We start from the raw sequence: 144179 nt of genomic DNA, 5'->3' as shown, positions 1-144179 counted from the left end.
TTTACAACGGGGGTGGCAGAGAGTGAACAAGGGGGACAGGTAGGTTCAGTTAGATGGGAATCAGAACCTGGAAAGCGATGAGCAGCTGGAGCCCAGGCCAGGCCCTATGGTGCCCCCACTATCCTGGGCATCCCTGCAAAAACAACAAAGATTTCAAGATGGAATTTGTGGTTTCTACTCACCAACTGCTGTATGCCCTCTACTATTTGTTATTCTTTTAAAAAACTAAAAATAAATAAATAAATGAATAAAGCTATTGATTTAACACCTTTAGGAAGGAAGGCAGGCATCTTCTCTTTGTTTAATCAGCTAACTGCCTTTCTTTGGTTGGCAACCAGCACTGAGATAATTTTGTTCTATGGGCGGCATTTAGCAAAACCCCAGGACTGTGAATGAGGGAAAAGCAGTAGGGAGGGGAGCAACTACCCGAGCAGCTGTTTCCGGGCTACACCCCAAGTAGCAGGATTTGGGCCAAGTTCACAATATTCTCCTCTGCTGGAAATTTTAACAAGATTTCCTATAAACTGGGACTAAATTGGAGAAATGCACCTAAAATAATTCTTTTTACAGTTTAGTTCAGTGGGATACAGGATCTTTAGGTGGATTTTCTTCTTTTGAGATTTGATTTTACAAGGAAAACTTTAGGAGAAAATAAATCTAAAGTATATTCACAATTGAAAACCACTGCAGACTTTATTTTGTACCCCTCTATTGTATCCTGTAATTTTTTGAAGTATGTAGAAGTATAATCTGTTTCCAGGGAGAAAACATTTACTAAGAGTCCTTTTCAATCACACCTTTCTTGATTTTTGCTCTGGGTCTCTTTGAGTACATGCCTCAAACATCTAGAAACATCTTTTCTGTGTCAGTCCCACTTCTCTTTTCTACCTCTCTGCAATACCAATGAGATTCCAGCCACAGCTTGGGAGGGTGTAGGGCACCCTTCATTCCTGGTGAGTGGGAGGGAGACTTCTATGCGAGGCACCTTGCACCCAGGCACAAATCTTCCAGATTCTTCACAAATGTGACTACCAGTCAAACTACACTTTCTCTTGCTAACATGGAGCAATGAACTCGTAGCTCACAGGTAGGCTCAAAATCACCCTTCCTACAAGCCTGAAGAGTGGTACTCAGTCTAGCAGGTAAGAAGCTTGGAAGTCACCACGGTCCTAACAACAAAGAAAACACTGAATAAACTGAAAAAGCAACAGGTCTTCTTAGATCCATAAGAGAAGTGAGGTCACAGTGAAAACTGCTACCCCTAAAACAGGAGAGACTGACAGGCGAATACAGAGGATCACAACTTACCAGAGCAGGAACCCAGGAGCTGGAACCTCTGCAGATACTAGAGCCAGAGTAGGAAAATCTTAACTACCAGCATGAAGAGATGCAATCAAGAGGAAGAAACAGAAAGCGTGTCCTGCCTGCATTCTGTTCTGTGATATATTCCTTCCCTGCTTCTTGCCCACTCCCTCCATTCAGATACACTGAGTATTTTACCGCAGATACTAAAACCTTGAATTTATAATCATTGGATTGGTATTAAAGTGCATGCTTTACATGAAAATGGTACTTTAACCAGTTTTTGCTGATGTAAGTTATTCCTAAATATATACGCAGTTCTTTTTAATGGGAAAACACTTTCTCCTGTTAGAGTTAGAACTTGTAACTGATCTGTAGGGGAGCTAGAGATTACCTCCAACCCCTTTAGCTCTCAGTGGGCTCTTCAGCTGGATCTAGAAACCAAATTGACATGAGGCAGATTAACAAGAAAAAAGCAAACACATTTTATTAGTTTTTCATGAATGTGGAGATCTTAACAAGAGAATTGAGGCTGAAGAAGTGGCCAAAACAATTTGTTTTTATACTTTTTAGACAAAGAATGATGAATTTGAGAAAAAAATTAACAGTACAAAGAAAATTGGGCTGAGGCAGTAAATTTCTAGGGAAATAGAAAATATAGTTTGTGGGAGTGTGTGTAAAACTAGTGGAAAATAAGGATTACTTCATTAAGTACATTTATTCAGGTCCACTGCAGCCCTTAATTCCCTGTCTCTTGTGATCAAGCTATTTCCTCAGCCTCGTATGGGGAGGAAGAGGAGGGTACCCCTGCCAAGGGAATCCTTATGGCTTGCTACATAGGAATCCATATGGCCATATGTAGGAGGAGAAGGCAAGCTAGCCCTTACTGAAACTAAATTTCTTCAACGTATTCAACTCAAAACTGTCTACATAACAATCTCCCATATTTTGGGATGGCACTTCTTTCACTTCTTCAGATTAACAAACAAAACAGCATTGAGTTCTCTCATCAGGCCCTTACTGTAAAACTGTGAAGATTTCCATTCAATGTGCTACCAAACCCCACGTTCTTGCATTGTTTCCACTAAGAATCATACCATAGGTACAAAAAAGCTTCCACCTTTTTTTGGGAGTATGTGCACAGTATAGGTATGTATAAGCAACTAGAAAACAGCAAGTACTGAATTACGGCTGATATCAATCTCAGGTTAATTTGGGATTTTTAACACTTTGTTAAGCAAAATACAGAGCTCACAGTTATCTGTGATGTTTAATTATAAATACATCATACACACATGAATACAACAAACTTGTATCAAGTTGTATGAATTTAATTTTTCATTAATAGTACAATTTTTACAATCATAAAGATAATAAAGAACTGCTTCTGTGACTTGCCATGTATCTAACGTAGTTAAAGTAAAGTGTTGGGCTAAGATGCAACCAATTTAAAGCCAGAAATTTTAGACTATGTGTAGAGTTGACACTTGAACAAAACAAGGGTTAACGTTGCCAAACCCTGCACAGTCAAAAATCCTCATATAATGTTTGACTCCACCAAAATTTAACTACTAATAGCCTACTGTTGACTGAAGCCTTACCAGTAACATAGTCAATTAACACATATTTTGTATGCTATATGTATTTTATACTGTATTCCTACAACAAAGTAGGCCAGAGAAAAGAAAATGTTATTAAGAAAATTAGAAGGAAGAGAAAATATATTTACTCTTCATTAGGTGGAAGTGGATCATCATAAAGCTCATCCTCGTCATCTTCATGTTGAGTAGGCCAAGAGGAAGAGGAAGAGGAGTTGGTCCTGCCATATTAAGGATGGCAGAGGTGGAAGAAAATTTGCCTAAAAGTGGACCCAGGTGGTTTAAACCAGTGTTATTTGGGATCAGCTGTATTTTTAAATTAAGTGATCTGGAAGTAAAATCCTGCCATTGGTTCTAAGGTATGGATACATTTTAAATTCTTCATTCTCTTCTCTAAAGACATTTGCTTATCTGGGGCAGGTTGAACGAGTCCTGGCTCTAGACCTTACATGATAAATGTTGTATTATGAATTCATCTCTGTACATTACCTTTGTCTCTCTACTAATTACTTCATGCAGTAATTCTTACCCCTCTCATTAGGGATAAGAACACACCAGGTCTACTTAGTTTGAGGAAAACATCAAAGACAGGATGGTGACCCTGAAGAGTCACTGGTGCCAGCCTAGTTTAGAGTTCAGAAATTTTACAGTATTTAAATAATGTTCAAGCACATATGAATGTTTTTTACTTACTTATTTTTATTTACTTATTTTATTTATTTGTTTTTTTGAGACGGAGTCTCCCTCTGTTGCCCAGGCTGGAGTGCAGTGGCATGATCTTGGCTCACTGCAACCTCCTCCTCCTGGATTTAAGCAATTCTCCTGCCTCAGCCTCTTGAGTAGCTGGAATTACAGGTGCCCACCATCATGCCCGGCGAGTTTTGGTATATTTAGTAAAGACAGGGTTTCACCATGTTGGCCAGACTGGTCTCAAACTCCTGACCTCAGGTGATCCGCCTGCCTCGGCCTCCCAAAGTGCTGGGATTACAGGCGTAAGACACGGTGCCCAGTCAGGAATGTTTTTTAGAATAAAACATATAAATCGTCTTTTGGTGGCTCAAAAAGCTTGTTCTACTCATTCCCTTGAAACACAGAAGTTTTACTGAACTAATAGGCATAACACATTTCTATGAAAAAAACTTGTTTTAGATACTATGAAGAAAGAGAAAGGATTTCTTGGAAGCACTGATGTCTAAATATTAACCAGTAACCATTCAAAATATTTAAGAGTCTGCACAGTGATATGGTACATAACAGAAATGAGAAATAGTTTCATACAGCAAAGTGGGATACAACAGTGGCTCAGTATGCTAATTTTCCTCAGAGGCTTAATTTTCTTACTCTTGTGAATTCAGGTCCTTGTTGCAGTGCATATCCCTGGATGTGTTTAGTGTTTGTCTCCTTATGCTTAAGGATAACTGACCTTTAAAAAACGGAATAATTTTGACCTCACATACACACAATGCATATTCATAATTTTATAGCAAAAATGGGAAGTGTTACCAAAAGTCCGTACATTGTCCATCAAAATGTTAAGGAAAAGGATAAGGGAGGGAAATATGTTTTAAGTTCAATAGTGATTCTAGTTGGTTTCTTCCTAAGACTTTCCTATATCCCTTCAAGGCCTCCTCCAACCTTCCTGCCCTTCACCAAGGCGTGTCTTCCTCACTGTTTCTTTTCCTTGCTTTGTTTTCTCTTTGATCACTTTCTTCTTTTACCTTTTGCTTCAAGCCTTGAGTCGTTCGCAATTTTCACTGACCTTCATGAAGAGCACCAGCAGGAGACTGAGAGCAAAGGAGGGGTGGCCTGAAAGAGTCCCTGAAGCCAGGTGCCTCTCTGGAGGGTGCTGGCCTCAAGGTTCCAGCAATGCAGTCTGAACACTCACTCTGCATGGCACTCTTCTAGGCACTTTGTATTAATTCAGTACTTAGGAAACCCACAGAGGTGAGTATTGTTATTCCCATGTTACAGATGGGAAATTGAGGCGCAGAGGGACTATAGGATACTTATTAACAAAGGTACCAAGGCTAGAGATACCTGGAAGCCAGTGATTCCTGAACCTGAGAAGCACACAGGTGTGTTTTATTCACTTGTTTTTCTATAACTGGCAAAAGAAAGGGGGAAAGACCGGGTATATAAGAGTATAAATAACTGAAAGAAGATATAGAAAACTGAAATATCACACCCCTGAAACGATGGCAACAGTGTTTCAAACTCAGTGTAAGAACTTCGGCCAAATAAAAACAAAACAGGTGATTTTTATCGGCACTCATTTTTCTTCAGGATGTAGTTCAAATAAACCAATTGCCTAGTTCCTGAAGAGCTATGGGGTCAGTTAACTAAGGTCGGTTTCCACATCTATAAAATGAGTATACTAATAAATAATTCCTGCCTGTTCTACCTCCTAAGAGTGACTGGAACAATCAAATGAGATAAAGTGTGTAGAGCTCTGTGATCACAATGTGGTACAAGCTCCTCATCCACATTATTTAACATTTCTCCATAGGAAGTTCTAGGCTCAGTATTTACACAGAGTACTGCTTGGATAGCATTCCTTAACTGCAGTGATGACAGCAAACAACTATTGGCCACCTACTATGTGCCAGAAACATCAATGTGTATTACTTCATTAGGCCTTTCAGTAATCTGATGAGGTTGATAATAATATCATCGCTATACACATGGAGAAACTGAGGAATGAAGCGATTGCTTTGCCCAAGGTCACACTGCTAGAGCTGGTATTTGAACACAAAAAGTTCAAAAGATGTGATCTCTATAGACATGATTACAAAAACTTGGTCAACATGATGTAAATCTGTCTTCCTACAAAAAGAAAGTCTATTATAAGTGAATCATACATATTCAAACATAACGAAGATCTTGCCAGTGGGTTTACCATGATTCCAGAGTCATTGATATGCTTCTTCTTAGCTTTGGAAAAATTAACAAACAAATGTTGAAGGAGCACATGTTACATAGCCTGTGGAGAAAACAAGGAAATAGGACTCAGTTCCTTCTCCAAGCAGTTAGAGTCTGTCTAATAGAGATTTTATGAAGTCCTTAGTTCTGGTACCTTTTGTCGTTGTTTTTTGTTTTGAGACGGAGTCTCACTGTCGCCCAGGCTGGAGTGCAGTGGCGCGATCTCGGCTCACTGCAACCTCTGCCTCTCAGGTTCAAGCGATTCTCCTGCCGCGGCCTCCTGAGTAGCTGGGATTCTAGGCGCACACCACCACACCCAGCTGATTTTGGTATTTTTAGTAGAGATAGGGTTTCACCATGTTGGTCCGGCTGGTCTCTAACTCCTGGCCTCATGATCTGCCCGCCTCAGCCCCTAAAGTGCTGGGATTACAGGCGTGAGTCACCGCGCCTGGCTAGTAAATTTTTAATGTTAAACTTTTATAATCTAGACCATAACTGGTAAAATGGGAATCTACTAAGTGAGTAACTAAGGAACATAATCATATGTTCCAGCCCTTGGGGTGGAGGGGAGGGGTTTAAAGTCTATCAAGAATGATAAAATACTAAATAAATTATTTCGATAATATATGACAATATTATATGTAAGTACTAAGAATGATTTATTTATAGGCTGCTCATAGAACACATAAGAAGTGGGAGTTCATAAATTAATATTAAAAGAATTAGTTTGGGTAACTAGAGAAAGTTTTAGATGCAGTTCTATAGAAGTTCATTTACTGTACTGTTTTGGGTTTGAAATATGTAGAAAGAGAAGAGGAGAGGGAGGAGGAGAGGAAGAAAGAAGAGGAAGAGGAGGAGGAAGAAGAAGAGAAAGGAAAAGCGAAGAGGAAAACAAGCAGAAAGAGAAGGAGAAAAGAACGAGACAGATACAAATAGACCTTGAAAAGGAAGTTTCTTTATTTACTCTTCTTTTCCCCCACATGCGAACCCCAGTCCACAGCCAATCCTCTCTTTTAGAAACAGCTTTAATGAGATATAATCCACATATCATAAAATGGACTCATTTAGAGTTTATGTCAATGTTTTTTAGTACACTCACAGAGTTGTGCAACCATCACCAAAATCAATTTTAGAACATTTTTATTATCCCAGAAAGATTCCCTGCAACCATTAGCAGACACTCCCCATTTTGCTTCAACCCCCATCCCTCAGCAAACATGAATCTACTTTCTATCTCAATAGGTTTACCTAAACTAGGCATTTCATATATGAATGAAACCATGCAATAAATGGTCCTTTATGACTGGCTTCTTTCACTTAGCATACTACTTTCAAGGTTCATACATGTTGTATCACGTATTAGTACTTTCTTTTTATTGCCAAATAGTATGAATATGTCACATTTTATTCATCCATATGTCAGTTGGTGGATAAATGGATTGTTTCTACTTTCGGGCTATTAGAAATCATGCTGCTGTGAACATGACTGTGCAAGTTTTTATGTGGATATATCTTTTAAAATACCTAGGAGAAGAATGCTTAGTCGTTTGCTAACTCAATGCTTGGTATTTTTAGAAACTGCCAAGATGTTTACAAGTTTGCCAAAATATCTGTGTCATTTTACAATCCTACCAGCAATGTATGAGGGCTTCAATTTTTCCATCTTTCCCAATGTATTATTGCCCTTTAGTTTAGCCATCCCAGTGGGTATGAAGCAGTTTCTCATTGTGGTTTTGATTTGCATTTCCCTAAAGAACAATGATATTGAACATTTTTGCGTGTGCTTATTGGCCACTTCCATGTCTCTTTTGCAGAAGAATCAGGAATAATTTAGCTTTTTTTGCCTATGTAAATTAATGTTTTTCATAAACTTTGGTAAATACTTGGTCATTATTTTCCCAAATATTCTTTCTGCTGCTTTCTCTCTCTTCTCTTCTGGGGCACACATTATGTGCATTCTGGTTTGATGATTTTCACAGGTCTCTGAGGTGTTGTTCATTTTTTTAGATTAATAGATTTATGTTTTAGATGTGCAGAAAAATTGAGTGGAAAGTATAAGGAGTTTCCATTTTCCCCTTAATCCCCCCTTTCGCATGCAGTTTCTCCTATTGTGAATATCTTGCCTTAGTGTAGTGCATTTATTAAACTTGGTAAGCTAATACATGATTATTAATTAAAGCCCATAGTTTAGATTAGGATTCATTCTTGTATTCAACATTCTATGGATTTTAAAATATATATATAAGGACATGTATTCGCCATCTCAGTATCATATGAAATAGTTTCACTGCTCTAAAAATGCCTGTGACGTACCTATTCATTCCTCCTTCTCTCTCCCAAAGCCCTCGTGACCACTGATTATTTTGTTGTTAGCTTTGGTTTTCCTAGAATGTACTATAGTTGGAATCATATAGTATGTAGCCTTTTGAAATTGACTCCTTTCACTTAGCAATATGCATTGATTGTTCTTCATGTCTTTTTGTGGCTTGATACCTCATTTTTTTATTGGTAAATAATATTTCATTGTATGAATGTGCCAGAGCTTGTTTACCTATTAACCTATGGAAGCACATCTTTGTTGCTTTCAAGTCTTGACAGTTACCAATAAAGATGCTAGAAATATTTGTGGGCAAATTTTTATGTGGGCATAAATTTTCAACTCATTTGAATAACATCAAAGAGAACAATCGCTGAATCATATGGTAAAAGTGTGTTTATTTTTGTACGATACTGGCAAATGGTCTTCCAAAGTGGCTATTTTGCACACCACAAGCAGTAAATGAGAGTTCCAGCTACTCTACATCCTCACCAGCATTTAGGGATGTCATTGTTTTGGGTTGTAGCTATTCTAATTGATGTATAATGGTATCTCATTCTTGCGTTAATTTTCAATTCTCCAATGACATACGATATTGAGCATATTTTCATATGCTTACTTGTCATCTGTATATCATCTTTGGTGAGATATCTGTTCAAATATTTAGCTCATTTTAAAATTTTATTTTATTTTACTTTAAGTTCCAGGATACATGTGCAGATTATGCAGGTTTGTTACATAGGTATACGTGTGCCATGGTGGTTTGCTGCACCTGTTGACCCATCCTCTACGTTGGGTCCCCTCGCCTCCCACCCCCCAGTAGGACCTGGTGTATGTTGTTCTCCTCCCTGTGTCCATGTAGTCTCAGTACTCAAGTCCCATTTATGAGTGAGAACATGCGGTGTTTGGTTTTCTGTTCCTGCGTTAGTTTGCTGAGAATCATGGTTTCCAGCTTAACTGACTTCTTTTTAATGGGTATCCTTGTATGTTTTGGATACCAATGCTTTATCAGATAGGTACTTCATAAAGATTTTCTTGCAACGACCATACTCTCTGTTGTTGAGAATAGTAGTGGTTTTAGGGGGAATGAAGTCTCAGTAACTCACACTGTGGAGTGTGTGCAGGTGGATGGAGGTGGCCTGAGGGAGGATGGGGAGAGAGAAAGGGAGAAAGGAGGAACAGTGCAAATATCTGTGCTGATAACCCAAGACCTTGATTTATCCTCATGCAATTTAACTGGAGGACGGGAAGAGGTTATAGAAGCAAACATAACATGGAAAGGAAATGTAACTAGATTTTCTTTCTCTTCTCACTTTTTCCCTCCCTCCTTCCTTTACTCCATCTCTTTCTTTGTCTTTTTATTCTAAATATTTTTAAACTTTTTATTCTAAAGTAATTTTACACTTACAAAAATGTAAAAATAATACTTGTAGTGTTCCTATACCTCTCCCTTAATGTTAACATCTTATGTAATTAAAGTATAGTTATCCAAACCAGGAAGTTAATGTCGATGCAGTATCACTAAGTAGTCTACAGGCTGTATTTGAATTATGCCAATTGCCTCACTAGTGTATTTATCATGGTTCTAGGTTCAACCTCGTATCTTACATTGCATTTAGGTGGCATGTCTCCTTAGCCTCCAATCTGGTGACTTTTGTGACTCTTCTTATCTGTGTCTCATGAACCTTGCACTTCTGAAGACTACTGGCTAGTTATTTCATTTGATATAATTAGAATTGAAGTTACGCATTTTTGACAAGAATGTAACAGTAGTGATGTTGGGCCCTTCCCAGTGTGTCATATGCAAAGGTAAAAGGTTTTGGTGTGTTTTATTACTGGTGATATTAACTTTAATAATTTGGTTTAGGTGGCATCTGCCAGGTTTCTCCACTGTGAAGTTACAATTTTCTCCTTCAAATTAATAAGCACCTTGTGGGAAGATAATTTGAGACTCTACAAATATTCTGTTCATCATCATACGTTTGCCATCTAATTTTAGTGGTTTATCTTTTCATTTTCTTAAGTGTCTTTAACAGTGCAGAAGTTTTTAATTTTAGTGAAGACCAACTTACCTTTTTCTTTATGAATCATATTGGTGCTGTATCTAACACACCATCACCAAACCCAGGGCCACCTAGATTTTCTCCTATGTTTTCTCATAGTTTTATAGTTTCACTTTTTATAGTGAAGTTCATTATTCATTTTGATTTCATTTTAGTGAATTTTTGTGAAAGATGTAGGATGATCTGTGTCTAGGGTCTTTTTGTTTTTTTGGTTTTTTTTGTTTTTTGTTTTTGCATGTGGATATTCCAGTTCCATTTGTTTAAAACACCATGCTTTGTCCATTGATTTACCTCTGTCTCCTTATCAAAGAGTAGTTGACTTTGTATGTGTGAGTCTATTTCTAGGCTATCTATTTTGTTTCTTTGATCTATTTGTCTATTATTCTGCCAGCACTACACTGTCTTAGTTACTATAGCTTTATAGTATACCTTGAAGTTGGATAGAGTCAGTCCCATGATTTTGTTCTTCTCCTTCAATGTCATGTTAGTTATTTGGAGTCTTTTGCCTCTCCTCATAAACTTTAGAGTCAGTTTGTAAATATCCACAAAATAACTTATTGGGGTTTTGATCAGGATTGCATTGAATCTTCAGATCAACTTGTGAAGAATTGACATCTTAACATTGAAGAATTGACATCTTAACAAAATTGAATCTTTCTCTTCATATACATAGAATATCTTTCCATTTATTTAGATCTTCTTTGATTTCTTTTATCAGAGTTTTGTAGTTTTTTTAATATAGTTTAGGGACCTAACGTCTTTTGTTAGATTTGTACCTTATTTCTCTCTTTTTCTTGCTAATGTAAGTGGCATTAGGTTTCTGCTTTCAAATTCCGATTATTCACTTACGATGTGTGAAAAAACAATTGGCTTTTGTATATTATCCTTGTATCTTGCAACCTTGCTGTAACAGCTTATTAGTTTTGGTAGGTTTTTTGGAGGGGAGGGAGGGTTCCTTAGTATTTTCTACATAGGCAATTATCTCATCTGCAAACAAAGAGATTTTTGTTTCTTTATTCTTGATCTGTATTCTTTTATTTCCTTTTCTTGTCCTATTGCACTAGATAGAGTTTCCAGTACAACACTGAATGAGTAATGGAAGAAGCATTCTTCCATTTTAGCAAGAAATCATCGAGTTTGTCATTTTAGCAAGAAATTTTAGCAAGAAATCATCGAGTTTGTCATCATTAAGTATGGGGTTAGCTGTAGAAGTGCTGTTTTTTGTTTTTTTTGTTTTTTTTTTTTTTTTAGCTGTTTTTTATCAAGCTCTGTTTATCATTTTTTTGTTTTTTTTTTTTCTTTTTTTTTTTTTTTTTTTTTTTTAATGAGACAGAGTCTCTCTCTGTTGCCAGGCTAGAGTGCAGTGGCATGATCTCTGCTCACTGCAACCTCTGCCTCCGGAGTTCAAGTGATTCTCCTGCCTCAGCCTCCCGAGTAGCTGGGACTATAGGTGTGCACCACCATACCCAGCTAATTTTTGTATTTTTAGTAGAGTTGGTGTTACACCATGTTGGCCAGGATGGTCTTGATCTCTTGACCTCATGATCCGCCTGCCTCAGCCTCCCAAAGTGCTGGGATTACAGGCATGAGCCACTAAGCCCAGTCTTATTTCCATTCTTTAGACTGGATAATCTCAATTGACCTATCTTCAAATTTATTGATTCCTTTTACCACCAGCTCAATCTTGCTATTAAACTTCTTCAGTAACTTATAATTTTCAACACCATAATTCTTTGTTTCTTTTCTATAGTTTGTATCTATTGGTATTCTCTATTTGGTGAGACATTGCTCATATTTTCCCCTATTTCCTTAGATATCATCTGGTTTTATTCTTTGAACATATTAATAATAGCCGATTTAAAGTATTTGTGTAGTAGATGAAACATCTAGACTTCTTCAGTGATTGTTCTCAGTGATTGCTTTTTTAACCTGTGTATGGACCATACTTACTGTTTCTTTGCATGTCTCATAATTTTCTGTTGAAAATTGGACATTTAATTAATATGATATGGAAACTCTAGAAATCAGATTTCCTCTCCTCCCCAGGGCTTGTTATTATTTTTGTTTGTTGTTGTTATTGTTGTTACTGCTTTTTTGTTTAGTGACTTTCCCAAACTAATCCTGTAAAATATCTGTTTTTTGATACTTGAGGCTGCTGAAATAGAGATTTTGTTAAATGCCTTGATCCAATAAGTCTCTCAACCTTGCTGCAGGCTTTGTGTAAGTGTTAGAGCACATATTCAATATTTAGGCAGTTTGCAATACTGCCTAACCTTTAATTTCTGCTTCAAGGTCAGCCAGAGGTGAGAGAGAGTGACTTTTTAGGGTAGGCAATTGTGCATCGCCCTGTGGTTTCCCAGGATTGTATCAGAGTATTTCACAGCCCTCATGGGCATTTTATGTCCTGCTTTTGTTTGTATGTTTGTTTTTAGTCTGCCTCTTGTTTGCCTCAAATGTTATCCCTGCCTCAGATAGCTGTGATATTAAACAATCACCATTGATTGTTTTCAATCGTTTTTTCCCCGGGAAAAAGCTGTTCAGAATGAGTTAATTCTGACTCCGGTCAAATAAAGATTATCTGGAAACGAAGTTTGGGTGGCTTGACAGGGAAGCTGCAAACTTTTCTGCCACCTATATTCTGATGCTGTTCTTCTGTGTTTTGCAGACACATTCATCGCAAGGATGTTGATTTTTGATATGGTTTGGCTTTGTGTTCCCACCCAAATCTCATCTTGAATTGTAATACCGAGGTGTTGAGGTGGGAGGTGGGAGGTGGTTAGATCATGGGGGTGGCTTTCCCCATGCTGTTTTCATAATAGTTGGTTCTCAGGAGATCTGATGGTTTTATAAGGGGCTCTTCCCCCTTGGCTTGTCTTTCTCCTGCTGAGGTGTGAAGAAGGTGCCTGCTTCCCCTTCTGCCATGACTGTAAGTTTCTCCAGCCATGTGAAACTGTGAGTCAATTAAACCTCCTTTGTTTATAAATTACCCAGTCTCAGGAAGTATCTTTATAACAGTGTGAAAATGGACTAATACAGTTTTCAAGATCACTGCAGATCTCTGGAGAGGGGAATGAGAATGGGGAACATTACAATATCATAAAGTTCACTGGCCTTATGAAACTCAGTCATTTGTATGGCATTAATGCTTCTCATATTGCTGCAAACCTTTGGTTAATTTCCAGAGTTCTGAAATTTGACTATTTTTGCCAGTGTCTTCACTGTTTTTATGAATGAGTAGTTTTTCAGAGGTCCTTCCTCCACCATTCTGAAAGTCCTTTTGCTACCACTGATTCTTAGAGTCAAATAACAGCACTTCTAATGTCCCATAAATGTGTGCGATAATAGAATATGTCCCTGGGGAATATGAGAGAGAAACCCCAGAAGCCTATGGAATGAAGTGTAGGCACTGGTGGTCCAATATAGTTTAACCATAAAGAGGTTATCTTCTAGGAGCCACTCTGTAAATTTGCTCATTTCTGTTTTGCTCATTTACTCTTAGTTTCTAATGAAAGTTTACTATTATGAAGAATGTTGGTCTTATCTCTCCTGAATATGCAGAAAAGGTATTTCTCCATTCCATTTGGGTGATTAGCAACCTGCATTTCACTAAATGCTGCGGTGACACCCTGTGGAAAATTTCTGGGGCAAGGATGGGCAAATGTGCTACGGGCACCCAAAGAGCACAGACAGGGCAAGTTTCTTCCCATGTTGTTAGTTTTTTTCTGTGCTGATTTGTCCTTCATATTCATATGAGATGAATAATCTGTAACATTTCTAGAAATAAGCATTGAATTTTACTTCTCACAGTGGATATGAACTTTAATTCAACAGCAGTCATTTTTCATTTTTTCTACATAATCTAAAACAAAAACATTATGGGAGGAGTTTTGTTTTTAATTTCTTTTAAAGTTATCTATTCTAACTGAAACTTAAAAGTTTACATTTTTACAACGGACACAGATTTTCTAAGAATCTGTACACAGGAAAAGAAAAATAACAATAAGAGATAGTACAAAAAAGCAAAGAAATCATAAGGTCAGAGATCAGAAAGAGTTATTAAAATATTGCTTACTCATCTTGTATGGGGCCAATCTTTGCTAGGTACTTAGGATGAACCTTGAAAATGCCGCAGACTCTGTTTAAGTCTAGCAGGGAAGAAAAATGCATAAACAACCAATTATAACACAGTAAGAAGGGGCCTAATAGCAGAGAAGCAAGCCTCCAGGACAACACAGGGGAGGAGGAGGCACTCAGCCCAGGGATGTAGAGAGGAAAACATCTCAAAGGACAAAGTTCCCATCCCATTTGGAGAGCGATTCTCTCCACATCAATCTGCCATGGCACACAGAGCAGGACTTCAGTCACTTTTGAGAGTCTTTTTGGACCTCATCACTTTAAGAGGACTCCTTGGGGCTCCAGAGCACTTCCTGTTTAAGGAGAAAATTGGTGATACAAGTCTTCATATCAAAGTCAGACATTCATTGAGTAAGATATTTAGTAAGATACTCACCATCTTCTCTGCCCTACTTCTGAACAGTCCTGGCCATGTCCACTCCAGAAATGCCTGGATGACTGACCAGATGCATCCTTTGGAGAGGGAGAGGAAGCATCTCACTTCTAAAAGGAAATGTATACAAAGGAGCATGGCCCCTTTGTGTCCCTTCCTCGAGGTCAGCTATCAGAGTTTTCCAAAATAAAACATTATGGCATTTGAGAACACGAATATTACTGTAATTATTTCTTTACTTTGACCCAGTCTTGACATGATTTGCTCTCTTGGCCTTCAGAAAATATTTTGGAAATGATGTGAGCATAACATGTTTTTTCAATATTAAGTCACAAAACTATTTCATGCATTTTAACATCCTTGCTTGTGGTTTATGCAAACTGCAGGGATTTGCATAGTGCCAACCACATAGGCTTGTGTAAAGTCTGTCTTTTACTCTTGAATCTCATAATCTTGAGATATTAAAATGTTTTACACACTGTCTTTATCACAAGCTGATGCTACCACTCCCTTGTCAAGCAAGAATAAGAAGTAGTTTGTTATAAGGAAGTGTACATTTGCCCTGAGAGTAAGGGACATGGTATACAAAGAGAGAAGGGAGGCCTAATTTGCAACCTAGGGACTCCTTCTCAGGGGGCAGAGGCAAGTTTAGCAAAGGGACCACAGTTTTCTTCTGTCACTGCAAAATTTGTTAAGAATTTTCTCATTCATTCTCCCAGGTAAAGACAGGAGAGAATATGAGGATAGCAGCTTGTATTTTCTATTCCACTCTCAGTGGAGAGTTTAGGGTTACAACTTGAGGTGTAGAGGTACGTTGAAAGTGCTGTGGCATTCCCAGGTGAGTAACTGGGGAGAGAAAGACAGCTGAAACCTGCCTTTGCCCAGACTCTGAAGGATAGGAAGGGCAAACACAAGCCACACTCACCAGGCATGGGGCAGCAGAATGAGAGAAACTAGAAAGCAAAAGTATAGAAGCAAATCCAGGAGAGGGACACATGGATATTTGTATAAATTAAGGCATATACACTGATTGTCTTTCTAAGTCAGCTATATATAACAGTCTAAATGCCCATGGCCCCCAGCAACCAGCTAATGCCTGTGAGGAAGGTCAGCCTCCCTCTGACTTGCTGCTAATCCAGTTCTCATCAACAGAAGGTGTGGCAATTCTTTCTTGAATTCTTTAGCTTCAAGAAAACAGTAATATTTCCTTTACTTCTCTTACAAGAGTATATCAGTGTGTCGTTGTTATTTTTCCCCAAGCTGCAGAAAAATAACTCTGGCTAAAGTACACGAAATATATTGATTGGGAAAATTCAGAAAAGTCACCAGTTCGGAAGGGAGGATGGAGAATTAGGCTCTGAAATTAAGAAGCCAAAAAAGCGTCAGATGGCTTGTTAGCATGAATTAAGCAACGGCATCTTTAGAGTTCCATCAAGGCCATGACAATGTTTCCCATGCCCCCACTGCTTTTGTTCTATGTAGTTTATCTCTCTTTGCCTCAACCCACTCAGAGTTCAGAGTACCAGGACAGAGAGTGTGGGCAGCCTCAGTTGAATGGTGATGCTCATTCCTGCCTGGGAAAGGCACGTGACCTTTACATATAACCCAACCAAGACCACACATAATAGCAAGAGGTCACCCCCAATGGAAATCATTCCTAAAAGAAGAAGAAATAGAAGCTAGTAGACAAAATGCCCACCATTGAGAGTAGTAGCACCACTCTCTTGACTTTGTTGACTTAAATAGAATTTAAAAGTAGGAGGAATTTACTGGTAGTCAGTCTTATGTAAGGGCTATGGACAGTCATGAATGAAATACTGAAAGCCAGAATGAGTAGAGTTAATGAAAGATAAACATTAAACATCAGGTTAAATGAATTAGCTTGGAAACCCAAAGTAATGGGTCAGGTCAATCAGTGAATACACTACCCAAAACAAAAGAAGATGGGAGAATAAACAAACGTGTGGGAGGCCAATAACTTCATGTTCATGATTAACTCTGGGGCCCTGATATGATTTGGTTGTTCCCCCACCCAAATCTCTTCTTGAATTTTAATTCCAATAATCCACATGTGTTGTGGCAGGGCCCTGGTGGGAGGTAATTTAATCATGGGGGCAGTTTCCCCCATTCTGTTCTCATGATATAAGTTCTCATGAGATCTGACTGTTTCGTAAGCATCTGGCATTTCCCCTGCTGGCACTCACTCATTCTCTCTCCTGCCGCCCTGTGAAGAGGTGCCTTCCACCATGATTGTAAGTCTCCTGAGGCCTCCCCAGCTATGCAGAACTGTGAGTCAATTAAATCTCTTTTCTTTATAAATTGCCCAGTCTTGGGTATTTCTTCATAACACTGTGAGAAGGGACTAATACAGGCCCCCAGGAAAGAAAAGGTGACATGGCCTAAGGGAGGTAATAATTTGAATTGAGGGGAGAGTTTGGTGGGAGATAAAGCAAATCCATATAAATAAATAAATGGGAGAGAAAGGATAAGTCTTTCTTACAGGAGTATTTCAATTAATCAAAAACAGGAAAATGAAAATAGAAAAATTATCATTTGTCAAATGCCACAGTAATCATTGTTATAGGTAAGAATCATCCTTGAACACTAAAATTAGATGGCAAACGTATGATGATGAACAGAATATTTGTAGAGTCTCAAATTATCTTCCCACAAGGTGCTTATTAATTTGAAGGAGAAAATTGTAACTTCACAGTGGAGAAACCTGGCAGATGCCACCTAAACCAAATTATTAAAGTTAATATCACCAGTAATAAAACACACCAAAACCTTTTACCTTTGCATATGACACACTGGGAAGGGCCCAACATCACTACTGTTACATTCTTGTCAAAAATGCGTAACTTCAATTCTAATTATATCAAATGAAATAACTAGCCAGTAGTCTTCAGAAGTGCAAGGTTCATGAGACACAGATAAGAAGAGTCACAAAAGTCACCAGATTGGAGGCTAAGGAGACATGCCACCTAAATGCAATGTAAGATACGAGGTTGAACCTAGAACCATGATAAATACACTAGTGAGGCAATTGGCATAATTCAAATACAGCCTGTAGACTACTTAGTGATACTGCATCGACATTAACTTCCTGGTTTGGATAACTATACTTTAATTACATAAGATGTTAACATTAAGGGAGAGGTATAGGAACACTACAAGTATTATTTTTACATTTTTGTAAGTGTAAAATTACTTTAGAATAAAAAGTTTAAAAATATTTAGAATAAAAAGACAAAGAAAGAGATGGAGTAAAGGAAGGAGGGAGGGAAAAAGTGAGAAGAGAAAGAAAATCTAGTTACATTTCCTTTCCATGTTATGTTTGCTTCTATAACCTCTTCCCGTCCTCCAGTTAAATTGCATGAGGATAAATCAAGGTCTTGGGTTATCAGCACAGATATTTGCACTGTTCCTCCTTTCTCCCTTCCTCTCTCCCCATCCTCCCTCAGGCCACCTCCATCCACCTGCACACACTCCACAGGGTGAGTTACTGAGACTTCATTCCCCCTAGAACCACTACTATTCTGAACAACAGAGAGTATGGTCGTTTTCGACTTTTTAAGTACAGATGTACTGTCAGGTAAAGTAATCCCTCTCTGCCTTTGGAGTGGATCCTGATGCCCCTTCTATAGTTGTCGGCTTTTTTTCTGAGGTTATTGATGGTGCTGCTAATCTTGCATCAGGGTCTATTCCCAATGCAAACGGCAATGGCCACCACATATGCCTCTGTCCTCCACTGCTGCTGCTCTAACTGATTCTGCCAATGCCATTGCTGTCCCTGTCTGGGTACTTTAACTGACCCTGCAAAACTCCACCCACAGCCAACCCTGCTAAGACAAAGAACCATTCATCCTATGTCTCAGTTTGTAATTGAAACAGCAATTAACCAAATAAATGTTATGTTCAGGCCAGGCACAGTAGCTCACCTCTGTGATTCCAGTGTTTTGGGAGACTGAGGCAAAAGAATCGCTTGAGGCCAGGAGTTCAAGTGAGCTATGATTGCTACACTCCAGCCTGGGGAACAGAACAAAACCCTGTCACAGAAATGTTATTTTCAAATCAATACAATCATAGCATTTATTAATGTTTCATTTATCCTGTAAAAAGAAATTTGTTTAATTTTTTAAGTTAGGATGTTATCTTTTATCCTCCTTTCATCTTATAGTTATGAGTGGTAAGGGCTCTTCACCACATTATTCTTTTATGTGTCCTTCTATTTTATGAATTAATGTCAAATTTTAAACTTCCTATAGACACAGAATCAAATATACAAAACATGATAAGCAAAATGGATTTTTGAGTATAAAGCCAGGTTTGTTTTAATTGAGTTCCATTACACCTAAATGTAGCCTTCAAGTGATAAATACATGGAAGGCTTTTATCAGCCTCCAGACCTTGGATTGACATAATAACCTGCTTTGATTTCTAGTATCTTTCCAATAAGAAAATATAGAAACATAATCAGTAAACTAGGTAGTATCCATATCTCAAGCACTTCTACACTTCTAGTCCCAGCACTATTTGAATGTGTACATGTTTCTTTATTAAATCTCTCCTAAATACTACCTATAGAGCCACTGGCAAATATTATCAGTTATGTAATATTCCAATTATCCACTTAGGATAATTAATTCCAGCCATTATCCTAAGTGAAATGACCCAGAAAGGGAAAGTCAAAAGCCACATGTTCCCACTTATAAGTGGGAGCTAAACAATGTGTACACATAGACATACAGAGTAGAATAAAAGATATTGGAGGGGCCAGCACCTGTAATCCCAGCACGTGGTGAGGCCAAGGCAGGCAGATATCCTGAGGTCAGGAGTTCGAGACCAGCCTGACCAACATGGTGAAACCCTGTCTCTACTGAAAATACAAAATTAGCCCAGCATGGTGGTGCATGCCTGTAGTCTCAGCTACGTGGGAGACTCAGGCAGGAGAATCGCTTGAACCCGGGAGGCAGAGATTGCAGTGAGGTGAGATTGGGTTGCTGCCCTCCAGCCTGGGAAACAGAGCAAGACTCTGTCTCAAAACAAACAAACAAACAAACAAAAACAACCAGAGAGAGTGAGAGAGAGAGACATTGGAGACTCAAAAAATGTAGTAGCGTTGCAGGAGTACAGGGGTAAGGGATGAAATACTTCTTATGGGTACAATGCACACTATTCATGTGGTGGGTACACTAAAAGTTCAGACTTCAGGACTACGCAATATACCATGTAACACAACAGCATTTGTAATCCTAAATCTATAAAAATAAAAAACTAACTTCTAGGGCAATAAAATACTTTCTTTCCTGCAAATACAGTAATGTTTGCATATTAAGACCCTTCAGGTAGCAAGTACAAAGCTGCCCTCAGAAAACCTCAACTTACCGAGTTTTATTATAAAGGATGCACAAATAAGTAAAAGAGATTGGAAACAGCTACATAGCCAGGCTTCCAAGAGTCTAGAATAACTTTCAGGATCCTTCTACATTAACAAAGTTGGGCATAGTGGAGAAGAGAAATGCCATTCACTTTATAACATGGCTGTAAAGACCTTGCTGTCATTTCACCGCCCCCAGCAGCAGGCTTCCTTTATGCATTACTCAGCACGGTTAGCCAGCTACTCCCTGTTGCACCTTCCTGCTGTGGTTCTGGCTGCTCCTGATGAAATATTCTCTACTCTGCAATCTGCCACACAATTCTTCCTTGTTCATAATATCTGCCACCTCATAATTGCTACTGGATTATCCCTTCTTCTTGCTACCTTCTCTTATGCATCACCCATGTGATTGTGTCCCTCTCTGTGTATTTTATACTTAAAATCCCCTAAAAAAGAAGATCTTATCAGATTTGCTACTTAATTTTTGAGCCCAGCTCTCCTGGTAGGCTCCCTCATTAGGGCCATGGACTATTCTGTAAATGGTTGGGTTTTAGTTGACAGTCATTTTTAGGTCAGTTCAAGGATGTCACTATTTGTGATTCAAATGGAGCAAGGCATAGAATTTTGTAAAAACGAGACAGTGAGCACTTAAAAAAGGCCTGTAAGCACAGTGAATGGTTGATCTATTTGACTTTTATTAGATTTTGTACCTCCTTGAATCTATTAAAAAATAGCTTTAAGTTTTTCATGCGTAAAGTTGGTTCTACTATTGGGCTCATCAGTGGGATATGAGACCACCATCTAGGATCTGGATCACCATTAATCATCACTAAACACATCAAAGGAAACTGGCTTAAGGCACCATAGAGCTTTTCCTGCTGCACCCATTTGCACTGTGCGCTAACCAGCTCAGCTAACCAACCCACTGGTTATAACACATAAACACCCCCTCATGCCCAAACACAGCCATCACTAGCAAAGTGCATCTGTGATGAATGAGATTCAATCAGCCTTCTGGCTTTCCAGGCTCAAGATAACATTTCTGCTATTGATAGTATCAATTTATAATTTAATTTCGGGTCCCAGCTCTTAAGAGATAAGGCTGTTTGTAGAGCTAAAATCTAATCCAGTTGAGGGTATTAGACAGAGTTCCATAAATTTCGATGACCACAAGATAGTCTGATCTTTTAAAAACTCGGCTAGAATGCGTTTTATAAACCTGAATTTCTGAAATGAGTAATAATGAAAACAGTGACATCAAATTTAATATTTGCTTATCCGTTTACCCAGATGCATGAACTCACTGATCAGCCCGAATGTACTCATTTTATAAAAAGAAAAAAGAAATCCACCTGTAAGCTTTACAAAAGTGCAGGAAAAAGATGGCTGCCTCTTAGGGTATTCAGTCAAAATTGATGCCATATCAATATGAATTTATTGTTTGCTATTAATTTAAGAAAACAATACATGCTTATTGTGGAAGTCGCAAACAATACAGAATGATAAACAGAGGTCATTATTCATTGTTTTGTTTATGGTTTATTTTATGAGGGCCTGCTTTCTATATCTTTACTTAAGATGATCTGCAGCTGTAAGCCCTGCCACCTTCAGCTCTCCTTGACTGTGGACGCCCGGGCTGCTCCCTGATTGATGTAGGTACAGACTAAGTTATCAGCCAGCTCCTGACCCGCCCAAGGAGGACAATTTTATTGCATGTCTGTTTAGCCTCTCTCTGGTGCTCTCTTGAAGGCATCAATTCTCTCAGGTGAGGACCACAAATAAAATTTAAGAAATTCTCCCTCAGGCTAAGAGGTTAGGAATCACACCAAAATTTCTCTAAATGGAGTCACTCTGCATAATCTCCCTGGCTCGAAGCATCTCTCACAACTGTGTACTGCTCTTTGATTAGAGGAGAATTAAAGACAATGTGGAGTCACTCAGGGGTTTGATTGACAGTCATTTTCTTTTCTGTTCCAGTTACTGTTTTGTTGCATTATCATAAGCGGATCTCTTGCTCCTCTCTTTCTTTTGCCATTTTTGCACATGTGGTGCCTACATAGGAAACCTATGAAATGACAAGCAACCATAAACAATAGACATTGCCTCTGTCCTTCTTTTTACTGCACTACACCCTCCTCCTCTCTAAACAAAGAAATTTTGAGAAACTGCTTTTCTCTTCCTAGCGTAACGCAAAATCATTAAATAAAAATTATAGGGTAGTTTAGCCAATTTCTTCATTATACTGTGAGTTCTTCCAAGCAGTTAACCTGGGTTGCTGCCTGCATGCTTCTCTGTATTGCAAGCTTCTTCCTCCAAAGTATAAACAGGAGTGAATCAGCTCACGAAAATGGTCATAGCTGTGGAATTCAGCTCTTGGCAATTAGCCTCCCCTCTTTCTTCTCAGGCCAAGTTTCAACTATATTAATCCTAATGCACTGTAACTTGAAATAATACAAATGGAAGTTCCTTATAAAATAGATTTCTTCTCTGCAAAACAGAACAAAAAATTATTCACCCTTTAAATGTAAATACTTTAAATGTAAACCATGAGTATGAAAAATAATCATTGTTAATACAGAGTCCTGACCCAAAAAAAACACACCAAATGTTTGCTAATCCCCAGTTTTGGCTATATTTTTAAAATGCAGATTGAGTTTTGCCAGATTGCCAGATACTTTATGGAATATCATTGTGCTGACATCCATAAAAATTGGTATCTAGTCCCGGTTTTACCCCTATCTCATTGAGAGAGTTTGGGCAATTTATTTCCCCTCTTTTTGTACACCATTAAATCAGAAGATTAGTTAAAGAGATTATTAAAATCCTTCTCTTTTTTTATAACTCATAGGCATCAGGATAGAACACTCAACTCCCTCCTCCCATGTTTTCATATGGAAGAACTTCCAGAAAGGGTCACTTCAGGCTTCTCCCTCACATCTCCTCTGACTGATGAGTTTACAGGGTTGTCCAATCTTTTGGCTTCCTTGGGGCACATTAGAAGAAGAATTGTCTTGGGCCACACATAAAATACACTAACACTAGTAATAACTCTTGAGCAAAAAAAAAAAAAATTTTTGAAAAATATCCCGTAATGTTTTAAGAAAGTTTACAAATTTGAATTGGGCTGCATTCAAAACCTGAGCCACATGCAGCCCACAAGTCGAGGGTTGAATAAGCTTCTTCTACAAGCTCATTCCTGTTTGGACATCAGTTTGGTCCCCAGAAGCACACTTACTCTATTCCTCTATGCCTTACGTTTTCTGCTGGAAAAACTGATGGTTTTCTAGTTCAGACTATGACTGGGTAAGTAAATTTAATTCTAGAGCAAAACATGAGCATATCTCAAGTTATATTCTTCAGAGAACTTTATAAAGTGGATAATTTGATGCTCATTTGCCGAACTCCTGTGATTATCTCTCCATTGGTTCTAAACTGGAAGGGATAGGAAATAGCTATTATATATTAAGCCCACTAAAATATCCTAATTAGAGGAGCAAGGATTTGATGAGAACAACTAGAATTGGGCAAGGTAGGAAGGAAGGAAGGAAAAAAGGAAGGAAGGAAGGGAGGAAGGAAGGAAGGGAGGAAGGAAGGAAGGGAGGAAGGAAGGAAGGGAGGAAGGAAGGAAGGAAGGAAGGAAAAAAGGAAGGAAGGAAGGGAGGATTGGAGAAAAATTTATGTATATTTGTTGAATGACTGAAGAAACTGATGAACAAACAAATTATGTGTGTTATTTCATAGCAGAACAATTTTACATAGCACTGATTTAAATGAAGCAATGTAAGAAAAACAAAGCAGGAGGCATCACACTTCATTTAAAATTATATTACAAAGCTATAATAAGCAAAACAGTACAGTGCTGGCAGGAAAACAGATGCATAGAAGATAGAAAGCCAAGAAATAAATCCAAACATACACAGTCAATGGATTTTTAACAAGGTCACCAAAGAGACACAATGGAGAAAGGAGACTCTCTTCAACAAATGGTGCTGGGAAAACTAGATTTTTACATGCAAACAATGAGATTGGACCCTTACAGCATACTCAAAAATCAATTCAAAATTGATTAAAGACCTGCGTAGTAGACCAGAAACTATAGAACTCCTAGAAGGGAACATAGAGGAATAGCTTCTGAACATTGGCCTTGGCAATAACTTTTTTTGGTATTACACTCAGGCCACAAATGCAAAAATAAACAAACGGCCCCATGTCAAACAACAAAGGCTTCTACACAACAAAGGAAACAATTAACAAATTGAAACATCAGCCTATAAATTGGGAAAAATATTTGGAAACCAAGGGAGATAAGGGATTAATATCCAATTAAAAAAACTCATACAACTTAATAGTGAAAAATATTAAAAATAGTTGGAAAATAGTTAAAATAAAAAATAGGCAAAAGACCTGAATAAACATTCTTCCAAAGAAGACATAAAAATGGCCGACAGATACATAAAATGGTGCTCAACATCACTAGTCATTAGGGAAATACACATCAAAACCACTCATGATGCCACCTCACAACTGTTAGGATGACTATTATCGAAAAGTTAAAAGATAACAACTATTGACAAGGACGTGGAGAAAGGGAATGCTTGTGCACTGTTGGTGGGAATATATATTGGTGCCACCATTATAGAAAACCGTATGGAGATTTCTAAAAAATAAAATAAAATAAAAACAGAATTAACATGTGATCCAGTAATTCCGTCTTCTGCATCTATACCCAAAGGGAATGAAGTCACTACCTCATAAAGATATCTGCACTCATGTTCATTTTAGCATTGTTAACAATAGCCAAGATAAGGAAAAATTCTGTGTCCATCATTGGACAAATGGATAAAAATCTGTGGTGTATATATAATAGAATATGATTCCACCCTAAAGGAAGAATGAGATCTTGCCATTTGCCACAATATGGATGAGCCTGGAGGACACTGTGCCAAGTGAAATAAGCCAAAAAAAAAAGAAAATATTGCGTGATCTCACTTACATGTGAAATCTAAAATAAATTGAGTATATAGAGATAGAAAATAATAAAGGGATTACAAGGAGCAGGGTAGGGGGAGTGAATGAAGTCATGTAGGTCAGAGGATATAAAGTAGCAGATATGTAGGATGAACAGGTCTAGAGATCTAATATACAATGAGGACTATAGATACAATAAAATTATACTGTATATAGAATCCCTGCTCAATGGGTAGATTCTAGCTGTTCTTACCACAAAAACAAAAAAAGGATAACCATGTGAGATGATGGACATGCTAATCTGAGTCACCATTGTAACCTTTTTACTATCTATGTGTATCTCATATCATAACATGATGTTGTATGCCTTATACACAGTACAATTAATTTTTAAAACTTTTTAAAAAAACAAATGAAGCAATCTAACATTTACTGTTTTATTGTTTCGCATGCACATGTGTGTGTAAATGTATTTTATCTAAGTAAATTCCATACACAAAGCACACTTTCAGATTACAGTGTATAAGAGGACATCGACATTTATTTGGAGTTTCTTTTATGCTTGGTCAATCCTACATTGCAAACTCCAATAAAGTAGGAAACCTGTTTCTTTTGGTTTGCTTATGTCTAAGATGTGGCTTAGCATATACTTTTATTTGCTAAAATAAACAAACAGATGGTGTGGAACAGCTTCCCAGCCCTCTCCTGGTTGAGTGCTTGCTAGACGCAGAACACTGAGTATTCTGAACTCTAACTACTAATCGAAAGGCAATCATGACATAGCACTTAGGAAAAGAAGAAAACCAGTATTCAATTATGTTTGTTTATGAACATCATTATTATTTGATGATTAAAATCACAGATATTACTTCAGTATTTTAATATTAATCTTGTTTTCAAATTAAATTATTGTCATAAACATGGAAATTCCTCTATAAATTGTTGATGAGAGTGCAAATTGGTACAATCTTTTCTCGGAATAATTTGGCAAGATTTATCAAAAGCTTCAACAATAACCTTTAACTTTTTTTCCCAGAAACACCGCTTTCAGAATTTAGCCTAAGTCAGTCATCATGTCTATACATAAAAATTCATGTACAAAAATTTTTTAGTGAGTATTGATTATAATAGTAGCAATTTAGAAACATTTGCAATGCTCAACAATAAAAAAAGTTTATTTTTTTTAAATAGTAAATCTGTATTTTGGAACACTATATTCTATAAAATTATGGAGTAAAATGCACAATATGTACTTACGGTAGTATTATTAAAGGTTTAATTTTTTTAAATAAATATATGTTTATCCAAACATATACACCAAAATACCAATATCACCACCACCCCACACCCTGGGGATTTGGTTTATGTGTATTGGGAGACAATTTTCCATGGATCTCTTAAATTTGTGCTAATTTTGCAAGTAGAGGTACTGACTGCTCATTTTACAGGTTACCTTTCCGAGAATATTTGTATTGTGAAAAGGGTTTGGAAAATAGTGTTTCTCTCTAGAACAAGGGGTACGTTTTTTCAATGCCCAGTTTAATAAAGAGAATGTCTCCCTTCAAGACAAAGTTCATCCAGGCTATTGCCCATAGAAAGAGATTCAGTTTCCCTAAGCTCAGTATTCCTTTCCTGTAACGTAACCCACTGCGTGTATAGGGGCCATCACGCCCCTTTTGTATCATCCCCTGGGAACCAGGGCTCAGGAAATGGTTCAAAACCTGCTGATACTCTACTGCTGTAATAAACTTTTGTCTCTGCTCTAGGAGTCTCATGTCTTCTACCAGTGTCTATAAAACTGCAGCAGGTTAACTTTTCAGCTTGCAAATCTTGACGATATGTATTCTTTTATTTGTGATTTTTATACATTTATAATTAACTATAGTAAACATACAGAATCTTTATAACCAGATGCTTAATGATTTTTTTAAAGAATCTGAAAGTCAGATGCAATGTCACAATACTATGCCAACAATAGTATCAGAGGATGCTAGTTTCTCATGGCAGAATGGCTGAGAATGAGGCAGCTAATGGCATTTTGTCTGTTGGCAAACAGGTCTTCCTGTGTTTGCTTCACATGTCAAGAGCCTTGTAGGGCTCTACTTTCAACACAGAGCCTGTTGAAATCTCACACAATCCACCGACTTGTCTTTATGAAGTCCATGGGGCAAAGAACTATTCCAACAAAATAACTAGGTCTTTTAGAAAAATGTCAGCTGCATTTTCTGACAGGGAACAGGTGTTTAGTGCATAGGATTTCGAGTCAGGAGCCTGCTGCCTTTAAATATAACTGTCAAGTGATCAGCGTCCGCTGGCAAATTGCACTGGAAATAGAAGCTTTCTTTCTACAACAGATGAGACTTTATAGTTGCTGGAGGTTATAAATGTTTGTGAATATGGCTGCGTGTACATATGTTCTCTCATCAGCATCCATTGGAACATAGAAGTAAAGTGTTTATGAAAATGTCCTTATCTGGTGGCAGTCCCATTTCTATAATTTGAAGTGAGATAAAAAGAATGGAGTGCAATTCTCTAAAGATTTCTTTGGTGTGTATCTCTACTGTACCTTGGTACTCAGAGATGGTGGCTTAAGACAAAAAAAAAAAAAAAAAAAAAAGGAAAGGAAGAGAGGTTCTCCTCTTACCCCTAAGCCAGTGTGTTATATTCTGAGGAGCAGAAAGGGGAGGGCTGGGTCCATGTCTGATTGATTTTAAGGATTTCAGGCTTAGAATAATCAAGCTGGGACTCTCTTTCCTTTCTCAAAGAATTTTAAGGTAATGATTCCTATGTAAATCCCGCCTATAAGAAGCCCCTTTAGGTAGAAGTTAACATCAACCAATTTGAAAAGTTAATCCATTATAGTTAATCACAAGCAAACCTAATTCAGTTCTATAGCACACAGTTGCCTCCCATTGACTCTTGTAATTTTATACTGGCTTTCCAAACTGGGCTTTCACCCCAGTCTTCTTTCTCATGTCGCTCTGGATGCCCATAATTTTCTTGATGACACAGTGGCAAAAGCTATTCGTTCTTTGCACCAACATCCATTTCCACCATCCACCTTAGTAACAAATCTCCAGTTTTATTCAAGATAGCACTGTGTCCAGTTAAAAGACTAGATTTCCCAGTTATTCTTTGCTATTAGATGTGGCCATCTGACTAATTTCTGGTCAATGGGAAAAGGAAGTGCTCTGTGGATTCTCTGGGATATTCCTTGGAAACGTAAGTGCTTCATGCCCCCTCCTCTCTCTTTCTTTCCTTTCTTTAACCCCAGTGATGCAAATGGAACTCCTGCCACAGCCTTACAGAGTGCAATTACCTTGCAGATGGAAGACAACTAATGTGAGCAGAAAGAGAAAGCCCCTGGGTCTCTAATAATTGTATGCTTTCTCCAGGCTCTCTCCTCTGAACTTTGCTATTGCTGTTTACATGAAGAAATAAACCCTGAGTGTCCAAGTTACTTCAGTAGTTCCTAGATGAGTACCCTGATTCTCACTGATACAGACAGGCTGCCCTCCAATTCGATATTTTTCACAAACTCTTTTCGACAAATGTGTCAAGTGAATTGGAAATGTTCAGGTTTTGAAAAAGAAAAAGAAACGGTGTGAGAGATAGAAGAGAAAAATCTAGGCACTGAATTAGCAAACAGGATTAGGTTGTTTTCAAACAACAACATTAAAAGGGATTCTGCATTGCTCCGTACGATTGGAAAGCAATGGCTAAATACGTATGAAAAGATTGTCTTTTCAATGCTTCCTTTCATTTTTACCCACATGAAAGAGGCATTAAAGTGACTTGAACTGAAGTCAGATGGCATGGGTTTGAATCCTGTCCCACCTTTTCTCAGCTCTGTGTATGGTACAATTTCCTTCCCCTCTCAGTATTTCCATTTCTTCCTATGAAAACAGCCTTCTTCCCAGGCTGTTGTGAAGATGACATGATTTAATACAGACACATGGCCATAGACAGTGACTGGCATATATTGTTACCTATAATTATTGCTCTTCATGTGTCTTCTATACTTTTAAGTGTTTCTATAAAATTTAGTGGAGTGATGATCTTTGTTTTGTATCTAACAATGTGACTCTATACTTTAGCAAAAAGAGAAAAATAAGGTGTTTTGTACATTGAAAGTGGGAGTGTGAAATTCCGAGGTAATCAGACTGTCAAGAGCATAGAAAAACACTTTTCTCACTTTCTCTCCAAACATCTCCCTCATCTATCACCAACAGTGCCACAAAGTATGATAAAGCTGTTCAAGTATCGTAAGAAGTAGGCCTCCTTAAGATGCTCCTAAATTTTATCTCTCTCTGTCTCTCTCTCTCTCTCTCTCTTTTTTTTTTGCCTACAGATCTCAAAACAATAGAATTTGAGGTCCTACAGCAAGTGTAATCTCACTTATCTTCTGCTATTTTGCTTTGGTTTATGACACACTCGAGATTTAAATCTGTCATCTAAATTCTTAAAGATATATTCACATTATTCGATTTGTTTCAACATTTTCATTTTCTTTTAGAGAAAGCCTTATTCATTTCCCATAGTCGGTAGTTCTATCACTTGTATATTCAGAAAATGATTCATATATTCATTATATTTTTGAATAATAAAAAATTCTCCAGTATCTCTCAGTGTTCATGTTACCTTTGTTGCTGACCTTGTTCACATAGATCATACACAATAGGAACATGTAACAGCTTTTCAGAGCTTTTTCTTCCCTTAGCTTCACCCATCCCTCCCTCTCCCATGTTTATTATGTCACATTTCTAATTCTTTTCCATTAATTTTGATTCTTGATTACTTTTTGGTATTTCTTATTCATCTATGTAGAGATGGTATGTCCTTTGAATTTATTACTGGAATTATCCACAGAAAAGAATGATCTCATGATCTTTTCTCATGATGCTCTTTTTTTTATTAGTTCATAATTGAGTATTGCACAATAATTCCCCTGTGGTTCTCATTCTTACGATTAAGGAACATAGCATTAATTATTTACTTTTCCTTATTTCTTAACAAGCTGGAAATATATTTTGTGTATCCTCAAAGAAAGAGCCATTTAGTGTATCAGTCAGAATCATATGTTTTAATTAAATGACTTGTTATAAAAACGCTTTCTACATTTTGTATTTAATCTGCCTATCTGCAATGCATTCACAGTTTTCTTATTTCCAAACCATATCTATCAATACCTTTTCCCTCATCATGTCACTGTTTATCTTAATCATAACTATTGATCATATTGCTGATGCAGACAAAGATTTAAAACAAGTTTTTCAGTTTTAATAGATAACATTTTAGTAATGGGAAATGTTTTATCAGTCCTCAAAACCTAGGAAATTTAGAATCTAGCTCTTTATTCATTATTTCTCAAATGAAAGAAACTAGAATTCTAGAATTGCATTCACAAAGTAAAAATTAATCAGAGGAGAAATTGTAAATGAATTTGAATAGTAGCCATCTTTCAATATCTTTGGTCAAGATAGACTAAAACCTTTGAGTTTTAAAAATTCAAATGATTTTTTAACTTTTGGTTTCACTCAAATCCCTCAATAATACTCTAAACAAAATTTCTTATTAATGGAAGATCTGAATGTTTCAAGTTTTACTAAACTCTATTTTCCTTGCTTCTCTAACACTACTTCTGCTACCCTAGTTCTTTCCATGACTTATTATAATTGCCTCTGTTTCTCTCTATAGAATCTTCTTGCATTCCTTGTTGTAACCACAGAATTGGCACAAAATAATGTTCCAATAAATACTTGCTTAAGAAAAGAAATAAATGAATAAAACAGAAACATAAAAGACTAGCAAATTTTCTCCTAGATAGAAGAAGGGGAGGGGTTATGATCACAAACAACACTTGTGCATTTAAGGTTACTCTATAGATGCCGAATACTTTATTTTAAGCGTTAGCATTTGTCTCTTGGTAACTTTTAAGACATTGTGCCATTCTCCGTTTTGAAATCTTTCTGTATCTTTTTTTGCATTAACATGTTAATTTTTGTTCCTGCCAAAGAAGTCATTTGAGATAGGAACATTAGTTCATTGGAGCAGAATTATGTCAATATCACCATAAAAGAGAAAAGGCTGCATTTCATACAGAACTCACAAAAAGGCACAATTTACATCCTTTGGAAACTTCCGTTATTTGGAACATTTATTAGAATAACAGTAAGGCTGTCAAGATTTTTTAAGGCTTTCAGAGGTTCAGGAACATTCTAATATATATTATTAGATTTAATCCTTGCAACAACCAGGAAGCAGGAATTGGGGAGAAAGGTTAAGTGTGACGTCAAAGCAAGCACAGCAATATCTCTATTAGAAAATATGCTTGATTAGGAATAGGTAGATCTGAGCTCTGGTTCCAGTTCTGCCACTAACTACCTTGAGGAATTAACTCAAGTGACTTGACTCCTCTGGGATTTATTTTTTTTCATCTATTAAATAAAGGGCTTGGTTTGTTAAGCTCCAGCTCTAAAATTCTATGCATATTTTATCAAAGAAAATGCATTCCAATCATTCATTTCAAAACCAGAATTCTTATTATCCAAGATAGAAATAACTTGGGAGGCTTAAGTGGCATTCCAAAGGATGAGCTAGCTTCTTTGTACCCTTCAGAAGGGCATCCTACCTTTGTCCACCCCACATGCCCAATAAAAGTGTGTTGAGTTACCTGATCATATTTTGCACTGGAAATAGTCTCTTGTTGCCTTTCTTTGTCCTTTCTCCTATTGTTAGTGGTCAGTGTGTGACTTCCAGATAAGACATTGGAAAGGGAACGCCATGGAAATAACATACAAAGTGTAAAATTGGGAGGAAAGTGGTAGAAAAATAAAACAGCATTGGATACTAGAAAGAATGCCATCTGCATACCAGAAATCTTGATATGTATGGGACTGACTTAAAGCAAACATTGTTAACTGTCTAACATGCCTGGGAAGTTAGTGGCGATGTGTCCCCACACCCTCTAAATCAGTAGGGTGAGGTTAGGACATGGGCAGGTACAGAGGATGTAGAAGCAGTAGAGGCTTCTTTTTGAGATGATGGCCAGACATGCTGACAGTATGGAAAGTTCCCTCCAGAAAGCAGTGCTACCCAGAGGTAGAAGTACACCTAGCCTATTTCAAACTTGGAGCAGAGCACTTTTTAACACCTTCTTTTCTATGCAACACAATTATTTGCAGTAATAATCATGAAATAAAATAAATTACAATAATGTCCAGAAATGATTGCAGCTATTGAAAATTCCCTTTTATTAAACTTTGTCATATAATTGTGCCAGTAAAAAAATAAATATTTTAACTAACAACAAATAAATACCGCAATGCCGAAAGAAAAACTAAGTAATGAAGTACTACATATAAGTGGAAATAAAACACAGACCTACATATTAGCCTATTACAGTAATGAATGAAAAAAAAGTTTTTGTTTTTAGGCCTTAACTCCTGCAAATTAGTAAATAACATCTTCAAAACTATTTTTCTTCACATATTTACGTTCGTAGGCAGTGCAAACTTGTTAATCTGTCATTGTTCATAGTTGGCCAATATTAAACCTTATATTCATTTTAAGTTCAAAAAGGTATTTCAAATGAGGCAACAGACACACAACTCTTAAACATACAGGTAAGTGTTGCAGATATTTATAAAAATCTCATTTTACAATACATTCTAGAGCTTGCAATGCCACCCATGTCTTTGTGTCCTCAGGATCAATTCTAGTAAATCTCAAATCTCTCTTGCAGCCAAAACATTTCCTCGAAAATAGCTTCACCAGAAAATTCATCACGTTCCGTTTCTTCCAATTTACAAGCACTGTGCTCTCTTGTTCATTTTATATGTACCATTGAATGCAGGAATACCTAGTTCCTCTGGAGTTGGAAAACCACTCCCCAAGCAAGCTCAAATATAGTTAATCTTCGTGTGTTAGAAACTGACTATATAATTTGGAGTTCTCTGAATTATCTTTCAGAGAGAACATAACATTTATCCAGTGATAAGCAATTATAAAATGTACGAATTTAAAGCCATGCATCTGTTATTAGAACTCAATAGCTATGGCAATTGTTTAGAATTAGACCAATAAAAGATTTTTTAAGAGAGCATTGTATCATTAACATTGTTTAAACTTCTTGGTACATAATGATAATGAAAAGCAAATCAATGTTTAGCAGGTTTTTCTGTTGCTGTTTGTAAATTTTCTACAGTCAATGCACACCCTTCCTGCTTGCACCCAGGCCAACCAGAATGACCACCAGGTCGTGTGTGATCTGGAAGTCACACACGGTTTCCACCTTTGTAGCTACTCCCACAAGCTCAAAGGCAGTCCAGCATCAGGGATTCTCTAGGGAGAAGCAAACACCAGCTCTCCAAGGCAAGGAAGGAAAATGCTGGAGAACTTAGTGTAAGAAGTAAATCTTTTTAATCAAGGTTGTTGTAGGAAAGAGGAAATGATTTTTTTCCAAAGATCTTGCTTCCAACAAAATTTAAAAAGGATACTACAGTTACATTAAGATGTAAAAATGATGACCACAGAGATGAGAGTCCTTGAAGATCACTTCATGAAAGAGAATGCGAACCCAAAATCCAACTCTAGTAGATTGAGAATTTGGTATATGACAAAAATGGTGTTTAAGGGTTATACAATATGCACTTTAGATATATTCTGCCTAAAATCTTAATGTGAAAGAAATAAACGTGATCACATTTTTATTCTACACACAAAAATAAATTCTAGACAGCCTAAAAAGTTAAATGTGCAAGAATTAAAACACACACATACACAAAATAGAAAAAAAATAGATAAATTTTTATCAGCTTTTAGGTTGAGATAACAATTTCAAGGCATAAAATCAAAGACAGAAACTATAAAAGAAAGGGCTGACAAAGCCAAGAGCATTAAGATTAAGTTTCTATACTTTAAAACAAATCATATATGGAATTAAAAAGTAAATGACATCCTGGAAAAAAACATACATTGGGTTATATATGAGTGATAAAGAGCTTTCGAAAGTCAGTAAGAAAAAAATAATAATAAAAATGCTGAATGAAAAACAAAGAACATGAACGGTGATTTGTAAAAACAGAAATGTAAATTTTCAAAAAAAAGTTCAACATTATTATAAAAAGGAAAACAAATAAATAGAACAACAATAAAATGTTTTACCCCTCAATTTGGAATTTACATTCTATCTATCTAATGTTGACAAGGGATTGAGAAAATAAGTGTTATTTGACAGAGTGCAACGTATAAATCACTCTTTTGGGAAGTTATAATTGCAGTACAAATTAAAAGCTTTGGATGTAAGACTTGTGACTTCACTTCTAGGAATGTACATATCAAAATAATTAGATAATGAAGATTCATCAACAAAAATCTTCATTGCTCTGTCATTTTTAATATAAATATAAAAATAATACTAAAATAAACATAGAAATAATAATCTCAAGAAAGAAATCTTGAGAGAAGAATGATTAAATAGATTACACTGTATTTGGTAATAAAATACCATACAGTTATTAGGAAATACAAAACAAAAACACAGTATTGAAGCATATTATTATATTTTAAAATGTTTATAACAGCAGTAAGTGGATAAGGCAGTATACAAAACTTTATACAAGATTATTACAATTTTTAATAAACTACATGATTCCTTTATAAACACTGGTCATTTTAGGTATTAGGATTATGCTTTTTTTCCCTCCTCTGCAATTACTTATATTTTGTTCATGTTCTACAATGATTGTGTAGTATTTTCATACACCAAAATAAAACAACCAGGTTATTAGAAGGAAAAAATATTAGTTAGGCATTATAACACATACCTATAGTCCCAGCTACTCAGAAGTCTGATGTGAGAGGATTGCTTGAGCCTGGGAGCTCAAGGGGTCAGTGAGCAATGATGGGTGCCACTGTACTCCAGCCTGAGCAACAGAGCAAGACCCTGTCTTAAAAAATAAAATAAAAAGAAACTTGGGATAATTAAGTTGCCTATGGCCACCACTTCTCCCTCCTTCTTATGGGCAAGTACTTCTTTACTGAAATCTTTACAGAGGGGACAGGAGGCAGTTTTCCCTATGGTATACTTCCCTCCCAGGCTAAGTGCACTCAAGGTTTTGTTCCTGGTGATTTGTTACTCAAGTCATGATGCAAGATGACATGATTTATACTATCTCATCAACTATGTGCTCCAATGAGATAAGACCCTGTTATGGGATAAGCGTGTCCCTTAAAAATTCATGTGTTGAAGTCCTAATCCCCAGTACCTAAGAATGCGACCTTATTTGGAAACAGGATAATTCCAGATGTAATTAGTTAAGATGAGGTCATTCTGGGGTAGGGTAGGCCCATAACCCATTTTGACTGATGTCGTTATAAAAGGGAAAATTTGGACACAGAGACATGCACAGAGTGAAAGCCATGTGAAGCCCTAAAGGGAAAACATCACGTGAAGATGAAGGCAGAGATTAAGATTATGCCTCTACAGTATGATGTTGGCTGTGGGTTTGTCATAAATAGTTCTTATTATTTTGAGATGCATTCCATCAGTACTGAATTTATTGAGAAGTTTTAGCATGAAGGGCTGTTGAATTTTGTCAAAGGCCTTTTCTGCATCTATTGAGATAATCATGTGGTTTTTGTCTTTGGTTCTGTTTATATGCTGGATAATGTTTATTGATTTGCATATGTTGAACCAGCCTTGCATCCCAGGGATGAAGCCCACTTGATCATGGTGGATAAGCTTTTTGATGTGCTGCTGGATTCGGTTTGCCAGTATTTTATTGAGAATTTTTGCATCGATGTTCATCAGGGATATTGGTCTAAAATTCTCTTTTTTTTGTGTGTCTCTGCCAGGCTTTGGTATCAGGATGATGTTGGCCTCATAAAATGAGTTAGGGAAGATTCCCTCTTTTTCTATTGATTGGAATAGTTTCAGAAGGAATGGTAACAGCTCCTCCTTGTACAACTGGAAGCATTCCCTTTGAAAACTGGCACAAGACAGGGATGCCGTCTCTCACCACTCCTATTCAACATAGTGTTGGAAGTTCTGGCTAGGGCAATCAGGAAGGAAAAGAAATAAAGCGCATTCAGTTAGGAAAAGAAGAAGTCAAATTGTCCCAGTTTGCAGATGACATGATTGTATATTTAGAAAACCCCATTGTCTCAGCCCAAAATCTCCTTAAGCTGATAAGCAACTTCAGCAAAGTCTCAAGATACAAAATTAATGTGCAAAAATCACAAGCATTCTTATACACCAGTAATAGACAAACAGAGAGCCAAATCATGAATGAACTTCCATTCACAATTGCTTCAAAGAGAATAAAATACCTAGGAATCCAACTGACAAGGGATGTAAAGGACCTCTTCAAGGAGAACTACAAACCACTGCTCAGTGAAATAAAAGAGGACACAAACAAATGGAAGAACACACCATGCTCATGGAGAGGAAGAATCAACATCATGAAAATGGCCATACTGCCCAAGGTTATTTAGAGATTCAATGCCTTTCCCATCAAGCTACCAATGACTTTCTTCACAGAATTGGAAAAAACTGCTTTAAAGTTCATATGGAACCAAAAGAGACCTCACATTGCCAAGACAATCCTAAGCCAAAAGAACAAAGCTGGAGGCATCACGCTACCTGACTTCAAACTATACTACAAGGCTACAGTAACCAAAACAGCATGGTACTGGTACCAAAACAGAGATATAGACCAGTGGAACAGAACAGAGTCCTCAGAAATAATACCACACATCTACAGCCATCTGATCTTTGACAAACCTGAGAAAAACAAGAAATGGGGAAAGGATTCCCTATTTAATAAATGGTGCTGGGAAAATTGGCTAGCCATGTGTAGAAAGCTGAAACTGGATCCTTTCCTTACTCCTTATACACAAATTAATTCAAGATGGATTAGAGACTTAAATGTTAGACCTAATACCATAAAAACCCTAGAAGAAAACCTAGGGAATACCATTCAGGACATAGGCATGGGCAAGGACTTCATGTCTAAAACACCAAAAGCGACGGCAACAAAAGCCAAAATTCACAAATGGGATCTAATTAAACTAAAAAGCTTCTGCACAGCAAAAGAAACTACCATCAGAGTGAACAGGTAACCTACAGAATGGGAGAAAAATTTTGCAATCTACTCATCTGACAAAAGGCTAATATCCAGAACCTACAAAGAACTCAAACAAATTTACAAGAAAAAACCAAACAACCCCATCATAACATGGGCAAAGGATATGAACAGACACTTCTCAAAAGACAACATGCATACAGCCAACAGACACATGAAAAAATGCTCATCATCACTGGCCATCAGAGAAATGCAAATCAAAACCACAATGAGATACCATCTCACACCAGTTAGAATGGTGATCATTAAAAAGTCAGGAAACAACAGGTGCTGGAGAGGATGTGGAGAACTAGGAACACTTTTACACTGTTGGTGGGATTGTAAACTGGTTCAACCATTGTGGAAAACAATATGGCGATTCCTCAAGGATCTAGAATTAGAAATACCATATGACCCAGACATCCCATTACTGGGTATATACACAAAGGATTGTAAAGCATGCTGCTATAAAGACACATGAACATGTATGTTTATTGCGGCACTATTCACAATAGCAAAGACTTGGAATCAACCCAAATGTCCATCAGTGACAGACTGGATTAAGAAAATGTGGCACATATACACCATGGAATACTATGCAGCCATCAAAAAGGATGAGTTTGTGTCCTTTGTAGGGACATGGATGCAGCTGGAAACCATCATTCTCAGCAAACTATCGCAAGAACGGAAAACCACACACCGCACGTTCTCACTCATAGGTGGGAATTGAACAATGAAATCACTTGGACTCTGGAAGGGGAACATCACACACTGGGGCCTATTATGGGGGGAGGGGGAAGGGATGGCACTGGGGGTTATACCTGATGTAAATGATGAGTTGATGGGTGCTGATGAGTTGATGAGTGCAGCACACCAACATGGCACAAGTATACATATGTAACAAACCTGCACGTTATGCACATGTACCCTAGAACTTAAAGTAAAAAAAAAAAAGAAAGGAGAAGGGTGGAAATAATGAACAGTAGAAATCAATGAAAAAGAAATAAGTGATAAAACCAACGAAGCCGAAAATTGGCTTGAAAACATAAATTTGGTAAGCCCCTAGCAAAACTGACCAAGAGAGAAAAAAGCACAATTTACCAAGATCATAACTGAAAGGGGATAACACTACAGATCTTACAGACATTAAAAAGATAATAAAAGAATGTTGTGAACAAGTCTAATCCAATAAATCTGACAACTTACATGAAATTAATAAATTCCCTGAAATGTACAACTTGCCCAGTGACACAGATGAAGAAATCTGAACATCATCGTATCTGAATTAAATCTGTTACGAAAAACCATCTCACAAAGAAAACTCTAGGACCAGAGGTTCTACTGGAGAATTCTAACAAATGTTTAAGGAAAAAAAATAACTCCAATCTTAAACAAAACCTTTCAGAAAATAGAAAAGGAGGGAATACTTCCCAACTCAATTTTTGAAGCCAGAATAATTCTGATTCTAAAATCCAACAAAGACATAATAGGAAAAGAAAATTGTTCTCTTGAATATTGATATGAATATCCTCAACAAAATGATGGCAAATTATGGAGAAGGGAGCATAGCAGAATGCCAACCAGAATCATCAATAGACAGCAATGCTAGGGGGTGAAGGTCTGATGGAGAAAAGCATACTTAAATCGTCTCAAGGTAACTCTCCTCATTACTTCCCGAGAGAAAAAAGAGCACACTGGAGAAACCTGGCAGATACCACGTCTATCTATTAGGTCATCAAAGGTAACATCACCAATATTAGGACAAGCTGAAGTCTTGCGCCTCCTGCCATGACACACTGGGAATACATCACTCCTGTGATACTCCTGCCAGAAAGACAGAATCTGAATTCAATCACAAGGAAACATCAGGCAAAGCCAAACAGGGAGACACTCTGCAAAAAAAATGTGGCCAGTACTTTTCCAATATTTAAGTGTTACAAAATTCAAAGACAGACTCGGGAACTGTTCCAGATTAATGGAAACCAAAGAGATAGGACAGCTCAGTGCAGCAAGGGACCCTGGACTGGGTCCTTAACAAAGATGATGTTTGCATAGGAACAGTGGCTATGACGTTAGCACTGTATCGGTGTGAAATTTCCTATTTTGATCATTGTACTATGGTTATATAAGAGAATTTCCTTCCTTTTAGGATATATACATTGAAGTATTTAGATGAATGCTGCTGTTTGCCCTTAATAAAAAATTAAATTAAAAAATGAAGTATTTAGATGTAAAGAGGGGCAACGCCTCCAACTGAGTCTCAAATGTCTCAGAAAATAATAAATACAGTAAATATGAAAAAAAAAAAGATGATGCCTCTAGAAGCCAAGGAATGCCCAAGATTGCCACCAGCCATCAGAACCCAGGGAAGAGGCATGGAGCCATTTTCCTTCTAGCAGTCAAATTAATTAACCTTGCAGCCCGCAGAAAGAACGAATGCTGCTGACACTTTGATCTCAGACTTCTAGAATTGTGTGTATAGTCTCCAGAACTGTGAGACAATACATTTCTGTTGTTGAAGTTACCCGTTTTGAGGTACTTTGCTATAGCAGCCCTAGGAAACGAATACAAACCCAATAATTTTTGACAGTTTGATCAGGAATCTGTTTCTCTAAAGGTTGAAACCACATGGGAGGGCAGTTCTTGTTTTGTTCAAGGGTAATGACTTTAAGTCCTTTTTGCCTTACAAATGTAAAGCACAAATCCCATTCTATGATGGAGAGACCCAGGATAAAGAGGCTAAAGTTCTGCAAAATGACAGTAAGGTGGTCTTCACTGGGGATAAAGTTGCACACTTGTGGATATTTTTCACCAAGAGACGTGCATTTTTTTCTTTGGTGGCTGGAGTGCGCTCCTGATAGGAGAGAAATAATTAGAGGAGAGTAACTTTGGGAACAAGAAGTCTTCTGTATATTCAGGTACCCAGGCTGCAGATCACAGGCTGGCGAGAGAAGGTGATACTTATTGCTGGGGCTTGCGTTATGAACTGAGAATGACTATTTATAGTTTCCAGTTTTATTCTCTCTGAATTGCAAATCTCTTCTGTTATCCCAAAGTCTTCAGAAAAATATTCTTAAAGATTATAGATTCACTTATCACCATGGGGAATCTGAGACCAGACAATGTAATCTGCACTGGGGAAATGAGAAAGAAGTTCCAGACTGTTGAGAGATCCCAATCTCAAGGCAGCACAGGGTAACATGCACAAAAGTCATGCTGTGGTCTAGAGACCCTTGGTTGACTAAAGTGGCAGGTGGCAACCAGGACAGATGTGGGAAGCACATCAACTTTCTCTGGGGCTACTCAGAAAACTACTGGAAATAAAATTGTTTAAAAACAAAACAACAACAAAACAAAACTGGACTTTCTGACCTCTGGCAGGATGGGACTTACACGTTGCTTTTTAGGTACTTGACGTGCAGCCTCAAAACTGAGCAAGTCTAGGACTCCCTTCTTTTGAACACTGTGCCAAACGCCTGGATTTTTGAAAAGCTCTTGGTTTCAGCACTTCAACTTCTTTCCATAGATTTGGTATCAGACCTGCAAAGTTACAGAAACAATAGGATTTCTCTAATATTTTGGATTATGGGTTTATTCTAAAATACTGTTTCTTACTAACAAAAAATATAAGGTTGGCCAAAATGATAATTAGTATTCGTCTATGCAGTGCTCATTTCTTTGGTGACATAGCTATGACCTAAATAGGTTTGTGTCTCTATCTCCCCAGCCACAGCTCTAGTAAAAGTCACCCTAATCTCTGATACAGACTCTATGAATCTTCCTTTATTCTCCTTCAATCCATTTTCCATCTAGCAGTAAATTAACTGAAAATGCTAATTTAACCTTGTAATCGCCCACTTAAAATTCTTCAATATTTTCCCCAGGAAAAAGAATCAAATTTGTCAGCCTGGCCTGTAAGACTCAACAACTTGGTGCAGCCTCTGTCTTCAGCTTCATTTGTCACTCTGGTCAGGGGAATTCTTTCCCCACCTGGTCTAATTCCTAATTTTCCTTCAGGTCTGAAATTTCATGTCACTTTTTCACTGATCCTGAATCTAAATCAGTTGCCTTAATCATCACGCTCTTTAATTTCTTCAATTACATCTATACTTTCTAATTATATATTAATGTGATCATTTATTTGTATAATGCTGATCCCCCATTTTTAAGAATAATAAGGTTTAGATTGTTTTCTATTAGGCTATGTTCCATCCCTAGACCTAACAGAATTTCTAGTATCTTGTAGATATATTGTAGGTGCTCAATACATACTTGATGAATGAGAAGGTAGATGCCCTTAAAATAGTGCTTGAATTGTGTCTTAAAGAAAACATTCAAAGATAATTTTTTCAATGCAAATATTAAAAAAAAAAACAGGAATATAATCTGTCTACCTGGTTAAAGATGACGAATAGAGCAGATTTTTCAGCCTAAAATTTTTCACCTTCTCAGAAGCTAACTCAGGAAAGCTTCTTAACATAGCCACAATTTTGATAAGAATGCCTTGGAATCTATGATAATGATACACTTGACTTAAAGATGTCCAGAATAATTTTTCCTTCCACTTCTAGACCTTGCTTGGGCATGATTTGATAATTCATTCTTCAGCTTATATAAGCACCAGTCTCTCTTTTCCATTTCTTTCTTCCCTGAAAGAAAGCATAATCCCCTTGGCCTGGCTCTGATGCCAACTAGGTGTTATAACTCTGGCCTCCAGTTTCCTCATCTGTCAAATGGGGATAATACCCAGCTCCTTAACTGATAGAGCTGTTTTGAGAATCAAGTTATCAGCTATTGAAACTATGTTAAAACAAAGAAAACTCTTATAATACAGCAAAATGTTAAGTACAGAACTGTTCAATAAACATTTACAACTACTAATATGCGTAGCCAAATGGTGTATTTCCCAAGAGTTTATGTAATTGTCACTAGTGTTTGTATTTGCATACATACACCTGTCAGTAAATGTCAACCTGTGGCCAATAAGATAGGAATCCTAGGAAGAAAAGAAGAAAGAAAAGAGCAAAACAACTCCACAAACTAAGTTAGATTAATAAAATAGAAACAATGAATTTGTTAAGGTAGAAATAAATTACCAACTCCAATTTTATGTATATTATTTCTAAAGTTTACGCAAGTTCCCTTATATATAGCCTTAGTTTTCAATTTTGACAATTTTATTTTGACAAGCAATAAGTAATACTGAAATATTTTAAACTATCATTACATTTAATCTTCTTCCTAAAGCTCCTTGTTTCTTTGGCAGTAAAGACATAAATTGTCATTGCCTATTTCTATTGACTTTGAAGTATAACATTCTTTTTGCTTAGCTAATCTAAATCAACCATGTAATGTAGCCCCTTTGGGTAATAATTATACCTGAAATATGTACCTGAGTAAAAGAAAGGAAAACATCTCAATTCCAGCTTCTTTTCATTTAGTTTTATGATAACTGATTTATGTATTTCTTGGGTCTTCTATTCAACAGGAATAAACCTCTCTACCTCCCAGGGTATTTGCAAATATATGCCTATGAATTATCTGGTTCCCACTCCACACACCTATAATTTTTATTTTTAATAAATTAGTATAAAGTACATGTTACATATCATTATTTGTCACTATATTACCATAATAAATGGATTATTAATCAACTTACAATAGCCAGATTAAATTTTAGTACACAGCACTCTAAATGTGCTGCCAAGTATTCTATAAAAGCAATTTCACTTCAGCACCTATGTCAAAAAATGTCCTATGTCCTCACAATATTTTCACTCATTGTAATAAGAAATTTTTCACATCATCATCAATAACCTAGAAAATTAATATTGATAAAGGCATTTTATGCTTATTGGGAAAACAGTTCTCCATTGGGCCATAAAATGAAATTCTAGGTCAGTTTCAAGGTTTTGTTCATTCTTTAATAAGAGTATTAAAGGTTTAAATCTTCTGCAAAATGTTAAAATGAGATTTCAGTTTTGTTCATAGTTGTTTCTGACACTAAGAAGCCAAGCAGTAAGATGATTCATCAGGGCAATTTACTTAGTGCATCAGAATGTCCTCTATGACAGCAATGGGGCTAGGGGCCAGGGGGAAACTTGTGGATTTACCTATCAAAACCATTGTGTTCTCTCTGTCTCTCTGTCTCTCTCTCTCTCTCTCTCTCACACACACACACACACACACTCTCTCTCTCTCTTTCTTCTCTCATTAATCAGCTTGGATGACCTAACAACAGTAATAACAAACACCCCTTTGTTATATACCACCTTTTCTTCCCAGATTGCTGGACTGTAAGTCCACTCTCAGGCTTTTCCCACTATCTTGCTTGATTGAAAGAGACACCTTCATGTGTGTGCAGTGAAAGGAAGAGAGACGCCGTCCCTTTTCCAGAATACAGTCACAATTGAGAGTCATGTTCTAAGTATAAAGACATGACTAAAATTCTCCTAGTATGATCAGTATACATTTTTTTTGGCTGTAAAACCAATTCAATACTTCCAGAACCTATCAGTGCTCATATTAATTAAAATAAGACATATCCATTGTAAAAATGTGTTATGTATAACACAATATATACAAAAAAAGTAAATGGCATAATCTTACAACCTAAAGGAAAACAACTTTGAAAATTTTCTTGATCTATAAATGGTGAGTACAAATATTCAGAGTACAAAATATCTACTATATATTTTAAAAATATTCTTATGTCAAAATAATAATTTTGTCTATACACAAGAACTTAATCTTATTCAATTCAATGTAAACTCATTCTAATCACAATTTATAGAGGCTCTGCAGTATTTTCTCAGATAAATTAAAATTTTGCAGTGAATTAGGTTCTCCCCGTCTAGAATTGTACCCAGGTTTTAGTTCAGCTCAAGTGGCACCACATTGGGGAGGATGTGGGTCCTCTCCCGGATCATCTGTTCACACTGCACTTTGTTTGCATTTATTCTTGTTAGCCTTTAATGAGATATTCTATATGCCATCTGGTCTCCCTTAGATCATGGCTTCTACACCCACCTCTTTCCAACAACAAGATTTTTGATTCTCTAGCTCTCCTTTAGCTACATCCATACCCTGTAATTGAAGAACAGGAAAGATAAATGGCTACTCTCCTGAAATCGTAGAGCTGCCTTGAAATCCACCTGCCCAGGGCAGTTCTGTGGTCATTACTACTCGATATCATAGAAATTATACAGAACACAGGCTGGCTGCCATGGTTCATGCCTGTTGGGAGGCCAAGGCAGGCAGATTGCTGGCCCAGGAGTTTGAGACCAGCCTGAGCAACGTGATGAAATCCCATCTCTACAAAAAGTACAAAAACAGCCGGGTGTAGTGGCACGTGCCTGTAGTCCCAGTTATGTGGAAGGCTGACGTGAGAGGATTGCCTGAGCCCAGTAGGTAGAAGCTTCAGTGAGCTGAGATCATGCCACTGTACTCCAGCCCAGGTGACAGCCTGGGAAACCACGGGAAGGAAGGAAGAAAGGAAGGAAGGAAGGAAGGAAGGAAGGAAGGAAGGAAGGAAGGAAGGAGGGAGGGGGGGGGGGGGGGGGGGGAGGGAGGGAGGGAGGGAAAGGAAAGGAAAGGAAACAGAATACAGGACTTCTCTATAAAGCTTCCCAAATCTCCACTCACCATCTGAAACACAAGACACAGGTCCCTTCAGTATCCTGCACTTTCCTCCCCCAAGTGTAGTTGGAGATTCTAGAACTCTATTCACTTATATCTCAGTTCCAGGTTATGGAACTGAGATTTGAACTTTCTTTGTTTTAGAAAATCGTATTGATATAGTGTTACTCTCTTGCGATATTGTGTTGATATGCCATTACTCTCTTAGGAGACAGTAATTTTCTAAAATTAAAGTCATATTCTCTTGAGTTTTCCTCCCCCAACATGGACAATACCTACCTAATCTCCAGGGATAGACTCTTATCTTATTTCCAAACTATTAATTATAGCTGAAACTAGATGTCTTCTTGGATTAGCCTTTTAAAAATGGAGTATTCTGACCCTTGCAGGTCAAAAGCCCTGACTTTCAAGAATCTGTGTCTGCTGTGAGTCTCAAGAGTCTATTTTGTAACTCAGAAGCCAAGGTATTGATATTTTATCCTCTACGTTTGATATAATCTCTCCCCTGAGACAGTGCATATTAATGAATTAATAGTGGAAAGGTCACAGCAAAGAAAGAAATAGATTGGATTGTGGAGAGAAGAATTTCGGTTAAATTATAGATTTCTATCTAGGTAACCTATCTATCCATCTATCTTATCTATCTATGTATCTATCTATCTAATCTATCTAGCTAGCTACCTATCTACCGACCTACTTATCTATCTTTCCAGATAGCTTTTTTTTTCTCTAGAAAGTTCAAGTATACCCGTTTCTTTTATTTCTTAGAATTCTACAATTTTCCCCACTTGTTTTGAATCTCTACTTCAGTAAACATTTGGAACATATCTTCTACCCTCACTCTCTAGAATTATTCTATTTACCAGTTGACTGGTTCCCTTGTTTATTTCCAAAATCATAGAGTTTCCAAACCATATGGAAGGTGTACAATGTTTCAAAGGCAGAAATTTGTTGTTTTCTAACAGATTTGAACATCAGAATAGGTGCTTTGTTCTTGCCACTAGTTTGGGAGTGCTTGTAGCTCACGCTGACAAAATTACTCCAAAAGTCAAATGTACTATCTGAAGTGGATTTGGACATAAAACCTCTTAGGCATTTGTCAAGAAATTACAATAAAATTCTTCAGTGCCCCTCATTAATACTTTTTTCAATCTTATTGCTAACCTCTTTCTCAATGATCATCATGCCGACTGGGGTCTGCAAACTTTTCCTGTGCAGAGCCAGATAATAATTTTTTTTGGACTTTGCATACTATATGATCTCTGTCACAACTAGTCAACTCTTCTTGGTATCACAAAAGTTGCCATAGAAAATACATAAATGAATAAATGTGACTATGTCCCAATTAAACTTTATTTACAAAAATAGTGGGCCAAATTTAGCTTACAATTCACAGTTTGCTGTGAATTGTTTTAGACTATCTGGTCCCCATCTTAAAATATCCTCCCTGTTCAATTCATTCCATATTCTCTGCTTAATAATCTTTAGGGGGCACAACCTCCCCTGCTGACATGACACAGTTTATACACCTATTTCTCAATCTGGCATTTACGATTCTCTACCATGTGACTATTAGAGAGGGAAAGGAAGCTGGGGCCAAACAGAAGGAAGCGTTGAGAAATCTAATGTAACCATGCATTCTGGCTCTGGCGAGGACAAGCAAACAGTCTGAGGAACATTTTCAAAAGATACAGACACTTTGTGCATAAAATGGAGCAGTGTCCGTGCCCACTCACGTTTCTACCAATACCAGACACCAGAGGGGCAGATCCAGAGGGTTGGGAAACACTAGCTGGCCAGGCGACATCATTCACAGCTTGTTTCCATTAAAGGCCCTCAGCCAAGAGTATAAGGGGATGGGACAGGCCATTGCACAGTCCATGAGCCAGACACTTGGCAGGACTATCATCAGTTTAGTCAAGTCAAAGCTTTGTTTCTGGACATCCAGATATCATCCAAGCAGCTAGAGGGATGACAGAGTAAAGGACTGGATATGTGCATAATAAGCCAAGGAACCATACCAACTGGGGAGCTGGGAGCAAAGAGAAGCCCAGTTCCATCTTAGAGCAGACAATGTAAAAATCTATTCAAAAGAATGAAATTGGTCATTATGCCATAAAGGGAAGGTTGCCTCCTGCTCAGAATAGTCTCCCCAGAAAATGCCTCAATTAGGTAAGTCATTTCAGAGGCTCTGTTTTCTATAATCAATATGCAATGCCCCCTTCTTGATAGTGCTCAGAGCAACACGTGATGAGAGCCTGAATGACCTAAAATGTGCCCAAGACTAGAGTACACTCCTAACTTGAAAAATTCAATGAGTATAAGTGTCATGCTGAGCAGAACAGTTGCATCAGCAAATATTAAACTGTAGTTGGACTTTAAAAGAAATCAAATAATATTCCATACCACTGTATTAAGTCATCTTGAAAAATGACTGTCATAGCACTAATGACCAATGATATTTATCATCTACAGGAGTAGTAAATGTTTGCCTGAAGAAATAACTAAATGGAAAATCTAATCATAATTAGCTGGTAAGCAGGTAAGCTTGGAATTAGTAGAAAGATGATTTGATGTATAAACTGTTTAAGAGCATTATGCTAAGAAAACATGAAACATATCCACTTGCCCATATAAATATTATTATTGTGAATGGATCCAGAACATGCTGTTTTCATTGCCTACAACTAATTGCATTTCTCATCACAAAAGGGACAACTTTCTTGGTAAGGGAAGCATTTGAGTTTCAAAGGAATATTTAGCAGTATTCACTCCCTTGGCTATCCCTGAGTTGGCATTGCCAACATTTATTTCCCTGAAACTCTCCATTTTCTATATTTCCATTACTGGCTAACCCTTATTTTCATAGATAACAGTCTTTATTTAAGTGAATTAATATGGACAATTGAATTGCAATCAAATCCTGTTAGCATGGGAACCATTCTTTACCTTTCCCAATACTTTGCTTATCTCTGCTCTGGTTTTTACCCAAAGTTTAACTCTCGAGGAATATTCTGTTTAATTTCCAAGATAGTAAAAGTACTTACATGCTGTCAACAGGAAATGTATAAAACAGAAACTACAGAAGCACACAAAGGTATCCACATAGACACATTGGATTCCTCATCTGGTTGATGGAAATGGAGATTTGAAAGCCCAGCTATTGGATGCCAGATCAGTGGATCTTGTTAAAGTAATTTAATTCCCAGACTGACTACACCAAGGTCTATTTCCTGCCTCAATTAGTATTGGCTTAGGAACAGATGTAGGGGTAATTGGTGGCGGGAGGCTAGATGAGGGTACGGAGGTTGTATGCACATCAGAAGATTCAGCTCCTGTGCAGCTGGCGAAAGTAGCGATACTATAGCACAGAAGGGCGGCTATGAAGCAGAACAGTAGCTCCCAATGGGAAGATGAGGAGAAGTAATTGTCTAGGAGAGGATGAGGGGAAACTAAATAATCTCTGTTGAACAGTTTGGATTAGTAGCAACACAGGGTGGAAAACCAGAAAAGGAAACTGGGAGAATATGGCACTACATGCCTATGAACGGACTATTTAGTATTCTGAGGTCTTCACCTGTGGGTTGCTTAACCATGCGCAAGTCCTGATGCTGAACAGTTCATTTGAAAAATGGGGTCAATAAAACGACCTCACAGGGTTATTGTAAGGAATAAATGAGATAGCATGTATAAAGTGCTTAGTATAATATCTAACACATGAACTACATGATTCAACCTACTTTCTTCTCCTCTAGCTTAGGACGCTCATCTTGGAGTCCATGGCCCCAAGGAGAATCACAATTGGGTGGGAAGACACGTGCAAACCCCTTTCAGTTGTTTACAAAAATGTGTATGTACATGTAAGCGCATATGTAGCTTTCTAAGAAGGTTTATGTCTTCTATCCAATTTTCAAGGATGCTCATGATTGGAATAAAGGTGGAGAAGCATTGTCCTGGTACATAATGGCAAGAGATGATTTCCAAATCTCACTTACTAGTCAGGGAAAATGTGATCCTACTATGTGAACAGGCCAGTTTCCTATTGATTCAGACTGGGCAGAACTATATTTCAGGAAACAGTCTTTTAATTCTGACAGCTGGACATGACAGTGGTGCTGGGATTGAAGAGTAATCACAGAGCAAAGAATTTTTTGGTTGACTCAATTCCCTACTTAGATCTGGACATGCATTGAAACTTTCCTCTCCCTTTTGCTTTCCTGCTATTATTAACTAAATTGTCCTCATGATTTGTGCCTGCCTTTTTTTTTTTTTTTTTTGAGACGGAGTCTCTGTCACCCAGGCTGGAGTGCAGTGGCACAATCTCGGCTCACTGCAAGCTCCACCTCCCGGGTTCAGCCATTCTCCTGCCTCAGCCTCCCGAGTAGCTGGGACTGTAGGGACCCGCCACCAAGTCCAGGTAATTTTTTGCATTTTTAGTAGAGACGGGGTTTCACCATGTTAGCCAGGATAGTCTCCATCTCCTGACCTCATGATCCTCCCGCCTCAGCTTCCCAAAGTGCTGGGATTACAGGCATGAGCCACCACGCCCGGACGATTTGTTCCTGTCTTTCTATTCCAGGACAACAAATGCTACCATACTTATTCTGAGTCTTCCCGGTCAGAAACCAAGAAGACAGTCATTGCAACAGAAATACAGAGCTTTCAGGTATTCCCTTCCTGCTACTCAGATTGTCACGGGATTCCTGGGGTGTTGCTTCACCAGCTGGAAACCTCTTTAGCTGGTGGTACCTTCTGCCTGAGTATCGCTCATGCCTGATGGGCTCCTTTTGCCCACCCATCCTGGAAGGCCGCACGCGGCTCATGCTATCAGCCTGGATCCCATACTTGCCAAGGGCAAGCCAGGCTCCGATCGGTGAGGGGTGTGTGGGCAAGTGAATATGGGGTTCAGTCATTGCGCACAGCCAGGCACACTGGCTGCTGCGACAGGGCGGGCAGCTCCAGGCACTGCAGCTGAGCCAGATGTACTACATGCAGCTTCTGTTGTGGGCACCCATGCCTGGACAAGGGGAATGCAGTGGTGCCTGGAAACTTGGAGATGCCAGGAACCACAGAGCCCCAAATTGGGTATCATCATAGCCCTAACGTGGGGAGCCCCTAGGTCTGGGCTCCCCTAAGGGCCGCAGGTCTTTTCTCCTTCTTCTCGCTCACAACATGGTGAGTGGCAGGGTATGTTTCAGCCCTGTTTGTGTTACAGCCCTTTCAGTCCTGCCATTCAGCACGTCCTGAGTTCTTGTCCCACATCCACGAATAATGAGGTACATGGACAACTGGAGGGTAAACAAGGCGGAGAGAAGCTTCATTGAGTGACAGAAGAACTGTCAATAGACCCAAAATGGGTAGCTCCTTTCCGCTGGCAGGTTGCCGCCCTCAGCGGAGAGACCAGGCGTGGGTAGCTCCCATCTGCAGGCAGGTTGTCCCAACATCTCTGTGAGTGTAGCTGAGCAAGGGGCGGAAGTGGGAGAGGGTCGTTTATGAGCTTTAGAAGGGAGAAAATGCGTTGTGTGTGCTGATTGATCCATGGGCAGCCATAGGCAGGCCTGGAAAAAGCACCGTAAGTTCTTACTCCAAGCCATGGACTCCACCCAGAACTAACAGCCCAGACCCCATACTTCAGGCAATCCCTGGCTTGAAGTGGGGGCTTCACTGTGGACTCACCGTTTTCTGTGCGGACGTCTGTCTTCCTCCTGCTGCTATCAATCATATTGTTCATAGTGCCCACGCTGCTCATGCCGAGGAGTGCCTGCAGGCTCCTTCTAAGCTGCCATCAATTCTGCCTCAGCCTCCCTCCCATGCTGGTCGGCGCTCAAAGTCCGATGGGGCCAAGGGCCAGTGTTTGGCATGTCAGCGTCACCCCAAGCATGCGCACACACGGCCAGCTCAGAAGAGCACTCCGGCTTGGCCTCAACTTTGCTCTGAAATCAGAGTGGGCACCAGGCACAGGGAGAAGTCAGGCAGCGGGAGCAAGCGCTTCTGAGCCTGTGAGGCTGAGGGGGCTCACAGGTCCCCAAGAGTACAGGGTGCCCAGGTCCGCAGCTGTGGCTGGGTGGCTGCAGCAGTGCCTGGGAGGACAGTGCTCCCACCGTGCCAGTTCAGAAGGGGGCAGGGCTCCCCCTGTTCCCAGTCCTAGCTGCACCTCCCCAACTTCAGCCCATGTCTTTGCAGCAGCCACTCCAGACGGGCTGCCACTGCCAACAAGATGACCTATTTTGCCAATATTCATCAACTAGAACATATTTCACACCACAATGTTGATAAAGAAATATGCCAATAAGATGGATGCTTTCATTTATGATGAAAATAATTGTTACAGCGAATAGTCTGTATAATGGCAGCTATAACAACTGGATCTACTTGACAAGGTGGATGTAACATTTCAAACTATTGAAAAGGATGTTTTGAATTAATATAAAGTAAAGAATGGGGCTGGAAATAACCCATCTACCATTTTACTGAATGAAAAAATCCATTACTATTTTGTATATACTGTGAAGACAGTAAATTGAGACATAAAATATTTTTTGTGACTTAAAAATATAAGTCAAATCAACATAAGTTCTTTCTTTGTCAAGGTTAATATTTCAAGATAAATAGGAAAACACAGAATTAATAAATATGCAAAGAATAACTCCAGTCCCCTTAACATATTCATGAGCCAATTAAGAAAATATGGTTGGCATTCCATTATTGGTGTTGGGAGGTTTGATTCAAAGAATAATTGGTCTGCTCGTGCGTGAGACTATATGCTGAATCTTTTTTTCATATATAACCTGCAGATAATTCATGTCTATTATATATCATTACAAAATAATTTGGGGCCTATCTACAAGGTAACAACAAAACATTTCTTTGGACAAAATACTATTTTTTGTAGACTGTCCACAATACATGAGTGTTCAGTTAGTACTGTATTTATAGAGCCATCAATTCCTTTCTAAAGGGGCTGTCCTATTGTGGATTCAGGCATTTGCATTTACATTGCCCTACTTGTCAATCAGTTTTACTCACCGAGCTTTAATGAAGCAAGTCCAAGAACATGGACCAGAGGAAGAAAAATCGTAAACTTTCAGTGCATCTGTTTCTGCCTCAGAATCATGCATATTTACGCTGAAATGTTTTACACGTAACCTATACCACTGCTAGCTCAAAATTTTCACCTTTAAAATATTTCTTTTCAGATTTGATGAAAACATCATCAGTTTAGAGATCAGTTAACAAAAGAAGGCCTCATTAGGCTGTCAGATAATAGTAGTATAAGGCTGATATGTGAACAACTGATAACAAAAGATAGAACTTAGGGAGAGTTAGAATTTGGCATAGTATGAAAAAACAGCCTATAAATTCCACATTGCCAGGGATTTGGTTCAGTGTGGTATCTCTGTTTCTTAGGACTGTGTCATACAGTGAGACCTCAATCAAAATTCTTTTAAATGAGTGGATTAGTTTGTTCTCACAATGCTGTAAGGATGTACCCAAGACTGGGTAATTTATTAAGAAAAAGAGCTTTAATAGACTCAGTTCCACATGGCTGGGGAGGCCTCACAATCATGGTGGAAGGTGAAAGAAGAGCAATGACACATCTTACATGGCAGCAGGCAAGGGATCATGTGTAGGGGAATTGTCCTTCATAAAACATGAGATCTTATGAGACTTATTCACTATCATGAGAACAGCATGGGAAAAACCCAGCCCCATGATTCAGTTACCTCCCACTGAGTCCCTCCCACAACACATGGGGATTGTGGTGGCTACAATTCAGGACGAGATTTGAGTGGGGCAAAGCCAAACCATATCAATGAGTAAACTTTGAACGATACAACCCTCTGAAGATGGATCAGATTAACATGTCACTGGAATATCCAGCAAAGACAAAATAACACTTTAGGGATGTTGTAAAGGGGGCTCAAGTTTCACTGAAACGTTTGGATTTTGAAGACCTTATTATGGTTCTACTCAATTAACTTCCAAATCTTAACATAGGAGAAACATGGTGAATAACAGTATCCCTTCTGCCTCATTATAAAAAGCAAAAGTGACATGTTTGAGTACAGAAGATAAATTACCACATTTCTTTTTGAGACCTTCTGCAGAAGAGCCAGAATAAACTAGAAACACTTCCAAGGCCAACTAAGAAATAAGATGTTAAACATTTTTATGTGTCAAATTTAATCACTGAAGTTAATTTGGTTGATAATTTAAATTAGCAAGAATCAAATTAAGAATAATTTTTTCATCTTTCAGGTATGTTAGAGTACTTACCACAATCTAATTAAAAGAAGTCTAACCTAGTTGTTCTGGGTCACTCATCACTAGTCATCAGAAATTCTTGACTACATTGTTGAATTTTTCTCCTTCAGTATTGTGTGTGTTTTTTTTCCTTTTTCTTAGAACTAAAAATATATTTGTTTTTTATTTGTTTGTTTGCAAAGCAAAGTTTTTAACACCTTTCTAATGAAATTATTCTCTTTCAGATATTCAAATAATTTGGAATTTGTTGTCAGTTTCAGAGATTGGCTTGGTGCAAGACCATAAATATTCAGCTTGACATCAAAAGACATCTGCTCTTTGATTGCAATATGCTACTTTTATGATTTTCTTTCAAGAACTCTGAGTTTTATTTACATGTACCAGATTACATCCTATAAAACTTGAAGTGACTGCTTAGCATTAAGACTTGCAAATAACAATAAGATATATGCAGACACACGTTAATAAACTGGCCTTTATATTTTCCCCTCATGGTGCAATAGCTCATAGTCCCTCAGTAATTCCAGAGAAGAGAGGCAAGGATGCAGAGGCTTGGAGTTCATTTCAGACCTGGCGCTAATTTTACACATACATAAAAAAAATTAATTATGGTAAAGTTCATTGCTAATGCTAAAAAGCAGCATGTATGTGTAAGGGTCATGGAGGTGGAGAGAGATATACCTCTTATGAATACTGAATTATTGAACTTAAGAAAGAAATATGGCTTTTTTTAACTGACTTGAGTCCTCTTTATATTAAGGATTCCCTTGTTTTCTATTTGTGTCTCTTTCATATAGAGCTTACATTTTGTTGTTTGTTCCCTTGCTACAAACTGAGGCCAAGGTTTGACTTCAAAAGTATTCTTTTCAAAGCTCTCAATTACTTAAAAATCCCTGGATTATCTAAACCTTCCCACAGATTACATTTATTTTAAAATAATTGTGTGTGAATGCTTTTGTTCATTAACCATAGATTTAAAAGTGCAAAAAAATATGAACTATGAGGAACAAAAAAAGATGCTTCAAGACCTTTATGACTAAGTGTGTTGAATAATATATCTGAATAAGCTGATCAAATAATGAAAGAGAATAAGCATGGTCATTATTTTATATCTATCGTGACATTGGCCATTCTGCTTAGAAAATGTTTCTTAAAAATCTTATTTTTTATGTAGACTATTTAATGTTTCGGATTTGCAAGTATAAGAAACCAAAATGGTCATGTTTGAAAGCCTGTTGCAGGGCTGAACTAAACTCAGTAAGTGATGCCAGCATCACTGTCATAAATTTGTTTAATATAGTTGCTGCATCAGCATTCAGTTGTAGACCTGACATAAGTTGTTTGAAACCTAGTCCAACCCCATCGCTTTGGTTAAATTAAAACCTCCCCTCCCCATAGTGGTTGTTTACAATATAGACTGCTTGTTCCTCCTCTCACAGGCCCAAAATCCAACACACCCCACATCTGCTAACTACAATAAAACACATGGTTAACACCAGAGTTATGTAAATAAGTTCTCCCTTTGCTGTGTTTTCTTTAAACTAGCCAATCCACAACCGCCACAGGAAAGCCTAAGGAATAATGCCCACGGACCTTAATAAACGCATAGTCCCACCAGTTGCTCTCTTTCTCTGTCTCTCTTCACCAGCACCCACATGTTGAGCTCCCTGCTGCCTCTGGGCTTCTTGCAGTCCTCCCATCAGCATCCCTTGCCTCTCTGGTCCTGTGAGTAATAAATTTCTTCTGTTTCACACATTTTGGTTTTACTTCCTCCTTGTGTCTCACCTGACACACACACCCACATTTAACTTTTCACTGGTCAGGGCTCTCCCGGAGAGTGGCTATCTTGGCTTCTGGCCAGTCTCATGACAGACTTTAACCAAATTAAATTAAAAGGAGACCGTAACAATAGAAATCACAACCATCAGACTCAACAGGTCACCCTGCCCAATACCAACACCTCCTGAGTTAGCCATCAAATGCTGAGCTAGAAACTTATTACAAATGAGATTCAAAGCAAGGAAAGTTCTACAGATTTGTGTTCAGTTATAAATATTTTCCAAAATTATTGCTTACTTTTGTGAGAATTTTCTTTTAATTCCCTGGAGTCGTTTAAAAATAGAATTGCATACAAAGAATACATAGGAAGGGTTTAAATAATGCAGGCTGACCTTTCTAATTAAGGCCTTAAAAGCAGTTCTCATTGTCAAGCTATAACTGTCAGGGAGCATTTCCCACAAATGTTTTGACTCATGTTAGAATTACAAATTATTTATAACTGAACTAGAAAGTAAATCTCCAAGAAATCATTGAAATGTATAGAACTTTATAATACATAGTTTAAGCAGAATTTTCAACAGATACCCAGGCAGCTAACCATCTCTACTCATTTCTAACATCATAAACATAAGACACAGAGTAATAATGAATAGCTACTCTATACTTCAGTAAAGTGTCTATTGGCTTGAAAATGTTAAACAGAATAAAAAATAACTCGTCCATTTATATTGTCTAACACTGTTTAGGCAAATAAAATTTTTATTCACCACGTTTTATACTTACTTAGAATCTAATAACTACAAAATATTGAAGTATTTAAAATGGCATAGTGCTATTAGTGATTATCATGGTTTATACTAGCTGCTTTGAAAATGAATGCTTAGACGCTTTTCCAACAATATTAGGTAATGTTTAACCTCTATGCTCAACTTTCTTCTGCCAGTTACATGAGACAGCAGGTACCTTAATTGTATGTCTCATTTCAGGATATCTGGGTGAATAATCCCTGCATAAGCATGAGAAAGGCCCTGGACAGAAAGTAGAACTTCCATTTAATGTTCTCTATGTGATCAAATGAGGTTTCCAATATTTGTTTATCTTTAAATTATCTCCAAAAACATAACTCTAGAGATATTTTATTAGTCCATTCTCACACTCCTATGAAGAGCCATCTGAGACTGGGTAATTTACGAAGAAATGAGGTTTAGTTGACTCGCAGTTCTGCAGGCTGAATAGGAAGCATGGCCGGGAGGCCTCGGGAAACACAAGCATGGCACAAGGTGAAGGGGAAGCAAGCACTTATTCTCATGGCCAGCAGGAGAGAGAAAGAGTAAAGGGGGAAATGCCACACACTGTTAAACCATCAGATCTTGTGAGAACTCATTCACTATCATGAGGACAGCAAGGGGGAAATTTCCCCCAATGATCCAGTCACCTCCCAGTAGGTATCTCCTCCAATATTGGAAATTATAACTCAACATGAGATTTGGGTGGGGACACAGAGCCAAATCATATCAGATATAGTCCCATATTATGCAATTCAACTACTAATGAAGTGCTGAAAATATACCCACACTAGTAAGTACTATAGGCTACCATATTTTCACTCCTTTTACATAAATTTAAGTAAAAACAAAAAAAGTTATTATTCTCATCCTCAAACCTCTACTTTTTTAATGCACTGGTAATCAGTCCAAAATATGTTCAATTATTTTTTGCCTACTCAATAATTTTTATATTAAGACTCATGTTTGCCATGGATTAAATTATTTGCCAAATGACTGCAAGTATCCTAGGCTTAGAGGAACTAAGGCCAGGGAATATTCATTGGTATATGCAATATTCATACTAAGTTCTCTGTGAGCACGTAGATATGAAATGTAACACTTCAAAACTGGAGATTTGTTATCAGATCTTTATTATGATATCATTATTGGGTATCTTTACTATGAGAGAAAATGAGTGATGCTGAAAAGAACACCAAAATGTGGAAGTTTCAAAAAGAAGCATATTGAGAAATAAATTTAAGATAGTGTCTAATATAGTGATTTCAAAATAGTATTTGAGAAAAATCCTTTTGTTATTGTTTGTGTCTTCTATAAAATAAGTCAAAACATAGGTATAGTGTTAACTTTTCCTTACAGTCAGGAATATTATTAAGCTATTACAGGAAAAAAAAAGAATAACAAAGTACACTACACATTGACTTGTGAAAAAACAGCATTGAAGTTTCTGTTAGTTCAAAGTTATAATCTTTCAAATACACTGAAAAGGTCTTAAAATATCTGGATCAGATTCATCTTGATCAATAGTCTATTTTCCAGGCTCTTCCCACTGGTGTACCAATTCTGAATCTTGATTCCCATATAAGTTTGAAAAAGCCAACGGAAACAATTGTCAAGAACATTTTTCTAAAAACCTACATTTAGAATGAGTAGTAACTTTCTCTGCAATCAACTTAGACAGTTAACCATTCATTTTGACCTCCAGAAAAAAAATAAAGCAAAAAAAATTGACCGAACGCTGATCTTAAAAATCTTATATGTATTGTATGATCAGGGTTTCTATAACATATTTAAAATGAGATGCTTTTAATGTATTGTATGGGAAGACCCTGCATCTATTACAGTGCACTACGACAGAGACGAATAGCTTCATCCAGTGAAATAAACCTATAACCGGAGGCCAAAATAATTTACCTACCTTTCGCATATATCTTAAATGCCAATTAAACTTCATATTGGAAAACACTCATTGGGGAATTTGCCTGTATACTTGGCATCTACAGCACTGGCGCTGTACCATCCACTCAGTCCCTGGAGAGTCCTTCGAGCATCTTCTCTTCCCCTGAACTTCAGAAGAAACCATCTGCTAATGAGACAGCCAGGAACCCGATCTCAGAAAGTCTTAAGCTGTTTTACTTCCATTTTTGTCTCAATCACTTTAAAGTCTCGCTGCTTTTTTCTTTCTGCTGGTGATTCAGGAGATCTGCACCCCAACTCCTCTGTTCTGCTCGTCCCAGAAAACCTTCTTCCATCTGACTCCTTAAGGCATTTCCCCTTTTGTTCATTCAACAGATTCAGGCTGGGTCTCTTGTTTCTCTTCCATACATTTGCTTGTCTGTAAATATCAACCATTCACTCAAGGGGTTTCAAGTCTTTACAGTCATTTGCAATTATTACAATTATTTGCAGTCTTTTGGCAAATAACTTAATCCATGGCAAACATGAGTCTTAATACAAAAATTATTGAGTAGGCAAAAAATAATTGAACATATTTTGGACTGATTACCAGTGCATTAAAAAAGTAGAGGTTTAAGGAGGAGAATAATAAATTTTTTTTGTTTTCATTTAATTTATATAAAAGGAGTGAAAATACAGGGCTTACATTCTTTACTCTAAGGAGAAAAAGGAAAGTATAATATAATCTACAGTTTGATTTGAAATATATAAAATCTATTTAGCATAGGGAGAAACTCAAAGAAAATATTAGAAATGTCAGTAATTGTTCTGGCAACGTTTTCCCCACTTTCCTGTATTTTTTACATTTTCTGTTAATCAATCTGTCCTGTTTTCATAACAAAATAGTATCATTATCTTAAAATAAAAATTTTTTTTAAATTATATATTTGGGGGAGGTTGATACAAGTGATGTTTTTAAATAGTAAAACCAAGCAGATGACTACAAAATATGACAGTACTGTATGACAAACAGCTTTTGTCAGTATTTCCATTAAAATACAAATTGGAACTTATACAAACAACAATTAAAAAGAGGAAGATTACATTTTTTAAAAATCTTAATCTAAAACAATATCATAAAATCACTTCACTCTTCATGAAAAAAGTTTCTGATTTTAAAAAACATAGATATACAATTTTGGGTATGTATAAATTGCATATTGCCATGCAATGTTATTTTGTAATGCATATGTAATACATACGTTAACATGTAATGCATATCTTATTAACTTGACTTAGTCATTCCTAAATGTATGCATATTTCAAAACATCATGTTGTACACAATAAACATGTACTATTTTTTTTGTCAAATAAATAGATAAAAAGATGCATTCTGTTTTTTTTAAGTATCATCCCTCAGCACAACTAAGCAGAGAAGCATGATGTTCTGACAGGTTAGAAGAGGATCCATCAGTTCAAATCTATCCCTGCATCAACAGTGTGTCTATCTGCTCAAGCAAACAGAGCTCTGGAGATGTCTAAAACAAATCCCCAAAATGGAACTAAGTACATTTACTTGGGAGCTTCCATACATAGGCAGAAAGGTCGCCTTGTTATCCAACTATTCATCCTATGTGTGCCTTCTGTTCTGATGGTGCACACATAAGCAAAAGAAATCCTAATCTGAAAACATTCACTAATAAATTCACACTACTTCCCAGATGATTCCAGTGTTTAGTGATACCTTTGGGCATCTGTCTCTTATTGATTTGGGACATCTGATAATGCCATGCAAATCACTTGCATAGAGAAATTAAAATTGAAAGATTGCATGACACATACACAAAAACTTTGACAAATTAATGCTTAGGAAAGTTAGACTAGTGAATAGTCTAGAGAAAATGGACAGAATGATAAGGAAACAAGAATGATGACTAACAAAGGATTAGAGATTGATCTTCAGGACAAATGACTTTATAATTACACTACACAGTCAAAGAGGAAATGAAAATGATAATATCTTAATATATTAATTTGTCTGAAAATTTACATCAATCAAAACTAATCTTTGATTCATTCTGAGTCATGTTGAGTTAACATATAGATGGAATTATAATACATTGCATAATATACAGTTTCATTTTCTAAAATTGATATCACAATCAAATCTTTTTTCTTTGACTATTCACCATGTTCTTTGGCTTAAGTGTTCTCTTAAAAAGAGATACCAATTTTTTCATATACTACAAAGGCCAAGAGTATATTTTTCACAATATAAGCCTTAAGAAAAGATTACATTTTTCTTTTGAGGAATATGTCATGTGCTAAAGGTTAAGAATTTTATTTGCAAGAAACTTTTTAATCATAGTCACCTACCAGCACCCTCCCTCCCAATTCTCACCTATCCTGAAGATATAACGAGCTTAAGAACTCCTACAAAAGCAAAGCCATTAATACACCTGAACAATGTCTATTGGAACTATAGATGAAAGCTAAAAAGTGAGAGAGAAAAAAAAAAAAAAGATGAAAGTGAGATTCAAAGAGAAGGGAAATAACAGGGAGAAATATGTAAAAGTTGTAAGTTGCATGAAACAATAATTTTGCAGAGCGCCATCAAAATTATCTTAGCAATACCAAGACTACTATCTTTGAATTGTAGTTAAGCCAGTGAAAGAGAAAATACAGTGCAGCACCCTCCCCTCGTTAAGCTAGCTTTGTGTCACTTCTTGCATATTTTCTTCCATGTCTTTAATCTTCTCACCTAGAATGACCTCTGCCTTCCCACCTCCACCTATGCAAAACCATCCCTTGCTGCACAGTCACTTCCTTGGTGACTTCCATGATCACTCCGTTTACAATGGACTGTAGCACTTAGTTCTTTAAATATAAACTCAGTCTTTTACTGCTAGTTCCACGTTATGTTTGTATGATTGTGTCTGTAATTAATCTGTGAGTTCCTTGTGGGCAGAGGTTGAGTTTCTTTCATCTTTGTAACCATATTGCCCTGCGTGTTGTCTAACACATAACAGTCACTGAAGAAATGCTTTCTTGTATGAATAGACAGAATATATATCATTCAGAAACTAGAAGAGTGCTTGGCACCATTGGGTCAAAGGAATAGGTGATCACTTGATGTAACCTGAGGCATTTTCTTCTTTGTTTCAAACCAGCTGAATGTGAGTTTAGTAAAGGTTTTCCTGAAATTTGCATATATAAATATTAAGAATAATTCACTCTCGACTTTCCTTACTATTTTCCTTCTTTATCAATCATCAGGTGATATGGTTTGGCTCTGTGTCCCCACCCAGTTCTCACCTTGAATTGTACTCCCATAATTCCCGTGTGTTGTAGGAGGAACCCGGTGGGAGACAATTTGAATCACTGGGGCAGTTTCCCCCATACTGTTCTCATGGCAGTGAATAAGTCTCATGAGATCTGATGGGTTTATCAGGGGTTTCTGCTTTTGCATCCTTCCCATTTTCTCTGCCGCTGTCATGTAAGAAGTGCCTTTACCCTCCCACTATGATTCTGAGGCCTCCCCAGCCATGTGGAACTGTAAGTCCAATTAAACCTCTTTTTCTTCCCAGTCTCAGGTATGTCTTTATTAGCAGCATGAAAACAGACTAATACAGTAAATTGGTACCAGCAGAGTGGGGCGGTGCAGAAAAGTTACCTGAAAATGTGGAAGTGCCTTTGGAACCGGGTAACAGGCAGAGGTTGGAACAGTTTGGAGGGCTCAGAAGAAGGAAAATGTGGGAATGTTTGGAACTTCCTAGAGACTTGTTGAATAGCTTTGCCCAAAATGCCGATAGCGATATGGACAATAAGGTCCAGGCTGAGGTGGTATCAGACAGAGATGAGGAACTCGTTGGGAACTGAAACAAAGGTGACTCTTGTTATGTTTTAGCAAAGAGACTGTCAGCCTTTTGCCCCGCTCTAGAGATTTGTGGAACTTCGAACTTGAGAAAGATGGTTTAGGGTACCTGGTGGAAGAAATTCCTAAGCCCCAAAGCATTCAAGAGGTTACTTGGGTGTTGTTAAGGGCATTCAATTTTATAAGCGAAGCAAAGCATAAAAGTTTGGAAAATTTGCAGCCTGACAATGTGATAGAAAAGAAAATCCCATTTTCTGAGGAGAAATTCAAGCCGCCTATAGAAATTTGCATAAGTAACGAGTAGCCAAATGTTAATCCCCAAGACAATGGGGAAAACGTCTCCAGGGCATGTCAGAGGTCTTCTCTGAAGCCTTCACAGGCCTGGAGGCCTAGGAGAAAATGGTTTCTGGTTTTGTGGGCTGGGCCTAGGGTATCCTTGCTGTGTGAAGTTTAGGGACTTGTTGCCCTGTGTCCCAGGCCCTCCAGTCATGACTAAAAGGGGCCAAGGTAGAGCTCAGGCTGTTGCTTCAAAGGGTAAAAGCCCCAAGTCTTGGCAGTTTCCATATGGCCTTGAGCCTGTAAGTGCACAGAAGTTAAGAATTGAGGTTTGGGAACCTCCGCCTAGATTTCAGAGGATGTATGGAAATGCATGAATGCCCAGGCAAAAGTTTGCTGCAGGGGCGGGGCACTCATGGAGAACATCTGCTAGGGAAGTGCAGAAGGGAAATGTGGGTCAGAGCCCCACACATAGTCCCTACTGGGGCACTGCCTCTTGGAGTTGTGAGAAGAGGGCCATCATCCTCCAGACCCCAGAATGGTAGATCCACCAACAGTTTGCTCCGTGTGCCTGGAAAAGCCACAGACACCCCGTGAAAGCAGCTGGGAGGGGGCTATACCCTGCAAAGCCACAGGGGCAGAGCTGCCCAAGACTATGGGAACCCATCTCTTGCATCAGCATGACCCGAATGTGAGACCCGGAGTCAAAGGAGATCATTTTGGAGCTTTAAAATTTGACTGTCCTGCTGGACTTTGGACTTGCACAGGCCCTGTAACCCCTTTGTTTTGGCCAGTTTCTCCCCTTTGGAATGGCTGTGTTTACCCAATACCTGTATCCGCATTGTATCTAGGAAGTAACTAGCTTGCTTTTGATTTTTCAGGCTCATATGTTGAAGGGACTTGCCTTGTCTCAGATGAGACTTTGGACTGCTGTGGACTTTTGGGTTAATGCTGAAATGAGTTAAGACTTTAGGGGACTGTTGGGAAGGCTTGATTGGTTTTGAAATGTGAGGACATGAGATTTGGAGGGGCCAGGGACAGAACAATGTGGTTTGGCTCTGTGTCCCCACCCATATCTCATCTTAAATTGTACTTCCACAATTCCCATGTGTTGTGGGAGGGAGCCAGTGGGAGATAATTTGAATCATGGGAGCAGTTTCCCCCATACTGTTCTTGTGGTAGTGAGTAAGTCTCACGAGATTTGATGGGTTTATCAGGGGTTTCCGCTTTTGCATCCTTCTCATTTTCTCTCGCCACTGTCATGTAAGAAGTGCCTTTAGCCTCCCACCATGATTCTGAGGCCTCCCCAGCCATGTGGAACTGTAAGACCAATTAAACCTCTTTCTCTTCCCAATTTCAGGTATGTCTTTATCAGCAGCATAAAAACGGATTAACACATCAGGCAAACAAAAGAAAAAGGAAAATCCCAGAAGTTGAATTTCTTCTACCCAATTTAGGTATATGTGATTGGTACCCTTTGCTAGTTGCAGGTTTTTGCTAAGGAATTCAGCTGCTGTCAAGGTAATATCGACTCTGAAGTAGCTTTCTTCTTCTTTTCTCATTACAATCCCAAATTCATTTTTACATAAATAATTTTTTGAAGTTGTAAAATATTCAACATAGTACTTATTTAACTTAAATCTCTCATAAATTTTGAGAAAAGACCATAAATCTTTTCTGAGACAAAACTTTACAATATAAACACCAACTATCAAACCTGCAATAAAATAATTAAAAAAAGAATATTTTCTTTACTAAATATATTAATTTCTACTTGTGTTCCTCTAATGATTAAATAAACCATTGCTAAAACCCATTAAGACAAGCAAAGTATATGCATTAATAAGAAAGGAATAATATACCAAAGCCTTGTCCTTATAAGGATTTAGATATGTCACCGAAGTCCAATTCCCTGGGCTGACATAGTGTTTTATAGAATTAAAGGTAGGAAGAACTTATATAGAAAAGCTGTCAGTTTCTTAGGCCAGTTGTCAAATCTTAGCATTACCAAAGTTCCATTATAATTGAAAGTAAGTAATTTATTGAATAATTTTTAAAATACAATATGACTTCTTTTAATTCTGAACTGTCAGGTTTTCATAAGGAATGAGTTTGTACAAACTAAGGTCATCTTTGCTGCTGTGTCAAACAGACCTGGAAATAGAATGCACTTCAGTGTAAGCCATTGAGAAAGTCTCCAGGAAAACGAATGGGTAATTGTTTCCAGTCAATGTTCAGTTTTTCTCTGACTTGCTGATTCAGTATATGTTGAAGCATAAAAATAATATGTATTAATTAAATCTTTTATTAAATTTTTATTATTTATTTTTTATTTATTAAAATAATAAGATTTATTTAGACAAATCCAAACTTCAGTATTAATAGATCAAACACAAAATATGATAATCTCACTGGTAAGTTAATTCCATGTAGAAATATGTCAGTAATCTTTTTAGAGCTGGTCAGATCATACTTTAGATTACCAAAATAAGTTGCTATGAGTCTTTTGGTGGGAATTGTTTTAAACACAATTGTTAAACATGTCTATTCTTTTTTTTTTTTGAGACGGAGTCTTGCTCTGTGCCCCAGGCTGGAGTGCAGTAGCGCGATCTCGGCTCACTGCAAGCTCCGCCCCCCGGGTTCACGCCATTCTCCTGCCTCAGCCTCCAGAGTAGCTGGGACTACAGGCGCCCGCCACCTCGCCCGGCTAATTTTCTTGTATTTTTAGTAGAGACGGGGTTTCACCGTGTTAGCCAGGATGGTCTCGATCTCCTGACCTCATGATCCGCCCGTCTCGGCCTCCCAAAGTGCTGGGATTACAGGCTTGAGCCACCGCGCCCGGCCTTTTTTTGTTTTGTTTTGTGAGACAGAGTCTGGCTCTGTTCCCCAGGCTGGAGTGCAGTGGCGCGATCTCGGCTCACTGCAAGCTCCGCCTCCCGGGTTCACGCCATTCTCCAGCCTCAGCCTCCTGAGTAGCTGGGACTACAGGCGCCCGCCACCGCGCCCGGCTAATTTTTAAAATATTTTTAGTAGAGACGAGGTTTCACCGTAGTCTCGATCTCCTGACCTTGTGATCCGCCCGCCTCGGCCTCCCAAAGTGCTGGGATTGCAGGCGTGAGCCACCGCGCCCAGCCAACATGTCTATTCTTAAAATAGACAAGAATTATCCAGGTTAGCCATTAGCTTGTTTTGAACTACATCTAATAATAATTAGCCAAGTTATCAGCACAGGAAGAATTTTTAAATTTGCTTAAATAAAAATACTTTAAATGATGTGTACAATTACATGTATATCTACAGACTAAAAGCACTTTTATTTACAAAAGTCATTTTGAGCAGTCAGTATTGTGACTCTAAACGAGCAGTTCCCAGACTTTTAGTCTTGGGATCCTTTCACACTCTTGAAAATGAAGGAAGACTGAAAAACTGTTCCAGATAGCTGGAGACCAGGCAAAAGTAATAACAAAATTTGATATGGGATTCTGAATCAGTTCCTGAAACAAACAAACAAACAAAAGACATTAAAGGAAAAGCTAGTAAAACTTAAATGGGGTTTTTATTTTGTTAATGGCATTGTACTAATGTTAATTTACTGATCGGATAAGTATATCATGGTTACGTAAGATGTTCTCCATTGTGAGAGGCTGCAAGAAGAATATTTGAAAACTCTCTGTACTATTTTTACAAATTTTTCATACATCTAAAGAATCACAATAAAAAGATTTTGTAAATTATTAGGAACAGCAAAAAGCTTTTGTTTATAGAGGTATCAATATCAACAAATCAATATTCAAAATTTTAAACTGAGAAATGTTAAGGTATGTATTTATTAATTCATTTTTAAAGTAATAACTATCCAGTTAAATGTTAACATAAATAGCAATTTTATGAAAAATAATTATATATTTTAAAATAAAAATATTTAATTAGAAGAGTAGCATTATTTTACATTTTTACAAATCTCTTAATGTCTGGCTTAAAAGAAAACACTTGGTCTCTTGTATCTGTTTCAACATTCAGTTTATTATAATATATAATATAGAGTGGTGTTGGGGTTTTTTGGTTGAAGTAAGTAAAAAATAAAATACAGCCTCACAGAGGTATATAGTTGAAAAGGGAAGAAGAATATCTTTTAGAATCTTTCTGATAATGTGGATATTCTCCTTTGATAGTAAACCAAAACTTACCAAGTGATGATTTCTTTAAGGTTAGCTGCGACATGGAATCTGAAACCATAATAAAACTTTTTCACTCTGTTCCATTAAAATCTATTGGACTATTTTGCACTTCAAACTTTTACCTACATGTGATTTTGTACTATCACATCTCAATCATTTGAAAAATATTTCTTATGCAGATTTTCTAAATGTTAAATATCTAATTATAAGATAGAGGTAAAAGCCCACAATTCCTAATATCATTGCTAATCTCATCAGAAACATCTTTAAGTGTCGATAATCTTTCAAGTTTATAGTAGCAAATACAAGTCTTATGAAATTCTAATTTTTTACGTGAGCGGTTGAATTTCATTGTGGACAACATATACAGTCAGTGTCCTCCCAACAAGCTCACTTCATTCATTTTTGAGGAAATACCTACCAAATAACAAGACTGAAAAACCATAGTCAGTTATTCTTTCAAGTAAAAATGGTGTTCTGTGTAAACCCCAGCTAGTTCAGCTCACAACCCAAACAACTGCGCAAGTGCTTTCTTTGAGGCAACTGTCATGCTGCATTGTGCAGCAGAGTGGTTTCTGCAGAATGTATTTGAAAACACGTGTACTTGAAGCCAAAATGTAATAAAAGTGATTATTTGTACTGCCTTTTCAAGGGCATGCTCAGGGCAAACTGGCTTCATTTCTTTGTTCCGTAGTGATAAGGACCACAATGACTTCTGCCAACAGTTGGGCCCACTGCCTCTATCTGTGCAAAGGCACCACAGTTTAATCCACTATGGCTTTGCACCACTAGGGCAAATGTCAAAACAGTGCAAAGGGCAAATATATTCTTACTGTTACGAATAGTTTTGGCTTCACAGACTCCAAGGGACTCCCCCAAGATTCCACAAACCACATTTTGAGAGCTTCCACTCTAACAGAAAACAAAATCTCGTCACAATAGCAAAATGTATTGTTCTGCAAAATAATACTGGGCAATAGTTGCACAGAGATAGATGTGGAATGTTTTCTAGAGAAGAGAAACCGTTTTGAGAAGCTCTGTGAGTGAAAAGACACATCCGTTCTGAGTTTACGTAACAGATAGAACCCTGGGCTTTTGCAGAGCCATTCAGAATCAGTAGGCATATGGAAAAGTAGAGTTCCATTTTCTTGAGTCTTGCAGCGATAGGAAAGGAGAGTGGCACAGGGAAAGACAAACTAATGTATATAATCTTTACTTTTAACCAATAGAAGGACCATGATCTCTGCTAAATGCTCTGTGTTGTTCACAATGTGACATGCTCCCTGAAAACAGGAATTGCTTTTTATTTTTTAATCCCTAGGCCAAATACAATGATTAGTATCTAGACAGGATTCAATAAGTGCTGAACAAATAAATAGACAGGCTGGGTGCGGTGGCTCACACCTATAATCCCAGCAGGGATTTGGGAGGCCAAGGTGGGAGGATTGCTTGAGATCAGGTGTTAAAGACCAGCCTAGGCAACATAGTGAGACTGTTTCTTAAAAAAAATAAATAAATAAAAGAAAAAATTTAGTTAGATGTGATGGTGCATGCTTGTAGTCCCAGCTACTCTAGAGGCTGAGGCAGGAGGATTGCTTTTGCCCAAGAGATTGAGGCTGCAGCAGCGTAGGTAACAGAGTGAGACTCTGTCTAAATAAACAAATAAAAATGACTGGACAAACAACAGGCTAAAATGCCTGTAGTTATTAAATATTAGTTGACTTCAGGATAGGAAACAAGGGAATTTATTATTAAACTGCAAAACAGGGTGGTGATCTAAAAGAGATCAGAGAACAAAGCCCTAGTAGGAAAATTCAGGGTACTTGAGAATTCATATTTCTTGCTATTCTCTTTTTCATTTCTTTCTATCTATCTGGTACAAGTTTTCTCCTTTACTTAAAGCAAATTTGCTAATGGATTTAGTAAAAAAAAAAAACAATAGAACAATATACATAAATGTATTTAGTATACATTCAAGTACTGAGCACTCCTAGAAGTTCAAACCTGCAATCACCCAGATAGGTGAATTTCAGGTAGCAAAGAGGGGACAGGATAGCACTATGGAGTCATAGAAGAAATTGAAGTCTGCATCCTGGGTTTGAGTCTGGCTCTGCCATTTGCAGACTGTAGAAACATGATTAATTATCTCTCAGTTCAGTCACTTCACAGGTAAAGTCAAATAACAGTCTGGGTTATGCTTACCCTAGAATTTTATGAAGAGCAAATTGCAGAGATTAAGATAATAAGATAAGTTATAAAGCCCTCAACAAACTGATAGTCTTTTTATCTTCCACTCCACCACATTGTCAGTGGGGAAAGTTTAGTTCACTTCTAGAGTGCCTGGCAGGTGATATAAGATGAAATCACACAGACTACATTTCTCCTCCCACGTGGCCTGGGTAGGATAAAGCTTCAACAAACTTAAGGCATGAAGTATTTTTTCCTGTCTTTCACGGTCCGTCTTCTCCCTGTGCTGCCCTGCTCCTCTTGGCCTGCCATGTTGTAGCAGAAGTGATGATAAAGAACTCAGATACAACCTTCCATGTGAGGAGGGTATTTAGTGGAAAGGGAGAGAGAAAATACAGTTTCTCACCCTGCATATCTCCTCTTATCCCTGCTACACACACGTAGGACTTTCCCTAAAAGCCAACATATTTTTGGCTGATGGCTACTCTCAATTTTTCTATGGGTAAGGTAAGAATGTGGAAAAGAAAAAGCAACTATCTCCGCATATACTTCATCCCATTTCATTTGAAGCCAAAGACAGAAAAATAAACATGGAGAAAGTATGCCTGGGGCAAAGAGTACTCAGCTTATACAAATTCTGCCCAAACATAAAAATAATCGAAAGGGTTTTTAAACACCAAGAGAGTGAAACATTCAGAGACTTTCTAAATGAGCTATGAATAGCCTTATATTATTAAATCATCAATTGCTAAATAAAAACTAATACATTTAGATTATTCACCTTGGAAAAAATAATAGAAAGAACATTGATTTTGCAGCACACTAATATTTTTTGAAAAACTAAAATATCTCATTATTCCAAAATCAGCTGTGATGCAATTAAATGCAAAGGCAATTTATTTCTCTTCCTGATATCTCACACTTATTCAAATGAAAAGTAACATAATCTATCTTGAATTCCTACTCTTTAGAAAACAAAAGAAATGTTAGAAATGTTACTTTTAAAATGAAATATTTTGCTCATTTATGCAAATGATTTCATCTTAAATTCAGTACGATAAAATAATGTAAATCAATATACCTTCTAATACAAAAGAAAACTATGGCCTAAACTTTTCTTGACCATTAAAATCTTTTCTGGCAGTGACATGATCTTACTGGTGAAACTGATTAAATCTCTTCTTTGACATATACCATAGGAGAAGAGAAAGTAATACAAACTAGAAATCGGCATTCATTATGCCAAATTTTATTTTTTCATGGTCTTGCATTTGATCACTGCTACATGTCTGTGCATGAAGTATCAGCTCAACAGAAAATCAAAAGAAAAACAAAACTGCAATTTATCAGAGGTGATAAAGCATTAAAATCTGCTTTATTTTATGACTAAAATAGAGTGTTTCATTACTATTTAACGTCGTTGTTTTACACATGATATTGTTGGAATTTCTTTAACAGTGCTAAGCTTTTAAAACTCAAGTGAATCACTCTTGTTATCATAGGGGACTATAGATTCAATTATTTTCAGGTGTGACAATTAAACTTTACCTCTCCTTGCAAAAACTCACATTTCTTACAGTAAAACAAAGGTTGATCATATCTTAAAAGGGGAGCTCAATTAGTGAGTGTTGTGGAATAAGTACACATTGGCTGTGTGTACAAGTGATCTAAATACAGTTACTACATTCTCATTGAAGCCACGCACTTAGGTTCCATTCGATCCATATCATTAGAAACTATTGTTATCTTAACAACTGAACCAAGCTGAAGCAGCTACAAAACCATAGTCTTTTACTTTTAACTCATTGCAAAGTTGAGTACACAAAGAAACCTGAGTGAACAAAATTCTAGAAAGTAACAAACTTTTCATACGGAAGAAAAGATCTAGGGCTGCTCTTATCTCTAGAAAAATAGTAGGATGATGAGGTGCCAGCCAAAGCATTTATAAGCATTTAATTGCAAAGTGTGGGTAACTGTGACATTAAAAACTTGAAGGAGGTACAGAGAGAATACAGGACTGTGCCCACCTGAAAACTCTTAGCCAGAGGTCCTTACTGAGGGCTCAGGGGTGTATATCAAAGGCTGACATCAGCAGGAAAACAAATAAGAAAGCCTGAAAACTTCTCCTCAGAAAGGGCATAAGCCAAAAGACAATGGAACAACATAGAGTACTGGAAGAAAATAACCAGCAGACTAGATTCTCTAGCTAGCAAAATACCATCAAAAAAATGAAAGCAAAGTAAACACATTTTTAGAAAAACTAAAGCTGAGAAAATGTGTTCCTAACACACCTACACAAAGAGAAATGTTAAAGGAAGTTCTTCAAGCTAAAAGCAAATGACACCAGATGGAAATTAGAATCCATAGAAAACAGAATGCTAGAAATAATAAATGTGAATACATATAAAAGATTGTTTTGTTATTTATTAACCTCTTTAAAAAATAATTAAGAGAACAGAAAATTCACTAAAAATATTGAAAAATGACATAAAAAGCGTAAAAAGCCTTCAATCTCACTAAAATTAGAGAAATTAAACAACAGTAAGACACCGTTTCTCACCTATCAGACTGGGAAACGTCTAAAAGCAAGACAGCAAATTCTGTTGACAAAGCCATAGCAAACAAATTTTCTCATACACTGCTTATGTGAATGAAAATTGGTCTATGCCTTCTGGATGAAAATTTGGCAATATTTAGCACAACCACATATATATCCTGAAAATACTTTTCCAATAATGTGAATATTATGCATTGACTTAAATAATATGCATAGGGTTATTTATTGCTGCATTGTTCATATTTGCAAAGTAGTGGTAATAAACCAAATATCCATGTGTTGGAGAGGGATTGAATAAATTATGATACATTTACACAATGGAATACTATGCAGCTATAAAAAGAATGAGGAAAATTCCTCTAAGATGACTTGTTTTTTGCAGGATATATCGGTCAGTGGAAAAAAGCAAATGAAGCATTATGTCATAATCTTATGATGTAAGATTCTATATGTCATGTGAGAAAGAAAGGAATACTAGAATGACTATAATAAAAAAGACAGATAATAGCAAGTTGGTGAGAATATGGAGAAATTGGAACCCCCATATATTCCTATTAATAGTAGGAATGTAAAATGGTGCAGCTGCTTTGGAAAACCAGTCTGGCAGTTCATCAAAAGTTAAACATAGAGTTATCAATGACCCAGCAATTCTATTCCTACTCATGTACGAATAGAAATGAAAACATGTTCACATAAAAGTTGTACACAAATGTTCGTAGCAGCCTTATTTATAGTAGCCTCAAAATGGAAACAACCAAAATGCCCATCAACTGATGAATGGATAAATAACGTGGTATATACATACAGTGAAAAATTATTCAGCAATAAAAAGGAATAAAGTACTGATTGATGCTACAATATGGATGAATCTTGAAAAAATGTTACCGGAAACCAGTCACTAAAGACAATATAAATTAGTTGTTATCTAGGGCTGGGAAGATGGGTATGGAGAATAACAAATTATGTCTACAGAGTTTCTTTTAGGGATGATGAAAATATTTCAAAATTGATCATGGTGATGATCACACAACCCTGTGAATACCCTAAAAGTATGTACACTTGAAATGGGTGAATGTTACAGTATGTGAATTACATCTCAATAGAGCTATTATGTTAAAACAAGAAGGAAAGAAGAAGATAGAAAATATACATCGTTTATGCAAAATAAATACAAGAGAGATAAATCGTAAACTTAAAAGATTCATTCCAACAGAGAGTGGGTAGGAAATGACTAAAAGAAGGGGAAAATAGGATTAGAGTAGTGGAGATTAAAAGGAAGCAATATTTCTTAATATGTTTTTAATGTATATATTTATCTTATTTATAATGATATGGTCTGGCTCTGTGTCTCCAGCCAAATCTCATCTTGAATCGTAATCCCAATTGTAATCCTCACATGCTGGGGGAGGGACCTTGTGGGAGGTGATTAGATCATGATTCCCCATGCTGTCCTCATTATAGTGAGTGAGTTCTCATGAGATCTGATGGTTTTATAAAGGGCTTTTCCTCCATTTGTTCTGCACTTCTCCTGCCAGCATGTGAAGAAGGACATGTTTGCTTCCCCTTCCACCATGATTGTAATTTTCCTGAGGCTTCCCCAGTCATGCAGAACTGTGAGTCAGTTAAACCTCTTTCCTTTATTAATTACCCAGTCTTGGGTATTTCTTCATAGCAGCATGAGAACAGACTAATACAGGATACAAACATGAGGTTTTTGAATCAAGGCAAATTATTATTACTTATAGTAATGATCACATCAGTTCCTCTTGCCCTAATATCCTAGGAACAAAGCACAAGAACCAAATATTACTATATATATATATATATATATATCATATATATATATGAGGTGGGTCCTGAAGGAGAATACCCCCAAAATTGTGAGCCTCACAGTTTATGTAGGAGAAGAAAAGCTGCTCTCTGTTCTTTTCTGCCAGAGGAAAGGCAATATCCACTCCCTAGTTGTTTACAATAACATGCAATGTAAAGGACAGGCTTTAGGGCTCTAGGTCTCATCCCCATTTGAAATAAAACAAAGTCTCTCAGGAAGATAAAGGAGAAAGTTCCTACCCTGCAATGCAAACAATTGGCTCTAGAAAGGTAAGTTTTACTACTCACAATAGGAGCAAATGTCTCATGGTCTAATACCCTTTGATTTCCAAGACTTATCTTTTAATACAGGTCCTAATTTTCATTACTCAGGAAGCCCCAGTTGTGCACAAACATGAAAATATTTTCCTTTACTTCACGATATTTCTCTGGGTATACTTTCAGTATAGCTTTGATTCTTAGAACCATACTAAAGTCTCAAATACCCATAAAACTAAATAGTTCTTAAAATCACTCAAGTCATTGGGGGATCCCAAAATTGAATACAAGACAGTAACAGATGAACCTAAATATATTACAAGTGAATAGGATAACCACACTGAACAGAGTGAGGTAGAAAAGCACTAATCTAAGTAACTTAGAATTTAGTGTGGATATTATAAGGCTAAACATATAAGTAACTATTCACAAATGTACTTAGTAAATCTGTTTCTGATAGGAGCGTGTGTATACAATGATCTAACAAATAAGTAAATATATTGTAAAGAGACTCTGCTTCCATTGTCAAAGAAAGAAGTTACACATAAGAAAAAGGAGGACACAATTAATCCTATAGTGTCAGATTATAATTGGAGGCATCACTATGAATTCATGAGCTTTAATATATGTTAAGATATATATAGAATTATAAATGCAGAATTGTATGTATGTGTGAGTTGTATACTTGTATTTCCAAACCCTGTCATTTGAGAGATCCTAAAAACAATAATACTTCCATAACAAAAAGTATTCTGTGCCTGGATCTTGGTTTCTAAATACCATTTGCCCATCAAAAGAACCATGGCTAGTCAGAGAAGTGGTTTATTCCAAGGCTGATGCAAAAAATAAAATAAAATGAACCTGAAATATATCATGGTGTAGAAAACACTAGAATAGCATGAGTCACAAAATTAAAAATGATAATATTAAATAATATTCAAAGGAGTAAACATTTATGACTTCACAATTCATTTCAAATAATTGAATACATAAATAAACATGGAAGAATAAATTTTTCTTCATTACAGAAAAATTTCAATTAATAAATATAAAAGAAATGAGGGAAATACAAAATCAATCTCAAATAAGTATCAAAGTAATAATTGCTGCAGGCAAAACTCACTGATGATGGCTAAAATCAGTGAGCATGGTTTTCAGAAAAAATGATGTTTGAGTGGTTTCACAATATTTTGCCCAATGTATTTATTAATTGCAAAAAGGAAAGTGATAACTTCATAGTGGAGCAACCTGGCAGACAATATTTCAGTGAAAATGATTAAAGTTAATATCATCTGTAATGAGACATATTGACATCATGTACACCCTGATATGATGCACTGGGAAGGGCACAACATCACTTCTACAGTGTACTTGCCAAAGATGTATCAATTTAATCACAAGAATACAACAGTCAAAACCAAATTGAGAGACACTCTACAGCATAACTAACCAGTATTCATTAAAAGTGTCAAATTCAAGAATTATCATCGATTAGAGGAGACTAAAGAGATATAAAAAGTAACTGCAATGTGGGATACTGGATTGAATCCTGAGATAGAAACAATGAACTACTGGAAAACTGATGGAATTCAAAGAACCTCTATTGTTTGCTTAAAAGTATTATGCCAAAGTCGGTCTCTTTGTTTTGATAATTATCCTTGCTAATATAAGATGTTAGTATTAAGGGAAGCTGGATGAAAGAATATATGAATTCTTTGTATAATTTTTGCAACTTTTCTATATATAAAATTATCTCAAATGAAAAAAATTCTTGCACACATATGTTAATTGCAGCACTATTCACAATAGTAAAAACATGAAATCAACCCAAATGCCCAACAATGATAGACTGGATAAAGAAAATGTGGTACATATACACCATGGAATAATATGAAGCCATTAAAAGGAACAACATCATGTCCATTTCAGGGACATGGATGGAGCTAGAAGCCATTATACTCAGCAAATTAACACAGGAACGGAAAACCAAACACCACATGTTCTCATGTACAAGTGGGAGCTGAATGATGAGAACACATGGAAACAGGGAGGGGAACAACACACATTGAAACCTGTCTAGGTGGAGGGCGAGGCATGGGATGGAAAGAACAGGAAAAATAGCTAATGCATGCAGGACTTAATACCTAGGTGATGGGTTGATAGGTGCAGCAAACCACCATGACACACGTTTTCCTAGGTAACAAACCTGCACATCCTGCATATGTATCCCCACATGTATAAAATTAAAAAAAAAACCAAAAAACTGACAGGCTGAACACAAGGAGGAAACTGTTAAAAATTTTTTTAAAAAAAATTCAATAAGTAATTTATTGTTTTAAAAATAGTAGGTTAGTGTGTAGTTTGTAATATATGTAGAAATAAAAAGTATGAAAATAATAGCCCAAAGGGTATGGTAGGGAAGAAATGAAAATGTACTCTTACAAAGTTCTTATATTACACATATAGCAATATATTATTATTTAAAAATAGGCTGTGATAAGCTAAAGATACATTTTGTTAATACTTAAGCAACTACACAAATAATAATACAAATAATTATGATTAAGTCAATAGCAGAAATAAAATAGAATACTAAAATGTATGCAACTGAAACAAAATAAATCGGGTAAACAGGAAATAAAGTAACACAGAATGGATGAGGCAAATAGAAAACAAACAGAGAATGCTACCTGTAAATGCAGACATTTCCATAATTATTTTTTAAAGTTGTCTGAACATTTCAAAGATAAACATTGTCAAAAAGTTTTTTTAAAGCAACAACTGTATCTATAAAACATATTTTTCCACAAGTATACACAACAATCTAATAAAAATCACACAAAAGATGTGAACATTTTACCAAAAAAGTGGTATAGTAAAAAAGAAAAGTAAAAAATAAAAATGTACAGTAAAAATACAATATTATAATTCCATGAGACCACTATGATATACAATTGGGTCAACAATGGACAGTATATACCCTTAAGATAATTAGTGAAACTGAAAATTTTCTACCACCTAGTGATATTGTAGTCATCATAGTGTCATAGTGCAGCATATTATCTTTCCTATGTTTAAATACACAACTAGAGGAGAAGATGGTGGATAGGAGGCTGGACTAGCTTGCAGCTCCCACTCGCACAGACACAGCAGCATGTGGAGACTCACATTGTGAACTTTTGCTCCAACAACTACCACAGCAACATACCAGGAAAGCTGAGAGAATCCACACACCCTTTGAAGGAACTGGATCACTGCTACAGGCTCCCTGAGACTCCAAAAAACTGTAAGTCAGCTGGGTTTCTCAGCAGGGACACTGGTGGTCTGGGGCAAGTTCTCATCCCTGGTCACCAGTTACCTGGAAATAAACTCAGTGCTGTTGGGGGTGCAAGGTGGTCAGAGTGAGACTGGCCTTTAGGACTCCACTGCAGTGGAGTGGGGTGATTCCTCGACTGTTGGATTTCTACAGTTTCCCTGGTGACCTGTGTGACTCAGCAGAGGCAGCCACGATCCCCCTGGAAACATAACTCCATTGGCCTGAGAACCACACCCCCATCCCCTACAGCAGCCACAGCAAGCCCTGCTGGAGGAGAGTCTGAGCTCCGACACACCCCCACCTGGTGGTCTTTCTGTACCCATTTGGTTGCAAAAACAAAGGACATAATCTCTTGGGAGCTCTATAGCCCCATCTACCACCTGATCCTCCGTATACAACTACAGATGATGCACTCTTGAAACTACCACCTCCTGGTTGGAGGCCAATCAATGAAGAACCAGTGCACTAAACAAAAATACAACCAAAAACCTCATAGAGTCCTCTTTGTGCCTCTGCTACCTCCCCGGAGCAGGTGCTGGTACCCACGGCTGAAAGACCTGAAGACGGATCACATCACAGGACTCTGCAGACACTCCCCAGTACCAGCCTGGAGTCCAGTAGCTCTGCTGGGTGGCTAGACCCAGATGAGCAAAAACAATCACTGCAGTTCAGCTCTCATGAAGTCCCACCCCTAGATGAAGGAGAAGAGCACCACGTCAAAAGAGCACACCATGGGACAAGAGAATCTGAACAGCAGCTCTTGAATCCCAGATCTTCCCTGTGACATATTCTACTAAAATGAGAAGAAGCCAGAAAAACAATTCTGGTAATATGTCAAAGCAAGGTTCTTTAACAACCCCCAAAAGGCCACACCAGCTCACCAGCAATGGATCCAAACCAAGACAAAATCTTTGAATTGCCAGAAAAAGGAGTCAGAAGGTCAATTATTAAGCTAATCAAAGAGGCACCAGAAAAAGGTGAACTCCAACTTGAAGAAATCAAAAACATAATACAGGATGTGAAAGGAAAAATCTTCAGTGAAACAGATACTATAAAAAAAAAAAACCAATCACAGCTTCTGGAATTAAGGATGCACTTAGAGAAATGCAAAATGCATTGTGAAATCTCAACAATACACTCAAACAAGCAGAAGAAAGAATTTCAGAGCTCGAAGATAAGGCTTTTGAATTAACCCAATCTGTCAGGAACAAAGAATAAGAAAAAATGAACAAAGCCTCCAAGAAGTTTGAGAATATGTTAAGCATCCCAACCTAAGAATAATTGGTGTTCCCAAGGAGGAAGAGAAATCTAAAAGTCTGGAAAAGATATTTGAGAGAATAATCAGGGGAAAATTCCCTGGCCTTGCTAGAAATCTAGTCATCCAAATACAAGAAGTTCAAAGAACACCTGAGAAATTCATTACAAAAAGTCACCACCTAGGCATACAGTCATCAGGTTATTTAAAGTTAAGACAAAGGAAAGAATTTTAATAGCTGTGAGGCAAAAGCATCAGGTAACCTATAAAGTAAAATCTATCAGAATAATAGCATATTTCTCAACAGAAACTCTACAGGCTAGAAGGGATTGAGATCCTATTTTTAGTCTCCTTAAAGAAAACAACTGTCAGCCAAGAATTTTGTATCCAGTGAAACTAAACTTCACTGGAAGGAAAGATACAGTCTTTTCCAGACAAACAAATGCTGAGAGAATTTGTGACTACCAAACCGTCACTACAAGAACTCCTAAAAGGAGCTCTAAGTCTTAAAACAAATCCTTGAAATATGCCAAAATATAACTTCTTTAAAGCATAAGTCTCATAGGACATATATAACAATAACACAATGAAAAAAAACACAAGGTATTCAGGCAACAAATAGCACAATGAATAGAATAGTACCTCCCATCTCAATACTAGCATTGAATGTACATGGCTTAAATGCTCCAATTAAAATATAGAGGAAGGCAGTATGAATAAGAATTCACCAACCAATTTCCTGCTGTGTTCAGGAGACTCACCTAACACAGAAGGACTCACATAAACTTAAGATAAAGGAGTGGAAATACATATTCATTGAAAATGGACATCAAAGGTGAGCAGGAGTAGCTATTCTTATATCAGGCAAAACAAACTTTAAAGCAACAGCACTTAAAAAACACAATGAGGGACATTATATAATGATTAAAAAATTAGTCCAACAGGAAAATACCACAATCCTAAATATATATGCACCTAACACTGGAGCTCCCAAATTTATAAAACAATTACTAGTAGTCCTAAAAAATGAGATAGATGGCAACTAAATAAGAGTGGGGAATTTAGTACTCCACTGACAGCACTAGACAGGTCATCAAGACAGAAAGTCAACAAAGAAACAATGGACTTAAACTATACCCTACAAAAAATGGACTCAACAGATATTTACAGAACATTCTACCCACCAACTGCAGAATATACATTCTACTCATCAGCACATGGAGCATTCTCCAAGATAGACCATGTGATAGGCCACAAAACAAGTCTCAGTAAATTTAAGAAAATCGAAATTATATCAAGTACTCTCTCAGATCACAGTGGAATACAAGTAGAAATCAACTCCAAAAGGAACCTCCCAAACCATGCAAATACATGGAAATTAAATAACCTGCTCCGGAATGATTGTTGAGTTAACAATGAAATCAAGATAGAAACTTAAAAATTCTTTGAACTGAACAAAAATAGTGACACAACCTATCAAAACCTGTGGGATATAGCAAAAGTGGTGCTAAGAGGAAAGTTCATAATATTAAATGCCTATATCAGGAAGTCTGAAGGAGCGCAAATAGACAATCTTAGGTCACACCTCATGGAACAGGAGAAACTATAATCCAAACCCAAACCCAGCAGAAGAAAAGAAATAACAAAGATCACAGCAGAATTAAATGAAATTGCAACAAAAATGTATAAAAGATAAATGAAACAAAAAGCTGGTTCTCTGAAAAGATAAATAAAATTGATATCATTAGTGAGATTAACCAAGAAAACAGAAGGTCCAAATATGCTCCATTAGAAATGAAATGAGAGATGATATGGTTTGATTCTGTGTCCCCACCCAAACCTCATCTCGTAGCTCCCATAATTCCCACATGTTGTGGGAAGGACCCAGTGGGAGATAACTGAATTATGGGGGCGGGTCTTTCCTGTGCTGTTCTCATGACAGTGAATGAGTCTCACAAGATCCTACAGTTTTAAAAATGGAAGCTCTCTTTTTGCCTCCTGCCATCCACGTAAGATGTGACTTGCTCCTCCTTACCTTCTGTCATGATTGTGAGGTCTCCCCAGCCATGTGGAACTGTAAGTCCAATAAACCTCTCTCTTTTGTAAATTGCTCAGTCTCAGGTATGTCTTTATCAGAAGTGTGAAAGTGGACTAATACAATAAATTGGTATCAGGTGTGGGGGCTGCTGAAAAGAAACCTGAAAACGTGGAAGCAACTTCAGAACTGGGTAACAGGCAGAGGTTGGAACAGTTTGGAAGTCTCAGAAGAAGAGAGGAAAATGTGGGAAAGTTTGGAACTTCCTAGAGATTTGTTGAATGGTTTTGAGCAAAGTGCTGATAATGATATTGAAAATGAAATCCAGGCTGAGGTGGTCTCAGATAGAGATGAGGAACTTGTTGGGAACTGGAGCAAAGGTGACTTTTGTTATGTTTTAGCAAAAAGACTTGAGGCATTTTGCCCCTGCCCTAGAGATTTATGGAACTTTGAACTTAAGAGAGATGATTTAGAGTATCTGGTGGAAGAAATTTCTAACAGCAAAGCATTCGAGAGGTGACTTGGATGCTGTTAAAGGCATTCAGTTTCAAAAGGGAAACAGCAAAAAAGTTTGGACAATTTGCAGCCTCACAATGCAATAGAAAAGAAAATCCTATTTTCTGAGGAGAAATTCAAGCCCACTGCAGAAATTTGCATAAGTAACAAGGAGCCAAATGTTAATCACCAAGACAATAAAGAAAATGTCTCCAGGGCATGTCAGAGACTTTTGTGGAAGTTCCTCTCATTGCAGGCCTGGAATCTCAGGAGGAAAAAGTGGTTTTGTGGGCTGAGCCCAGGGTCCCCATGCTGTGTGCAGCCTAGTGACTGCACCAGCCATGGCTGAAAGGCACCAACATAGAGCTCAGGCTGTGGCTTCAGAGGGTGCAAGCCTCAAGCCTTGGCAGCTTCCATGTGATGTTGAGCCTGTGAGTGCACAGAGGTCAAGAATTGAGGTTTGGAAACCTCTGCCTAGATTTCAGACGATATATGGAAATGTCCGGATGCCCAGGCAGAAGTCTGCTGCAGGGGCAGGGTCCCCATGGAGAACCTCTGCTAGGGCAGTGCAGAAGGAAAATGTGGGGTCAGAGCCCCCACTCAGATTCCCTATGGGGGCACTGCCTAGTGGAGCCGTGAGAAGAGGGCCACTGTCCTCCAGATCCCAGAATGGTAGATCCTCTGACAGCTTGTACTGTGTACCTGGAAAAGCTGCAGACACTCAACACCAGCCCCTGAAGGCAGCCAGGAGGGAGGCTGTATCCTGCAAAGCCAGCTACATCCTGTATCAGCGTGACCTGGATGTGAGACATGGAGTCAAAGGAGGTCATTTTGGAGCTTTAAGATTTGACTGCCCTGATGGATTTCGAACTTGTATGGAGCCTGTAGCCCCTTTGTTTTGGCCAATTTCTCCCATTTGTAATGGCTGTATTTACCCACCCCAGTACACCCACTGTATCTAGCAAGTAACTAAATTGCTTTTGATTTTCCAGGCTTATAGACAGAAGGAACTTGCCTTATCTTGGATAAGACTTTGGGCTGTGGACTTTTGAGTTAATGCTGAAATGAGCTGAGACTTTCTTTGGTGGACTGTTGGAAGGCATGATTGGTTTTGAAATGTGAAGATACAAGATTTGAAAGGGTCCAGGGGCAGAATGATATGGCTTGGCTCTGTGTCCCCACCCAAATCTCATCTTATAGCTCCCATAATTCCCATATGTTGTGGGAGGGACCTGGTGGGAGATGAGTGAATTATGGGGTCAGGCCTTTCCCGTGCTATTCTCATGATAGTGAATGGGTCTCACAAGATCTGATGGTTTTAAAAAGGAAGTTGCCCTGCACAAGCTCTCTTTTTGCCTCCTGCCCTCCACGTAAGATGTGACTTGATCCTCCTTGCCTTCTGCCATGATTGTGAGGCCTCCCAGCCATGTGGAACTGTAAGTCCAATAAACCTCTTTCTTTTGTAAATTGCCCAGTCTCAGGTATGTCTTTATCAGCAGCATGTAAACAGACTAATACAGGAGATATTACAACTGATACCACAGAAATACAAAAGATCATTCAAGGCTACTATGAACACACAGTTTTATGCACATAAACTAGAAAGCCTAGAAGAGATGTATACGTTCCTGGAAATATACAAGTCTCCTAAATTAAACCAGGAAGAAATAGAAACTCTGAATCAACCAATAACAAGCAGTGAGATTGAAGTGATCATAAAAAAATTGCCAACCACGAAAAAAGTCCAAGACCGGACAGATTCACAGGTGAATTCTATTAGACATTAAAAAAAAATTGGTACTAATCCTATTGACACTATTTCACAAGATAGAGAACGAGAGAATGCTCCCTAAATCATTCTATGAAGCCAGTATCACCCTAATACCAAAACCAGGGAAGGACATAACAAAAGAAGAAAACTATAGATCAAAATCCCTGATAAACATAGATGCAAAAATCCTCAACAAAATACTAGGTACGTGAATCCAACAGCATATCAAAAAGATAATCCACCAAGATCAACTGTGTTTCATACCAGGGATGTAGGGATGGTTTAATATTCACAAGTTAATAAATGTGATACACCACATAAACAGAATTAAAAACAAAAATCACATGATCATCTCAATAGACGCAGAAAATGCATTTGACAAAATCCAGCATCACTTTATGATTAAAACCCTTAGTAAAATGGGCATACAAGGGATATACCTTAATGTATTAAAAGCCATCTAGGACAGACCTACAGCCAACATTATACTGAACACAGAAAAGTTGAGATTATTCCCCCTGAGAACTGGAACAAGACAAGGATGGCCACATTCACCACTTCTATTCAACCTAATACTGGAAGTCCAAGACAGAGCAATTAGACAAGAGAAACAAATAAAGGGCATCCCAATTGGTAAAAAAGGAAGTCAAATGGTCACTGTTTGCTGATGATACAATTATATGTTTATAAAACCCTAGAGACTCCCACAAAAAGCTCCTAGAACTGATAAATGAATTCAGCAAAGTTTCAGGATACAAAATTAATGTACACAAATCAGTAGCTCTGCTATACTCTGACAGTGACTAAGCTGAGAATCAAATCAGTAACTCAACCCCTTTCACAATAGCTGAAAAATAAAACAAAATACTTAGGAATATACCTAACCAACGACACGAAAGACCTCTACAAGGAAAACTACAAAACACTACTGAAAGAAATCATGGACGACACAAACAAATGGAAACACATCTCATTCTCATGGATGGGTAGAATGAATATTATGAAAATGACAATACTGCCAAAAGCAATCTACAAATTCAATGCAATTCCCATCAAAATACCACCATCATTCTTCATAGAACTTGAAAAAAAATTCTAAAATTCATATGGAACCAAAAGAGAGCCCACATATCCAAAATAAGACTAAGCATAAAGAACAAATCTAGAGGCATCACATTACCCAACTTCAAACTATATTATAAGGCCATAGTCACTGAAACAGCATGATACTGATATAAAAATAGGCACATAGACCAATGGAACAGCATAGAGAACCCAGAAATAAGTCAAATACAGACAACCGATCTTCAACAAAGCAAACAAAAACATAAAGTGGGGGAAGGTCACCCTATTCAACAAATGGTGCTGGGATAATTGGCAAACCACGTGTAAAAGAGTAAAACTGGATCCTCATCTCTCACCTTATACTAAAATTAACCCAAGATGGATCAAAGACTTAAATCTAAGACATGAAACCATAAAAATTCTAGAAAATAACATTGGAAAAACCCTCCTATACATCTGCTTTGGCAAAGATTTCATGACCAAGAACCCAAAAGCAAATGCAACAAAAACGAAGATAAATAGATGGAATTTAATTAAACTAAAAAGTTTCTGCACAGCAAAAGAAATAATCAGCAGAGTTAGCAGACAACCCACACAGTGGGAGAAAATCTTCACATTCCACACATCTAACAAAGGACTAATGTCTGGTATCTACAAAGAACTCAAATAAATCTGCAAAATAATAATAATAATAATCCAATCAAAAAGTGAACTGAGGACATGAATAGACTGTCATCAAAACAAGATACATAAATGGTCAACAAGCATATGAAAAAATGCTCAGCGTCACTAATTATCAGGGAAATGCAAATCAAAACCACAATGTGATACCACCTCACCCCTGAAAGAATGGCCATAATCAAAACATCAAAAAATAATAGATGTTGGCCTGGCTGTGGTAAAGAAGAACACCTTTACACTGTTCTTTGGAACGTAAACTAGTAAAACCACTGTGGAAAACAGTGTTGAGATTCCTTAAAGAACTAAAAGTAGAAGCCATTTGATCCAGCAATCCCACTCCTGGTATCGACCCAGAGGAAAAGAGGTCATTATACGAAAAAGATACTTGCACATGCATGTTTATAGCAGCACAATTTGCAAAAATATAGAACTATCCCAAATGCCCATCAATCAATGAGTGGATAAAGAAAATGTGGTATATATACAACATGGAACACTATTCAGCCATAAAAAGGAACAAAATAATGGCATTTGCAGCAATCTGCATGGAATTGGAGACTATTATTTTAAGTGAAGTAACTCAGGAATGGAAAACCAAACATCGTATGCTCTCATAATTGAGAGCTAAGCTATGAGGACTCAAAGTCATAAGAATGATACAGTGGACTTTGGGGACTTGGGAAAAAGGGTGGGAGGGTTGAGGGATAAAAGACTACACATTGGGTACAGTGTACACTGCTTGAGTGATGATGCACCAAAATCTCAGAAATCACCACTAAAGAACTTACTCATGTAACCAAACACCACCTGTTCCCACAAAACCTATTGAAATAAAAAATAGGTTAAAAAAGAAAGATATACAAATGAACACACACACACAAAAAGAAAATGATATTTTTTCTTTCTTTTTTTACTGTTTTTACAGAAAAGAAGAAAAGAAGAGAGTTTATTTTCATAAATCCCTCCAAAGCAAGCCCTGGACTGTGGCTGATTGTAAGTCAGTCACTTTTTGAGAAGGATCAAAGCAAAACAACAACTTTGGATAACAAAAGTTTTAGGACAGCCATAGTCAAAGACACCATTGACAAGGAAATTTGGTTATTTCTGTGGCACATAACAATTTAACATAATCATAATTATTACTGAAAACATACATCAAGACATATCAGATTTTCAGGAATGTCATACAATCCTAGAACATATACGAACAACATATCTATATAAATATAACCCAAAGAAAGCTAAATACCACCTTACATTTGACAAGGCTTACTGTGTACTAACATAACAAATAAGTCTAATAAGCATAATATATCTCTCTTGGACTTCAGGGAACCTAATATCCAAAAAAGTTAGTTTAAGGTCAAAAAGTTTGAAGCTAGAACTATTAATTTTGCTATTGGAAAGTCAGTCAAATATCAAAGTTTTAAGACGCTTGATATCACAAAACAGGATCATGAGTCACTATAGAATAGTCCTTCATTTACCGACAGTGATAAAAACATTTACCATTTAACAGAGAGGAGATTCTGCTTCCCACACAGTAAGACCTAATAAAGACAACATGAGGCCAACTAAATCTGTCTCTCCTGTTACATTTTCTCCCTGCAGTTTACTCAAGAAGTAAATAAAATCTTTTCTTTTAATATTACACATTTTGTTCAGAAGAGAAAATCATATTTTACCTTTGTATGGTGTATTATTAATGTTAAAGCTAATTTTAACAAAACCTTATAAACAACAAAAAGTAAATAAATATACAACTACTATTGCGCTACAATCGCCTACAGGATTTACTACAGTAATATACTGTACCAGTTTGTAGCCTAGGAGCAATAGACTATACCTTATAGCCTAGTTGTGTAGTAGGCTACCATCTAGGTTTGTGTAAGTAAACTATGATGTTTGCACAATGACAAAATTGTCTAATGACACATTTCTCAGAACATAACCCCATCATTAAGTGAACATGACTATATATCATATATATACACATAGATATATGCTGATTAAATTATATGCAACTTAAAGATTTTAAAAATGAGTAAAAAAAGGAATCAGAGAAAGTTATTCTAAGAGGAGAGAATGTGGGTGAAAGAACAGTCATAAATGAGTCTGGTGTTTTGGTTAATTATTTAAAACTTAGCATAGCAATACATTTTAAGTGAATGGAAGATTAGAGGAAGAATGGAGAACGATAAACCTGGAAAGATGTGGGGAGAAGGGCAGATCGTTAAAGGCATTTAAACCATGTAAGGAGTTCGATTTTGATCCTATAGTCTGGGCAAAGGAAACTAACACAGGTTTCTAAAGAAAACAGTGTGATCAGGTTTGTATGAGTCCAATGCCAGGGACAACATTGGTTACATCAAAGAAAGCCCAAAATAAGACAGTGATAGTGAGGGGGAGAGGAGGAGCCGGATTCAATAGATACACTTTAGAGATAAGGAGAGTCAAGGATGACATGTTTACAGTTTAGCAGCTTGAGTGAATTGTGTTACAATTTAATGGGTTTTAGCATCCAAGACAGACTGATTTCTGAGGGAAAAATAATGAATTTCATTCTACAGACGTTGGTATCTCTACAACAGTTGTTAATAAACGTTGTTAGGGCAGGATGTAACCTAAACTAAGAAAAAATATCTGAGCCTGCTCATTCTAGGCCCAGCCAAGAACTGGATGGGTCATGTTCCATCAAAAATGCCTAAGAAAATGGTACATACACCTCTTTCTAAATAAGCCTGGAAAGTTTCCTTAATTTACCCACAACAACTCAATTTCTCTTTTCCCTTGTATTTCTAACATTTTTTGTTTCAAGTATTTTAATGCCATATTATTTTTTATAAAGGATCATGACTGCTAGAAATGCGATGAGAATTGTTCACTTGAAAATATAAAAAAGCACCTTTTGTCTTATTTAATGTTGTCTGAAACAAATATCATATGCTTGTCTTTTCTATTTGCCTTTATGTTAAAAAAATGCTTGCTTGCCCTTTTATTTTAAACTTTTCTGTATCATTTGGTTCTAGGTGTGTCTCTTGTAAAACAGCATACAGTCAGATTTCAAATCTTTCTGAGACTCTTTGACTTTTAATAGAGTATACAGAGTATAAAGTATTTGTATTTTCTTGCTGTTTATTTTTTTGAGTTGGATTGATAGATACTGCATTTGCTTTCTTCTGACCCAGTGATGTGAAACATATGTGTTTATTTTTACTTCCCCTTAGTAATAATATTTGAATTTTTCCAAAATATCTTTTAACTTAAATTCCTCTGTATATTACAGTCACTAATAAATGAATCTTTCAAATTCTCCCATATGTAAGCAAAAGGTACATCTAGATTACATAACCTAGGTTTTAATTTGTCTATTGGGCCAGCACAGTGCTTTTTACAACAGTATTTGGTAAAGTTATTTGATATATTGATAGTCACTGGCAAATTAATTAGCTTTAACACAGAGAGAAAATGCTTATTTGATGTAAGAGGAACATATTTGGAAAAAGTAAAAATTTACTACTTAGAACAGTATCTGGTTAAGCCTTTTGGCCTGAATCTCCATTTTTCAGTAATTCACCAAAATGACAAACATAAAGAGAAAAAGACAAGGTGCCTACTATACGTTCTTTGGGCCTTTCGGAAAACATGGAGTTGCTCCTTTGGGTGCATAAATGGGAATCTACAAAAAAGGTGATATTGTAGACATTGTAGAATAGGTATTGTTCAGAAGAGAATGCCCTGTAAGTGTTGCCATGCCAAAACTGGAAGAGTTTACAATGTTCCCCAGCACGCTGCTGGCAAGGTTGTCAACAAAAAAGGTAAGGGCAAGGTTCTTGCCAAGCGAATTAATATACATGTTCAGCATTTTAAGCACTTGAAGAGCCAAGATAGCATCCTGAAACACGTGAAAGAAAACAACCAGAAAAAGAAGGAAGCCAGGCCAGGCATGGTGACTCATGCCCATAATCCCAGCACTTTGAGAGACCAGAGTGGACGGATCATTTGAGCTCAGGAGTTCGAGACCAGTCTGGCCAACATGGTGAAACCCTGTCTCTACTAAAAATACAAAAATTAGTTGGGTGCGGTGGTGGACACCTGTAATCCCAGCTACTTGGGAGGCTGAGGCAAGAGAATCACTTAAACCTGGGAGGCGGAGGTTGCAGTGAACCTAGATCACGCCACTGCACTCCAGCCTGGATGACGAAGCAAGACTCCGTCTCAAAACAAAATAACAAAACAACAACAACAACAAAAAGAAGCCAAAGAGAAAAGTATACGGGTTCAAGGGAAGTCCCAGCCTGCTTCGAGAAGTACACTTTGTGAGACCCAGTGGAATGTAGCCTGAGCTGCTGGAGCCCATTCCCTATGAATTCACAGCAGAATTGCTGTAAGAAAAATAAAGTCCTCTAGGCTGTAAAAAAATAAATAAAATAAAGTTTATTTGAGTGATAATACTGTTTTTTGTTTGTTTGTTTTGTTTTTCTTCCCTTTAATTTAACTGAGGATATAGGGAGGGAGAGAAAGCATTTTTATTCTAAGCTAAATTTAGAGTACCAGTATAGTGACTGCAGTTCAATATTCAAATAGTCAAATTTTCTTGAACAAACAAAAAAATATTCAAATTGACTTTCCAAATTTCATGTATTGAGGGTGCATTGTAAGCTTCATTTTCAGCTCAGACTCCAGAAACTGACTTTGTTAATTGGGACAATTAAGAATCACCAAGGGTATAATTGCCCCTTTCATTTTGCTTTGGGAAGAAAGAGAGTGATTTATCTCAGAAAACAAGGGCCTAAGACCCTGCAAGGAAAGAGAATGAGAAGATTTTGATTAAAGAGGAACACCAGAAAAGCTGTTTTAAAATCAACTCTTCTCTACAGATGATTAAAAGCCTTCAGTGCCTTCCCCGGACAGTAGAAATTATAGAATATCTGAAATCAGTTGTTTTAAAAATCTCTGGTCTACTTTGGCAAAGCAAAAGATCTTGTCAGCCATCTATGCCACCTGCTACCTTTGGCCAATGCTTAAAACACATACATACACACACACACACACACGCGCGCGCGTAAGTAACAGAATCAACCAAAAAACTAGTGTTGATTTTAGGGGGATGACAATAATATTATCATTCAAATCCATAGTGTCAAAAACCTTCTAGATTTTAGACTACCTGGGGGACCTAGAGTAAACCACTCTTAAACAGTTAACTTAGCATATATCATTTGTATAGATTATATCAATATAATTGCAGGGATCAAATTTTGTAAATATCACATTTGAATACTGTTGAGGCTTTGATAACTGTGAGTGTGATATACTAATGGCACAAACCTGGGGAGATATCTGAAAACATGAACTTTAAAGCTTTTATGATGCTACCATTTGAACATGTTATGTGATATCACATTATAAATTTTCTTATGAAAATTTAGCAGACTATAACTATTAAAAAAACAAACTTTGTTTTTTAAATTTTCATAAGAAGGCTGACCACATGAATCCTAAAAAGACAAGGAATCCATTATAGAATGAGTCATCAATATTTGCTGTGTCTACCTGACACCAAAGTACAAAATTTAATCAGTTGTGTTTTGTCTACACAAGGCCACCCATCTGGCTGTGGAATCTCCCGGTTTCTCATTGTTCTTCCCATAAATAATATTTTGCTTGAAAAGAATGAACAATTATTTTTATCGCTCATTTTCAAAACATTGGAATACCTTCTAGTCTTCTGGGATCAATTTCAATTTTATTTTAGAAACCTACGAACCATAGAATAGGTTGCATTGCATTTGACTTTTGATTTGTTAGACTAAATTAAAGTAATTTAGGTAAGAAAAAAACGGTTTTTTTCTATGACCTCTGCAAGTGTTCCATGCAAGCTGTAAATTTTCAGAACAGGCATAAACATTTAGCTAAAACTTATTCTACCTTGATCTGCCTAGCTCTGCCCTTGATCTGAGCAGAAATATGAGAGATGCCCTGTGTCAAGATATGAAAAGTGATGCAAAAAAGGAGGGAAAATTAGATCTTTATAAGCTAAGACTGAGGAAAGAAAAGTGTAAAATTGGAAAAGACAACATTTCTGCAGCCCATCCTTCCTGCTAAGTCATCTGTCCTAGTGAAAGGAGACCTTCAAGTGAACTCTTTGAAGGCCTGCAGGCGAATTTCTTGGTCTGTTCATGAGAACTGCTCATCTCCAGAGAAGGAGAGATTTAAATTTCTAGATCTGTATTCAGCAAATGCTTGATGCAGAAAATGGAAGTTTGCTATTAAACTTTGGTCAGTTTGTTATTACTTTGCTATAATTTCAGCATCACTTTGAATTTAACAAGCACTAAAAATGTGTTAGAGGTCCCTGGAGGCACATGGCACCGAACCACAATTTATTTTACAGACATTCCTCCAAAATATTAATAAAGAGCCACCAGACTAATCAATTTGGTCCAACCTTTTTTCTTGCCACAAAGGAACACAGGGTTGCTGATAACCACGGTCCACCCTATATTTAAGTGTGATTAAAATCAGCTCTATGCAAGCCTAAAATGCCAGCCATTTATGTTTTAGAAAACAAGTGCGGAGTAAATTTGTCTAAACGTCTCAGCTAAAATGAATATATTACCAAAAATCATCTTACTAGTCCTTGCTCATTAACACTTGGCCAAGATTCATTTATCAGAAAATATAGTCTGCATCTGGAACAGTGAATAAATGAGGTGCAATAAAGATGTAGTGTGTGGCAGTTTGCAACTCATGGGAATTAAGACCATCAAGAAAAAGGACACAATGAGGGTCGTGGCCAAACAGGAAATATCTGGGATGATAAGGCAGGTAGTTAAATGTGAAAACAGAGGCAGGATTCTTCATAGGTTTGCCTGTATTTTCTTAGCTGCCAGTGGATTCTTCCCTTCCCAAAAGTTATTAAGCAACCAAACGTAACCTGGAATGAAATTAGTCCTTTAATATTGCTATAAATCCTTTAAGCAGAGAAATAATTTAATACCACGTGTAGACTTAAAAGAGTGGGCTGTTGGCCAGGCACAGTAGCTTACACCTGTAATCCCAGCACTTTAAGAGGCTGAGGTGGGAGGATCGCTTTGAGGTCAGCAGTTCAAGACCAGCCTGGGTGATATAGCAAAACCCCAATCTTTATAGAAAAAATAAAAATTAGAAGGGCATGGTGGGCCCCACCTGTACTCCTAGTTACTAGGAGGCTAAGGTGGAAGGATTGCTTGAACCCAGGAGGTCGAGGTTGCAGTGAGCTAGGATTGTGCCACTGCACTCCAGCCTGGATGACAGAGCACTCTGTCTCTCCCTCTCTCTTTCTTTTTAAGTGGATTTTTATAGGCAAGACGTGGTAATAACTACATATTTGAAAATCACTTAGATATGCACTCAGGTCATTCCACTAAAGGTCTCAGAAAAGCAACATGTTCTTACTTTTCAGAAAAAAAATTTTAAACTCTGTGACAGCCTGGTCTGATTTTAGTAGCTAGTATTAAATTCTGTTAGGCTTTCAAATTCTTTTGAGACATTGGTAAAAAGCAGCCTTAAAACTCAAGTAGACTGTATGTGTTACCAAAGCCCCAAAACAAAGATATTGCTGAAGAGCCTACTTAGACACGAAGATTGCTAGGATTATATTCAACCTTTAACCTCCTGAAGAATCACCTAGTTTGTGACACACACTGACTGTTAGAGCATGAACTGCGGCGGTGTACTGTCAGGTTCTGAGAGCTCACCTTCTATTTCCACGTCATTCTTCCCTAGTCTCAACTATCTTTCAAGGCACCGTTATTTCTGGGGGAAAAAAAAAAAAAATCTCTCCATTCCTTTGGAAAAAAAATAAATTTATTATGGCATGAAAAATTAGTTTGTGTTCTGCACTCATAACATCTTAGAAATCTATTGAACAATGAACTCAATGTATGAAGCCATCATACAAAATTAGGGAGGTGGGGGGAATAGGATTTGTTACACTGAATTGTTTTTAAAATGTATTTGAAGAAGAGTAACTTTTGTAAACACTTTAGCAACTACAAAATGTCTGCACTTCAAGATTAAAATGAAGTCTTTGCAGTTGACATGCTTTATTAATTAGAGAGAGGAGACAGTTGTTTGGAGTAGCAATTATTTAATCCCACAGAAGTTAAGTACTCTAGGAGAAAGGGATCAGCCTTATTGACCATCTTCTATGGGGGAAGCATTAAACTTGGCATGTTAAGTATTCATCTTAATTAATTCTCACAACAACCTTCTGAGATAAGCATTTGCCTCCATTTTACAGGACAGAAAACTGAGGCTTAAAAAGGTAAAGTATCTTCTTCAAGATCCTTCATCGAATAAACAGTAATCAGGATTGTGACTCAGGTCTTTCTGACTCGGAATCTCATGCTCTTCATATTATATAGAGTTGTTGAAATAAAATGGGATTAAGCACATGGGTTCTGATAAAAATTAGATGTGACAGAATTTTTGAACAGTGTAATCTAATAGGAGATAAATTTTATCTTACATATTTTAACTGAATCTCTTTCAGGGCTAGTTTAGAAATATCAGAACAATAATGTTCTAGAGATAAAATATAATATCAACCTACAGTTGTTTTTCTTCTGGATCCATTTTTTTTCCATGTTTCTATAAACATACAAAGATTATTTAAAATGTTCTATTTTTAAGCTGTGAAAAAACACTGGCTGGCTGTTGCTGAACCATTGTCCCTTTCCTCCTGCGTATTTAAATGGACTACAATTTGAAGCCACCATTGTATTTAGATGTGGCCAAATGACTGAGTTCTTGCCAATGGAATGTGGGTGAATATGATTTGCCTCATTTCCAGGCATCATCCATAAATCCTCCTCAAAGGCAACACCCAGTGTACTCTTAGAAGCCACATGTCAGAGATGAAAGTCTCTGGACCCACAAATAATTGTGTGAATCAGAGTTCAAAATATCTGCCAATACAACAGCATCTCTTTATTTAAGTAAAAAATAGACATTGTATGAAATCAAGTGACTATATGTCCCACTATGCACAGAACAGTTTCAGTTTACACTGCTCGTCCCAGTGTATTTATTAAGAACTCTCCCCTTCATTCTTACAATTGCTCCAGCTTGAATAATAAATGTAGTCTGTGTAGTAATAGGTCACCGAGATTTACATATTATGACAAACAGCATTACCTTTCTGAAAACATTGGGTTTTATGTGTCGTACATTTATTTTCTTTAGCATACAATGGCTAAGCCAGCTATTTTTGTTTTAAAAGTTTAAAAGAAAAACAAAGTCACACACAATAAATCGCAGTGTATATGATTTATTCTCTATATTTAAGACTCTTGTTCCATTTTATTAATGTCTATTTCAATGTGCCCTTAGTAAACAATGAGTATATATATATGAATGGAAAGCAAACATATGTACAATTTACTCCCTGGCAAAAATAACCCTGGGTTTAGTGCCTATATAATAGTACTTACTTAAATATTTCTTCCTAATGCTATGTTATTCTTTCTATTATTTTTATATTTTTGTTATGTTATTATTTTAATAAACTGCTGATTAAAAATATAAATTAATACAATGTTTTTAAAAAGTAATCTGATAAAATTATTTAATTGGTGTTCATTACTTATGTCTAAGTAATCTAATTTTTAAAAATCTGTCCCCTTCAATTGAAAATGAGAGATCACACGTATGTTTATTGTGGCACTATTCACAATAGCAAAGACTTGGAATCAACCCAAATGTCCATCAGTGACAGACTGGATTAAGAAAATGTGGCACATATACACCATGGAATACTATGCAGCCATCAAAAAGGATGAGTTTGTGTCCTTTTTAGGGACATGGACGCAGCTGGAAACCATCATTCTCAGCAAACTATCGCAAGAACAGAAAACCACACACCGCACATTCTCACTCATAGGTGGGATTGAACAATGAGATCACTTGGACTCGGGAAGGGGAACATCACACACCGGGGCCTATCATGGGGAGGGGGGAGGGGGGAAGGGGGAGCGATTGCATTGGGAGTTATACCTGATGTAAATGACGAGTTGATGGGTGCTGATGAGTTGATGGGTGCAGCACACCAACATGGCACAAGTATACATATGTAACAAACCTGCACGTTATGCACATGTACCCTAGAACTTAAAATATAATTTAAAAAAAAGAAAATGAGAGATCTACGATTCATACACAATAATCTACACACAAATGGGACTTATTAGTCTAAGTAATTGAGAATTCCAAGAGGACATTTTCTATAGGCAACAATGAATAAGGGATCAATAAAGTTACAGGGAAGTCTGTATTTCTCTGCATCTCTTAACCTTTGCTTTCTCTGTGTCTCTTAACCCTTCCTTTCTCTGTACATTCACCTTATTCCATGGAAACATTTTATCCTCAAGGCTAAGGAGCTGGCCACCAAGAATGTACATCACATCCTCACAGTTCAGCAATCCCAACATAATAAATCCATCTTCCATGACAGTTCCATTGACAAAGTCTCAGGGAGCACTCCACGTCACTGGGTGTGGTGCCCATACCCATCACTGAACCATCCCTGAGAGATGAGAATGGGTTGTTCTGATTGTCTAACTTGATCCGGTTACCACTCCTGTGGTGGTGTTGTTTGGGTGGGGCGGTGCATTAGGCTAAATTGCCCCATCAGAGTCACACTAAGTGGGAGTTCCTGAAAGGAAGCAAAGATGAGCAGACAGACCATTCCACAACACATCACTATAGACAGCTATGGAAGCAAAGATATAAGATATGCATACAAAGATGTTTGTTACATTTTTCTGTTGGTAAAAGTTTATAACAATTTTATATCAAGCAATGGGGGATTTTTAAATGATTAATAATACATCTATAAAATTTATGATTATACCAGGAATAAAATCATGGCTTTGATAAATAATAATACAGAAAATGTTCACAATATATTAGTGTGATAATTTTACGTGTCAAATTGACTTGGCCATGGGTGCCTAGATATTTGATTAAACATTATTCTGGGTGTGTCTGAGGGTGTTTCTAAATATGATTAACATCTGAACCAGTAGACTAAAAGAAGCAGATTACCTTTCCCATGGGGAAAATTGGATGGCAGACCTCATCCAATCCACTGGAGGACTGAATCAAACAAAAATTCGGGTAAGGGAGATTTCACTTAATCTCTGTATTATTATCTTTAAGCTGGCATATTGTTCTCCTACCTTTCAGACTCAGAGTTGGACTGAAATTTATACCATCCGCTACCCTGCTTCTCAGGCCTTTAGACTGGGACTGGAACTATACCATTGACTCTCCTGGGTCTCCAGCTCACTGACTGCAGATGGTGGGACTTCTCAGCCTCGACAACATTATGAGCCAATTTCTCATTTTATATTAGTTAATTAGTTAGTTAATTTCTCATTTAACTTATCCTTATTTTTCAAATTTTCAAACTGTAACCAATTTTTTGTCTTTTAAAATGCTTTTAAACATATTGTCTATGTATCAGGGTTCTCCTGATAGAAAGATAGAACCAATAGGAGATATATGGAGATATAATTATAGATAAATAGAGATGTAGATATACACGTACACATACATCTATGAAAGGGGTTTATTAGGAGAATTATGAGAAGACTCATGACAGGCTATCTGCAAGCTGGAGAACCAGGGAAGACAGCAGCATGGCTCAGTCCATGTCTGAAAGTCTCAGAATTAGGGAAGCTAGTGGTGTAATTCTCAGTCTGAGGTTGAAGGGCCGAGGAGCCGGGGGTGTGCTGGTGCAAGTAAAGTTCAAAAGCCAAAGAACCTGGAGTTCTGGTATCAAAGGGCCAGAGAAGAGGGGTGTCCCAGCTCCAGAAGAGAGAGAGAGGAACAAAAAGAAAGAATTTGCCTTTCCTCCAGTCCTATCTGGGCTTTAGCCAGTGGGATGGTGCCTACCCTTACTGGGTGAGGACAGATCTTCCTTACTCATTCTACTGAATCATTGCTGATCTCTTCCAGAAATACCCTTACAGACACACCCAGAAATAGTGCTTTACCAGCTATCTGGGAATCCCATGATCCAGTCAAGTTGACCCCTAAAATTTATCATCACAGTATATGCATCTGCTTTAGTGTCATAAAATATTAACATAAAATAAGGTTATTGAAACAATGGATGAAATAGTTTGTAAAATGCTTTAAAAGAATGCTATTTAGAGGTTGATTTTTAATGGGAAGTGGGGCATAGGAAGGGAGAGAATTGTGAAAAACAAACAGTATTTTAGGATGACTCCCAGATTTCTATTGGTTGACTAAATAATATGGTAACGTTATTAACTAGTTAATGCAGAAGCAGGATTCCTTTTGAAGATGAGAGTGAGAAAAGATAAAGAGTTTAGTTTCAGACACAGCAAATTCAAGGATACTATTGGTTTTCCAGCAGATGTGTCCAAAAAATTATTTAATACGTAGTTTGAAGCTCCAGGGAGAAGTTGGCTGAAGATAGAAATTTGTGAGCAATCAGTATGCAGACTTTAGTTGAATCTATAAAAGCTTGTGTGGAGAGGGCAGAATAGGGTGGAAATCATAAAGAGTTCTGACATGCAGCAAAGTGTGAGAGGAAGGAATAGAAAGAAGATACTGCATTGTCAGAAAGGTAAAAGGAGAGACAGGAAAGAGTTCTGTAAAATGATGTAAAAGGGTAGACAGTTTCAAGAATAGATGGCAGCCAACAGTCACTTCTTCATTGACAATTTATGCTTCCCCTTCTTTATTAAAAAGTTGCCACTGACCCAGCAAGGAATATATTCCCCAGCCTCATGTGTATTTTGGTGGTGCCAGTTTACTAGTTTCAATCAATAGAATGTGAGCGCCAAGGCAATTGAAAGAGAGGTATGCCACCTCTGTCCTCTTATTCCATTTCTGGAAGCAGAGGACTCCAAGGTCCTAACTCATGACAGAGCAACAAGAAGGAAAGAGAGAGGGTCCCTGAGTTATCACACAGAGGAAAGCCATTCTCACCTAAAAAACACCCATGTCAGACTATGATGTGAGCAAGAAATAAGTTATTCTGTCAAGGTTCTAAAATTTGGGGGGGGTTGTTATAATAACTACTATTGTCATAAGTAAAATATGAACTGAAAATTGTCTGTTGAATTTGACTGCTAGGAAATGATTACTAACACAGGGATGGTTAGATAGCAACTACACAGAGATGCAAAGTCAAGGAAGGTTTTTGTTCTAATATTAGGACTCAAAGAGATTTAATCCTTTTTTTTTTTTTTTCAATGTGTTTTAATTTTTTTTTTTTAACAGCCTGGGCACAAGCCATGAGAGAGAGAATGAGTCTGTAGAACACAGAGGAAATTATCCATAGAGCAAAGGTCACGGAGGAATCCTAAGGCCATGGGAGGTAATGACCTTGATCACAAGGATAGACACCTCTTCCAATGACTGTCAGAAGTTGCAGGAAGTGAGAAAAGATGAATAAATGCAGAAGATCAATCTGAGAGGGCATTTGAAGGTTCTAGTAAATATTATAACCATAATGATTGTTGAGCATCAAAGTTGTATGTATTTTGGCAATCAAATGCCTGTTGTAATACTCTAAATTTTTCAAAACCCGCAAGAAATCACACTGCTCTCTATATGCTGTCATTTTCTACTTAACTTTATTGAAAAAGAAATCTCTCACCTTGAGTTCTCTTCAACTTGCTCATTCTTATTTATTCTCCTTTGATGGTGATATATAAGATAAAGGTCCCTTCCCACAAAACAACATTACTAAAGATCTAACATCAAATACTGTCCCTAGAAGAGAACTGTATATTAAGAGTAATTCTTTAGTTTTCAGACACTACTTTCTGACTAAGAGCAACATGACAAGGCAGTACGATTATTCGTCTTGGGATCTGCGATATTTCTGACTTACAGATATATTTATCTCTATACAGCCTCACCGTGGGACTGAATGTAATCAAACTAAACTAAAAATGTCCCCAAGTGCTGGAAATGATAGAAATAAATGAGGCGATAGAGAACAGGAAATGATGGGGTAGGGGAAAGAGAAAGAAAATCCGTGCTCAGTTTCTTCATTACATTCAGTTTCTTAAAGCAGTGGTCTGCATGTCTGGCCTAAGCTCCCATTTCTATGTATTATTACACTTTCACTATAATGCCTTTTGATCATTTATAATAGAAGTGTGTGTCTGTGTGATTGATGTAAGACAATCTTTGTTAAATGAACAAGATGTATGCTCTTGAAGCAACTGTCTTGTTTCACACATAGTCGTTCTAAGCCTTCTCTCTGGGTATTTCTCCTCTTGGATCATGGGCAAATTCCATAGGTTTTCTGGCCCCCTCACTGGAAAAGTCTCATTTCAGATTTGAAAATAGCCGACCAATGAAATAAGTACAATTTGTAAGATCCTTCTAATTAAAGCTGTCTGCAGCTCAGGTCTGATGCAGGCATGGAAACCTTGAGTGCAGAGCTGAGCGTTTCCAGCTTACTCCAGCATGTTCTAACTCAAGCTCCTGGATCCTCATCAGCCAGCATCAAAGAAGCGGAAGAGAGTTTGTGGGCAAAGAGCGCAAACTTAGGGTGCAGATGTAGTCATGATATGCTCTTGGTTCCTTCTAAACAGAGCATGGTACAATCATCCCTTGCTTTCAGGATGCTTTCTTGTGGGTTTGGGGTTTGTTCGTTTGTTAGCGGGGAGGAAGCAGCAGAACTGTCTCTGTGCCTTTCTAAGGAAGACTGTGTCACTCCCAGCGCTGTCTTTAGGCTTTCCTCCCTCAGCCTGTGGGCATCAAGCAACCCACCTCACTCATGCCTTTCGGAGGTCCTTCTGTTCTTTCAGGCAGTGTGCTTGGGCTCTGTCACCACTGGGTCCACAAGGAAACGCTCTCTCTCTTATCCAGCACCTTGGTTGCAAATCTTCCAGGACTGCCATTTTTCTTTGATATAAGATGGGGGCACCCCTACCACTAGTCTGTTGGCAGGAGGCAACAGCAGTCCTCCACTTCCAGAACACATTTGTCAAGCCTTCCATTTCGCTCTCTTAAAGCTCCTGAAAACTTTTTCCCCTTTCTCTTCATGTACACATGCTCATTCTGGCTCCTGCTCTTGCTCTCTCTCAAATTTCCACTGTTTTATAGGCTGGAGGTGAGTGGTAGCTGACACTGGTTTACCCTTGGCATCTGCTACGTGTCCTTCCTTAGGGACATAGAGTTACGTGGCAGTTTTTATGTCCTTATCGCCTTTGAGAGAAGAAACAAGGACATAAAAGCCCCACTGCAGCATCCTAATACATTCATTTACTTAACGTCTCTCCTCTAGACTAGAAGCTCCATAAGGGCAGAGACTTTGTGCACTACTGTGTTCCTCAGCACCTGACATGGTGTCTGGTACATAGTAAGTGCTCAATAAATATTTGTTAGATCAACAAATTCTGTTCTATTCATTCATTTCTGAAATAAATCTCTTTGTTTTCTTTTCTTTTCTTTTTTCTTTCTTTTTTTTTTTTTAGAGACAGATTCTTGCTTTATTGCCCAAGTTGGAACATATTAGCATGGTCATCGCTCACTGCAGCCTCAAACTCCTGAACTCAAGTGATCCTCCCACCTCAGCCTCCCAAGTAGCTGGGACTACATTATGATGGGCTCTTTTTTAAATTATTTTTTGTAGAGACAAGGTCTCACTATGCTCGCTGTGTAGCCCAGGCTGGTCTCAAACTCCTGGCCTCATGTTATCCTCCCGCCTTGACCACCCAAAGTGCTGGGATTACAGGCATAAGAAGGTCTATTCTTAACATTACTGCCCAAAGCCCAAATTCCCAAAGGAAGGTATGATCTGAAGAGCATTTTATTTCTTTTTGTCGCAGAATGATTAGCTTTTAGATAGACTTGCACTAGAGAACTCTTCACTACCTTTTCCATTGTTAGCATGGGCTTAAATAAGATGACATTAAATGAAATAATTTGACTGACAGAGGAGATTTTAAAGATCACCTAGCTACTCGGCTTAAAATAAGAGACTGAGGGACTTGTGCTAAGTCTCAAGAACAGCTAGTTCTTGGCAGGGTAGAAGGCAGAACACAAAATTGCTCTCAGTTCAACAAGACAGTATGTTCCTTTTATTAAACACTAGGCAGTATCCATGCTACCTCAGAAAGTACTTGCAAACCTTAAGGTTTTTATTTTGAACATAATTAGATGCTTCTTATTGACAGACCTCATCATTTGTAATTTATTGGAATAGTGGAAATGTTTCAAAAATGTATGACTTTCTTATGCAATTCTAACCAAACTGGACATATTGATTATTTGACTGACTGACACTGAAGTTTACAAAATGATTTTTTTCAAAAGATTTAAAGTAATTATTTGAGATGTAAGTCTGATCCTGGCAAAACTGTATTTCTATAACTTTGCCACCAGTTACTGTCTTCAGCAAAAGTCTATTTATACCTGGTAGTATAGAGCGTTTTCTCTCTCTCCATAGAATTCCTATGGAAATTGCAGCTGGAACTGAAACCCTTCTATAGCAGTGATGGGTTATCACTAGCTCTTGTACCCTGCTAAGTATATTTCTTACCCCTCTGTTAGAGCATAAGCAATGTGTAGATGTTTGATCCCACTTTGTGTCTTCTTACAGCACCTAGTACAGAATGGTTATTAATATGTTTGCTGAATAAATGCACCAACATTTAAAGTCTGTGGAGTTTCTCTCTTGGGACTACTATTCCATCTTCTTTAAGTATTATATTAACAGTATCTCAGAAAATGTAAATTTTAAAAGTAACACGAAATTCCTCAGAAACTCAGAATATTTTTTTATAAACAAATTGTCTAACTTTTCTTCCAAGTTTGACTTTTTAAAATTATTTTATGATACTCCTAGACTTGTCTTTAATATTCCCACTACAGGAATTATTGTCTTTAGCCAGCAAATGCACAAAATTTTGTTTTGGACTTACGGGTCTTGTAGGGAATGAATAGTTACCTTTTCTGGCTCATCACCAAGTTATGGTTGAGGTCCCTATAATAAAAGACAGCTTAGTGAGAGAAAAATGATAAAAATTTATTTAATATAAAAATGATACAAATTTATTTAATATAAGTTTTATGTGACATGGGAACCATAAGAATTGAATACACAAATAAATAGGAAAACCTGTGTATTTTTAATGCCAGTTTTGGTGTTTTGTTTTGTTTTGATTTTGAGACAGAGTCTCACTCTCTCACCCAGGCTGGAGTGCAGTGGTGCGATCTCGGCTCACTGCAACCTCTGCCTCCTGGGGCCAAACAATTCTCCTGCGTGAGCCTCTCAAGTAGCTGGGACTACAGGTGCGCCCCACCAAGCCTGGCTAATTTTTGTATTTTTAGTTGAGATGGGGTTTGGTCATGTTGGCCAGGCTGGTCTCAAGCTCTTGGCCTCAAGTGATCCGCCTGCCTCAGCATCCCAAAGTGCTGGGATTACAAGTATGAGCCACCATGCCTCACCGTCTAATGCCAGTTTTGATGAAGAAATGGATAGTCATGCAGAAGTGTGACTGAACAAAGGGGGTATGATCCAATGGTAATAAACTGGAGGGAACTTTGTAAGGCCTATTTCTTCACATTATTCTCTGTGTCCCTGTGTTCTTGTGTGTTATTTGTGTCCCTGTGTCTTCCAGGTATAGGGAGGGCACCTCTAGAATGAGGGTCTTATGACCTGTTGCAGGGGAGAAGGGACAGGGAAGATGAGAATAATATTCCTGCTTCTACTGTTTTCTCAAATGCTGAGGTGCCATATTTTCCTGTACTATGTTCTGAACCCCATCAAACTCATACCAAGTTACTGACGTTATGCACATGTACCCTAGAACTTAATAATAATAAAAAATAAATTAATAATAAAAAAATGAAACCACCATCTTGCAACCCTCAATGAGATAATGGATTCCAGCAATAATCATCAGTGGATACAATCATTACATAAAAGTAGATTGAAACATTCCAATAAACAATTCTGGCTGTTCCATTAAAAGTAGAAAATTAAAAACCTGGTTCCTCCTTATCTGGAATAACATGGATCCCATAGAATCTTCTACTAACTACTCCAGCTGAAAAAAAAAAAAAAAAAATATATATACACACACACACACACACACACACACACACACACACCCCTAGACTCTTTAAGAGTCTAGAACTAGCTTCTATTTATACAAATTATGGGAGTTAAAAGAGCAAATTAAATGACACTACAAGGAAGCAATCAAACAAATCCAAACTGTGGGAAATTCTACAAGAAAACAGCTAATCCAGTTTCAGTGGTAAGTCAATTGCATGAAAAAAAAGAAGAGAAAAGGATCAAGATAGGTAAAGAGCTAAAATAAATGTGATTTGTGAACATTGAATTCTGATTCAAACATTAAATGTAAAAAGACATTTTTTAGCAAGTCTAGGAAATTTAGTATGAACTTATTAGCTGAACTAATTTACATTCTTACCAGTAGTGTATAAATCATAACTAAATCATAACAAAAATATTACATTTACATGTATTATATGTGATAATGGCATTAAGGTTATATAGAAAAAGGTTTGCAGGTTGTATAGATGCATACTGAAGTATGTGGGAGTGAAATGGAATGAGATCTGAGATTTGCTTTGAAATTCTTCAGTAAAGTAAAGGAAGGAAGAAAGGTCAGGAAGGAGGAGGGGAGAGACGAAAAGAATGACAGAGGAAGCACAAATGGCAAAATCTTGCTAATTCAGGAATCTGGATTATGGCTATAATGAAGTTCATATTGTACTTTTTTCTTTTGTGTATGCTTGAAATTGTCTATTAGAAAATATTTTTTGTCGTAGAAGTTAATGCTTTAAGCCTCATATCCAGAAATGGAGATGCTGACATTTTTCAGGATTTTTCCCTATCTCAGTAGTATATGACACTCTGCACTGAAATAAATTTTTTTTCCTCTACTTTTATTTTAGGTTTAGGTGGTACATGTCCAGGTTTGTTACATGGGTAAGTTGTGTTTCACTGGGGCTTAGTGTATGAATGATCCTGTCATTCAGGTAGTGAACATAGTACCCAATAACTGGCCTTCCAATACATGCCCCCCTCTAATCTCTTTCTTCAAGCAATCCCCAGTGTCTATTGTTCCCATCCTTGTGTCCATGTGCTCTCAATGTTTAGCTCCCACTTACAAGTGAGAACACATATTATTTGCATTATTTGGTTTTCTGTTCCTACATTAGTTCATGTAAGATAATGGCCTCCAGCTGTATCCATATTGCTGCAGAGGACATGATTTCATTCTTTTTATGGCTGCATCATAATCCATGGTGTATATGAACCATATTTTCTTTATCCAGTCCACTGTTAATGGGCATCTTGGTTAATTCCACAGCTTTGCTATCGTGAATAGAGCATCAATGAACATTTGAGTGCATGTGTCTTTTGGTAGAACGATTTATTATCCTTTGGGTATATACCCAGTAGTAGAATTGCTGGGTCAAATAGTAATTCTGTTTTAAGTTCTTTGAGAAATCTCCACACTGGTTTTCACAGTGGCTGAACTAATTTACATTCTTACCAGTAGTGTATAACTGTTCTTTTTTCCCCACAGCCTCACCAGCATCTGTTCTTTTTTGACTTTTTAATAATTGCCATGCAGCCTGGAATGACATGGTATCTCCCTGTGGTTTTGATTTGCATTTCTCTAATGATTAGTGATAATGAGCATTTTCTCATATGTTTGTGGGCCACATATATGTCTTCTTTTGGGAAGTGTCTGTTCATGCCCTTTGCCCATTTTTTAATAGGGTTATAGAACAAAGCAGGAGGCATCCCATTATCCAACCTCAAACTATACTACAAGGCTACAGTAAGCAAACAGCATGTTACTGGCACAAAATAACTGACAGCATGTTTATGGCACAAAAATAGACACATAGACCAATGGAACAGAAAAGAGAACCCAGAAATAAAACCACTTGCCTACAACCCCCTAGTCTTCAACAAAGTCAACAGTAACAAACAGTGGGAAAAGGACTCCCTGTTTAAGAAATGGTTCAGGGATAACTGGCTAGCAATATGCAGAAGATTGAAACAGGATCACTTTCTTTCAGTATATACAAAAATTAACACAAGGTGGACTAAGACTTAAATGTAAGCCCTTAAACAATAAAATCCCTAGAAGGAAACCCAGGATATACCATTCTGGACATCAGCCTTGGTGAAGAATTTATGACTCCGTTCCCAAATACAATTACAATAAAAACAAAATTTGACAACTGTGACCTAATTAAACTAAGGAGCTTCTGCACAGCAAAAGAAACTATCAACAGAGTAAACAGACAACATACAGAATGGGAGAAAATTTTCACAAACTTTGCATCCAACAAAGGTCCAATATCCAGAATCTATAAGGAACTTAAACAATTCAACAAACAAAAAACAAATAAACCCACTGAAATAATGTTTTAAGAAACTGCATTTTACTGTTAGACAAGTCATTCAGTATATATGAACTCTCACAGAAAACAGACAACTATAGTAGGAATTTAATAACTAAGCTAACATACAGGATACAAAAGAATGCAGGCCTTAAAATTCCATTAACAGTTACCCCTATTTTTTTTCAATCAACAAGGTCTTCTCATTTTGTTAAAGCAAAGGATTTGGTCATTAGTAATGGATTTAGATGCTAGAGAAAAATTACCAATTTTACTGTGTATGTAATAATCTTTAAAATCTCTGAGTAAAAAAAAAGTATTTAATTACATCTTATTCCTCTGCCCCTACCACTTGAAGTACTCACTCTGAAATGACATTAGAGCATCTTTGAGATGATTGCAGGTAACCACTGCGTTTTTCTTTGTCAGTCTTGGTCATTATGTCCTCTTGATAAAGGATCAAAAAGCATTTTTTGGTATGTCTCAAGCATCCGAGTAGTAAATATTCTCTTGCACCGTTCAAGTAGGAGTTATACCCAAACCACAAAATAGTTATTTTTCCTTAATGTTAACATGAAATAAGCAGCAATTCCAAAAATGATGAATAACCACAAAATGAAATCTAAATGTGAGATTTAACATAAGAGAACATAAGGTATCTTCAAGATAGTTTTCCCAAATCAATCATGTTTTTTAATGTATTCTAATTCAGGTACTTGCAATTGTGAATACACAACACAAATGTAACTTTCTAAATGCCTTAGGCATTGACGAAATTAACCACTCACTCTGCATCGATAAATCATTGTTGATTTATTAGTCATATATTGTGCTGCACTTGACAACTTCCAAAGCTCTTATTCATGCATTAACCCATTTTCAGCTCACAATAAGCTGTTGAGCACACTCAGACGATTACGCTCATTTTACACCTAAGCAAATGGCTTTACGGAGGATTCGAAACCAGTCTGTGGGTCTCTTGCTAATGGCAATGGGGAAACTCGGACACAAATTTAGAACTTGTAACCTATAGTTGAATCAGACATACTTTTACAATACCAAGATGCTCAACATAAGGAACAGACCCTGACACAGCTGAGACTATAATACAATCAGACACAGTCTCTTACAGACTCCTAACCTAATTTGTTACAAGCCAAACAAGTGAAATTCTTCAGAATAATACAAGATAAGAATTCAGAAGTGGTCCCAAAAACAGAGCATAATGCATTTCCAGATGAATGAAGAAGTAATGCTTACTGACTTACCCTATTTTATTGTCAATGTCCTTAACTTTATAAAATATAATAGGAAGAAAGAGATATGTCATATGTTAAGGTTGTTACATTTCTATACCTCTTATAAGACACCACTATGGATTCCTGAGTGATTATAAAAATTACTAGAATTGGCAAAATAATATGCAAGTAACATGTTGTACATTTCTCACTTAGTCCTCAAGACAATTCTGAGAGGTAGCTGTTGTTATTCCCACTTTACAGAAACAGAAGCTAAATCTTAGATTAAATTAACTTTTCCATGCAAACATAGCTAGTAACTAGCAGTGAAGTCCAGCACTGTCATATGATAAAGCCCAGGGTCCTCACCATAAATCTACGCTTTTCTTCCCGTCTCCATTCCTCACTGCAAATAGTAGTAACAGTACCATTCCAAAAACAACAGAATTATTTTTTCGTTTTCTGTAGATAGAAATCTTCAAATTGTTTATTTATTTATTCAATATATTTGTATTGCGTCTCTTCCTTGTGCATAGAAATATATTACATGGTTCCTGCTGTAAAAGACTTGCTCTCTATTTGAGAGGAAGACACAAAGAAAGACAGAGAAAATATTTTTCTGGGACACATGTGCCGAACATGCAGATTTGTTACATAGTTATACAGGGGCCATGGTGGTTTGCTGCACCCATTAACTCTTCATCTAGGTTTTAAGTCCCACATGCATTAGGTATTTTTCCTAATGCTCTCCCTCCCTTTGTCCCCCACCCCTTGACAGGCCCCCGTGTGTGATGTTCCCCTCCCTGTGTCCATCTGTTCTCATTGTTCAACTCCAACTTATGAGTGAGAACCTGCAGTGTTTGGTTTTCTGTTCCTGTGTTAGTTTGCTGAGGATAATGGCTTCCAGCTTTATCCATGTCCCTGCAAAGGACATGATCTCATTTCTTTTTATGACTGCATAATATTCCATGGTGTATATGTACCACATTTTCTTTATCCAGTGTGTCACTGATGAGCATTTGGGTTGGTTACATGACTTTGCTATTGAAAATACTGCTGCAATAAACATATGTGTGCATGTGTCTTTATAGTAGAATGATTTATAATCCTTTGGGTATATACCCAGTAATGGGATTGTTGGGTCAAATGGTATTTCTGGTTCTTGATCCTTGAGGAATAGCCATACTGTCATCCACAATGGTTGAACTAATTTACATTCCCAGCAACAGTGTAAGAGCATTCCAATTTCTCCACAGCCTCGTGAGCATCAGTTGTTTATTGACATTTTAATAATTGCCATTCTGACTAGTGTGAAATGGTATCTCATTGTGGTTTTGATTTGCATTTCTCTAATAATCAGTGATGTTGAGATTTTTTTTCATATGTTTGTTGGCTGTGTAAATATATTTGTTGGTCACATAAATCTTCCTTTGAGAAGTGTCTGTTCACATTCTTTGCCCATTTTTTGATGGGTTGCTTGTTTTTCTCTTGTATATTTGTTTAAGTTCCTTGTAGATTCTGGATATTAACCCTTTGTCAGATGGGTAGATTGCAGAAATTTTCTCTCTTTCCCTAGGTTGTCTGTTCACTCTGATGATACTTTCTTTTGCTGTGCAGAAGCTCTTTAGTTTAATTAGATCCCATTTTTCAATTTTGGCTTTTGTTGCAGTTGCTTTTGGTGTTTTCATCATGAAGTCTTTGCCGATGCCTATGTCCTGAATGGTATTGCCTAGGTTTTCTTCTTTACATTTAAGGCTTTAATCCATCTTGAGTTAATTTTTGTATAAGGTGTAAGGAAGGGGTCCAATTTCAGTTTTCTGCATATGGCTAGCTGGTTTTCCCAGAACCATTTATTCAATAGGAGATCATTTCCCCATTGCTTGTTTTTGTCAGGTTTGTCAAGGATCAGATGGTTGTAGATATGTGGTGTTATTTCTGAGGTCTCTATTCCATTCCATTGGTCTATGTGTCTGTTTTGGTACCAATACCATGCTGTTTGGTTACTGTAGCCTTGTAGTATACTTTGAAGGCAGGTAGCATGATACCTCCAGCTTTGTTCTTTTTGCTTAGGATTGTCTTGACTATACAGGGTCTTACTTGATTCCATATGAGATTTAAAGTAGTTTTTTCTAATTATGTGAAGAATGTCAATGGTAGTTTTATGGGAATAGTATTGAATCTATAAAATTACTTTGGGCAGTATGGCCATTTTCACAATATTGATTCTTCCTATCCATGAGCGTGGAATGTTTTTCCATTTGTGTGTATCCTCTCTTATTTCCTTGAACAGTGATTTGTAGTTCTCCTTGAAGAGGTCCTTCATGTCCCTTGTTAGCTGTATTCCTAGGTATTTTATTCTTTTTGTAGCAATTGTGAATGGGAGTTCATTCATAATTTGGTTCTCTGTTTTTCTGTTGTTGGTGTAAAGGAATGCTTGTGATTTTCGCACATTGATTTTGTATCCTGAGACTTTGCTGAAGTTGCTTGTCAGCTTAAGTAGCTTTGGGGCTGAGAGGATGCGGTTTTCTAAATATAGAATCATGTAGTCTGCAAACAGAGACAATTTGACTTCCTCGCTTCCTATTTGAATACGCTTTACTTCTTTCTGTTGCCTGATTGCCCTGGTCAGAACTTCCAATATTATGTTGAATAGGAGTGGTGAGAGACGGCATCCACGTCTTGTGCTGGTTTTCAAAGGGAACGCTTCCAGCTTTTGCCTATTCAACATGATATTCACTATGGGTTTGTCATAATATAGCTCTTATTATTTTGAGATATGTTCCATCAATACCTAATTTATTGAGAGTTTTTAACATGAAGGGATGTTGAATTTTATCAAAGGCCTTTCTGCATCTGTTGAGATAATTATGTGGTTTGTGTCTTTGGTTCTGTTTATCTGATGGGTTATGTTAATTGATTTGCATATGTTGAACCAGCCTTGCGTGCTAGGGCTGAAGCTGACTTCATTGTGGTGGATAAGTTTTTTGATGTGCTGCTGGATGCAGTTTGCCAGTATTTTATTGAGGATTTTCACATTGATGTTCATCAGGGATATTGGCCTGAAGTTTTCTTTTTTTGTTGTGTTTCTGCCAGGTTTTGGTATCAGGATGATGCTGGCTTCATAAAATGAGTAAGAGAGGAGTCCCTCCTTTTCATTTGTTTGTAAGAGTTTCAGAAGGAATGGTACCAGCTCCTCTTTATACCTCTGATAGAATTTGGCTATGAATCCATCTGGCTCTGGGCTTTATTTGGTTGGTACACTATTAATTACTGCAAAATTTCAGAAATTATCGATCTATTCAGAGATTCAACTTTTTCCTGGTTTAGTCTTAGTACTGTATGTGTGTCCAGGAATTTATCCATTTCTTCCAGACTTTCTAGTTTATTTGTGTAGAGGTATTTATAGTATTTTCTGATGGTAGTTTGTATTTCTGTGGGGTCCATGGTAATATCCCCTTTATCATTTTTTATTGTGTCTATTTGATTTTTCTGTCTTTTTTTTCTTTATTAGTCTAGCTAGTGGTCTATCTATTCGTTAATTTTTTCAAAAATCCAACTCCTGGATTCATTGTGTTTTTGGAGGGTTCTTCATGTCTCTGCCTCCTTCAGTTCTGCTCTGATCTTAGTTATTTCTTGTCTTCTGCTAGCTTTTGGATTTGCTTGCTCTGGCTTCTCTAGTTATTTTAATTGTGATGTTAAGGTGCTGATTTGAAATCTTTGTAGCTTTCTGATGTGGGCATTTAGTGCTATAAATTTCCCTCTTATCGCAGAGATTCTAGTATGTTGTCTCTTTGTTTTCATTGGTTTCAGAGAACTTCTTGATTTCTGCCTTAATTTCATTGTTTACCCAGGAGTCATTCAGAAGCAGGTTGTTCAATTTCCATGTAGTTGTGTGGTTTTGAGTGAGTTTCTTAATCCTGAGTTCTAATTTGAATGCACTGTGGTCTGATAGACTGTTTGTTACATTTCATTTCTTTTTCATTTACTGAGGAGTGTTTGACTTCCAATTATGTGATTGATTTTAGAATAAATGCGATGTGGAGCTGAAAAGAATGTATATTCTCTTGATTTGGGGTAAAGAGTTCTGTAGATGCCTATTAGGTCTACTTGATCCAGAGCTGAGTTCAAGTCCTGAATACCCTTGTTAATTTTCTGTCTTGTTGATCTAATATTGACAGTGAGGTGTTAAAGTCTCCCATTACTATTGTATGGGAGTCTAAGTGTCTTTGTAAGTCTCTAAGAACTTGTTTTATGAATCTGGGTGCTACTGTATTGGGTATATATATATTTAAGAAAGTTAGCTCTTCTTGTTGAATTGATCCCTCACCATTATGTAATGGCCTTCTTTTTCTTTTTTTATCTTTGTTGGTTTAAAGTCTGTTTCATCAGAGACTAGGATTGCAACCTCTGCTTTCCCTCCACCCCCTCAATTTGCTTGGTAAATTTTCCTCCATTTCTTTATTTTAAGCCTATGTGTGTCTTTGCATATGAGATGGGTCTCCTGAATACAACACACCAATGGGTCTTGATTCTTTATCTAATTTGCCAGCCTGTGTCTTTTAATTGGGGCATTTAGCCCATTTACATTTAAGGTTAATATTGTTATGTATGAATTTGATCCTGTCATTATAATGCTAGCTGGTCATTTTGCACACTAGTTGATGCAGTTTCTTCATAGTGTCGTTGTGATTTTGCATGGCTGGTGCCAGGTTTTCCTTTCAATATTTAGTGCTTCCTTCAGGAGCTTTTGCAAGGCAGGCCTGGTGGTGACAAAAATCCCTCAGCATTTGCTTGTCTGGAAATGATTTTATCTCTCCTTCACTTATGAAGCTTAATTTGGCTGGATATGAAATTCTGGGTTGAAAATTCTTCTCTTTAAGAATGTGGAATATTGGCCCCCACTTTCTTCTGGCTTGTAGGGCTTCTGCAGAGAGATCCACTGTTAGTCTAATGGGTTTCCCGAAGGTGACCTGGCCTTTTCTCTGGCTGCCCTTAACATTATTTCTTTCTTTTTGTCCTTAGAGAATCTGATGATTACGTGTCTTTGGGTAGATCTTCTCATGGAGTATCTTAGTGGTGTTCTCTGTATTTTCTGAATTTGAATGTTGGCCTGTCTTGCTACATTGGGGAAGTTCTCCTGGATAGTATCCTGAAGCATGTTTTCCACCTTGGTTCCCCTCTCATGTCTCTAAGTTCAGTCTTTGTACATAGTCCCATATTTCTCAGAGGTTTTGTTCATTCCTTTTCATTCTTTTTCCTCTAATCTTGTCTACATGCCTTATTTCAGTAAGTTGATCTTCAATCTCTGATATCCTTTCTTCCACTTGATCAATTTGGCTATTGATACTCATGTATGTTTCATGAAGTTCTTGTGCTATGTTTTCCAGCTCCATCAGGTCACTTATGTTCCTCTCTAAATTGGTTATTCTGGTTAGCAGCTCCTGTAACCTTTTATTAAGGTTCTTATAGCTTCTTTGCTTTGAGTTAGAACATGCTCCTTTAGCTCAGTGGAGTTTTTCATTACCCAACTTCTGAAGCCTACTCCTGTCAATTCGTCCATCTCATCCTGCATCCAGTTCGCACCCTCGCTGGAGAGGTGTTGAGACCATGTAGAGGAGAAGAAGTATTCTGGCTTTTGGAATTTCAATGTTTTTGCATTGGTTTTTCCTCATCTTCCTGGATTTATCTACCTTTGATCTTTGAGGCTGATGAACTTTGGATGGGGTTTTCTTTGGGGGAGGGAAGGGGGTCTTTTTTGTTGTTGCTGTTGCTTTCTGTTTGTTAGTTTTTCTTCTAACAGTCAGGCCTCTTTTCTCCAGGTCTGCTGCAGTTTGCTGAGGTTTCACTCCAGACCCTGTTTGCCTAGGTATCACCAGTGGAGGCTGCAGAACAGCAAATATTGCTGCCTGCTCCATCCTCCCGAAGCTTTGTCCCAGATGGGCACCGGCCTGATGTCACCGACAGGTCTCCTGTATGCACTGTCTGTCGACCCCTATTGGGAAGCCTCTCCCAGTCAAGAGGCACAGGGTCAGGGACTCGCTTGAGGAGGCAGTCTGTCCCTTAGCAGAGCTGGTGCACTGTCTGCGGAAAATATCTCCCTTGTCAGGATCAGCCACTCTCTTCAGAGCTGGCAGGCAGGAAAGATTAAGTTCGCGGCGGAACCTCAGACTGCAGCTGCCCCTCCCCCCAGGTGCTCTATCCCAAAGAGGTGACAGTTCTGTCTGTAAGCCCCTGACTAGCACTGCTGGATTTCGTGCAGATGCCTTGCCCAGTGAGGAGAAATCTAGAGAAGCAGTCTGGCCACAGCCACTTTGCTGTGCTGTGGTAAATCCACCCAGTCCGAATCTCCCAGCCTCCTTAGCACCGTCAGGGGAAAATCGCCTATTCAAGCCTCAGTAATAGCGGTTGCCCCTCCCCCAACCGATCTCGGTGGTCCAGGCGGACTCCAGACTGCTGTGCTGGCAGTGGGAATTTCAAGCCAGTGATTCTTAGCTTGCTGGGCTCTGGGGGAGTGGGAACTGCTGAGCGAGATCACTTGGCTCCCTGGCTTCAGCTGTCTTTCCAGGGGAGTGTACAGTTCTCCTGTCTCACTGGAATTCCAGGCACCACTGGAGTATGAAAAAACTCAGGCAGCCCAGTGCCTGCCCCAACAGCCGCCCAGTTTTATGCTTGAAACCAGGGGCCCTGGTGTTGTAGGCTCAAAAGGGAATCTCCTGATCCGTGGATTGAAAAAATCCGTGGGAAAAGCATAGCACCCCGGCAGGTAGCACAGTCCCTCATAGTTTCCCTTGGCTGGGGAGGGAGGACCCCTGGGTCTGTGCACTTCCCATGTGAAGTGACGCCCTACCCTGCTTCTGCTCACTCTCTGTGGGTTGTGCCCACTGCCTAACCAGTCCCAATGAGAAGAACGGGGTACCTCAACTGGAAATGCAGAAATCACCTGCCTTCTGCATTGGTCTCTCTGTAAGCTGCCGACCAAAGCTGTTTCTATTCGGCCATCTTGGCCCCTCCCCACAAGCCAGCTAATTCTTAGCAACCATTCTTACAGAAGGCTAAGGCATATATTTTTATTTCCATCACTTTGGCAAGTGGGCTTTCCCTATTCAAAAATTTCTCAAATCCGTTGCAATACCACTAGACTTCAAGGATGCAAGTTAAAAAAAAGTCTGGGTGGGACTTCTTACACCATCTAAAACATACTTGATCTTCACATGTTCTTTGGACGCCAAACTTCGGACCATCACTGCTGTTTGCCATGTCAATATGTCTTCTCTCCTATAACTTAAAAAGTGAGATCCCTACCAAGCCTCAGGATCTTCTTTTCCAATGTTTACTCAGTGCAGAGGAATGGGTACATGCAGGCAGGTCCTTGAAAGATGGATAGCATTTTGAAAATGGACACATAGATCAGGATTTAAAGGTATTAGAGAAAAAAAGTGAGCAAAGATATAGAGACAAAAATGCAAGTTAATTCCTGCAGGAAACAGAAAGTAGTCCTGTTTAGAGCATAAGTTTAATTTCAAAGGTTAGACTGAAATGATCAATAACATATGAAAATAGATGACTATACATAAGCCAAATCCTCGTATGTAGGAAAATCATGCATATTAATACAAATTGCTTTCAAGATGAAATGTTCAAACATAAGCATATTAATATAGTTTATTAAATAAGGCAACGATATGGACAGGGAAACAAGCCTCCCAACTTGCCACTTGCCCCATGGAAGGGATGCAAGTTCCCCACCCACTGGCCAAACCTGTGACTGTTGTGACTGGACTCACCCTCTCCATGGCAGGATTTCAGTGTAGCAGCAGCTGCCTCTCATCCAAGCATTCTGCCAGAGGCCTGAAGATCACCCTAACCTGACCTATGATGACTGGTGCATGCACTCACCTTTGGGGGGCCTATATGCAAGCTTACCCAGTACAACTCTGCACAGTTTCATCCACCTCAAAACAGAGTATTGGATCCAGAATCGTGGGGGTTCCACAACCCAATCTATCACCTGGGACAGATTAGCACTCCTCCTAGGTAACTGAGGTTGGACAAAAACACCTTACCACTACCATCTCAGCTGACTCCTATCTGCAAGCACCACCAGCTGGCCTGGAGGTTGGCCATCACAGCCCATTCCAACCACTACCAAAGTAAGGGTACACAATGCTTGGGATCTAGAAGAGAATCTCATCATGACTGCTACTGCCATCAGTCATGCCACACCGACTTTCCATAGGCTTGAGAGCCTGCTCATTTACCCAGTACACCACTGCTATAATTGTCACCTGAGAAGGCCATCCAGAGGCCCAAGAATTGGCCTGTCTGGAAATTCCAGGTGTCAGCATATGCCTTCCCAGGGAAGAAGGATAGATGAACTTAGTCCACCACCATTACTACTGAAACCTGAAGATAGGCCCATCTGGCATTCCAATCCCCAGCACAACTATACCACAGCCTCCACCAATAACCCTAGTCTAACACACCAAGGGAACCACAGACACAACTCTAGTCAAGAAAATCATACTTAGATTTCACTATAGCACATACCCAGAAGCAAAAGCAAAGGGCCCTAGCCAACCAACATCAATGTCACAACTTCAGGAAAAAGTTTCTCTTTCAATGTAAGTAAATTCAAAAATAAGATGTGACTTTTACATCATATGAACAGAAATCAATGGAAAGACATGGGAAACATGAAAAAAAAAAGGTTATATGACACCCTCAGAAGAATACAATAATACTCAAATAAATTATTGAAATCCCTGATAAAGAATTCAAAGTACTTTTTTAAAAAAAGTTTGATGAGATGCAAAAGAAATCTGAAAGTCAACACAAATAACTCAGAAAATCAATTCAGGATAAGAATTAAAAATTAAAAAAATATATCTTAAAAAAAAAAACAGAAATTCAACAATAGACTAGTCCAAACAAAATAATTTCAGAACTTGAAGACAGGTCTTTTGAAATAATCCAATCAGGCCAAAAAAAATGAGTTAATTTAAAAGGAATGTACAAAGCTGTCAAATGGTGACATTGGGACACCATAAAGTGGCCAAATGTATGAGTTACCAGTATTCTCAAGGGTAAAGAGAGATCAGAAGGCTTAGAAAACCTATTTAATGAAGTAATAGATGAAAACTTCCCAAATATAGCAAGAGAATTAAATACTCAGACACAATAGATTCAGCAATCCTCCAGAAAATACAATGCGAAAGACTTCACTACAGCAAATTTTAATCAGACTGTCTAAAAGTCAGAATGAAAGTGCTAATTCTAAAAACAGCAAGACAAAAGCTTCCAGTCATCTATTAAAAAAAATCAGACTAGCAGCAGACTTCTCAGCAGAAACCTTACAGGCCAGAAGAAAATGGGATGACATATGCAAAATGTCAAAGAAATAAAACTGTTAGTCAAGAATTCTATGTACAGCACTATTAACCTCAATAAACGGAGGAGAAATGAAGTCTTTTCTAGACAAACAAATGCTGATGGCATTCATTACCACTAGACTGAAATTACAAAACTACTCAAGAGAGTCCTAAATTTGCAAACAAAAAATGACATTCACCATCATGAAAACACTTGGAAGTATAAAATTCACTGGTAACACAATTACACAAAGAAGGAAGAGAAAGAAATCAAGTGGCAAAAGTATAGAATTCCAACAAACCACAATGACAGAGAAAAAGAAAGAAACAAAGAATGCATAAACAACTAGAAAACAATTAACAACATGACAGGAACAAAACTTCACAAATCAATATTAACCTTGTACATAAATGAATTAAATATTCCACTTAAAAAATATCGATTGGCTGAATGGATTTTTAAAAACACGATCCAACTATATGCTGCTTTTAGAAACTGACATTACGTGTAAAGATACATGTAGATGAAGGTAAAGGATGGAAAAAGATGCTCCATGCAAATGGAAACCAAAAGTGAGACAGAATATCTCTACTTATATGGATAAAACAGACTTTAAATCAAAAACAATAAAGCAAGACACAGAGGTTATTATATAATGATAAAGAGATTAATTCAGCAAGAGGATATAACAATTCTGAATATATATCCACCTAACACTGGATCACCCAGACTCATAAAACAAATATCACTAGACCTAAGGAGAGAGATAGATAGCAATACAATAATAGTCGAGGACTTTAACATCCCACTCACAGCATTAGACAGATCATTCAGATCAAAAAAAAAACTTAAATTAGACTTTAGACCAGGTGGGCCTAAAAGACATTGACAGAATATTCTACCCAATAATTGTAGGATATACCTTTTCTTCACCAACGCATAGACTATTCTCCAGTATAGATCATATATTAGGACACAAAACAAGTCTCAAAAAATTTTTGGTGTTTTAGACATGAAGTCCTTGCCCATGCCTATGTCCTGAATGGTATTACCTAGGTTTTCTTCTAGGGTTTTTATGGCATTAGGTCTAACATTTAAGTCTCTAATCCATCTTGAATTAATTTTCGTATAAGGAGTAAGGAAAGGATCCAGCTACAGCTTTCTACTTATGGCTAGCCAATTTTCCCAGCACTATTTATGAAATAGGGAATCCTTTCCCCATTTCTTGTTTTTCTCAGTTTTGTCAAAGATCAGATGGCTGTAGATGTGTGGTATTATTTCTGAGGACTCTGTTCTGTTCCATTGGTCTGTATCTCTGTTTTGGTACCAGTACCATGCTGTTTTGGTTACTGTAGCCTTGTAGTATAGTTTGAAGTCAGGTAGCGTGATGCCTCGGGCTAATATCCAGAACCTACAAAGAACTCAAACAAATTTACAAGAAAAAAACAAACAACCCCATCAAAAAGTGGGCAAAGGATATGAACAGACAGTTCTCAAAAGAAGACATTTACACCCAACAGACACATGAAAAAATGCTCATCATCACTGGCCATCAGAGAAATGCAAATCAAAACCACAATGAGATACCATCTCACACCAGTTAGAATGGCAATCATTAAAAAGTCAGGAAACAACAGGTGCTGGAGAGGATGTGGAGAAATAGGAACACTTTTACACTGTTGGTGGGATTGTAAACTAGTTCAACCATTATGGAAAACAGTATGGCGATTCCTCAAGGATCTAGAACTAGAAGTACCATATGACCCAGCCATCCCATTACTGGGTGTATACCCAAAGGATTATAAATCATTCTACTATAAAGACACATGCACACATATGTTTATTGCAGCAGTATTTACAATAGCAAAGTCATGTAACCAACCCAAATGCCCATCAGTGACAGACTGGATTAAGAAAATGTGGCACATATACACCATGGAATACTATGCGGCCATAAAAAAGGATGAGTTTGTGTCCTTTGTAGGGACATGGATGCAGCTGGAAACCATCATTCTCAGCAAACTCTCGCAAAAACAGAAAACCAAACACCGCATGTTCTCACTCATAGGTGGGAACTGAACAATGAGATCACTTGGACTCGAGAAGGGGAACATCACACACTGGGGCCTATCATGGTGGGGGGGAGAGGGAAGGAAATACACTGGGAGTTATACCTGATGTAAATGACGAGTTGATGAGTGCAGCACACCAACATGGCACAAGTATACATATGTAACAAACCTGCACATTATGCACATGTACCCTACAACTTAAAGTATAATAATAAAAATAAAAATTAAATTAAATTTAAAAAATATGTATACAGAAAAAAAATTTTTTTTAATTAAAATTATATCAAGCATCTTCTTAGACCATAGTAGAATAAACCTAAAATCAATACCAAGAGGAACCTCAGAAAGTATACAAATACATGGAAATTAAACAACATGTCCCTGAATGACTATGTTCAAGTCAAGGAAGAAATTAACACAGAAATTTAACTTTTTTAAACAAATGAAAATGGAAACACAGCATACCAAAACCAGTGGGATACAGCAAAATCACGCTAAGAGAGAAGTTTATAGCATTAAATGCCCACATCAAAATAGTAGAAAGATTACAAATTAACAGGCTGATAATGTACCTCAAGGAACTAGGAAAGCAAAAACAAATCAAACCAAATGTAGCAGAAGAAAAGAAATAACAAAGCTCAGTGGAGAACCAAACAAAATAGAAACTAACAAAACAGTACAAACGATAATAAAATGAAACGTTGATTTTTAAGAGATAAACAAAATTGATGAACCACAAGCTAGACTGGCCAAGAAAAGAAGAGAGAAGACCCAAATAAACAAAATTGGAAATGAGAAAGGCAGCATTACAATTTATACTACAGAAATACAAAAGATTATCAAAGAATACTGTGAATAATTATATACTCACAAACTAGAAAACCTACAGGAAATGGATAAATCCCTGGAAACATTCAACTTCCCAAGATTGAACCAGGAAGAAATAGAAAACTTGACCAGACCAATAACAAGTAGTGAAATTGAATCAACGATTTTTAAAAATCCTACAACAAAGAAAAGCCCAGGACCAGATGGATTCACAGCTGAATTCTACCAAACATACAAAGAAGAACTAATACTAATTCTTCTGAAACTTTCCAAAAAATCAAGGAGGGAATTCTCCCTAATTCATTCTATAAGGCCAGTATCACCCTGATAGATGACACATGCAAGTGAAAATACAGAAAAATATCCCTTATGAACATAGATGCAAAAATCCTGAACAAAATACTAACAAACTGAATTTAACAGCACATCAAAAAGTCAATACACCATAACCAAATGGGTTTTATACTAGGGACATAAGGATGGCTCAACATATACAAATCAATAAATGTCATATATCACATAAACAAAATCAAGGACAAAACGTATATAATCATCTCACTAGATGCAGAAAAAACATTGGATAAAATTGAGCATTTCTTCATGATAAAATCCCTCAAACTAATCACAGAAGGAACACACCTCAAAATAATAAAAGCCATATATGACAAACCCACAGCTAACATCTTATTGAACAGGGAAGACTCAAAAGCATTTCCTCCAAGATCTGAACAAGGCAAGGATGCCCACTTTCACCCCTCCTATTCAACATAGTAGTGGAGGTTCTAGCCAGAGCATCAGAAAAGAGAAAAAAGTAAAAGGCATTCAAACAGGGAAATAGCAAGTAAAATAATCCGTGTTTTCTGATGATATAATCTTATGTATAGAAACACTTTAAACTTTTACCAAAAACAATTTTAGATTTGATAAATGATTTTAGTCAAGTTTAAGGATACAAAATCAAGGGACAAAAATCAGTAGTGTTTCTGTACACCAATGATGATCTAGCTGAGAATGAAACCAAGAAGGTAATTCCATTTGCAATAGCTAAAAAAAAAAAAAACTTAGGAATACATTTAACCAGCAGGTGAAAGATCTCTACAAGGAAAACCATAATACAACAATGGAAGAAATTGTAGATGAAAACAGCAAATAGAAAAACACTCTATGCTCATGAATAGAAAGAATGAATACCATTAAAATGGCCATACTGCCTAAAGCAACGGCTTAATGCAATCCCTATCAAAATACCACATTTTTCACAGAATTAGAAATAAAAATCCTAAAATTTGTATGAAACCAAAAAGGAGACCAAATAGACAAAGCAATCCTGGAAAACAAAGCTGGAGGTGTCACATTATCTAACTTCCAGTGATATTACAAGACTATAGAAACCAAAACAGCACGGTACTGGTATAATAGAAGACACATCAATCAATGAGCAGAATGGAGAACCCAGAAATAAAACCACATCCCTACAACCAACTAATCTTTGACAAAGCCAATAGTAACACTTTGGGGAAAGGACACCTTTTTTAATAAATGGTGCTGGGAAAATGGGATTGCCATATGCAGAAGAATGAAACTGGACCTTTATCTCTTACCATATACAAAAATCAACTCAAGATAAATTAAAAACTTAAATGTAATGCCTGAGCTATAAAAATGCTAGAAGAAGCCTTAGGGAAAATTCTTCTAAATGTTGGTTCAGACAAAGAATTTATGACTAAGATATCAAAAGCATAGAGAACAAAAGCAAAAATTTACAGATTGAAATTAATTAAAATTAAAAGCTCATGCACAGCAACAGAAATAATCAACAAAATGAACAACCTGTAGAATGGAGAAAACATTTGCAAACTATTCATTCAACAGGAGACTAATATCCAGAATCTATAAGGAACTCAAACAATTCAACAAGGAAAAAAAAAATAACCCCTGTAAAAAGTGGACGAAGGATATGAACATACATTTTTCTTAAAAGAAGACATACAAGTGGCCAATAAACATATGAAAAGATGCTCAAAATTACGAATTATCAGAGAAATGCAAATTAAAATCACATTGAGACACCATTTTTGTTAGTCAGAATGCCTGATAATAAAAAGTCAAAACACAAGAGATATTGGCAAGGATATGGAGAAAAGGAAACTCTTACACCCTGATGGGGGGAGTATAAATTAGCACAACCTCTATAGAAATTAGTAGAGCTAAAAATATAACTGCCATTTAACCCAGCTACTATTTAATATATTAGTGAGTATATTTAATATCCACTACTGAGTGTCTACGTAAGGGAAAAAACATCAATATATCAAAAAGATAACATGCACTCATATGTTTATCACAGCACTATTTACAATAACAAAATGCAAAATCAACCTAAGTGTTCATCAGTGAGGACTGGATATAGGAAATGTAGTACATATACACAATGAAATGTTCTGCCATAAGAAGGAATGAAATCGCATCTTATGCAGCAACAGGAAGGGAACTGGAGGTCATTATCTTAAGTGAAACAAGCCAGGCACAGAAAGGCAAATATTGCATGTTCACACTCATAGGTGGGTGCCAAAAAACGTGTATACATGGACATAGAGTATGGAATGATAGACATGGATACTTGAAAGGGTGAGGGGGAAGGACGGGAGTGGATGATGAGAAATTAGTTAATGAATGTAAGGTAAAGGTAAGTTTTTTGAGTAATGGATCCCCTAAAAGCCTTGACTTGACCACTACACAATTTATGCATGTAACAAAATTTCACGTGTGACCCCATAAATTTTCCCATATCAAAATTTAAGACAATAATATTCTGAGAATAGGTATGGGGTAACTTTAGATATGGAAGACATTCATTGACCAAGGATTGGAGGATTATCCTTGGGTGTAGAGTGATAGCTGGTATGAAAATGATAAGGTGTTAAAATATTCAAAGTATCACAAAGCAAAATAGATGAGTCAGACAAGATCCTCCCCAAAGCAGGTTCAGCGTTTCTGATATGTTAAAATGTAAAGGTGGCTCCCTACGGGCTGTTGTACCCCTTAAAATAAACTTGGTTCAGGCTACTGAGGGTGCAAGGCACAAGAATTTAGTGGGACAGTTCTGTATTTAAATTTTTACTCCTTTTCTCCAGCAGCTGCAGGGCATTAGGCCATTTCTAAAACCTCTCTAATACTGCTTTTTCCTGGTTGAATGTAACTACCTCAACAGTTGCTAAATGGATCACACAAAATAATCTACGTACATGTTTCTAACACAGTGCCTGGGATATAATAGATGCACAGCAAATGTCAGTTTTTACTGCCCTCTTAAGAGTAATTATTCTTTCTTATATCTATGTCCATATTAGGATAGTGCTCACATCTAGTTTTACTATTGAATGAAGGACTAAAGCAGAGAATTATGATTGTACTTATACTTTAAACAATTCTATAAACATTAAGAAGAATATTAGTAACTATATCATCATAAGGGAAGCAAGACATGAATGCTATGTCATCAATTTTAAAACTCTAAATTCAGTATGCTAAGATGAGAAGTAAATGAGAGTAATGGGGAAAAAACGAATGGTATAAAAAAGAGCCATGGCAACAAATTTTAAATGAATGAGACATCCAAACACATTATCAAGATTTATAATATTACCTCATACGCCCTTTTTACATTCTTACTTTCTTATTCACATTTTTTTTTTTTTTACTTTCTTCCCTTTCTTCACTTTCCAATTGCAATTTCCTCCATATCTCAAGAACCAGTTCCATACCACATACTGTGCTAGGGACTCAGGATACCACAGGCAGACAAGGTAAATCCATACCCTTCAGAGACTTCGGCTACTCAGTAGTGAAAGACAACTCTAAAATGTCATGATACATGTTGAAGAGGTTTTACAGGGTGCTATGAGAGCAGAAATCAAGTGGAGCCTGGTTTTGCTTGAGGAAGGACAGATACCCATGTCCCTAGGAGAGGTGATAACCAAACTGAGCCTTGAAGATTGAGTACAAATTACACAACTACACAGGGATATTTTGGTTACAGCATGTAACTGTTATTTCTCTTGCTGTCATGCACCCAACCGTCAATGCTTGTATACATACACACAAACACACACACACACACACAATCCTTCCTTCACATTCTCATACTTCTCCTATTTTCCAGAGATTTAATGTTATTGGTGGGGGAAGCAATCTAGTCAGGAAACTAATTTGTATCAATTATTGAGAATTTCTGGAACTTAAAGCACAAATTTTACTTACAAGATGATAATAAGTAACCAGTTCTTGTGATTACAGCATTACCAGAAATCTTAGGTGTTCACAGCAGACCTGCTAAGCTGAGATTTAGTAAACCAGTAGCTCTCAATCTAGAGTGTATATCCGACTCTGTGGGGAGACAATAAACATTCAGATGCACAGGCATTTCACTTCCTTTTGTCCCCATTTCTGAAACCATGGGGACTTGTTAAATCAAAATTCTGGTGATAGAAATTGAATTTAAGGAACTAAAGATAAAACCCTCCATGTAAGTTAATAGCTTTCTTTTTAGGAAATATATACCTATGTATATTTCCATTTGCACTTTTACTAAAACAAAATTTTGCTTGCAGAAAAATATGTTATGCAGACATGCCCTTAGAGAATAATGAGTTTTGATATTTACCAAGGGATACAAAAATTTTCATAATGCTAATAAATTAATAATGTTCTAAGCCTCCAAACCACAAGTTGTTAATTTAATGGCATGTTTTCAAAGTAATTCTAATTGTATCTAATTATAAATATTTTGTGTCTACAGTTTCTTAAGAAGAATGTCTTTTTGCATAATTTCTAAGCATAAGGAACATAAGCAATTTCCAAAAATTGTTAGAACAGAATTTTATTAGACCACAATGTTTTTCTGTCTCCATTATTACAATTTGCTGCATCAAATGCCAACAGCTAATTTTTAAAAGGAAACAAAAATAGGCCAAATAATTTTATTGTACAGATGACTATTTTCTAAGAAAAGAAGAAAGAAAGAAAGAAAGAAAGAAAGAAAGAAAGAAAGAAAGAAAGAAAGAAAGAAAGAAAGAAAGAAAGAAAGAAAGAAAGCAGATCAGAAAAAAATTCATCTATTAGAAGTAGCTATCCAGATGGAGATGTAACATGAGATGAGCTGTTTTGTTATTACTGTTGCTGTATAATCCAATTATTTTAGTGAGTGATTCTGTTGTCTTATATCCTGAAGCTTTAGGAAAATAACTTGAGAGGAATAAGAATTTCATCCATAGAGATCCAAATCAAGTTAGACAATATTTTGGATTCATGTCAATGTGTTTCTGTTTTATCTGTTTAAAATGCATTGCTGCCAAAGGATGAGTTTTCTACTGCTGCATGAAATTCTACCACAATCCTAGTGGCTTAAAACAGCGCACATTAATTGTCTCACACTTTCAGTGGGTCAGGAGCCCAGGCTTAGCTTAGTTCAGATTCTATCAAGACTGCAGTCAAGACATTGGCCTGGATGTGTTCTCATTTGGATGCTTGACTGGGGAAGAATTAACTTTCACATTCATCCTGGTTCTTGGCAGAATTTATTAATACTTCCTTTCAGCTATATGACTGAGAGCCTCACTTCTTAATAGCTGCTGGCTGGCGACCGCACTTAAATCCTAGAAGTCATGCTGAAGCTCCATGTCACATGCTCTTTTCCATGGACATCTTACAACATCATTATTTGCTTCTTCAAAGCCAACAAGAGAAACTCTATACTATACAGTCTTCTGAGACAGAGTCTAATGTAATGTAACATAATCATGAAAGTGGCATTCCATCATCTTTGCCATATTTAATGGATTAACACAAATCTGTTCCTACTCAAGGGGAGGAGTTTAGATAATGGCATGACTCAAGAGGGGTCACCTCAAGGTGTGTCTCCCAAAATCAGAAATTTTATTGAACATTTTAAAATTTACTTATTTATTATCTTCTCTGTGATGTAGAATACATGTCTTATGAGACCAGGAAAATTCTGTTAAAATTGTTCTTTTTAAAAAAACTACTTTTTATTAATAAAATCTAACCAGAGAAACTATTCAAATATTTGTTTTAAAAGTTACAGATGAATTAACTACAAACATGTAAACTATACACAAAAGAGGCCATTCATGGTTTATGAATTTTATAATTTTGCATATTTTTTAATAGTGACTTCAATAACTTACTCTTAGTTGTCGACTTTGTCAGTTGTCTTGAGTTTCTAATAATCAGTCCCAACTAAATGTATTTAGTAATTATATTAATTATGATATAACCTGAATAGATATAACAAAGAAACCAGTAACATGTTGACTTAAATAAGGCAGAAGTTTTTTTCTCACACAACAGACTGGCCAGTATGAATTGGCAGGGTAGCTCACTTGAATAAAGTCATTCAATGACATAGGTTTTTTCCTATCTTCTAACCATGTCATATTTTCTTTGCCTGCTTGGCCAAAACAAAGGCATGTCCATTTTCAGAAAACAGGAAGGAGAAAAGAGCCAAAGACCAGGGCAGTAAGATCTGTTCACATCCCATTGACTCAAAAGTAGTTGCAGGTTGCACGTAGCTGCAAGGAAGCAGCAATAATCACTAGCTGTATAGTTTTGAACCCGGGACAAGGGGAGAAATGGATTATAAAAAATAACTAGTAGCCCACAGTAATAGTAAAATAGCTTATCAGAGTTCCTGATTAAGATGAACAAATCAAATTACAGGTGCTCCCTGATGACTTGGATCATTGCGTCACACCTGGAATATACAACCGTTCTAACACATCTAGAATACAAATGTAGGCCTCCCTTGAAAGGCATGTATTTGCTCACTTACAAAATAAAATTAGTATAGGTTTTCCTGTATTTGCCTTACAATGTTGTTGTGATGAATAATCAGAAGATGGTGTTTCTTCAGTATTGCTCTCTTGAGATTAATAGGCTGCCTCTAATATGATAGTTGCACTAAGTCATTATATGAGTAACACAATTTTCCCTTTTGACAAATACAAGATTATTTTTCTCTAGAAAATGAAATAAAAATGTTGACACTCTTCTTTTTGTATAAAACTGTAAGGAATTCTCTTTTTGAATATTCATGGCTTTTAATTTTCAAATTCCTAATTTCCCAAATTGTACCTAATTGTGATTTACCAAAGTATTATGCTCTTGTTTTTACAAGTCTCATTTGGCTTGTTATAGGCAGTATAAGCAAGATTCTTTCTCTATGTGCAAAATATTGTGTTGAACAAATTACCTCCTTTATAATACAAGTTTCTAGAAGAACTAAGCAAGAGATCTTCCCCCAGACATAGAAAAATATTATTATGATTATTATTTTCAATCTAAATATTTAACCTCCCTAAATCATCTCTACATGTCTTAAGTGATAATTATAATAGTAAAATATTATTTTCTCATGTAGTGATTATATAATCCAAAGATTCCTGGCCCCATAAAAAGAGTATTTTAAGATATATAAAAGAGCAAAGGCACTAAGTTTATGATTGTAGATGAAACATGGGTTACTGTACCTATACATTAGCTACAAACAAAGCACAAGTCTAAGAAGGGGGAGATGAGGCCAGGCACCGTGGCTCACATCTGTAATCCCAGCACTTTGGGAGTCCAAGGCCGGTGGATCACCTGAGGTCAGGAGTTTGAGACCAGCCTGACCAACATGGAGAAGCTCCATCTCTATTAAAAATACAAAATTAGGTAGGCATGGTGGTGCATGCCTGTAATCCCAGCTACTCAGGAGGCTGAGTCAGGAGAATTGCTTGAACCCAGGAGGCAGAGGTTGCGATGAGCCAAGACCACGCCACTGCACTGCGACCTGGGCAACAAGAGTGAAACTCTGTCTAAAAAAAAGGGAGGGGGTGGAGAAGATGAAAGTAGACATCCAGCCACGTGACACTTTAAAATCCACTGATGCTTAATCAGACCCTGATGCCCCTCCACTCATCATACACACAAAAACATACCAAGCTGTTTATCACCTGGTTCTTTGCTCAAACAAGCTTCCCTGTCGGGCTTGCTTTTGTATCCTCTCTTCTCCAAACCAGCTCGTACTCATTTTTAACACTCAGTTCAGCTGTTATCTCCTTTGGAGGTATCACTGGGCCTCGCAGAATGGGTTGGGTCTCCCCACTACATAGGTCTCTTATTACATTTCCTCTGACATGTTGATCCTTTTTGTATCTGCCTCCCCACTAGGCTGGAAACTCCTTGAAGACAGCCATGCATTTTATATAGATGCCTGATACATAATGCTCATTGAATAAATGTGTGTTGAAAAATAAATTAATGAATTAAAGAATATCATAATATCTATGATGGTATATAATGCTACATTATGAAATTTTAGAGATGCTAGATTAGGGGTCTAACTTATCCAAAATTATTTTCGACATTAATTAAAATAATTATTTCAATGATCTGTATAAAAGGGGAAAGAGTAAATTAATTTGTTTGCATCCATTGAAGCACAGGAAAAAGAAAAAATTAGAGCGTAAGTTAATTTGATTAAGCATCTACTATGTACAGGCACTTTGCTGGCACAAATACATTTTCTCATCCATTCATTCATTCAACAAATATTCAGAGTGCCTACTATGTTCTAGCAACTATTTTAGAGATACATAGTAAACAGTGGGAAAAAAAAGATAAGCCCTGCATTCATGGAGCTTATATGGGAGACAGGAAGAAGTAGGCAGGGAGAGAATGAGATAGAAAGTAAACAAGAAATATAAGTAAAATATAAGAAATAGTGCTAAGAAGTATACCAGGAAACGAATATGAAATGTCATAAGGGCTGAAATTTTAGATTACAGAGGTATGGAGAGCCTCACTGAGAAAACAAATTTGAGTAAAGACCTAAATTAAGTGAAGGTGATGGCTGTGTATCTATCTGAAGGAAAACAAAAGATAGGGCAGGTAAGGCAAGAACTGAAAAAGTTATTTTAGATTTATCAACATGGAGGTCATCATGATTTTTCAGTAGAGAGGTAGAGGTGAAAATCTGAAGTGGGTTCAAGATAGAATGGGAGGAGAGAATTTGGCAAAGGCAAGTCTAGTTTAATATTCTCAACAACTCTGTGAGGTAAGTAGTTGGAGTCCATTTATTGATTAAATTGAAGCTCGAACATGTTAAATAATTTGCAAGAGGCAGAGCCAGGATTCTAATTCAAGCCAAATCTATTTTCCCAAAAGCTCTCCAATTTATCAAATTGTTTTTGGCAATTGTGATAATCAATGCCAGCTCCACTGCATGATAAACAATTGTTTAATAATTGATATGTAACCGATCATTATTTCAGGAAAAAAAAATATGGTTAACTAGAAAGCCATTAAATGAATGACTACATGAAGACATGGACATTGGTTCCAACATTTGGTAAGGTACACAATTCAACAAAGAATAAGTGTCCTACACAAATACTTGCTCAACAATCTAATCAGATTATGAGATATTCAGGCATCCTCCATGCAAAACATTAAAGTAGATTCTACCCATAAGATTAAGAGTCAGTCAGGCTTAGGACCTACTCTTTCAAACTAAGAGGAATTACAGATTAGAGTATTATAATTAGATAGTTTTTTAGGTGCTTTTTTATGTTTTCATTCTTCAGGAATGTGAGTGTGTGTGTGTATTTACTTTCCTGTAGATTAGATTGTTTTGTTGGTTTTATGTACTTGTAATACTTAGAAAATGTGGCAAGGGGATCCAGTTTTACAAGGATGATATATATGGCAGAGATAAAGTAGAAGAATGTTTTTTGTTACAAAAAAATTTCAAACATAAAAAATAGGCAGACAGAATTGTATAACAAATTCCATGTGCAGCAACAGTTACTGGTTCATGACTAATTTTGTTTCTATCCTCACCTACCTCCCTCTCTCACTGTCAGATTATTTTGAAGTAAATAACAGACATCATGTTACATCATCTGTGTATATGTTGGTGTGAGTAGATTTAAAAATAAGTCACATGGCTTACTTACACGGTAAGAAGGTAAAAAACATTTAAATTCATCATCTTCATTTGGCAGTACCCAAGTTCAAGATACTATTATAAGAATAATAGTATCTATGTTAGATGACCACATGGACTGAACAAATTCAATCTTGGAACATGCATGTTTTTTTATTGTGGTTCTATGTTCAATTCTTTCCTATTATGGTCCCCTGTTCTGGCCAGTTTTATCTTCTCATTCTCTTTCATTAATACCACATTCAAACTCCTGTTTGTCTCTCTCAGGTCTAGAAAACCACTGCCCTTCATTCAAAACCAACGCCTCTCTTAAGTTTCAGCTCAAGTACAACGTCCTTCAAGAAGTCTTCCTGGAGTAGTTCAACTTCTCCATTTCTAAAATCCTATTGCTGTTACAGTTTAAACTTCACCATTCAAGACTTTACTACATATAATCTCCTATGTTTGCTTCTCCAACTTGATAAGAAGCTCCTATATGCCAAGAATTATAATTTATAATTGATTTATAGTTTAAACGTCATACCACCTGCAACAGAACTAGTTATGTAGCAAGTGTTCAATGAATATGTATTAATTTATTAATGGATTTAGTGGATCCAAGTATTTACCTGGGGCTGCAAATGTTGGGTTGAGTGAGTGTTTTAGCATGTAATATATTCATTTAAATGTTCTAATTGCTAAACTTCTCCTAAAGAGAAATTTACTAATAGCCTAGAGTTTGCTCTTACATTTTTAAAAATCAAGACTCTAATTTAAACTCTTCAAGATGTGAGATTTACCTAATCATGATAATACTCCTAACTTAGTTTTCTTTGGTATTTATTTTTGTGAAGTCTCTGAAAGTCATCTTTTTAAGAACTACCAGGAGCACTTGAATGGAAAACTGAATGTTCTCTCTTGTTTCAAGAGAGTTCATCACAAATGCTGAGCTGGGGACAGCCCCTAAAATAGCACTACTCAATCTTTTTCATTTGTCTTGCAAGGCATTTGAAAATGGAATATTTTTATGTGCTGAACCAATTTGATTTCTCTATATGATTTGCCATTCATATTTTTTTCTTTTTCCACTCAAGACTGTGATTTTAATAGTGATGATATGTAATGACAAACATGTGAATAAAAGTGATTTGAAATATATGTCATTATTATTCTTGACAGAAACAATATGCTGCTACGAAATTTTGGTATCAAAATTTCCTCCATGATAATATTAGGAAGAAAATAAGCTCTCTATCTCGACTATTTATTAAACTATCTGGAGTAGGTTTTGACAACCTTCAGTGATGATCATTTCCTAGACTAGACGCTTCTACGTAGCAAATTCCTTTCAGGCATTTCAACTTTTGTTTAGCCTTTTATCCCCTGATAAAAGGGGATATTTGGATATTAATACTACCTAATATGTATGTGCTTCTTAAGTGCTTGATGGGATAAATTATTGGAGTTATGATGCTAGTTGATGCTAATTTCATGAAGGGGCAGAAAAGAAGATACCCTTTATAATAATATATGGAGGAAAATACTCTTCAAATGAGCTGATCACATGCCAACTTAAATTTTAATCCATAGTAAAAGAAAGTAAGTAGGGTAAAGAGGAGGTTGTAAGCTCCCATTGCACTCTTCTCAGATTCTAGAGGGCCTGGATATCGACACTGAACAAACCCACATCTCAGTGTCTAGAGGAAGTAGAGAAATAGCTCCGTGGCTCAGAATCATTAAAAGAAACAGTAACACTTAAAGTGGACTGAGTGCTTACTACGCCCAATCACTGCCCTAAGAGCTTCGTAGTAATTACCTCATTTTCACTTCATCACAAAACTATGAGATGGATATCATTTTATGTCCACATTGCTGGGGAGGAGTTGACAGCCTCAGGGCATTCACCCAGAGCCTTCACACTTAGCTTTCCTTCACACTGCCTCTCTGTTATTTTAAGTTTCTCTCCAAAAAATACTTTATCTCCTTAAGACCTTGTCTTAGCACTTATTCTCCAATATATGTCATGGCTGATATCCCAATCTCCAGTGGCCAAGTTTCCAAAAACTGCTCCTGTAACTAGTTAAAGTAAGACCATTCCTTTACAGGCTATCTTAATGCAATGGTGGCCTTCCGTGTTACCCTTCCAAACTGTCTTTCCAGGTGAAAGTTTTTATCTTCTGATAATATAGGTATTGCTATCAAACATGGGTCTTTGTCCCAGAACAGGGGTGTCCAATCTTTTGGCTTCCCTGGGCCACGTTGGAAGAAGAAGAATTGTCCTGGGCCACACACAAAATGCACTAACACTAATGATAGCTGATGAGCTAAAAAAATTTTTTTAGGCCGGGCACGGTGGCTCAAGCCTGTAATCCCAGCACTTTGGGAGGCCGAGACGGGCAGATCACGAGGTCAGGAGATCGAGATCATCCTGGCTAACACGGTGAAACCCCAGCTCTACTAAAAAAAAAAAAATACAAAAAACTAGCCGGGCGAGGTGGCGGGCGCCTGTAGTCCCAGTTACTCGGGAGGCTGAGGCAGGAGAATGGCGTGAACCCGGGAGGCGGAGCTTGCAGTGAGCTGAGATCCGCCCACTGCACTCCAGCCTGGGTGACAGAGCGAGACTCCGTCTCAAAAAAAAAAAAAGAAAAGAAAAGAAAAGAAAAAAATTAAATTGCAAAAAATATTATAGTGTTTTAAGAAAGTTTACGAATTTCTGATGAGCTGCATTCAAAGCCATCCTGGGCTGCATGCTGCCCACAGGCCACGGGTATGACAAGCTTGTCCTAGTGCTTTAGCTCAGTCTTCTCTTCCCTATCTGAAATGAAAGTGTAATGTCTGAATTTAACTTTGTTCCTTGTCAGAATGTAGGCAACCTGCCTGTTGCCCCATGCGTAGCTCCCCTCATAGGCGCTTGCAGTATTACCTAATTCCTGGTGCCGCGGGGCCCAGGACCCAGCCAAGTTGGTTCTGCTCCTCTGTTCACTCAGCTTCCATGCTCATAGACAGGAAAATCCCTCCCTGAGTCTGGCGTGGTTTCTTTCTCCCCCAAGAAATAAATAAGCTTTCAGAAATCTGACTCCAAATCCAAAACGGATGACAGTTTCGAATTTGATATTCCCACAGCAGAAGTGTTATTCTTGAATGAAACTAAAGGTTTGTGTCCAACTGTAATATAATGAACGCATCCTCTAGCATTCCCCAAACAGATGACTTTGAACGAATCAAGCCAGCAGGGCCATCCTTAGATACCTACGAGCAGTGGGGAAATGTGAGTGCCAGTCCCTCTGGTATTGCCCCTTTCTCACTTTCTTCCTCTATTCTGTTCCCACTCCACAAAAGAAAAGTCCAGACACTGCCAGATTTGGCACCTCAATCAGATCTGACCTTTTGGGGAGTTGTACCTCAACAGAAACTTATTTTCTCCTCTCCATTTCACTCAAAACCAACGAACAAAACAATGGCCCCTGCCTTTTACTCAATCAATCTGCCTCTGACAAACAAATCCACATTACAGTGGCAATTACAACAGCTTCATGTTTTATCCTTCTTGATAACAGCTATATATTTAATGAGGACACTCGGGAAGTAAATAACATAAGCGAAAATAATGTATTTTTAGTTTTGACGTTTCAGGAAATGTGATAAAACATAAGTGAGAATCAGGACAATTTTTCTTAGGCTTCTAAATGATACCAACTGGAAACAGCCCTATGGTTTGGCCTTGTAGCTATGCATCCAAATTTCATCAAAAGATCCACCTCATTAAGTGAAGAAAAATGATGTTTCTTGAGCACTTACTCTATGCCTATGCACTACGAGTTTTGCACGTGCAATTTCATTCAATTCCTAATAACAGTCCTGTGCTGTGTGATGGGTGTTATTATCCCCATTTTACAGTAAAAGAAACCGGGGCTCACCAAGAGTACACAGATCCAATTTCTCTCCACTAAGTAGTAAAACAAGAATTGCACGTTAGGTGTGCCTCCCTCCCGACCATGGTCTTTATTCACATTGTTCCTAAGGTTGGACTCCCATTTTTTTGTAATCTTTTGGCAGCTACCACTCTCTGTAAATATCATCCCTTATCAAATTGTCTGTAATAATACTGGCTCCACTGAGGGGTGCTTTCCATCTTTAGTACCCAAAGTGCTGATGGCAAATGAGCGAAATAGAATTATTTAGGTTGTTGGGGATTCTCCTGATGGGTACTAAAAGGTTATACTAAATGAAAGTAAAGCTTATGTTTCAAGTACAAAGTGGTATGCAGGCAATGGTTCCAAAGGAAAAGGGAGTTCTCTTTCCTATGACTAGGGCATGGGGAGGGCAAGAGAGTAGTTGTGGTTCCATAAATGGCAAGAACTCACTGAAAAGATAACAGTCTCTGATGCAAGAGTATTGTCCCTGTGTGCTGATGGGCTGATCACAAGAAGCTAGTGCCTTGGGAAGGATGACAAAAAAAAAAAAAAAAACTCCCAAGTGCTTGAGGAAGCAACAACCATGTTGAATCCTAATGGCTACTGCTACCAGAGGAGCTGCAACTCTGCTGTGCCCGAAGGCAGTGCCACAACTCCACGTCAGGGCTCTATGTCTCATTTATTCTCCATTAGTCATGACGCCTTTTTCCAAAATGTCACAGTGGTTAGTGATATCCCTTGTTCCTTCCCCTCCACTGCCAGCTGAGCCAGGCTCTGCAATCTCAGGTTTGAGAGCTCGTGGAGGTGGTACTCTAAGACCAAACTCCTCTCTCATTTCCAGTACTGTCAACCTAGGTATGAATGAGATTCAACGCTAGTGAATGGAATGTCGTTACCTCTGTGCCACTGCAAAACTTTCATAACACCGGTCACTTCTGTCACCACATGTTAAAGTCTTTTATTAATATAAACACACACACACACACACACACACACACACACATATCTCTTTCTGTCATGATGCACCCATAAATCATGGTGGCTGGATTGGAATGAACTTTCCAATGAGTTGCATTGTGATACCAAGCCATCTGTCCTTTCCAGCTCTCCAGCTGTTGTTCAGTCTAGCTCACTTCATTTCATGCCATCTTCACTTTATTCTTGGGGCTTCCTCCATGTCTTTTCTCCCTGCACTTGTACTTCCTCCAGGTTCACCTCCATCCAGCAGCCAAGATTTCATATGTCCAAACATCAGAGTTCATTAGTGGAGTGTGGTTGTTTCCAGATGGATCCTCAGCCTTCATGTAAATCAGTGGATATGTCAGGTATAGGGGGTAGGGAGGAGTCCTAAGGCAGAACTGTGTCCAACATGTTCATGGAGGAAAATAAGGGGGTCTTTGTGGCTCCAGAAGAGTGACTATAAAGAAAAATAACAGGATTAAAGTGGGTTACCAAGAGAATGAGCAGGGACCAATTGAAGGAAGTATAACTAACTCATAAGAAAGTTTGATGCAAACTGAGAAAACATTTCTGATGTTCTCTTTGCCCACTGGAGAGCTTTACACTGTGCCATGGTGCTTTACATACTGGATTTGATTTACCAGTTTTTACTACTTCAGGGGACTGAAGATTATGGTATTAATTAGTACTGCTCACCAAATGTTTCTGGTTCTCCATCAGAATACATGGTAGGATTGAGCTTGTTTTCTCCCCGTGTAACCTCTGGTAGGAGTGATGTATGTCACCTCCAGGTGGAAGCTTTATGAACTAGAGCAAAATTCGCTATGGTCTCTTTCCACCTGTGTGGGCAAACAAGAACCTTCAAGATGAGGTCTGCTCCATCAGCCTGCACCTGGAGTAAGCACTCATGAATGAGGGTCTCTGGTCAACTCACGATGGGCAAGTCATATGAATAAGAAATAAATCTTTGTGACTGAAAGTCAGCAAGATTTCAGGATTGCTTGTTATCACAGCATAACTTATTCCAACCTGACTGACAGAAGAATGTATAGAGTTTATTTGTGTTTTTAATAGTAAGTAGATATGGAAGAAAATCTAAGGAGTCAATCTGCATTCGAGTTATCTTAGTAAATTAGCTAAAATAAGGTTAATACTATATTCATCCTACCAATTGTAATAAGCTACAAAATTACATTCAAATGTTATGTCCTAAAGCTATGTTATATTTTATGTATGTTGTATTTCATTAGCAAAATTGATTGTAACTTCCATATAACTGAAAGTTTTAGGCAAAAAAAAATTAATATTCTTCTCAAATTACATAATTTCAAGTGACAGCAGTAAAAACACCACAAAACAGGTATATTGCTAGCTCCTTTGGGAACCCCAGGATCACTTGAAGGCCTCTTCTACCTAAAAAAACAAGTGGAGTTTCATGCCGTGTTTATAAGCAGTCACTGAATCAATCACCTTGGGGTAATTTTGGATCTTTCAACTCTAAATTGGAACAGATTCAGAATACTACAATAAAAAATTTCCCTGAACCCAGCTAAAAAAATATGATAGCAACCATTTTTAGGTGATCTTTTAAGCAGACAGACACAATCATTCACACTGAATAAGGGAAAAATTCTGTCTTTCATGTTACAAATGAATTCTTCCTTAATTATGTTAAAGCAGACATACACACACACACACGCACACACATACACACACATTCTTACAAACATTTAGATGGATTTTCCGTTCCCAGCAATTAGATTATGGTATTCATTTGTGTTGTGTCCTTTGATGCTGCCTAGAGGTTTTTTTCATCATTCCTTGGCTGGTGTGAAAGCATGTCCTTTAACCATTTTTTTCATCAAGGGTAAAGACAAGCTAGTATTGATGTTTAGTCATTACAATCCCTTTAGATTTTAAAAACAATTTCCATTTATAGTATGAAACTAGCAGATTCACACCGTAGGAGTCTGTTTCTTTTTATAGTCCCCATGGCCTTTGGCAGGGGATGGTGTCCATTTGCAAATGGTCTGCTTTGTGCTATCTCTCTGCTTAGTCTATAGAAATTTTCCACTAGAAGAACCGAAAGACCAGAAAGAGCTCCTTTTCTCTCTGGGCGGGCAGCAATGTAGACAGCAGACAGAGTATGGAAGCTGAGTGTGTTTTGGCAGGGAGCCATGTTAGGAGACAGTTCTTGGCTACATCGAGAGCTGCTCTGTATTTATCTGTGATGGAGAGATGTGTAAATCACAGATCCTGCAGAAGTGCTTACACATAGTAGTCACCTTGTAAAAATGAGTGACTCTATAGCTTTTATTTGACATTGTTCTTATATAGACATATGACTAAACTCCAGTGAAAATACCAACTTAAAACACAGCTGTGACATTCGCTTTTATGCCTTTGGAAAAATCATCTCATTGCTTCTCTGACAACTTACTTCCAGGATGTTTGTCTTTTTCTTCTTCTTCTTTCAAATTCCCCCTTCCTTTGCTTTTGTATTTGACCTTTAAAACTAGAGGGTTAGTGGAAAGAAATAATCTTCATGTCTCTAATGCATGAGATTATGTTTCTAAATGTTTGAATAGTGTTTATTATTATAATTATTGTACTATTATCATAGAACAGATAGGAGTTTGAACTCTAGACCAAGATTTCCTGGGATTCCTTATTCCCCCCTACTCTATGGTTGTGCATTTTAGCAAGTATCTTTCCTAATATATTCATGCGTTCCTGTAAAGATAAAATTATTTAACATACATAAAATTTTAGGACAGAGTCTGGAACATAAGAACCTCTATTTATGTGTGTTTCATTGTTACTCTTAGAAAAAGTAACACCTTATTGCAAAGCATCTAAGTCTAATACAATCCAGTGCAAGAAAAGATAATTACAGTGGTAAGTTCATACTGAGAATCCCCAAATTTTTCACCATAAAAGACTCAATTACAGACCCCATGCTGAGAGAGCCACTACTTCAACAGAGAAGTTAAACAGCACTCGGCCCATAAAAACCTTGCCTTATCTAACTAATAAACCCTGAATTTTAATGTCCAGATCAGCTTTCACCACAGTCCTCTGGCCATGGCACCTTGGAAGGTCATTGAAAGAAAGCCTTCATCTCTGCAGCCCCATCTTGTCATAATTCTCAGAGTATATTAAATTAACACCACGACCAACTCTAAGGACCTATACACCCTTGGCAATGCAACAATCCACAGAATAAAATCAGCAGAGAGTCCCCACCAAAGTAAATGTCACACCTATTAGTGAATATTCTTCCCCAGTTCTATACGATTCCTTCAGCTACTATCTTATAATGTAGTAGACTCTGAAACCAGACTGCTTGGGTTAGAATCCTGGCTCTAACACTTACTACTATGTGATGATGAGCAAGTTAGCTACACTCTCTGCACCTTAGTTTTCTCCAATATAAAATGAAGATGGCTACAGCACTTAACTTTTAAGGTTGTTGTAAATGCGTATGAGTAAATATATGTGAAGTGCTTAAACCAATGCTTGGCACATAGTAAACATTCAACTATTGTTATTAATACTGGCTATTATTAGATTAAATTATGAAATTGACATTTTTTAGAATCGAATATGTAATGGCCATTTCATATAGTTCAACATAATATTATATGACCCTTCCATAGGTTGTCTGCAGGCACCTGGCCAAACTGGAGTTGATGAATCTTTTCCTGGGGATTTTAGGACCAAAAGAATGGTAGGACCAAAAGTTAGGACCAAAAGAATGGTAGTTGATCATGAAAGAGGTAACATTCCAGTCATTAGCAACAATATTTCCCACCATATAGAGCAGTAGTCCCCAACGATTTTGGCACCAGGGACCGGTTTTGTGGAAGGCGATTTTCCCACAGACAGTGTGGGGGTGGGGATGGTTTCAGGATGAAACTGTTCCACCTCAGACCACCAGGCATTAGATTCTCATAAGGAGCACACAACCTAGACTATGCGCAGTTCACAATAGGGTTTGCTTGCACTCCTATGAGAATCTAATGCCTCCGCTGATCTGACAGGAGGCGGAGCTCAGGCGGTGATACTTGCGGAACTGCCGCTCACCTCCGGCTGTGCGGCCCAATTCCTAACCCACCAGAGACCAGTACCGGTCCGTGGCCTGGGGGTTGGTGACCCCAGATGTAGAGAGAGCCAGTGGGAAACACTAACAAGAAGGAAAGAGGGTGGGGGTAGAGAAAGACAGACGAAGAAATTAACCTCACAAGCAGAGCAGAGACGAAAGACAATGTTTTGGTGGCTTTTGAGACCTAATTCTTTTTTGTTTTTTAGTAATTTATTCCTTTTTAATGCTGAGTAGGATTTCCTTTGTGGCTATAACATTATTTATTTATCCATATACTTATTGATAAACATTTGGATTAACTCCAGATTGTAGACACCATGAATACATTTGCTATGATAATTTCTGTACATGTTTTTGTGTAGACACGTGATACTCAATTCTAACGAGTTGTCTGCAAGGCTCAACTGCAGTTTCACACCTGGGTTATTCTGAGATAACTCAGTAAACAAGTGCTTCCAAAAAATAAGCTTTTTGTTTAAACTCTTTCAAAGAAGTTTTCTCTTTCTTAGAACCAAGGATCTCCTACAAATACATTGTGTTTACAAGATTAAAAGAATTGCATGTATCTTGAAGGGTTTTTTGAGTGTATTAAAGGAATAGGCACAATGTTTATGAAGATTCATTCAAATATCTGACACAAGAGAAAACATAATAAAACTGGCCTCCATTAATTCTATTACTGTATTCTAAGTAATCTGGCATACATGTTGTCAAAGACATAGGTTATATGGAGATCAGGTTATACCATATGAGATGTAATGTGATTCAAGATAGTTGGAATAACTCTTTCTGCTTGGTTATTTTTCTGTCTGACTTCCAAGAAAGCACATTTTTAAGTTCTAGCTCTGTCAAAGCTTTTCAACTACAATATTTTTTACATAAATTGATCAGGTCTTAATTTATGAAATGAAATTAATCCAACCCCAAAATGTGCTCACTTTAAGACTTTGTTCCAACCCATCTAAACTTTCTTTTTTAGATTCTGACTAGTTTCTTATTTCTGATCTCTCCTTTCATGTTTTATGTTGGGTAGCCAAGTTTTCTACCCCTAGAATCCTTAGGCAACTCCATCCTCACATGTATTTTGCCTTTCTCACTGTCCTGGCTTCTAACCACTAGCATTCTATTGGAATTAATAATGGCATTTAGCGAGGTCACTAGATACAAGGTCAATATTATGTTTCAAATCAATTTTATGTTTACTATGAGGTGGCTTATTTCATGTGTCAACTTGAGTAAATCATAGGATGCCCAGATATCTGTTTCAACATTATTTCTGAATGTGTGGGGGCGTGTTTTGGGATGAGAATAGCCTTTGAGTTGGAGAACTCAGTAAAGTCGAATCCCCTCCCCAATGTGAGTGGGCATTATCCAGTCCATGGAGAGCCTGAAGAGGACAAAAGGCAGAGGAAGGAAGAATTCTCCTCCTCTCCTTTTTTTTTCCCTCACTGGTTGAGGTGGGGCATCTCCCTTCATCTTCCCCTGCCCATGGCCTGGGACTTACACCATCAGCTCTGCTGCTTCTCCAGCCTTCAGACTCAGACTGCATGACACCCCGGCTTTCACCAGCATGCAGATGGCAGATCATGACTTCTCGGCCTCCACAAGCACGTGAGCCAATTCCTCGTAATAGATTTCTGTCTCTCTCCCTCTGTGTGTGTGTGTATGAATACATAGAGAGAACAGAAACAATAGAATCTATATACACATATATATGCATACATATACAACTATGTATATATTCATATACACACCTATATCTGGGTATATATGTGTGTGTTTATATGTTTGTGTATATACATGTTCATATATGTATATGTATACATGCATACATGTGTGTATGCATACATATATGCACACATATGTATGCATACATATATGCACACATATGTGTATGTGTATATACATATATGCACACATGTGTATGTGTATGTATACATATGTGTATACATATTTATATGTGTGTGCATATGTGTGCACATATGTATATGTGTTTACACCTTGTGTGAAAACTTTACATATGCTTACTTATACGCATATACAGCAACCTTAAAAGTTAGGTGCTGTAATCATCTTTATTTTATATAGGAGAAAACTAAGGCATAGAGAGTGTGGCCAACTTGCCCATATACATACTCACACATATATATTTAAATATACATATATAATATATATTCATATGTATATATGAGTATGAATATATCTATTATATGTGTACTTATATAATACATATGTTCATATGTACATGAGTATGAATATATGTATTATAAATGCACACATATAATATATATTCATATGTATATTTGAGTGTATACGTGTGAGTGTGTGTATATATCTATATGTGTGGGCATATATATATATATATATAATTGGTTCTGTTTTCTGAAGAACCCTAACAGCAACATACCATCAAATATGTAGAAAATAAATTTAAGAAATGACACATTTACAATAGCAGTATAAAATAGAAAACACCTAATAAATCTAATTTTAAAAATTAATACACTCTCTATACAAACACTACATAACATTTTTTAGAAGAAAAAACATCTAATCGCATAGAGGGATATATCATGTTCATGATCTTGGAAGATTCACTATCAATTTCTCCAAATTGATCTAAAGAGCCAATGTAAACCTTCCTCCCCAAAAGTGCCAAATTATATTTTATAAAAATATATCAACTTTTTCTAAATGACGAAGAGTAACTAAGACAACCTAAAAGAAAAACAAAGATGGAAGACTGACAAGGTTTATAGCAAAGCTATAGTAATTAGACCAGTGTAGTATTGGTACAAGAATGGAAAATGTCCGGAAGAGAAAGTCCAGAAACAGAACAAAAGACAAGTCACATACAAGGACACTTGACTTACAACAAAAGTGATACTTCAAAATAGTGGGAAAAGGACAGGTTTTTCAATAATAATGCTGAGTCATCTGATAATCATATGGAGTCAAATGAAGGCTTACTCCTTACTAGCAAACACCACAAACAAAAGTTAATTCCAGCTAGAGTGTTGATCTAAATGTGAATGGTGAAACAATAAGATTTCAAGAAAGTAGCATAAGAGACTATCTTCAAGACTTTTCAATTGACAATGATTTCCCAAACAAAACATAAAAGTATTAATCATAAATTGAAATTAAGACATTCTGTTTATCAAAAGAAATCTTTAAGAGATTTAAGAGGTTAGATACACTGGGAGGAGATATCATCTGAAATGCTTATACAATAAGTATCACCTATGCCAAATATAGAAAGAATTCCTCAAGTGAAAAATGGGTAAAAGTCTAAGCCATTTCATAAAAGAGGATAAACTAATTGCCAACTAATATAGAACAACATGTTATTCTCATTTGTCATGAAGGATATACAAAATAAAACAAGATAATACTATACATTCTAAATTATGTCAATTTAGAATAGCTAAAATTAAGAAGATGGACAAAACCAGTGATCGTGAAGATATGGAAGAACTGGAAATCTTGCATACTACTGGTAAGATTGCAAATTGGAAAAAACCTTTTGGAAAACTGTGTAGCAATAGCTAATAGTAGGAGGGGACTTTTAATGCGCTCATAATATTCTATTTCTTGATCTGTAGGGTGGTTGCTCATCAAGCAAGGGTACCCCCTTGTGATTTGTGCAAGTATCAGTATGTATGTCATTTTTAAATGAATACGTATTTATTTAGTTTTTCTTTTACTAGCCATGCTATTTTCATATGTTGATTAGGTATTTAATGGTAAATTGATGGTAAGTCTAATATTATTTCTTATTTTCAGTGACAACATCTCAACAGTGAATATTTGATCTTACAAAAAAGTATTATGGCCAAATTAGAAAAAAATGCATATGCTAACTTTTTACAATAGATATGACTGCATTTTAACTTTAGCAATGCTATAATCCTCAGAAACTACATCTGCAAGGAGCATCAAAGCAAAAGGTTTTTTTTAAGTTGAGAAAAATGTTCTTTGATCTCTAAGACTATATAAATCAGTCAACAAACATTTATTGGACTCCTTTCATATATAACGTGGGGTACTATACAAAATTCAAAAAAGGACAGACATGATCTCTTCCTAGGGAATATGAATTCAAATTTGGAAAAACAAACTGCACTCATGTACTCAAAAATATATGTATTATTATCAATCCAGTGTATTAAATGATGATACTAAACTAATAGTACAGATTGCAAAGAAGAAGAAAGCATTGTACCTGGGGTCTGGTCAAGGAACACTTTCTGAAGGAAGTAATTTAAGCAATATTATAAAGAATATATTTAGGAGACATTAAGCACCAAAGGCTAATGTTTAGGTGTGATTGAATGTTTAAAATGAAATTCTAATTGAATAAATCAGTGTTGGATACAGGTTGTGTAAGACTAAGGAGAGTGGGAATCACTAAAGGTTTTGAGTCAAGAAATGATATGATTTCTTCATTCGATGAAAAGTGAACCACTCATTTCTCCCGTAACACATAGCTTAATCTAATTCTGATTTGTTCTTCCTATGCTTAAGTTGCCCATTGCATAGTAACTCGTCCTTTTGAAGGAAAGCGTCAGTTAACAGTCATATTTATTTCTTCTGGAACATCCAGATTAGAGCCTTACACACAAGTACCACTCAATAGTTGTGTGCTAAATAAATGAATCAATCAATATCAATAAAGACAGCTAAAAAAGAGATACATATTGATCAACATAAAATGAAATACAATAAATTTAGATTTGAGGCAACAGAAAGAGGCTTACACATCAATGAATTCATATTCATAACTTAGAAAATCATAGTATCTAGAATCATATGTTGTATTAGCTCTAATAAGTTAATTGTGAAATTATGAAACTAAAAAGAGATAACTGGAAATGAAAGATTTTTAAAAAGCAAAACAGGTTGCTAGTGACCACGGGAAAAAAAAAAAAAAAGACCTTGAGTTGTCTGCATGATCTAATAGAGAGCTTAAAGAAAATCAAGAGAATCAGAGATTGAAGAATTTCCAGTGCCTGAGATGGTAGTAGATATTAAATGCTTTATATATTTGGGACCAGCTCCTTTAGGGCCAAGGAAGTTGAAATTTATATATACTCACCATAATTGTAATTACTTTTGTTGGAAATTAATAGATAAATCTAGTATTGCAATTAGTTTGGGAAGTCATCAGATGAAACATGCTCCATAAGAAGCAGCAAATTATATACATTCAACCAGTTAGCTGTATTCAGCCTCTAATCATTACCACTGAAAATATTCTAACATATGCAATAAAAAGGAAACATTCATTTTTCTTATAGCTTTTAACTAACTTAATGATCTTTAACGTGGCTTCTGGTGTATTTAAATCAAGTGGCATTGCCATGTAGCTTTCACAAAACAGACCTGAGTAAATCCTGTCTCCTTGACCAGGATCGAGTTTCTTTGACTTTTAGCCTACCAATGTTGAAGAGGGCATGAACTGCACTAATGTATATACAGCACTCAGTATAATATCTAGCTCATAGTAGGTATTCAATAAATGTTCATTTTTTCTTCCATTTATACTAAACCAGGTAAAAAATAAGTTAACATATCACAGACCATGTAAAGATTTGTATTTTCTGAATAGATATTTTGCTTTCACATCACTTTGTGACCCTTCTAAGCAAATATTCTTGTGCATAATAAGATCAAGTTATCGTTGATAATTAAATTATTATGATGAAAATTGTCTTCCATAACTTGACATACAGTCTTTCTCTCATGTTGAACTTTTTAGAATCGCACATATTCCAAATAGGTGTACTCTTTCTGGGGAGTCAAACGCATAATCCCATATCACGAACATCAAAGCAACTACCACAGAACCTTAGTCACTTTAGAGAATTACATCAGGAAGCAGAAACTACAGTTTGGTACCATGTTTAATGTTATATAGGATATAAAAAAAATTTCTGATGAAAGTCAAGTGTCTGTATTACCACACATGTATACATAGATAGAGTAGTGAATCGAATATCAAATTAGTCTTGATATCATAAAATTGAGTATGGCTGGTTGACTCTTGAAGTCAATGTGTAAACTGCAATTACCAAAAGGGGAACCATGGGATATATTTCTAGCAGGAAAACAAATTCTCTAGCTTGGTGCTTTGGCTTTTATCGGATTCAGTGTGCTACCCATAGTCAGTAATTACAAAGCCATAATTGTGCAGGTTTCTAAATGTCATAAGCCTAATTTGTATCTCACCTAATTAGCCATTATATTATAGACTACTTTTTCCATTGATGTTTTGGTATAAATAAATAAATAAATAAATAGTTATTAGGAAATGAGCTAACATACCGCCTGGTAAATTCTGAGATCGTTTATATGCTGTGTTTTCTTCCAGGTCAAGCATTTTTAATGTAATTACTCATAATATGTATAGCAAGAGCTCCACTTATTATGTTCAATAAACAAGCTGAGCCATAATCTATTAAAACATCAAACTTTAAATTATAGCTTATTCATAGTTATTAATGGAACAGTGTAAGCACTCCCCTTCCTGCTTGTGTTTATAATAGTCCATTCTAATACAACTGTCTAAAGCAGCATGAGCTTTGTCTAAGCAGACTGTCAGTTATGTGGGAGGTTTCTTTTTTCCCTTCCTCTCTCTCTTTCCTTGACTGCTGTTGTTTGATAGATGCTGTGTGAGGGAGGATGTGTTGTTTGGTTGATGTGTGGTTAGTAAAGAAAGTACTGCCTTCTCAAATAAATGACAGAAATTCCTTCCTGACAAAAGAAGCGAACATTAGAAATGAACTCTCCAAAAGTACTTCCAGTAGATAAACAGACCACAACCTTATAAAAAATACCTTGATTTCTCTATGATGAAAAGTGTCCATTAGTCACCAATGAGAGATAATCCCTAGGTAAGAACCAATCTCAATTTTATGTGCTTCCCTGCTGCCACTGAAAGTCAAACCTCTGAAGATGTTCACTTTGCTCATGTATGTTGGGTCTGCAAGTGAAAAATAAAATACATGTATAGCTACTTATATGTGAAAGACACAACTGCAATATTGTGTGGCACAATTGGAGAGGCAGGCAAACCTTCCTAAGAAAAACTGTGGATTTGGTTCTTAAAGAATCCTGGGCAGCGTAGTGAGATCCCCGCCTCTACAAAATATTTAAAAAATTAGCCAGGAGTGGTGGTATGTACCTGTAGTTCTGCCTACTTGGGAGGCTGAAGTGGGAGGATTCCTTGAGCTGCAGTGAGCCCCAATCATACCATTGCACTCCAGCCTGGGCGACACAGCAAGACAAAATCAAACAAACAAACAAAAAATAAGTCTGCGTCTAGAAAATATGAACACCAAGTCAAACTCAAAGAGCAAGTTTTTAATGACAGCTTTATTAAGACATAATTCACGCCGGGCGCGGTGGCTCACGCCTGTAATCCCAGCACTTTGGAAGACTGAGGCGGGCGGATCACAAGGTCAGGAGATCAAGACCATCCTGGCTAACACGGTGAAAACCCACCTCTATAAAGATACAAAAAATTAGCCGGGCGTGGTGGCGGGCGCCTGCAGTCCCAGCTACTCGGGAGACTGAGGCAGGAGAATGGCGTGAACCCAGGAGGCGGAGCTTGCAGTGAGCGGAGATTGCACCACTGCACTCCAACCTGGATGACGAGTGAGACTCCGTCTTAAAAAAAAAAAAAAAAAAAAAAAAAAGACATAATTCACATGTTACACAATTTACCCATTTCAAGTATATAAATCAGTGGTATTTTAGTATTTTTATATTTTAGTATTTTTATATTTATATTTTATATTTTTAAATTTTAGTATTTTTATATTTCTATAGCTTTTGGGGTACAAGTGATTTTGGTTACCTAGATGAATTGTATAATAGTGAAGTCTGAGATTTTCATGCACCTGTCACCTGAGAAGTGTACACTGCACCCAATATGTAGTTTTTTATC

The sequence above is a fragment of the Theropithecus gelada genome, chromosome 17, assembly GCF_003255815.1.
Source record: "Theropithecus gelada isolate Dixy chromosome 17, Tgel_1.0, whole genome shotgun sequence".
In the NCBI taxonomy this organism is placed as follows: Eukaryota; Metazoa; Chordata; class Mammalia; order Primates; family Cercopithecidae; genus Theropithecus; species Theropithecus gelada.
This window is presented reverse-complemented; position numbering follows the sequence as displayed.